At 45.0% G+C, this 133,272-nt stretch overlaps 3 protein-coding genes across 7 annotated transcripts; 1 reads left to right on the top strand and 2 right to left on the bottom strand.

Moving 5' to 3' along the window:
* Positions 1–2,706: 2,706 nt before the first annotated feature.
* Positions 2,707–20,639, bottom strand: LOC140722227 (uncharacterized). Of its 4 annotated transcripts, XM_073037016.1 has the most exons (3): positions 20,475–20,639; positions 13,477–13,559; positions 2,707–4,385 (listed from the first exon to the last, which is right to left on the bottom strand). In XM_073037016.1, the coding sequence occupies exon 3, from the start codon at positions 3,978–3,980 to the stop codon at positions 3,111–3,113; it is 870 nt and encodes a 289-aa protein (XP_072893117.1). In that variant the 5' UTR covers positions 3,981–4,385; positions 13,477–13,559; positions 20,475–20,639; the 3' UTR covers positions 2,707–3,110. The 4 variants fall into 4 exon arrangements, with proteins under 4 accessions (XP_072893117.1, XP_072893115.1, XP_072893116.1 ...); XM_073037014.1 differs by lacking the exon at positions 13,477–13,559; XM_073037015.1 differs by lacking the exons at positions 13,477–13,559; positions 20,475–20,639 and adding an exon at positions 4,934–5,309.
* A 7,009-nt stretch (positions 20,640–27,648) lies between these two features.
* On the top strand, positions 27,649–66,847 carry LOC140722253 (NACHT, LRR and PYD domains-containing protein 3-like). 2 transcript variants are annotated; one of them, XM_073037042.1, is made up of 12 exons: positions 27,649–27,787; positions 30,193–30,354; positions 43,876–44,023; positions 45,449–45,615; positions 47,451–47,622; positions 53,457–53,522; positions 58,818–60,555; positions 61,423–61,509; positions 61,603–61,773; positions 61,929–62,099; positions 65,575–65,742; positions 66,379–66,847. In XM_073037042.1, exons 4-12 carry the CDS (start codon positions 45,454–45,456, stop codon positions 66,464–66,466), a joined length of 2,823 nt encoding a protein of 940 aa, XP_072893143.1. In that variant the 5' UTR covers positions 27,649–27,787; positions 30,193–30,354; positions 43,876–44,023; positions 45,449–45,453; the 3' UTR covers positions 66,467–66,847. The 2 variants fall into 2 exon arrangements, with proteins under 2 accessions (XP_072893143.1, XP_072893144.1); XM_073037043.1 differs by having other exon boundaries at positions 30,197–30,354.
* A 6,615-nt stretch (positions 66,848–73,462) lies between these two features.
* LOC140722241 (NACHT, LRR and PYD domains-containing protein 3-like) lies at positions 73,463–99,177 on the bottom strand. Its single transcript, XM_073037027.1, has 12 exons — positions 98,996–99,177; positions 86,925–87,089; positions 86,378–86,544; positions 80,936–81,107; positions 80,771–80,836; positions 78,977–79,231; positions 77,464–78,292; positions 75,318–75,404; positions 74,992–75,162; positions 74,666–74,836; positions 74,344–74,511; positions 73,463–74,168 (listed from the first exon to the last, which is right to left on the bottom strand). Exons 2-12 carry the CDS (start codon positions 86,932–86,934, stop codon positions 74,066–74,068), a joined length of 2,199 nt encoding a protein of 732 aa, XP_072893128.1. The 5' UTR covers positions 86,935–87,089; positions 98,996–99,177; the 3' UTR covers positions 73,463–74,065.
* Positions 99,178–133,272: the final 34,095 nt, after the last annotated feature.

Genomic DNA, 133,272 nt, shown 5'->3' on the forward strand with positions numbered 1-133,272 from the left:
TAGGGCTCGGAAAAGTTTTCAGAGATGGTGTGGGGTGTTTGAGTGTTTCTCTACCACCGTGAAAATGTACTTTACTTGTAGTTCCGACATGGCACTTTTGTCTGTATCAAATTGAAACCCATATTGTATCGGAGTATTTTGCTAATAATGTTCGTGCAACATTATGCTGAGGTAACCGGAGAACCTGACTGCAGACCCGCAGTCCCTACACTGCATTTCAGCTGCCACTTTTATTTCTTTTCCCAAAGTGCATGACTATGCAGTTCTCTACACTGTGTTCCATCTAACAATTCTTTGCCCATTCCTCTAATCTGTCAAAGTCCTTTTTTAGGCTCTCTACTTCCCCAAAATTACCTGTCCCTCGACCTACCTCGGTATCTTCAGCAAACGTTGCAAAAGAGCTATCGATTCTGCCATCTAACTCATTACTATAAAACACAAAAAGAATCGGTCCTAACACAGATCCCTGTGGAACACCACAAGTCACTGGCAGCCAACCAGAAAAGGTCCCCCTTGTTACTATTCTTTGCCTCGTGCCAATCAGCCGCTGCATGATCCACACAAGAATCGTTCCTGTAATATCACGCCATAGCCTGTTAAGCAGACCCATGGGAGGCACCTTGTCAAGGACCTTCTGAAAATCCACCTCTGAAAGCACATCATCAACCCATTCTCCTTTGCCTATCTTACTTGTTACTTCAATGAATTGAAAGAATTTCAACATACTTGTCAGACAAGATTTTCCCTCGAAGACAACATTCTGAGAGTTGCCGATTTTATCACGTGCCTCGAAATACCCTGAAAACAGATCATCAACAACCAACTACAATATCTTCCCAATTAGTGTGGTCAGACAAACTGGCCTAAAATTTGTTCTTCCACCTCTTGCCCTTCTTGAAGAGTGGAGTGATATTTCCAAATTTCCAGACTTCCAGAACCACAACAGAATCCATTGATTCTTCAAACATCATTACTGACCCCCTCCACAATCTCTTCAGCCATCCTTTCAGAACTCTAGGGTGTACACCATCTGGTCCAGGTGCCGTATTTACCTTCAGACCTTTCTGTTTCACAGGAACCTTCCCCGAGTAATATACCTTTACACACTTCTGACCACTGACATCTGGACTTCCGCTGCTAATGTCTTCTACAGTGAAGTCTGATGCAGAATACTTATTCAGTTCATCCGCGAGCTCCTTGTCCCCTATTACTACCCCTCCGGCCTCATTTTCCAGTGGTCCGATATCCACTCTCACTTCTCCTTCACACTTTATGTATCGGAAGAAACATTTGGTATCCTCTTTATTACTGGCTCGCTTAACTTCGCATTCCATATTTCCCTTCTCAATTACTTTCTTAGTACCCTTTTGTTGCTTTCTAAAAGCTTCCTAATCCCCTAACTTCCCACCATTGTTTGATCTGTTATATGCCCTCTCTTTGTCTTTTATGTTGGCTTTGCCTTCTCATTAGCTACACTTGTATCATCTTGTTTTTGGAATACTTCTTCCTCTTTGGTACATATGGCTTATCCTGTGCTTTCCGAATTGCTTCCAGAAATTTCAGCCATTCTGTCGTCATCCCTGCCATTGTTCTTTTCTAAACAATTTTGGACAACCCTTCTCTCTGTAATTCACTTTTTCTTCTATGGAAGTCAATGTTCGTGCCATCAGGTTGGAGACTACCCAGCCGGTATATAAGGTGTTGTTCCTCCAACCTGAGTGTGGCTTCATCTAGACAGTAGAGGAGGCCATGGACAGACATATCAAAATGGGAATGGGACGGGGAATTAAAATGTGTGGCCACTGGGAAATCCTTCTTTCTCTGGCGGACAGAGCGTAGGTGTTCAGCGAAACGGTATCGCAGTCTGCGTTGGGTCTCACCAATATATAAAGGTCTTAACTGGGAGCACCGGACGCAGTATACCACACCAGCTGACTCACAGGTGAAGTGTCGCCTTACCTGGAAGGACTTCTCTAACTTCCGTTAATTCCCTTTCTTACCCCATCCCTGATATATTTAGTTTTCTCCCCCTCCCCCTTTTTTGTCTCTGTCTGCCCATCACTCTGCCTGTTCTCCATCTCCCTCTGGTGCTCCCCTCCCCCTTTCTTTCTCCCTAGGCCTCCCGTCCCATGATCCTTTCCCTTTTCCAGCTCTGTATCCCTTTTGCCAATCACACTTCCAGCTCTTAGCTTCATCCCACCCCCTCCAGTCTTCTCCTATCATTTCACATTTTCCCCTCCCCCTCATGCTTTCAAATCTCTTACTATCTTTCCTTTCAGTTAGTCCCGCCAGAGGGTTTCAGCCCGAAACGTCGACAGTACTTTTTCTGATAGATACTGCCTAGCCTGCTGCATTCCACGAGTATTTTGTGTGTGTTTATTGAATTACCAGCATCTGCAGATTTCCCCGTGTTTGTTTTTTTAGGTTAACTCCCATTGTCATTCTTCCTCAGCCCAGAGATTTGAGGGGCAAGGAACATCTCAGACAGAACTGCAGTCAGCTCGACTTCTTCAGTCTGCAAAATATTCTTCACCCACAGAGTGGTGACTGTTTGGAACCCATCACCACAGGGAGAGGGAGACATGAACAACAGGGGAGGATTTAAAAGGACTGTCATGGAAAAGAATCACTGGCAGGATACAGCTGGCCTGAGTTGACTCTCTACTGTACACTAGCTGTGTTAGAAATTCACTTAAGTACCAGAGACAGAGTTCAAAACAGAACTGATTTATTTGTCTAGAGATCCAGAATATTAAACTCCAGTCCCATTAAAGGTGAATGTGCAGCAGAAGAAACTCCTCCCATGCCCAGTGACCAGGGTGCAGAACTGGGTGTGGTGAGCAGCAGCAATAATTGCAGAGTTCAGCACCGACAGTCACTCTAAAAATCTCATTCAGCAACGGTGATGGACAAATATCCAGCATGAAGCTTATTGAAGCTTTCTGCCCAGTGTGAACCCGGTAGTGTGTCACAAGGTTAGATTACTGAGTGAATCGCTTCCCACATTCACAGCAGGTGAACGGCCTCTCCCCAGTGTGAACTCAATGATGCACATTTGATGGAGATGGCTGAGTGAATCTCTTCCCAATGTCTGAGCAGGTGAACGGCATCTACCCAGTGTGAACTCGTTGGTGACTATGTAGGTGGGATGACTGAGTGAATCCCTTCCCACAGTCTGAGCAGGTGAACGGCTTCTCCCCAGTGTGAACTCGCTGATGTTTCAGTAGGCTAGCTGCCTGAATGAATCCCTTCCCACAGTCTGGGCAGGTGAAAGGCTTCTCCCCAGTGTGAAGTCGCTGGTGAATCTGTAGGTTGGATGATTGAGTGAATCCCTTCCCACATTCTGGGCAGGTGAATGGCCTCTCCCCAGTGTGAACTCGCTGATGTACCTTCAGTTGAGATGAGCAAGTGAATCCCTTCCCACAGTCTGAGCAGGTGAACGGCCTCTCCCCAGTGTGAACTCGCTGGTGAGCCAGCAGATCAGATGACTGAGTGAATTCTTTCCCACATTTTGAGCAGGTGAATGGCTTCTCCCCAGTGTGAACTTGTTGGTGACTCTGTAGATTGGATAACTGAGAGAATCCCTTTCCACAGTCTGAACAGGTGAATGGCTTCTCCCCTGTGTGAACACGTTGGTGACTCTGTAGGTGGGATGACTGAGTGAATCCCTTCCCACAGTCTGAGCAGGTGAACGGCCTCTCCCCAGTGTGAACTCGCTGGTGTTTCAGTAGGCTGGCTGCCTGAATGAATCCCTTCCCACAGTCTAGGCAGTTGAACGGCTTCTCCCCAGTGTGAACTCGCTGGTGAATCTGTAGATTGGATGATTGAGTGAATCCCTTCCCACAGTCCGAGCAGGTGAATGGCCTCTCTCCAGTGTGAACTCGCTGATGTACCTTCAGTTGAGATGAGCAAGTGAATCCCTTCCCACAGTCCGAGCAGGTGAATGGCCTCTCCCCAGTTTGAACTCGCTGGTGAGCCATTAGGTCAGCTGACAGAGTGAATCCTTCCCCACAAATTCAGCAGATGACCAGCCTCTGCCCAATGTGAACTGACTGGTGTTCCACAGGTGGGAAGATCGACTCAATCCCTTCTCTCACACAGAACAGGTGAATGGCCTTGTCCAGTATGAACTTGCTGATGTATCTTCAGTTGAGATGACCAACTGAATCCATTCCCATTGTCTGAGCAGGTGAACGGCCTTTCCCTGTGTAAAATTACGGGCGTGCTAGTCGGTCAGATGACAGAGTGAATACCTCCCCACAGTCTGAGCAGGAAGGATGATTGATTGAATCCCTTGCTCCAATTCTTAAATATCTGGACAGAGACAGCAAAACTGGTGTGTTGTGGTTGAGATTCACGTAGTCAAATTCCTTGTCATTTTTAACCTGTAAAAAGATTTACAAAATCCATCAATGGGTGAAAGACAACATGTCAGATGAGATCACTTTAGTTGCCAAGGTGTGATCTGGCATCACACAGTTACAGTGAAGTTCAACCCAAGTTGGAGAGAAAAATCATCTTCTAACTGGGCACTGTGCTGGTATCTGGATTGACCATCAAATTCTCTGATGCTCTTCCTGTCTCTATGAGAATGGGGCATTTCTGCCGTCTCCCATCTGTGACTTGGCTCAGTCCCCATTGCTATTATTCCCTGCTCCAGCTGAGCTGCATGGGTGCCTGGCCCCACAGTAACTGAAACACTCTCATGCAAATACCCTTTGTTGACATGCAGCTGGGGATTTTCTTTTATGTACTGTTAATTTAAAGCGCCACAGTTTCAATGCAATGTAAATATCTCCTGACATGGATGGTGGCATAGTGGCGTCAGTGCCTGACTTCGGGACGAAAGGTCCTGAGTTCGAACCCAGCCGGCTCTCCTGCACGCTTTCCATCCATGCTGGGTTACGAGCTGGTGATCTCTTTGGAAACTCACCCGGCAGAAGGCAATGCCTCGTACACAGTTCCCCACGACGAGAGAGGCGTGGAAATCGTATCACCAGAGAAACTTTCCTTAAATGTCTCCTACTCAGATGTATGTTTGGTCTGCACAGCCATTAAACGGAAATCGAGTGAATGTTAGTATTATTCCTGTCACAGTCATGGAAAAGTACAACACTGAAACAGGCCCTTTGGACCATCTAGTTTGTGTTGAACTATTTAAACTGTCCACTCCCGTACACCTACCATCCAGGTACCTATACAAACCTCTTACATGTTGAAATTGAGCTCGCATGCACCACTTGGGCTGTCTGCTCATTCCACACCCGGATGACCGTCTGTGTGAACAGACAGACATACTTTATTGATCCCGAGGGAAATTGGGTTTCATTACAGTCGCACCAACCAAGAATAGGTAGAAATATAGCATATAAAAATTTATATTTTGCATAAATAATTAAATAATAAGTAAATTCTGCCAAGTGGAAATTAGTCCAGGACCAGCCTATTGGCTCAGTGTTTCTGACACTCCGAGGGAGGAGTTGTAAAGTTTGATGGCCACAGGCAGGAATGACTTCCTGTGACGCTCAGTGTTGCATCTCGGTGGAATGAGTCTCTGGCTGAATGTACTCCTGTGCCTAACCAGTACATTATGGAGTGGATGGGAGACATTGTCCAAGATGGCATGTAACTTGGCCAGCATCCTCTTTTGAGATACCACCATCAGAGAGTCCAGTTCCACACCCCACAGCATCACTGGCCTTACAAATGAGTTTGTTGATTCTGTTGGTGTCTGCTACCCTCAGCCTGCTGCCCCAGCACACAGTTTCCCCTCATGTTCCCCTTGGCGTTTCACCTTTCACCCTTAACCCATGGCCTCTGGTTGCAGACCCACCCCATCTCAGTGATAAAAGCCAGCTTGCATTTACTCCATCTCACCCTCATAATTTTGGAACACCTCCATCAAATCTCCCCTCAATCTTCTATATTGGGAGGAATAAAGCCCAGACCTGTTCAGTCTCTCCTTGTACCCCAAGTCCTGCACACCTGACAACATCCTTGTGAATTTCCTCTGAACTCTTTCAACCTCATTTACAACGTTCATGTAGGTTGGTGACCAAAACTGCACACAATACTCCAAATTAGGCCTCACTAATGCTTTGTACAACGTCAACATAACACCCATCACCTGTACTCAGTACTTTGGTTTATGAAGGCGAATATGCCAAAAACTTTCATTCCATCCCTATCGAACTGTGACACCACTTTGAGTGAAATACAGACCTGTATTCCCAGATCCCTTTCTTCTACAACACTCCTCCATGACCTACCATTCACTGTGTAAGACCTACACTGGTAGGTCCTACCAAAGTGTAACACCTCACACTTGTCTGCATTAACTTCCATTTTCCATTTCTCAACGCATTTTTCCAGCTGGTCCAAATCAGCAAGCCATGATAGTCTTCCTCGCAGTCCGCTGAATCCCCAATCTTGATTCCATCCACAAATTTGTTGATCCAGCTGACCATGTTAACATCCAGATTACTGATATAGATGACAAACAACAACAGATCCAGTACTGATCCCTGTGGCACACGACTAGTCACAGGCTTCCAGTCAGAGAGAGAACCATCTGCTACTACACTCTGGCTTCTCCCAAAGACAGTGTCTCATCCAATTTACTATCTCATCTTGAATGCTGAGTGATGGAACCTTCTTGACCCACTTCCAATATGAGACTTTGTCAAGTGTCTTGCTGAAGTCCATGTAGACAAAAATCCACGGCCTTGCCTTCATTCACTTTCCTGATAACTTTTTCGAGAGACTCCATAAGATTGGTTAGACATGACCTACCATGCACAAAGCCATGTTGTCTATCCTTAATCTGTCCACATCTATCCAAATACTTACATATCGTAAAATTTCTTAGTTTATTTTTAGAGGCTTTCTTGAACAGCGGAACAACATTGGCTGTCATCCAATCCTCCAGTTCCTCACCAGTCATTAAGGATGATTTAAATATCTGTGCTTGGGCCCCGACAACTTCTGCACTTGTCTTCCACACGGTCCCAGGGAACAACCTGTCAGGCCCTGGGGATTGATCAATGGCAATTTGCCTTAAGACAGCAAACACCTCCACCTCTGTAATCTGTACAGGTTCCATGAAGGTGATGTTGCTTTGCCTCACTTCTACAGATGCTATGTCCATCTCCTGTGTAAATACGGATGCAAAAAAAACCTCCCACACCTGTTTTGTTACCTCATATGGATTACCATTCTGATCTTCCAGAGGATTAATTTTGTTCCTTGCAATCTTTTTGCTTTTAACATATCTGCAGAATCCCTGAGGATTCTCCTTCACCTTGTCTGCTGGAACAACCTCATGCCTTCTTTCATTTCTTTCATAAGTATTCACTTGAATTTCTTTTACTTCATAAGTACCCCATTTGTTCCTATCTGCCTGTACCTGGTATGCACCTACTTTTCATTGATCTGAGAGATGAAAGCCAAATGGATAATAGAGCTGCATCGTGGGAGGTGAGGGTCGGGGTGGTTAAACTAAAGTTGCAGGGGGAATGGGACAGAATGACAGAACAGATAGTGGAGGGGTTGTAGAGACAGATGTTGTTCTGTTCTCAGACAAAGTCAGGAAGTAAAAAGTTGAGCATGGTGCAGTGAATATGCTGAGCCCTGTCCGTATATGTCAATACAAGGAGCATCACAGGAAAGGCGGATGTGTTCAGGGCATCAATCAACACCTGGAATTATGACACTAGGATGTGGCAACTGTGGATTGGGACAGGCTGCTTTATGGCAAAGGTTTGCTTGGTGAGTGGGAGGCCTTCAAAGCGAAATTCTGGAAGTACAAATAGGGTATGTGCTTGTCAGACTAAAAGGCAAAGATAGAAACTGTAGGGAACCTTGGATTTCAAGAGATATTGAGACCCTGGTGAAGCACAAAATGGAGTTTCATAACAGGGATAGGCAGGCAGGTTCTTATGGAGTATAAGAAATGCAAGAGAACACATAAGAAATAAATCAGGATGGCTAAAAGAAGGCATGAGGTTGCCCTCGCAGAAAAGATCCTCAGGGATTCTAGAGACAGATTAACAGCAAAAGGATTGCAAGGCACAAAGTTGGTCCTCTGGAAGACCGGGCTGGGAAACAAAACAGATGGGGAAGATCCTAAATGCTTTTTCCATATCTATGTACTCAGGAGTTGGACACAGAGTCGATGAAAGTGTGAGAAAAGTGGCATTAACATCGTGCACCCTTCTCAGATTAAGGAAGGGGAGATGTTTGCTCTCCCAAGGCAGATGTGAGTGGATAAATCTTCAGCGCATGATAAGGTGCTCCCTCGGACGCCAGGGGAAGCAAGTGCAGAAATTGTCTCGGCCCTAGCAGAGATAACTAAATCATCATTAGTGACAGGGGGAGGTACCGGAGGATTGGAGTACAGCAAATGTTGTTTCGCTGCTTAACATAGAACATTGAAGTCTACAACATATTCCAGGCCCTTCAGCCTACAAAGTTGTGCTGACCATGTAACCTACTCTAGAAACTGCCGAGAATTTCCCTAACGCACAGCCCTCTATTTTTCTGAGCTCCATGTACCTATGCAAGAGCCTCTTAAAAGACCCTATTGATTCCGTCTATACCACCGCCACTGGTAGCGCATTGCATGCATCCACTGCTCTCGGTGTGAAAAATTTACCCCTGACATCCCCTTGGTACACATTTCCATTGCACCCTCGTGTTAGCCATTTCAACCCTGGGAAAGACACCACTGGCTATCCACACGATCAATACCCTCATCATCTTATACACCTCAAAAAGCTCTAAACATAAACAAGGAAATTATACATTGCTTTGAGAATTTGCTCCAAATATACACAATTATGAGGGTATAGATGGGGTAAATGCAAGCAGCTTTTTCCACTGTTGGGTGGGATGACAATCAGAGGTCATGGGTAAGTGGGGAAGATGAAAATTCAAGGGGAACATGTGAAAAGGCTCTTTACTGAAATGGTCGTGAGAGTGTGGAATGGGATGCCGGCAAAAGTGGTTCATGCCAGATCACTTTCACCATTTGAGAAGTTTGGATGGGTACCTGGATGGTAGGGGTACGGAGGGCCATGATCCCAGTGCAGATCGTTGCATCAGAGAGTTTAATATTTTCAGCAGTCTAGATGGGCGGAATGACCTGTTTCACGGAACTTCATCAAATCCCTATGACAGAGAAGCTGGCCAAACTTCATTGGAAGGGGAAACTGGTAGGAATGACGATGGAGCAGCAATGACTGGAGATTCTGGGAGCAATTTGGGAGGTGCATAGTAGATACATCCCAATGTAGCACTGGAAAGGCAGGAGGACACAACCATGGCTGGAATGAGAAGCCAAAGAGAGGGCAAATAATAGAACAAAAACTACAGGAAAGTTTTTAGAAACCAACAGAAGACAACTAAATAAAAAAATCAGATATGCTCAGGACATTGAATTATGATTTGTAGTTACTGATGAGTCTTGATCGAACCTAACAGTCTGAGGTATTTAGAAGAACAAAATATCCGGGGCCTCAATATCTCTTGAGAACCAAGGTTCCCTGCACCAGTTACCTTTCAACTTTTATTTTGACAGGCACATACAAACTCCACAACCTCAAAATTTCACTTCTGAAGGCCTCCCGCTTACCAAGTACTCCTTGGCCAGAAAACAGCCTGTCGCAAACCACACTTGTCAGATCCTTTCTGATACCATCAAAATTGACCTTTCTCCAATTTAGAATATCAATCCATGGTCCAGACCTCTCTTTTTCTATATTTACTTGGAATCTCATGGCATTATGATCGCTAGTTACAAAGTGTTCCCATACAATAATTTCTGTCACTAACCCTGGATCATTTCCTAACAGCTTATTGCACACTTCTACATCGGGAATCCTACGTTCTGATTAAGGACACATTTGTGAAACTCTACACCAGCTAGTCCTTTTACAGTATGGGAGACCCAGTCAATATTTGGAAAGTTAAAATCATTTACTATATCAACATTTGTTTCTTGGCATAGTCTGCAATCTCTCTACAAATTTGTTCCTCTGAATCCCTCAGACTGTTGGGTGCAACCAATAGACAATAGGTGCAGGAGTAGGCCGTTTGGCCCTTTGAGCAAGCACAGCCATTCACTGTCATCATGGCTGATCATCCACAATGATACCCCGTTCCTGCCTTCTCCCCATATCCCTTGAATCCGCTATCTTTAAGAGCTCGATCTAACTCCTTCTTGAAAGCATCCAGAGAATTGGTCTACACTGCCTTCTCAGGCAGAGCATTCCATAGATCCACAACTTTCTGTGTGAAAAAGTTTTCCTCAACTCGGTTCTAAATGGCCTACCCCTTATTCTTAAACTGTGGCCTCTGGTTCTGGACTCCCCCAACATCGCAAATATGTTTCCTGCCTCCAGCGTATCCAATCCCTTAATAATCTTAAATGTTTCAATCAGATCCCCTCTCATCCTTCTAAATTCTCGTGTATACAAGCCCAGTCGCTCCAATCTTTCAGCATATGACAGTCCCGCCATCCCGGGAATCAACCTCGTGAACCTACGCTGCACTCCCTTGATAGCATGAATGTCCTTCCTCAAATTTGGAGACCAAAACTGAAGGCAATACTCCAGATGTGGTCTCACCAGGACCCTGTACAACTGCAGAAGGACCTCTTTGCTCCTATACTCAATTCCCCTTGTTATAAAGGCCAGCATGCCATTAGCTTTCTTCACTGCCTGCTGTACCTGCATGCTTACTTACAGTAACTGATGAACAAGAACACCCAGATCTTGTTGTATTTCACCTTTTCCCAACTTGACATCATTCAGATAGTAATCTGCCTTCCTGTTCTTGCCACCAATGTGGATAACCTCACATTTATCCACATTAAACTGCATCTGCCCACTTACCCAACCTATCCAAGTCAACGTGCATTCTCATAACATCCTCCTCACACTGCCACCCAGCTTTGTGTCATCTGCAAATTAGGTAATGTTACTTTTAATTCCTTCATCTAAATCATTAATGTATATTGTAAATAGCTGTGGCCCCAGCACCGAGCCTTGCGGTATCCCACTGGTCACTGCCTGCCATTCTGAAAAGGACCCGTTAATCCCTACTCTTCGTTTCCTGTCTGCCAACCAATTTTCTATGCATGTTAGTACCCTACTTCCAATATCATGTGCTCTAATTTTGCCCACTAATCTCCTATGTGGGACTTCATCAAAGGCTTTCTGAAAGTCCAGGTACACTACATCCACTGGCTCTCCCTTGTCCATTTTCATAGTTAAATCCTCAAAAAATCCCAGATTAGTCAAGCATGATTTCCACTTTGTAAATCCATGCTGACTCGGACCGATCCTGTTACTGCTATCCAAATGGGCCGCTATTTCATCTTTTATAATTGACTCTTCTTCCCCACCACTAATGTCAGGCTAATTGGTCTATAATTCTCTGTTTTCTCTCTCCCTTCTTTCTTAAAAAGTGGGATAACATTAGCGACCCTCCAATTCTCAGGAACTGATCCTGAATCTATCGAACATTGGAAAATGATCACTAATAACAGAGCCACCTCCTTAAGTACCCTGGGATGCAGACCATCAGCCCTGGAGATTTATCAGCCTTCAGTGCCATCAGTCTACCCAACTCCATTTCCTGCCCAATATAAATTTCCTTCAGTTCCTCCGTTACCCTAGGACCTCTGGCCACTATTATATCAGGAGATCGTCCGTGTCTTCCCTAGTGAAGACACATATAAAGTACCTGTTCAACTCGTCTGCCATTTCCTTGTTCCCTGCAATAAATTCACCCATTTCTGTCTTCAAGCGCCCAACTTTGGTCTGAACTTTTTCCTCTTCACATACCTAAAGAAGCTTTTACTATCGTCCTTTATATTACCTTCATGCCTCATCTTTTCTCCCCGTATTGCCTTTTTAGTTATCTTCTGTTGCTCTTTAGAAGTTTCCCAATCCTCTGGCTTCTTGCTCATCTTTGCTATGTTATACTTTTTCTCCTTTATTTTTATACCATCTTTGATTTCCCTTGACAGCCACGGTCGCCCCTTACTCCAGTTAGAATCTTTCCTCCTCTTTGAACTGATCCTGCACCTTCTGTATTATTCCCAGAAATACCTGCCATTGTTGTTCCACTGTCATCCCTGCTAGGGTAGACAAGCAAAGATATTTCCTACCATGAGTACCACCCCTCAGGAAGAGGCCAATGTAATATTGCAAGTTGCTGGAATTCCTGTTCCGTTTATGATTGATTGCAACCACAACCACTGTCGATCAGGAAATAGTATCAGAAGATGGAAAACAGCTATCAGACAATCATTCTGTTTGGGTTCAAAGGCAGGGCACATACGTATTCACGTACCCAGCCACTGCAGGTGGAATTCCAGGGGACCCAGTGTGAGGTTTAATTTACAGTCACCACCAGTCGGGGGTGTAATCTAGCAGAGAGTGACTTGCTCTGTCCGTTGGAAGTCGAGATTCTCTGCGCGGACAAGGGTATCACCCTGGAACTAGCGAACAACCGACATCTTCCCCAGTTACCGACCCCCCCTTCCCCCCCCCACGGTGCTGGGCACTTAATCTGGACTCCACTGCGTTTGAACCCCTTCTGCCAGTGGCCGACACTCATGTGACTCTGTGCTATGACCCTCCGGGGTGCTCAACTGAGGAAAGCCAGTATTTGCACCCCTCGAGGGACAGGAGTTCCCAGTTACAGTGATTGGGGAGGTTAAAGGAAAAGAGGGCAGCACATTACTGCCTGAAGTTCCGGATTTCCTTTGGCAACAGACAGGACTGGTGCTTCCCCATATCATTGTTTCAGTTTGCCCTGGGTTAAAGCCAAGAGTAGTGGTTGTGGTTTGCCCAGAGTTCTATTCAGAAGGTTCAAAGGAACATCTGAACAAGTCTGATGCATTTTGGAAACAAGTCCTGTGGACCAATGAAGTTAAAATAGAGCCTTTTGACTGCAATGAGCAAAGGATTGTTTGGGGGAAAAAGGGTGCAGAATTTCATGAGAAGAACCCCTCTCCAACTGTTAAGCACGGGGATGGATCGATCATGCTTCTGGCTTGTGTTGCAACCAGTGGCACGGGGACACTTACTGGTAGAGGGAAGAACGAATTCAATTAAATACCAACAAATTCTGGAAGCAAACATCACACTGTCTGTAAAAAAAACAGCCGAAGATGAAAAGAGGATGGCTTCTACAACAAGATAATGATCCTAAACATAACTAAAAATCCACAATGCACCACCTCATGAGGTGCAAGCTGAAGGTTTTGCCAAGGCCCTCACAGTCCCCCGACCTAAACATCATCGAGAATCTGTGGATAGACCTCAGAAGAGCAGGGCATGCAAGACGGCTCAAGAATCTCACAGAACTAGAAGCCTTTCGCAAGGAAGAATGGGCGAAAATCCCCCAAACAAGAACTGAAAGTCTCTTAGCTGGCTACAAAATGCATTTACAAGCTGTGATACTTGCCAAAGGGGGTGTTACTAAGTACTGATCATGCAGGGTGCCCAATCGTTTGCTTCAGGCCCTTTGCCTTTTTTGTTATTTTGAAACTGTAAAAGATGGAAATAAAAAAGTTTTCTTGTTTAAAATATTTTAAAAGTGGGTCATCTTAACTTATGCCTTTTGGAAATCAGTTCAACTTTTACTCATTTAACTATTCACAGTAACAGAAACTTTAACCGGGGTGCCCAAACTTTTGCATGCCATTGTAATTGAGCAGGCCTCTTTTGAATCGGCTGTCTCCGCCCAGAAGGCTGAGCTGTTTGCTCTGACTCCTGCCTGTATCCTAGCAACAGACTAATGTGCGGACTTTTACACGGACTCCCGTTATGAACTGACTACGGGGCTTTGGGGATTCCTGACTTCCTCTGGCCACCCCATTAGTAATGCTACCTTTGTGAACAACTTATTCACCGCTCTACAGCTACCTCGAGTTTTGACTATTATTAAATGTGCTGCTCATACTGGGGAGTGTGATGAGATGTTCCAGGGTAATGTTAGGGCTGATGCAGCTGCCAAACAAACAGCCTTGAATACCACATGTTTAGTTCCCCTCGGGAACCCAGCAAGCTCCTATTAGACAAAATCTAAGGACGGGTATGCCGGACTTGTGGGAAATACGTAACTAACAGGGGGACGCCCCTGAAGGAAAGCGCAAACTATTGTCCCGAATGGGTTGCCACCTCGAACCTCAGACCAATTTATGGGTGACCCCTGCGTGAAAGGTCTGTGTTCCCTCCGTGTTCTTACCTATTTTGATAGATTATGTACATAATTGTACACACTTGGGCAAGGAGGGGATGGTTAATACATTATTACAAACTTGATTTCCAGAAAGTAGCTGAAAAGCGAGCCAAAGCATGCTTAAACTGTAAAAAAAAACAAATGCTGGAAAGGGGATGCCTTGTGGTTCCGGAACTACCCCCTTGCCTGGTGGACCTTTTTCTTGTTTGCAACTTGATTTTATAGAATTACCTGGAGTCCACTGTTATAGGTATTGCTCAGTGATAGTAGATGGATTTAGCAGATGGATTGAAGCTGTTCCTACAACTATAATTGTTGTGATCATATTGCTAAAAGAAATAACTCCTTGCTATAGACTTCCAGAAATGATCAGCTAGGACAATGGGCCAAAATAAATGAGGAAATCTGTAAACTCCTTGCTATAAAACAGCAGTTCCACTGCACCTGTCATCTGAATGCAGCGACATAGTGGAAGGAGCCAGTTGAAAGGTAAGTTGGCAAAACTTACACAAGAAACTGAAATGATCTGGTTGAAGGTTTTACCCTTAGTCCTATTCCATATGAGAATCATGCCATCAAGTAAGAAATCACCGGCAGAAATTATCTACGGGAAGCCCATGAGAACCCATGGGGACCCCGACCTTATTTGCCGCTCCTCCCTGAGAGCTTACCTGCAACATTGGATATGCATACCTTGGGGGAGGAGATGGGAAAATACTTATGCAAATTAACTAAATCTCTCCAAAGCTTGCATTCACAGGTACGGCAGGCCTATCGAGAGGACGAAATCCAAACTAAAGGTGACCACTCCACCATCAAGACTGGAGATTTTGTCCTGCTCAAGAACTGGGATGGTCAGAAGTTGGAAACAAGGTGGAGAGGACTGTACGAAGTGCTACTGACAACACCTCCTGCAGTGATGGTGGAAGGGCAGCTCCGGCGGATACATCGAACGGACTGTAAACACGTTACTGGCAGAACTGATAAGGACTGGAAAATGTACTGGTTAATGCTGATTTTAATTACCCTAAGGGAACCTGCCCCTGTCTCAGGAGGCCTCCAGTTAAACACTTTCCTGTCCCTCTACCACACCTATGCCAAGCACGTGGAGCGGGGAGCATGTTGGGTAAGTGACGAAATTCCCCAACAGGGTCAGACTACGATCCCCATGTCACTGGTGCCCCTGAGTACTAGCGAAGTAAATTCAGTTTTGGTGTTTTCTGATGGCCGTAATGGTAACATTGTCAATTGCACCATATCCAGGTCTGGAAGGCGAGACTGGGGATGGTGTTGCTTTGAGGGTTGGAGACGTAGATCTCCTCCACAAGACCCCTCCAAGCTATGGCCGGGGATAAGAGTTACATCTCCAGCAGTGGCTAGTGCTACTTGTTGGTGTGACAATAATGAGAGTGCACCCTATCAAGTAGTAACTGTACCAAGAGTCAAACTTATGATACCCCTGGACCACTAAATGGAGCTTATTGGGTTTGTAGAAACGGGGCCTATCCCTGGCTGCTGGGAGAAAGAACAGGGCAGCGGCATGGAACCACACCCTACCAGACGGGTTCTCGAGGGGGGACGAGGGTCGGAGTGGTTGTTGCTACTTGGCCGACCTTGTGCCACACTTGAGGATCCTGGCTCAGCCTCAGGATCAACCCCATTGGAACAAGCAACGAAGGGGTATAACCGAATCTGAGAGATTTTGGATGATTACCTCTCCCTCCTATGGGGTAGCCAGAAATTCCAGGGAAATAATTAATTTAGCAGCCGCTCTAGAAGAACTGGCCAATAATACAGCTGAAGCACTGACTGACACTCAAGCACAGGTAACTGAGATGATTGCAATTCGCCAAACAGTGCGACAGAATCGGATGGCCCAAGTCTTTATATTAGCAGAAAAAGGAGGGACCTGTGCTATCATAGGTAAGGAATGCTGTACTTATATCCCTGACGAATCGTCCAATATTACTGACTTGTCTAAACACAGAACCCAAGAGATTCGGAAAATTCAAGATGTTGGCAGTAAGCTGCACAATTTTGGGACCAGTAAGGCAGGGGGTGGCCCTGGCCCTTCAATATATTCGGGGAATTCTGGGGGTTGTTTTAGCATTTTGGAAGTCTGATTGTACTAATTTTGATTATTTTGATTATTGTCTGCGTCTGGCCATGTTTTCTGTCATGTTGTAGAAGCGACAATCTGTTCTGAAAGGTTATCGTGCAATAATAAAAAGGAGGAATGATTAAGTTTTAAGGGTATTGGGGGATGTAAGAAATGATTCTTGGACTCTAGTAAATAACGGGTTAAAATTAAGTGCGAACTTATTTTGCTCTGTTCTGGATAATGTGCAAATTTGCCCTTCACTAAGGTACCTGCTTACAGCTTGTTTAGATTAACGACTCACAGATGTCTCTTGGGAACGTTATGTGGAGTTCAGTTCTCATGAGACACAAATTGAACTGAGTTCCCTCCTTTGTCTAACGCAGGAGAATAACTGTTAAGGATTGGACAGAACATTCATTTGTAATTAAAACCCTGATTTACTGGACTCTCTTATCTAAGTGTACAATGTACTGTGTATGTTAATCAAAATGGCTTCTTCGGTTTGCTAGAGTAGGAATGCTTTTATGTCTGATAAGTGTTTTCTCTCGCAGTTGTTTAGCTTTGGACTTGCTGATATGGGGATTGTATTCAGTTGTTAACCAATGGGGAATGTTATTTTGTCTTGTGGGGCTGGGAGCTTGGGGGGTTTTGCGGTCTTTTCAGGGGAGGCGGGAAGGAGACGCTGAGGAAGGTGGACGTGCGCTGCGCTGCTCGGACGTCCACCCGGGTGGTCCCAGGTGCGAGGATGTGGAGGTCGGAGGAAAGTGACGAGTGGTCGAATGGTACGATGGTTCAGCTCCAGCGATGTGCACTAAACTGACTGAACTTTGATAAGTAAGGCGCCTTTTACTTTATTTTCTTTTCCTTCATATATACTGTATTGCAGAGTACTCTTTTAGTTTTAGTAAACTCTTTAAAGCAGGGGTGTCAAACTCATTTTAGGTCACGGGCCGGATTGAGCAAAATGCAGCTTCATGCGGGCCGGATCAGTCGGACGCGTGCGAACGCAGCTTTCGTTGCCTCCGTTTTTTCAGCCTGCTCTCATGTGTCTCAGTCTCTGCTATAACTACAAAGTGTTTCACTTCACAAATTCCGTTTCTTATGAAGAAAACTGCTGAGCAAGCATTTTTTTTATGATTGGTATTAACTTACAATCATAGGCTTCATATCGCCGGGCCATTAATAATTAAAATAATAGATCTATCTAAAATGATCTCGCGGGCCGGATATAACTGTATGCCGGGCTGGATATGGCCCGCGGGCCTTGAGTTTGACACCTATGCTTTAAAGTGTATTCCGTAACGGTATCTGGTGTGAGCTTGATATTGTGTGTGTACACGCAGCATAAACTTGATTCTCACAGCACCTGCGTGTACGGGAGGTGGGTTGGTGTGTGGCTGGATCTCCTTTTCCTCTAGACATATACCAGCCTGTTGGGTAAGTGTTACATAAGAAATTAAGTTTTGCTCCGACAAACTTGTTGGGAATACCAGTTGAACTAAAGTGCTCTTTGTTTCCTAGTTCTATAAATTGTCATGAGCCGCCAGAGGGAGAGGAATTCTGTCTCTCTGATGCTTGGCTCTGAGCTTCTCACAGGCTGAGTTTGAACAAATAAACTGGTCATAAGGATAAAGTAAAGAATTGCTTGTGGTGTGGTTATTGGTCCGGCGAATTTAAGTCTACACCATAAAAAGTATCTCATCCGGATACATCACACCTTTGTGTGGCTACTCTCTTCTGTTGACTTCAAGAAATAGCAGAGAACTGTGGACTTCGCTGAGCACGTCATGGAAACAAGCCTCCCCTCCATGGACTCGCTCTATACTTCCTGCTGCCTCAGTAAATCAGGCAACATAATTAAAGATTCCCAGAACTCCAGACCAGACATTCTCAATTCTCAACCACCCATCGGGTCTCTGATAAATGAAAACACAAAAACAAAAAACGTACCACCAGGCCTAGGGACATTTTCCATTCTGCTGTTATAAGCAAACTGAATATTCCTCAGCATTATAAGATGGACTCTTGACTTCACAATGTAACTCGATGTGACCTTGCACCATATGTCCACCTGCAGTGGATTTTCTCTGTGACCATAATGCTTTGTTACACTCTGTTAATGTTTTACCATCATCTACTGTTGTAATGTGTTGATCTGAGAGAATGGTATGCAAGAAAAGATTTTCATTGAACCTCGGTACATAACAATAATAAACGATTCCCCACTTTAACTGTGTGGAAATATTAGACAGACTGAGCTTCTCCTCTGGAACTTCTGGAGGGAGATTTCACTGAAGTGTACAAATGTTTGAGAAGCCCGGAAAAACAGAAAAGGCTTCCCTCTTGCATTAATCGGGTTATACACCTCGAAACATTGACTGCACTTCAGCAATATGTAACAGTGGAACGGAGTCAATTAAAAAATATGCCCACGCACAATGAGAGAACGTGACAGATCTGGATCTCACTCCCTTGTCTGAACCGAAGAAAGATTAAACTGCACAACCACGGGAAACTATAGGCCAGTTAGTCTGACAGTGGTTTGAAAGATGTTGGAGTCAATTGTTAAGGATGTGAGTTCGGGACACTTGGAGGCGCAAAATAGGCTGGAGTCAGCAAGGGAAACTCAAGGGAAAATCTTGCCTAATAAATTTGTTGGAATGCTTTCAGAAATAATAAGCAGGGTAGACAAAGGAGAATTGGTTGATCTTGTGTACTTGGATTTTCAGACCTTTGACAAGATGCCACAAATGAGGCTCCTTAACAAGCTCTGAGCCTATGTTATTTCAGGAAAAAGGAGGATTGGCAGGAGGAAACGAGTGGGAATACAAACAGCCTTTTCTGGCTGGCTACCGGTTTCTAGTGGAGTTCCACAGGGTTCTACGTTGGGAATGATTCCTTTCATGTTATATGCCAATGATCTGGTTGATGGAACTGATGGCAAGCTAAACACCCCGAGAGTGTAGGTACCCCTTCCTCTAACAGTGAGTGAAACATTCAGATAGCTGATCGCTGCGAGGAATTATACTTGTTGGTCGTTGAAGTTCGTTCAGATTTGGCTGGATGGAGTTAATGCAGAGTTCGGCGATGTCACAGTGAAAGAACAGAACAGCCAAATCCTTTACGTTGTCCCTCCGACCTCCAGCCACTGGTGGTGCTGTGGGGAATCCCTGCATATTACAGCTAAGTGCCGAACCCAGCTGTTGCCAGCAGCTCTCCTGGTTGGGCGGCGATGAGGAAGGAGCTGATCTCGGGTTTGTGTAAATCGAAGGGCGGTTGCAGTGGGAAAGGGCCGGGACCGAGCCAGGCAGCTGGACAGTCTGGGCCGGGAATGTAGGATCAGTTAGTTCTGGTTCCCCAAGCTGTGAGAGTGGATGTTGGTGATGTGGATCTGTTTATGTGTTCGGGTGTGGGGTAAATGGTGGGAAATTTGTGGGGTTACTGGCGGGGTGGAGGGAGGTTGGGGATGTGGGTTATCAGACACAGTGTGACCCGGGAGGATGGGTCCTAGGGCAGATTACGTTGTGAGCAAAGGAGGATATGGTCCATTGAATCAGACAGCTTTCAGGAAGCAACAAATCTCTCTTTATATTAATCATTGTCTAATCTTGCTGCTACCACTGTGTTTGTCACAGAGCCCAGAGTCTGGGAACAGCTCGATGGTAGGAAGCAGATGGTGATGATGGGAGGCTGTTTATTGGAGTCAAGGCCCGTGTCTCCTGGAGCTCCCCAGGGAGACACCCATTGCTACTTGTCATGAATGTCAATAATCTTGTGGAGAATGTACAGGGTATGGGTAGTGAGTTTGCAGCAAGTAATTGCAAACAATTACTTCTTTTTGCAAGATAGTAAATATAAACACCCCTCTTTCCCTCTTTACACTCAGAACCAACCAAAAGCTACTTCAGAAGATGCAAGCTCTTCAAATGAGCAAACACTGAGGGAATGTGAGAGACTTTAAAGAGCTGGGACACTGACAGTACATTACCAGACCTGGAGTGATTGCAACTGGGTCTGACAGACTTAACTGATACATTCATTCTCACCTCAACTATTTCCTACTTTATTTTGTACAATATGTAATGTCTGAAGGACCAGTGTTTGAGTAAATGAGACTCACCAAACTTGCTCCTGACTGAATCACTGGAATCTCTGAGTCAGAAGGTTTCTCTCCAGTCGGTGCTCTCAGTCCTCGGGCTGGTTCACTTGCTGCTGTTCCCTCGTCTTCAGTCGTGGTTTGCTTCCAGTTGTGGGTTTTTCTTCCAATAAATCTCTCACCGCAGGTCTAACTTTAACATGAGAGATAATGAAGCATATTAATACAAAGGAGAACAAAATATCTCTGCTCACTGAAATCTAAACAGTGAAGACAAATATAACGATCTCGGTGAACAAATCTGTAATTGTCCCTGACACGTCACAAAACCTGATATGGGATAGGAAGGAGTCATCGTTCAGTCATGGTAAGATATAAGATGCAGGGACAGAATTAGGTGATTCGATCCATCGAGTCTGCTCCAATCCAATTTCCTCAACCAATCACTGTGGCAAAAAATTCCAGACTCTCCATCTAATGGAAACATCCTCTCCACGTCCACTGTATCCAGGCTTTTCAGCATTCGGTAGGTTTACTTAACCACCCCCTCCCCTTTCACCCCCATCTGAACTCCATTGAGCACAACCCCATAACCATCAAATGCTCCTCATACATAAAGCCGATCATTCCTGAGATTATTCACGTGAACCTTGTTACTAATCCCTCCACCACCCCCACCGTCCCTCTGAACTCCATTGAGCACAACCCCAGAACCATCAAATGCTCCTCATACATAAAGCCGATCATTCCTGAGATTATTCACGTGAACCTTGTTACTAATCCCTCCACCACCCCCACCGTCCCTCTGAACTCCATTGAGCACAGCCCCATAACCATCAAATGCTCCTCATACATAAAGCCGATCATTCCTGAGATTATTCACGTGAACCTTGTTACTAATCCCTCCACCACCCCCACCGTCCCTCTGAACTCCATTGAGCACAGGTCCATAACCATCAAATGCTCCTCATACATAAAGCCGATCATTCCTGAGATTATTCACGTGAACCTTGTTACTAATCCCTCCACCACCCCCACCGTCCCTCTGAACTCCATTGAGCACAGCCCCAGAACCATCAAATGCTCCTCATACATAAAGCCGATCATTCCTGAGATTATTCATGTGAACCTTGTTAGCAACAACTGCACTGAACACATTTCCAAGTATAACAGACAATCAGGAAATTTAAACCATTCCAGAGTGAAAGGAATAAAAAGAAACCAGAATCACCAGAATCGCTCAAAAGGTAAGGAACTGCTGTGGGGAGAGAAACAAATTTAACGATTCAGGTTCACAATCTTTTGTCAGAATGGATTCAGAATTTTTCATTTTTAGTGCAGATCTCCAGCAAGTTGAGTTTGTTTGATTTCCACTGTCTGACAGACAGGTGACAGCGAGGAGGAATTTCCAAACACAGTTCAAACACTGAATCCCCCAGGTCTATTTCTACTGGTTCAAACACAGAACAGACCATTTACTCACAGCCTCTCCTTGAGAGGGATGGAATATAAACTCATTCTCTCCTCAGATTAGCAGTCATTGCTTCCAAAGGAACTCCAGAAACAAACATTTTATCTCAAACCAGAAATACTCGCTCAACACCTCGTAAGCCCGGGCAGCTTGATCCCTGGGTCCATGTTACTTGGATCTAAACAGGGGTGCAGTGCTGCCGGAGCTCACCGGAGCGCCACTCCAGCACCTCTGTAAAAAAATCAAAATAAACAAGCAGGAAATTTAACAGCGGCTGCATATTAAATAGAGGTAATTTAACAGAAGCGGGGATTAGGGTGAGGGGTTGGTAGCTGGTGGGGAAAGTACCACTAATAACATTAGGATATTCGATTGTTTTTGGTGAAATCCTGGAGCTGTGACTGTGGTGGTCCATGGATTACTCGCTAATACAAAACTAAATTTTTCTCACTAACAACCCAATGGCTTCTAAGCAAACATTACTTCACTTGACTGATAATTATATTTTATGATAATTATTGAATGCAACCATGCAATACTTTACATTATTAAATTATTATATGTTTTATTGCACCAGTTAAAAACTGAAATGTAGTGATAGGCTATAATTTTCTTAATGTCTGAACTATCACTATACTTTTGTGGAGCTCTGGAATTCATATATTTCTTTCATCTTGCTTTAGTGCTTAACATTATAAGAAGCTCTATTTATATAGAAATATGTCACACCCAATTTGTGTACCTGCTCATCACATGAATGGGGCGAGGAAGGTGCCCAGTACATGAAATGAGCAGGTGGACAATTAGGTGGGACATAAGAGGAGCGATTGATAAGTTCGTGGCCTAAGGTGGAAGGAGTCAATTTTACAAAACCTAGCAATTTTCAATTATCTGAAACAGAAATACTGCAAAAGTTATTAACTACAAACTTTCTGCATAATCAAAGAGTTGAACTGCACGTACATGTACCGAGAGATGTATACCTTTAGGCCTTCTAACCTAGGCCACGAACTTATCAATCACCGCTCGTACAGCTCCAGCACGTAAAAAAGTTTGCACTGCACCCCTGCTCCAGCCGTCCGGCAAAGCGCGGGCCTGGCCCTTTCCCAATACAACCGGCCCCTGATTTACACAAACCTACCCCGGGTTCAGCCCCCCACTCACCCCCGCCCGAACACCAGCAACCGATACACGCACACGGCACCGCGCATGCGTTTAGCAGAAGGTTTGTGGCAGCGCCACCCGCGGCCGGAGGTCTGCACATCGCCGCAGGTGGCTGGAGGTCCATACAGCGCCACTTGTGCCGGAGGTCCATACAGAGCCATCAGGTTGTTGGGAGGCTACCCCGATGGAATATAAGGAGTTGATCCTGAACCCCGAGGATGGCCTCATCTTGCCACAAGGAGGCGATGGGTTGACACATCGGAACGGGAATGGGAATCGGAATGAAAATGTTTGGACACCGGGAAGTCCCGCTGGCAGCGGACAGTTCAAAGGTCAGTTTATTATCAAAGCAGGTATCCATAAACAACTCTTGCGTTTTATTTTCTTCTCCAGAGAACCACAAAACAAAGAATGAGCATGAAAGTCGTTCAGAGAGAAAAATCAAACTCCCACCCCACCCCCGCATCAAAAAGAACGGCATCCCGATCATCAACCCCCAAAACAAACCCCTCCCGCACAAAAAGGAACGATAACATCGATCCGCGCCCCCCCAAAAAAAACAACCCTACCCCGCACAACTGCGGAGGAGCCGGTGTCACCAGTGTTGAAGCGGGCGCCTCGGGAGCAGCGGACACAGCAGGCGACCCCGGAAGATTCACAGGTGAAGTGTCACCTTACCTGGAAGGATGTTTGGACAACGGAGAGAGTTCGGCCGTCCGGCCCTTTCACTGTGACACCCCGAACTCCACATCAAATCCGTCCAAAAGAATCTGGGCGAACTTTAATGACCAATAAATATAATTCCTCTCAGCGATTAACTGTCTGAATGATTCCCTGGCTTTAAAGAGGAAGGGGTGTCTATGGTCCACATTGTCAGGGTGTTGAGTTTACCAGGAGACAAAGACTGCAGGGACAAGAGGTTTTCTGTTGACTGTGTGTGGACCCCACTGGCAATTCTGGTGTTGTGATCCGAATCGAGACAAACACCACGCTGCCCACTCCACCAACAACACGGCACAGCCGGACACATAACAGGGAACTTTACATCTCACAACACTGGATTCAGTGATGAAACCCGTGATTAATGTTGTTGTCCCACCGAAATCATCAGAAACGTCCACTTATGTGTTTTTTTTGTGTGTGTTAGTAAGCTTTATTTTATCCCATTTGAAGTCAGATATAACCTGAATGGAGGAGGGTACAGTCCACTGTAATGCCTTAAGTGGACACTAAAATACGTAATAATTCTCTTTGTAGTCTCAATATTCCTCCATACAAAATGCAATGTTAATTTACCATGGATGTAAAAATAGCCCATGGCTACGGGAAAGAGTGCCTCAATAATATACTTACTTAAACCAATGACAGCTTCCACAGTGACTGGTGACAGTTACACAAAGTAAACTGCAGAGCTGCTGCTATTTAGTGAAATTTATTCACAATTAGTAAAAGTGAAGGCAGCGTCTTTATCAGCACAACGGAGACTGATACAGGAAAAGGCACTGTGATGATCTTTGCAGAGTGGAGCACATTGAACTTTCTGGTGGCACAGGAGAAATCAGCTTCGCTGAAAAATATGGTGACACTGTATAAGACTACTGCTGATCTCCAACAGCGATAATTTCTTCTGTCACAAAAAAATTCAACAACCTCTTCCTCACAATCATCGACGTTACTGTCCAGATCGTCAGTGTCAACACCTCCACGGAGCTCTAAACGTTGGAGGAGTTGGAGGAGCCAGACGAAGATTTCAGTGATCCCGAAGGCTTCGTGGATGATCTCTCCGACGAGGAATTGCTGGGTGATATTTTAAATGATCAACCTCGAGAAGCTGATGGAACAGATTCTGTTATTGTTGTGGATAATGTACCACAAGTTGGACCAGATCGGCTGGAGAAACTTCAAAATGTTATCCAGAAGATCTTTTTCTAAGTTTCGGGAAATTACAAATGAATTTTACCCAGAAACAGATGGGAAGCATAAAGGGTATATTTTCTTGGAATACAGTTCACCAGCTCTTGGTGTGGATGCTGTAAAAATGCTGACGGTTACAAATTAGACAAACAACATACATTTGTTGTTCAAAACACAAAATGCTGACAGAACTGAGCAGGCCAGACAGCATCTATGGGAGGAGGTAGTGATGACGTTTCGGGTCGAAACCCTTCATCGGGAGAGAAGTAACATGGGATGGTCGAGGGGGGGATAAGAAGTGGGGGGTGGGATGAAGTAGAGAGCTGGGAAGTGATAGGCTGGAGGGAAATGGGCTAGGGGGAAGGTGGAGAATTATGGAAAATAAAAAAGAAAGAAAGGTAGGGCTGGTGGGCGATTATAGTGAGGGGGAAAAGAGAGAGAAAGAGAACCAGACTAAAATTATAGATAAGGATGGGGTAAGGGGGCAGGGGTATCGACGGAGGTCTGTGAGTTGAATGTTCATGTCGGCAGGTAGGAGGCTACCTAGGCGGGAGTAAAGGTATTGCTCCATCAACCTGCGTGTGGCCTCATCTTGACGGTAGAGGAGACCATGGAGAGACATGTCGGAGTGGGAGTGGTCTGTGGAATTGAAGTGTGTGGCCACAGGGAGATCACGCCACTGCTGGAGGACCGAGCGCCGGTGTTCGACGAAACGATCTCCCAGTCTGCGGCGGGTCTCCCCAGTGTATAAATGGCCACATTGGGAGCACCGGATACAGTATATCACCCCAGTTGACTCGCAGGTGAAGTGGTTCCTCACCTGAAAGGACTGTCTGAGGCCTGGAATGGTGGTGAGGGAAGAAGTGTGGGGACAGGTGTAGCACTTCTTCCGTTTGCAGGCATAAGTGCCTGGAGCGAGGTCGGTGGGGAGGGATGGGGGGGGGGGGGATGAATGGACAAGGGAGTCGCATAGGGAGCGATTCCTGCGGAAAGCCGAGAGTTGGGTGGTGGTGGAGGGCAAGATGTGTCTGGTGCTAGGATCATTTGGTACATTTGGTGCTAATCGCTTAACAGACTTTGGATAATAGAGATGATTGGGAAATTCCAGAGAAACAGCCTTTCAAAGATTTTGGGAATCTTCGATACTGGATAGAGGATCCAGACTGCAGAGACCAATGCAATATTATCTGTAAATCCGGAGACAGACCACAAGCTATCTTGTGGAATTATATAAAAGAACTAGTAATCATTGAAGAGCATGCGCGCTGGACAGTAGCCTATGTTTGTTGGTCTCCAAAGGCACATACTTAGCAACAGTCCATTTATGTGTTTTAAATGTGAGCGCTCCACCCACAGGTGACGTCATACTGGCGCACCCATGCGCCTGACTTCACATTTGGGCTCCCCACATCGGGATCAGCCCTCACGTCATCCACGCGCTGGTGAGCTCGAGCTTTATCGGTTTAACGGCTGAGCTACTAATCACGTGACCAGCCCGTTTCCCTCCCCCCCCCCCAACCGCTGACAGCCGACGCAGCAGGAGCACCGTTATTGCCATTGGCGCGCAGGAAGGTCAATCGCTGGTTACACCCAATAGAGGAGCGGACCAGCGGAGAGGGCGTTATCCCCGCTGAGTTCGTCTCCCGCTCCCTCAGAGCGGAACGAATCTCAAAGTAAATGTCCCGCTTTTTGAGTTATTTCCATATCCTTCCGACGGAAGTTGGAACGTTTGTGAAGCGTTTCCTGCGGCCGGACTCTGATGTATCGCTGAGAGGTAGGAGGAGACCGCTCGGCCCGTCGGTTTGATGCTGGTTCCCCGAGGTAGGGTGGGGTATTTTATTGAAAGCATAAAGATGGTGTGAGAGGGGGCGGACAGGACGTTTGTCCCTATCCCCACCGGGGATATGTCATCTGTGGAAATATCTGATCTCACTGTGGTATGAGCAGAGGGATTCACCACATTGGGGGGCAAACACATGCAGACTGTTGACCTGCAAGCGGGGCCAATGGTCCGGGAAAAGTGACAATTATTTGGGATTTGTTGAGACTGTACCTGGAATATGGTGTAAAATCCCGCTCCCCGTACTAACACGGGTTATACAGACCAAAGAATAAACTGCCCGAGGAACTCAGTGGGTTGGGCAGCATCTGTGGAGGGAAATGGACCGTCAACATTTCGGGCCGATACCCTCCCTCTGGACTGAGAGTGGACGGGAAATAGTCAGAGAAAAGAGGTGAGGGGTGGAGATGGGGCAAGAGCTGGGGAGTGAGAGTTGATCCAGCTGAGGGGAGAGGTGGGAAGTTGGAAATAGTGACGGGGTGGGATGTGAGTGGTTGGGGCAACACGGGGCTGCAGAAGATGGAAATTAGTTCCATGATCGAGGAAATGAGGATCGGGCAGAAACATGTGTCTGAGATGGGAGAGTTGTGAATGTGAAATAATGTGAGAAATGCGGCCGATGGTTCGGCCAGCGTGTGAGGGGCGAGGAACAATCACCGGGTCACGTGGGAGACCCTCGCCGTCACGTGATTCTCTTTTACCGCAGATCGGCTACATCTGCGGGTTTGACTCCGAAGCCCCGCCCCGGTCTGATGACGCAATAAGTATAGTGCGCATGCTCACAGCCCCGGATGGGCAGCGATTTTTTTTTCCCCGTTCTTGTTGAAGAGGGTCCGGAGCGGCGGATCGTCTACGGGATCCGGATCGGAAGTGAGTCCGCGCCCCCTCAGTCGGGGAGCCGGGGGTTCGGATCATTCTCTGCGGAGCGAGACCGACAAGATCCATGCGGTGAGTACTGTATCCCGAGCGATGTTGTACAGTCCGGTTAAATTTCCCGAACTCGCGGTCTCACCCCGTTTCCTGGACAGAACCTGCCGGAGTCGGTCCGGGTTGTGAGACCTTCACACCCAACCTGGGGATACTTTCCATGGTGTTTGATAAAAGATAGTTCGGAGAGAAGGGTAAATGCCAAAGTTCCTGTTGTTCTATCATTGTGATTTTAGTATGTACTGTTAATTCAGTATCTGTGTATTGCTGGAGGACGATCAGTGATCCCTTCTCCAACCTGGTTCTATTTGCTGCCACCCTGCCCAGCTTGTTCAATCTCTGTCCAGTCTCCCAACCCCACCACCTCGATGATAAATATCAATATTTATAATATTCTTCTACCGTTGTCTTCATTGTGAAGTACTTTGCTTTACTGAGTTATTTCTGAAATCAATGTTTGTTAACTGAACTACCAGAGGATTTATTTAATGCAGAATGAGGAAGGATAAAGACAGTCACCACAATTTTAGTTTCAACGTTACCAAATGGCCGCTGTGTTAATCTTTTCCAGACAGAGACTCTCAGCGTTCAAAGTTGAGTCTGATATTTCCTTTTTTGGTCATGGTTGGAGAGGCAATTTCCTTGTTGTCAGGAACAGCCACAGGTTCTGCAGGGAGTGGCGCACATTTTTATCGCGCTCTGGTTAGTGGCCTCGGGAGCAGATGGAAGAGTTTGATAGTGGGGTGGGGAGGATGTTGTGAGCATTGACTGTATTAACCCTGTGTTGGAATGAAGAAAAAACTAATGAATATGGGACTTACATTTATGAAACTTTGTTCAGGCTGTCACAAACATCGTGTAATCAGTCAATCATTGTGCATCATTTAAATTAAAAAGAGAAAATGCTGGAAACGTTCAGCAGATCGGGCAGCATCAGGTCTGATACTGGATCTTCCACAGTTTCTCATTCCACAGATCCAATCTGATGTACCGAGTTTCCAGCATTTAATTTCAATTTGAAATGAAAAGCCTGTTATTCCTGTTAGACTACAGGAAATGCTATGGCCAATTGTGCTGGGCAAGATCTCCTTTAACAATATGATAAAATGTGTTCAGTTTAGCTGCTGGAGACAATGTGAAACGTATCTATGCCTGCTGGTGACCCACACCCAGGTTTTCCAGCCCAATATCTGGCCCAGTCAAAGGATGCTCAGGTTCCCATTCTACCATAGGGTGATGCGGGAGTGTTAACTTTTGAACTCTGAACGGCTGACACACTGTGGCATGTTACCACAGTGCTGACAATGTTACCAGCATGCTGACACACATGTGGCAATGAGGAGTCCTGGGAAAATTGGTGCTTGGCCTATTTATCCTGGGATGTAGACTCTGGGAATATGAATGTCAGTATTTGGGATTTGCCCAGGTCAGCACTTCTGTAGATGGGACTGAATGTTCCTCCTTCCACAGTGAATCAGGTCCTGGGCTGCTGGACATTGGTTGTGGGGAAATCCCTGATGTGGGGATGATGTAAAAGGATTCTCGGGTCGTTAAGTGGCACATTCAGCTGTGTGACCCTGTAATAGATTTTGACCCTGCTGAAATGGATCTGGGGATCGAGCTGCTCAGGCTTATGAGGTGTTGAGTGAGTATTTCTGGTCTGGGATCAGATGTTTGTTTCTGGAGTTCCTTTGGAGGCAATGACTGCTAATCTGAGGAGAGAATGAGTTCCTATACCATCGCTTACATGAAGAGGAGGCCATTAAATGTTTGCAGCAGTAGAATTGGACACGGGTTCAGTGTTCAAAGTGTGATTGGAAATTTCCCCTCACTGTCACCTGCATGTTAGTCAATAGTCCTGGACCTGTGCTCAATGCAGTTCAGAAGGACAGTTTAAGGAAACCTACCGAATGCTGAAAAGACTGGAGCATGGAGCAGACCTCTCCAGTAGATGGAGGGTCTGGGATCTGAGAGCACTGTCTCAGAATAAAGCAGCATCCCTTTAAAACTGAAATGAGGAGAATATCTTAAGTAAAGGGTGGCTGATCTGTGGAATTTGGGTATATTTATGGCAGAGATTAATATATATATGTGTGATTGTTCCAGGTAGCTTCAGGGTTACATGAGGAAGGCAGGAATATGGTATTGGAATAATAATCAGCCATGGTTGAGTGCTGGAGCAGGCTCGATGGATAAAATCACCTAGTTCTGTTCCTGTGTCTTATATCTTACCATGACTGAGTGATGACTCCTTCCTATCCCATATCAGGTTTTGTGACGTGTCAGGGACAAGTTTTGTTCATTCAGATCATTATATTTGTCTTAATGTTTAAATTTCAGTGAGTTTTATTTTTTAGGAACATTGAGCAGTAATGTTTGGTTCTCCTTTTTATCGTTAATATGCTTCATTATCTTTCATTTTAAAGTTAGACCTGTGGTGAGAGGAATAAAAACCCACAACTGGAAGCGAATCACAACTGAAGATGAGGGAACAGCAACAAGTGAACCTGCCCGAGGACTGAGAGCACCGACTGGAGAGAAACCCTTCTGTCTCAGGGTTTCCAGTGATTCAGTCAGGAGCAAGTTTGGTGAGTCTCATTTACTCAGACACTGGTCCTTTAGATATTACATACCTACACAAAGGAAGGTAGGAAGTAACTGGAGTTAAGTCTGTCAGACCCAATTACGATCACTCCAGGTCTGGTGATGTGCTATCAGTATCCCAGCTCTTTAAAGTCACTCACATTCCCTCAGTGTTTGCTCATTTCAAGGTCTTGCATCTTCTGAAGTGGCTCTTCTGAGTGGGGAGATGGAAACAAAAGGGCGAGCTTATACTTAATATCTTTTAAAAAAAATGTAATTATTTGAACTTACTTACTGCAAACTTGCTTGACCTTTTCCACTTGGAGTGATGGAGAAGTAGGGGTGAGCGATAGAGGTGTATAAAATGATGAGAGGCATTGATCATGTGGATAGCCAGAGGCTTTTTCCCAGGGCTGAAATGACTGACACGAGTGGGCATAGTTTTAATGTGCTTGGAAGTAGACAGAGGAGGGATGTCAGGGGAGTTTTTCCACACAGAGTGGTGGGTGTGGAATGCATTGCTGGCGTCGGTGTTGGAGGTGGACACAATAGGGTACTTTAAGAGACTTTTAGATAGGTACATGGAGCTCAGAAAAACAGTGTTATGCAGTTGGGTAATTCTAGACAGCTTCTAGAGTAGGTTACAAGGTCAGCCGAAGATTGTGAGCTGAAGGGCCTGTAATGTGCCGTGGATTTCTATGTTCCATGTTCAGATTTACTACCTATACCCTACATGATTGATGACAAGTAACAATCGGTGTAACCATGGGGATCATCATTAGGCAGTGGCCTCAAGTCCAGTAAACAGCCTCTCACCATCACCCTCTGTTTCCTGCCATGCAGCAGTTTCCAGACACTGGGGCTCTGTCACAAACACGATGTTCAGGAAGATCATTCAATAATTAACGTGAAAAAAGAATTGTTGCTTCCTGAAAGGTCACGTGTCCTGTCTGATTCATTGGACCAACTCTTCCCTTGCTTACAACTTAATTTATCCTGGGACCCATCCTTCTGGGTCACGCTGCGTCGCTGCACCCACACCCCCAACCTCCCTCCACCCCGCCAATGTGCCCACAGCCTTTCCACCATTTACCCCACAGCTGCACACGTAGACTGATCCTCATCAGCCACATCCTCCCTCCCAACTTGGGGAACCACAACTAACTGGTTGGGAGCTACCAGTCTCGGCTCGAGCACAAAACTAAACCCAGAGCCGCAAGACCAGCCAGACTGGACTCTCCAGCTGTCCAGCTCGGTCCCAGCCCACTTCCACTGCAGGCGACGCTCAATTTATGCAAACCCAGGATCAGCCCCTTCCTGACCACTGCGTGAACAGGAAAACTGCCGACATCAGTTGGAGTCGGCACTCTGCTGCGATTTGCAGGGGCTCCCTGTGGCATCTTCGGAGGTCGGAAGGACAACACAGAGAATTTGACTGACACGTCCTTTCAATGTGACACCCCTGAACTCCACATCAACTCCATCCAACTATATCTGCGTGAACTTCACTGACCAACAAATATAGCTCCTCTCAGCGATCAGCTGTTTGAATGATACACTGCAGCCAAATCCGGTTTACATCAGTAAAACCAATCTTTATGAAATTAGTAAACAACAGGATACTGCACTGACTGACCCACCCCAAGCAAGGTCACCCTGGAAAGTCTTCCCCAGAAACATTTGGGGTTTTGTGACCCAACACGAGAAAAAGGCCACGCTGCCCACTCCACCAACAACAATGGCAAATCCGGGCACATAGCAGGGGAGTTTACATGACACAACACTGGATTCAGTGATGACATCTGTTATGTTTCTTTCGCTGTCCCCGTGAAATCATTAAAAACACCCAGTAAACAGCTTTTGAAATTAAGTACTCACCCAGACGTGACGTCACTCTGCGCCCCCACATGCCTGACGTTACATGTGGGTTCCCCACACCAGGAACTGACGCCACTCTGCACCCCCACACGCCTGATGATACCTGTGGGGTCCCCACACTGAGATCTGATGTCACACTGCATTGCCACATGCCTGATATCACGTGTTGGTTCCCCACACCAGGATCTGATGTCACTCTATGCCCCCACATGACTGATGTCACGTGTGAGTTCCCCACACCGGTGTCTGACGTCACTCTGCGCCGCCACATGCCTGATACCACGTGTGGGTTCCATACACCTGTGTCTGACGTCACGTGTGCAGTTCCACACACCACACTGGCGCTGAGATGGTTGAATTTTACTGGCTGAGGTAACAATTACCTGAACCACCCAGCACACCCTACTGTCAACAGAGGAGTTACTCTCTTCCCATTGGTGAGAATCGACGTCAATCACTGGTTACACCCACTAACAGAGATGGGCCAGCTGAGAGGGCATTACCTCCACTGAGGCCGTCCCCTGCTCCCGAGCTGAACTCCCCGTCAAAGTGGAACAAACCTCAAAGTAGATGTCCAGCTTTTGAAATTATTTCCATTTCCTTCCACGGGAAGTTGGTTGCATTTGTGAAGTGACTTCTGCGGCCAGAGTATAAGGGATTGGTAGGAGGAGATGGCTCAGCCTATTGGCTTGATGCAGGCTTCTTGCAGAGTGAGTGATCCGGCAGAAAGACGTGGGTGAGGGATTTTACTGAGCAGACCAAATTCAACATTTCCAAGTCTGCTCTTGAAAAAAAAATTATATTTGTAGATTGTTATTGACACAAAATGTATATCTATGATTATTGACACAACATATATATTTGTATATTGTTAGTGACATAAAACTTGAATTTCTATGTTGATAATGTCACAGAATTGTAAAAGTTATGTACAATGTGTTTTCTGAATGTACTTGCCGGTGATGCTTTTGCAAGTCAGTGTTTCTCTGTATTGTATCTTCCTGTGCATGCGCACTTGTTAATAAATTCAAGAGGACCTGAGACAACTCTGAGATTTGATTAGTGATAATCATCTTGGCATCTTGGTAGGTCAATTATAAAGTTAAATACAAGACCCCTAACAGTGTCGATGAGTAGAGGGATCTTGGAATCCCAAGTTCATCGCTCCCGCAAAGTGGCTACACAGATTGACAGTGTGGTTAAGAAGACAAATGACATGCTTGCCTCTATTAGTCATATATTGCATTCAAAATTCAAGAAGTTATGTTACAGCTTCATAAAATTTGAGTGAGGTCACATCTGGAGGATTTCATACAGTTCTAGTTGCCTCATTCCAGGAGGGATGTCAATGGCCCTGGAGAGGGCGCAGAAAAGCTTTACCAGGATATTGCCTGGATTCCAAGGCACGAGCGGTAACGAGAAGTTGGACAAACTTGGGTTGTTTTCTCTGGACTCACACAGGCTGGGGTGAGACGATGGAGATTCAGAAGGTTACAAGATGCATAGATAGAGAGGACAGAAAATAACTTTTTACCTGGGGTAGAAATGTCTAAATCAAGGTACATACATTTAAATTGAGAGGGGGTAGTTTGAAAGGACATGTGAAGGGCAAGTGTTTTTTTTACAGAGTGATGGGTTGCTGGAATCTGCTGCCTGGGGTGATGGTAGTGGCAGATACATTGGGGACTTTTCAGAGATGTTTAGTCAAGTCAAGACACTTTTATTGTCATTTCGACCATAACTGCTGGTACAGTGGATAGTAGAAATGAGACAACGTTTTTCAGGACCATGGTGTTACATGACACAGTACTGTACAAAAACTAGACTGAACTACGTGAATAAGAAACAACACGGAGAAAGCAAAACTAGACTACCGACCTACACAGGACTGCATAAAGTGCATAAAAACAGTGCAGGCATTACAGTAAATAATAAACAGGACAATAGGGCAAGGTGTCAGTCCAGGCTCTGGGTATAGAGGAATCTGATAGCTTTGGGGAAGAAACTGTTACATAGTCTGGTTGTGAGAGCCCAAATGCTTCGGAGCCTTTTCCCAGATGGCAGGAGAGAGAAGAGATTGTATGATGGGTGTGTGAGGCCCTTCATAATGCTGTTTCCTTTTTGGATGCAGCGCGTAGTGTAAAAGTCCGTGATGGCGGGAAGATGATCTCAGCTGACCTCACTATCCTCTGCAGGGTCTTGCGATCCCTGATGTGACAATTTCCGAACATGAATGTGAGGGAAAATTGGGTAGGCAGAAGGGATTAGTTTAGTTGGCAATTTGATTAATTGAATAGTTTGAGCACAACATTGTGGGCTGAAGGGCCTGTTCCTGTGCTGTGCTGTTCTATGTTCTGTGTCTCTTGTCGAAAGGTTTAGGGGATATGGAGGCAAAATAAGTGAATGGGAACAACAGGTCAGCCGGAGCCCAATCTGGGAAATGTGAGATGAGCCACTTCTGTAGGACAAACCGAAATCCTGAGTGTGATTAAAGGGAGATGGACTGAGGTGCAGTGAGTAGGGAGGGAGCTCAAAGGTACATTGTATTTATTGTAAGAGTTACTGGGTATAAGAATGAAAATCACTTTTAACAATTATTTGGGATTTGTTGAGATTGTACCGGAATATGGTATAAAATCCCGCTCCCCATACTAACACGGGTTATACAGACCAAAGAACAAACTGCCGGAGGGTCTGAATCATCTGTTGGACAGTAATGGGAATCGAATCCCTATCTCTGTGACCTTGGGGGTACAGGATGGGACGTGGAAGATACAGAGAGAAAAATTGAAAATGTAGCTGGTTTAAATTTGAAATGTGGAAAACATGGCAGGTGTATCAGGCAGCGTTTGAGGAGCGAGGAGAAGAGTCACTGATTTAAATGAAAGACCCTGTAACCTGTTTCCTGCTCCCATTTGAACGCAGATCGGCAGCATCTGCAGGTTTGTTTCTGAAGCCCTGCCCCCGCTCTATGAAGCATGATCACATTGTGCGTGCTCAGTTCCGGGACGGACAATGATTTCTTATGGATGGATGCGGCGGATCATTTGTGGGGCTGGGGTCAGGAGAGTGACCTCACAGCCTGGGGTGGGCAGTCGGGGGAAAGATCATTCTCTGTGGGGCGAGACCAATGAGATCCCGAAGGTGAGAATTGAGGCTAGTCCCTAGCGATGTTGGGAAGCGATTCCCGTTGTTTTCCCTGAACAGCCAGCCTCCCACCGATTCCTGTACAGAACCTGCTGGATGGTCCGGGATGTGGGCCTTCACATCGAAGCGCCTGAAATGAGCCGTTGCTCAACCCCTGGTGCTGTGGTCCTAGGAGCGGATGAAGTGGTGAGGCCGGGACTGAACCCATCCGTTGAGATGTATCCTGGGAACTTTATCTCCATCACCTGACCCAGTATTGGATCCAAACTTCACTTGTTTTGATACCTGGGTTGAAGTGCGGGAAGTGGAGAAGATACGGGTGAGGGCATCTTTGATGAAGCCAGAAGGGAAACCACGATCCTGAAAGAAAGAGGACATTTGAGAAGTCCTGGAATGGTAAACCTGATCCTGGGAGCAGATGCGGCAGAGACGGAGGAACTGGGAATAGGGTATGGCATTTTTGCATTGGGTGGGAAGAGGTACGGTCAAGATAGTTATGGGAGTCAGTGGGTTTGTAGAAGATGTCAGTGGAGTCTGTCTCTGGAGATGGAGACCGAGTGATCAAGAAAGGGGAGCGAAGTGTCCAAGATGGTCCAAGTGAATTTGAGTGCTGGGTGAAAGTTAGAAGCAAAGTTAATGAAATTGACGAGCTCAGCATGGGTGCAGGAAGCAGCACCAATGTAGTCATCGATGTAGCGGAGGAAAAGTTAGGGAGTGGTGCCAGTATAGATTTGGAGCATAGACTGTTCCACATAACCCACAAAGAGGGTTCAACCTCTGTCCAGTCTGTATCCGACCACCTCAATGATATATATCAACCATCTTGTCCAACCTCTGTCCAGTCTGTATCCCACCACCTCAACGATATATATCAACCATCTTGTTCAATCTATGTCCAGCCCGTATCCCACAACCTCAATGACGTATATCAACCTCTGTCCAGCCTGTATCCCACCACCTCAATTATATATATCAACCATCTTGTACAACCTCTGTCCAGTCTGTATCCCACCACCTCAACGGGTCAGGCAGCATCTATATAAAGGAATAAACAGTTGACATGAGATGTTTAGATAGATACATGGATGGCAGAGGTATGAAACGCTATGGTCTGTATGCAGGTGGATGGGACCATGGCACGAACTGGATGGGCTAACCGTACTGTGTCTGTGCACAACAATATTTCCTGTCCACTCTATCTATGCCTTTCATAATCTTATAAACCTCTATCAGATCCTCCCTCAGTGCCCGCTGCTCCAAGGAGAACAACCCAAGATTTCCACTAAAAACTGGATAACGTTTGAATCCATTCTGACAAAAGGTTGGGAAACCAAATTGTTAACCGTGTTCTTCTCCCCACAGCAGTTCCTTACCTGCTGAGCGTTTCTATAATTCCACTTTTTCTTCATTACATTCACCCCGGAACACTTTAAGTCTGCTGGAAATGGATCAGGGCACCAGCGCTCGCTTTGTGAAAGATAGGAGAACAGTAAAGAAACCAGAGCTTTTCCCCAGTACATTACCCTGGTACCAATTGTCCTGTTATTCCTGGAAATGTGTTCAGTACAACTTTTGCTAACAAGGTTCACAAGAAAAAGCTGAGGGATTATAACTTTTATGCATGAGGAGCATCTGATGGCCCTGGGCCTTTGCTCAGTGGATTTCAGAGGGATGGTGGTGGGTTGGGGGGGGGGGGGTGATTATTTACACCAACTGGATACCGACAAGCCTGTACGTAATTGGAATGGAGACGATGTCTCGATTAGGCGGACAATCTGATCTGAGAGTGCAGAGTCAGGATAAAGAAGTTTCAGTTTAAACTGAGACGAGAGCAATTACTTCAGCCAAGTGTAGGTTGATCTGTGGAATTTGATGCCACAGAGGGTTTTGGAGGCTCTCGTTGGATATATTCACGTTCTGGATTGCTAAATGGGTCGTGTATTAGTGAAGGGAAGCAAGAGTACGGTGTTGGAAAAATAATCCTCCATGATTGATTATGGAGCAGACTAAATGACCGAATGACCTAATTACCACATCAATAACTTCTCTATTTCCAGTTATATTTCTTATCTTTTCTATCCACTTTGTGAAGCATTCCCAATGATTCTTGACATATGCATGATCATTAAACCTTTCAACTGGTTGAATCCACTTCCCTGCTGCAAGGAGGATTGATGGTCTGACAGGGAATAGAGAAGACAACAGATACAAAATGCAGACTTTTTGGAAAGGGAATAGACCAGCCATGATTGAGTCACCTCCTCACCACGACCATTTCCCAATTTCCCTTGATCCAAGTTTTGTTCATTGAGCGGTTATATATTGGTAAAAAAGCCCCCTCACTGTTCTAGAAATACTTCGAACCCAGCTTTATTGTTTCTGTTCTCAACGCGTCAGGCCGAATTGCTTTTCCTGTATCCTTGTCAAACTTCAGAAGTCCAATGTCATGCTGTTCAATCACTTCTGGTATGACAGTTAGAAGCTCTTTGACTCCATCCAATTTACTAGGTTCAGGTTCATCAGGTTTAATCTCGTCAAGTAAACTCTCATCAATACACTCAATATCACAACCACCACCATCGACATCCCCTCTTGTCATGTCCATGTCCTCTGTGGCAGCCTCACTCTTAATCTCGTCATACTCGGATTTATCTGACTTGACTTCCTACTCGACTTGTGACGCATTTGTACTTGATCCACCTTCGGATTCTAACAAACAGTCACAGATTGAGAAGAAAAAGCAGAAGTGGCGTGATATCTTGACGAGAATCCGTCACCGCATAAAATTCCTTGTGACTCAGAACCTGGCTTTGTGAGGACACAGGGAGTCACTTCATCTAGACGATGACTCCAATGCGGAAAATCTCCTTTGCTTACTGAAACTATTTGCCATCTTAAACGCTGTCATAACTGAACAGCTCACTCATTTGGAAAGTCACCCTGGATCCACATCTTATCTCTCACGGGGTGTCCAGAACAAATTCATCCTCATGATGGCATTCACTGTTCCCAGAGTTTACTGAGAAGCATTCGTAAATCCAAGTACTATGGTCTTATGTTCGACTCGATTCCTGATCAGGCGTACCGTGAGCAGATGTCGGATGTAGTGAGGTATGTGGAAGTTGATATTGAGAGCAAAACAATCTGTGTTAGAGAGTCCTTCCTTGGTTTTAACCAGATAAGCCAGAAGGATGCTGAGAGCTTAGTTGAAGACATCTTGAAACAGCTAGAGAAGGGCAAAATTATCAGTCACAGTGCTATGACAACGTTGCTGTGATGGCTGGACACAGAAGTGGTGTTCATCAAAGAATAAGTGAGAAAAACAACCTGGCAGTGTTTGTAAATTGCGACAATCACTAACTCAACTTTGTGGGTGTTCATGCAGCCAAGCATGGAATCTGTGTGGAATGAGCTTCCAGTAGAAGTGGTAAAAGCAGGTTCGGTATTGTCATTTAAAGTAAAATTGGATAGGCATGTGGACAGGAAAGGAATGGAGAGTTATGGGCAGAGTGCGGGCCACTGGGACTAGGTGTGTGTAAGCGTCGGCACGGACTAGAAGGGCCACGATGGCCTGTTTCCGTGCTGTAATTGCTATATGGTTAAGCAGGATACAATGATTGTCACGATTTTTGGAAAAATCGAAGCTCTCTACGTGTTTTCCTCCCGTTAACACAGCGCCGGGAAAAACTCAAAAAGGCAGTGTCTGTGGTTGTTGAGTCGGTGTCCGAAATCAGGTGGAGCGCAAGGACAGAAGCAGTGAAGCCGGTCAACAAGTATCTAGAGGAGATACTTCAAATTCTCCAGGACACGATAGAGAATGAAAACGAGACCAGTGGAACAAGAAGGGACACAAGGCAGCTGCACGACTGCATGTTGAGTTACGATTTTCTGATTTTGTAAGGAATTTGGAACAAAGTACTCATTCGCATTGAACATATTCAGGCTGCAGGATCCTAACTTGAACTTCCATGATGCTGCCCTGGATTTGGAAGCCCACCGAGATCATTTTTATGATGAAAGAGAAGTGTTGGTCAATCAGTCACTCGGAAAAGGAGTCGGTCTCTGTCAAGAAAGGAATATTAAGTTCAAAGACGTCAATTACGAAAGAAATGAATGGCTGATGAGAACACGAGCGATGCTGGGTTAACAGCTAAGGATGAAATGGAAAGGGTCATGAAGGGAACACTGGAGGGTCTTCACAGAGAAATAAACGAAAGGGTCACTCGTCTGCACGACACTGACGCCAATTTTGGGTTCCTTCTCGATGTCCAGGGACTGTGTTACGTCGCAGACAGTAATGACCTAAAGAAGAAGTGTGAAAATTTGGGCAAATTGTACAGCTCTGATGTTGATGGAGAGCAGCTATAAGAAGAAATTTTGGATTGCAGTATGTTGCTATCAAGGCGGGTCAACGTGAAAATATCAATACCTGAAGAGCTTCTCGAGTTTATGGTTCAGTCTGGAGATGAGAGCGCTTCCCAAACCTTCGCATTGCTATTCAGATAATGCTAACCATCACAGTTTTCATTTCCAGCTGTGAGAGATCATTTGGCAAGTTAAAATTAATACTTTCATATTTGATAGCCTCCATGGGTCAAGGCAGACTCTGTGCTCTACATTTCGGCTGAATGTAGAAAGAACAAGAAACTGAAAAATCTGACTTTGATCTCATCATAGACCAATTGCCATCAGTGAAAGCAAGGAAGGTGCAGTTACAATTTTAATGTAGTGCGATTGTTTTTTTTTATTAATGATTAACTCACTTTTTGAGGAAGGGGTATCTGTGGTCCACATTGTCATTGTGTTAAGTTTCCCAAGTGCCGAAGACCGCATGGTCAGGAGGCCGGGAGCCAGAGACTGCATGGTTCAGTTTACATCCATAAAACTACTGTTTATAAAAATTTTAAACAACGAGCCTGTGTTGACTGCAGCCATTCCATCCCAAAGCAGATCACCTGGACAGTCCACACCTCTGATGACGCATTGATCACATTGTTCATGATCACATTCCCGGATGGGCAGTGGTTTCCTTTGCATTCTTTGTTGAAGCAGTTCGGCGGCCAATCAGAAGGCCCTCTGCCCCGGGGCTGCATCACTCACTGCGGGACGAAGAGAAAAAGTTCCTATTAGTGAGTATTGAGACCAGTCCCCAGTAAGGTGGTCTGATGCTGGGCAGTGATTCCGTTAACTCACCCGAACTGCTGGGCTCGCCCCGCTTCCTGGACGGAACCTCCTGATATAAGCTGCCGCCTAGCCGCTATTGTTCCGCTCCTTGGGAGGCGCGAAGATGAGCTGGTGATGCCGGGACCACATCCATCTTTCATCTTTCGCCTACTTGGACAAGGCAGTGAGATCCACATCTGTCACGTCCTCTCATTGTGGGCGGGCAATATACTTTTCTTATGTCTATTTCACTGTTCCGACCTGCCAATGTTTCTGGGTGTATGACCCATTTATGTGAAAATTAAGCCTTATCTGTTTATCCGAACTTCACAAAAATCTGTCCCCCTCAGTTAAGTGCCCTCCAGAATTTCTGAAGCAGCAACCCAGTCAGTCTAATATTCCTACACAAATAAAATGGGGAATCAGTTTATCAAATGTATTTAAATATTGCACTGCTTATTTAAATTAACATGTATATTTATTGAAGTCACTTTTTTTCATTTACTATTATGTATTACATTGTATTGCTGCCATAAAGACAACACAATTCGTGACATTTGCCGGTAATATTAAACCTGATTCTGAAATTGTCAGGGGAGAGCCACCCTTCCGTCACGCGATCACAGTTGACCGCAGGACTGCGGCATCTTTGGGATTGTTTCCGATGCTCCACCCACCGCTCTGCCTTACTGAGGCAGTGGAAAGTATAGTCTGAGTCCATGGTGTGGAGGTTTGTTTCTATGATGTCCTCAGCTGTGTCCACAGTTCTCTGCAGTTCATTGCAGTCACGTGCAGGGCAGTAGCCACACAAAGTCTTTAGAGATCTGGATGGGATACCTTCTACGATAAAATTTGGTGAGGGTCAAATGGTGTATGCCAAGGTTGGTGCTATTTGTTCTATCTTTGTCATTTTATGATCTTTTATACAGTAGTATGTACTATTATTTCACTATCTGTGTATTGCTGGAGGATCATCAGAAATTGTCCTTAATCCCTTCTCCCTCCTGGTTCAACAATCTTTCTCCTACTGCTGTATTCATTATGAAGTATTTTGCCTCACTGAGTTATTTCTGAAATTGGTATTGGTTTCTTGGAGATACAGGAGGATATATTGAATACAGCATGAGGTAGGGTGAAGAAAGCTATTACAGCTTTAGTTTTGACGTTACTAAATGGCCGCAGTGTTAATCTTGTCAGGCGGATACTCTCAGCATTTAAAGTTGAGTCTGTTACTTCCTGTTTTGGATATGTTTGGAGAGCCAATTTCTCCTTTGCCAGGAATAGCCCACAGGGTCTGCAGGGAGCGGAGCACATTTTTCTCTCTCATGTCACTTCCCCTCCATGAGAGCAAATGGCCTCAGGAGTAGATGTAACAGATTGATAGTGGAGTGGGGAGGATGTTGTGAGCATTGACTGTATCGACTGTTTTAACCCTGTATTTGAATGAAGAGGAAACTAATGATGTGGGTATTACAACTTTGTTCAGGCCATCACACATGATGGCATGCACATGACCTGTGGTCACGGCATGAGCAACTTTGTTCAGGCTGTCACAAACATCTTGTAATCAGTAAATAGGTTTGCATCATTTAAACTAAGAAGAGAAAATGCTGGAAACCTTCAGCAGATCGGGCAGCATCTGGGACAGTCCCAGGAAATGCGGTGATAACAAACTGTGCTGGGCAAGACGTCATTTAACAATGAGATAATGATAAAATGTAAACACAAAGAAATCTGCAGATAATAAAACATGTTCAGTTTAGCTGCTGGAGACTGTGAAACGTATCCCTGGTATCCAGTGACTCACAGCCAGGTTTTCCAGCCTGATCTCTGGCCCAGTCAGAGATCATCAGGTTCCCGTTCTGCCATAGGCTGATGTTGGAGTGTTAGTTTTTGAACTTTGAATGGCCAGGACACTGCAGCATGTTACAAGCAACAAGGGAGTCCTGGGAGAGTTGGTGCTTGGGCTATTAACCTGGGATGTAGACTCCGGGCGTATGGTACTTTTGTCATTTGGGATTTGACCAGGTCGGTACTTCACCAGATGGGGATCGATGTTCCTCCTTACACAATGATTCAGAAGTCTGGGGCTGCTGGATATAGGCCGTGGGGAAATCGCTGATTACACCACTTACTGTGCGACTTGGAGACGATGTGCGTGGTTTCCAGGGTCAGTAAGTGACAGGTTCAGCTGTGTGATCCTGAGAGGCTGGGGTCTGGGAAATCACAGATTTTGCCCGGGTGAAGTGGACCCGGGAATTAATCTGCCTGGGTGTATGAGGTGGTGAGCGAGTATTTCTGAGTCTGGGATCAATATTTTTTTTTTTCTCTCTGGAGTTCCTTTATAAGCAATAAATGCTAATCAGAGAAGAGAATAAATTCCTATTCCATCACTCACAGGGTCATTAAATGTTTGAAGCAGTAGAATTGGACCCAATGGCTCCGTGTTCAAACTCTGTGTGAAAATTCCCCCTCCCTATTGCCTGTCTGTCGCTGGAAATCAAACAGAAACTCAAGATGCTGGGGATCGGCAGTAAAAACCTGAAAATATTTGAAATCAATCTGACGAACGATTGTGACCCCGAATCGTTAAATTTGTTCCTCTCCCCACAGCTGTTCCTTATCTGCTGAGTGATGCTGGCGATTCCAGTGTCTTTTTTACTGCGTACATTCTGGAATGGTTTAAAACTCCTGAAAGTAGACCTGTGCTCACGCAGTCGTTAAGTGACAGTTCGTAGGACAGTAACAAAACCTCAACTTTTCCAAATAAAGTATCCTGGTACCAATCTGCCTGTTATTCATGGAAAAGTCTTCAGTACAGTTGTTGCTACCAAGGTTCACATAACTCATCTCAGGAATGATCGGATTAATGTATGAGGAGCATTTGATGGTTCTGGTCCTGTGCTGAATGGAGTTCAGAGGGACGGTGAAGGAGAGGTGGTTAGGTAAACCTACCGAATGCTGAAAAGCCTGGATACAGTAGATATGGAGAGGATGTTTCCATTAGACGGAGAGTCTGTGATCTGACAGCACAGTCTCAGAATAAAGGCACTACCCTTTAAAACTGAGATGAGAAAAAATGGTGGAGCAGACTCGATGGACAGAATCAACTAATTCTGTTCTTCTGTCTTCCTTCTTACCACGACTGAACAATGACTCCTTCAATTCCCATATAAGGCTCTATACCGTGTCAGGGACAATTACAGGTTTGTTCACTGAGATCATTATATTTGTCTTCAACATTTAAATTTCGGTGAATTTTGTTTTTAGGAACATTGAGCAGTAAGACTCTTTTTGGTATTTTTAACGTGCTTCGTACTCTCTTTGGTTAAATTTAGACCTGCGGGGAGAGATTTATTGGACGAAGAGCCCACAACTGTAAACAAACCACCACTGAAAACGAGGGAAGAGCAACAAGTGAAACAGCCAGAGAACTGAGAGAAGCAATTGGAGTGAACCATCCTGATTCAGTCAGGAGAAAGTTTGGTGAGTCTTATTTTCCCAAACACTGGTTCTTTAGCAAATTTGCAGGATAATTTACAGTGTACAATTGACCTCCCAACAAGCGCATCTTTGGGCAGTGGCAGGATACCTCTGTGGTCACAGGGGAAATGTACAAAATCCTTACAGGCAGCAGTGAGAACTGAATCCAGGTAGTAATGCTGTAATGCTTGAACTGCACTAAGAGTTTTCTTCTCTGAGAGGAATGCATGGGTAACATCTTGTTTGTCCCAAAATGGAAAGATTCATCAGCGTTATTCACAGACGTAATTGAAACTCATGCATTGAGTATACTCGTAAAGCAGGTACACCTGTTGGTTTTGCTGGGACGATAGCAGAGGTGCTTAATATTTGTGAGCTAGAAGTAATAGAAGGAAAACACATTCAAGTTAAAGAAGCAAACTTAAATCCTCAATAAAGCAACCCAAACAGAAAACAGGGAAGAACAGAAAAAAAAAACAGACAATAAAATTATCAGGAGGGAAATGTTCTTGATCTGTTTAAGGCAAAATTGGACCCGTCAGTTTAACGATTGCACAGTGTGGTGCCAACTCAGTAATCAATCCCATGGGGACAATGAATACTGGATCAAAAATTGAACATTTTCTCTGTTACATTTATTATATTTTCTCATTCTTTCCTAACTTTCTTAGTGTCTCAGCAATAAAGGACGACATGTTTCCTATTCCGTCACAAGCCCACCTCTCACTTATTCTATTCGTGCTATTTTACCATCACTGCTTTCCTTATTTATCTCCTCTTGACTGCTGTCCCATTCGCACCACACAATGCTGCATTACTTCCAATCTCTCTTGTGTGGATCTATTGCTCCATCTCTAGCTGTCTCTCCTCTCCAATGCAAACTTTCTAATTCCTTTCTGCACTACTTCCACCCTTGCAGCAGCCTGCCCCTTTCTCTTCAATCCTTATTTGACTCCGAAATAATCTTTCTCCCATTTTCCTTCCAAATTCTCACTTCTCCCAATCTTTTCAGCATGGTGTGTCCAAGCACTCTATTCTCACTTCAGCCTCTGGTTCCTTTCCTGCCTGTTCATATACACTTCTTGTCATTCATTCTCACCCAAGTCGCTCCAAACTCTGAAAGAAGTAGTACTACTGTGATGCATTCTTCATGATTGCATCAAAGGTTTGGGCCAAAGACGTGTTCTTGGAGATGTTGCCATTGAACATTAGCTGAGTTTCCCCAATTCGAATGTCTGAATATGGACAAGCAGGCAGAAAGATTGGACAGGTATTTGTCAGATGTGGACAGATATATTTGACATGTTTTGAATTATAATAAATGTTGAAACAGGGAAAGAAAGTTAACATGTAAAATTTAAGGGATAAAGTGCATGCCGAGATCAAATGTTCAGAATTCGTTTGATTTTCTTTACCATTTATTCACAGCCTCTATGTCTGCAATCACCGAGCTTTTGAAAAATTGGGATGATTATCAACTGTTCCAGTTGTTAGAATTTTACCGAGAGAGATTGGAACAGGCAATTGAAGAAGAGGTGGAAGGAGTCAGTTTCATGCTAACTTACAAGGGCCATATCAATGGGCAAGAACATCAGGTGAGTGGAGAAAATGGCGGACATAATGAATATAAGCCTGGTAGCATGACAGGACAGAACAGCAACTAAACCACTTAATATGGAAAGAGAAAATGAAAAATGGAGAAGAAATGAATAAACAGAAGATGCACTGAATCTGAAACTGCATTAGATGAATGCAAAAGATAATCCCAGTGATCTACTGATCAAGGAGCCCAAGAGTGTTTAATATGTAATTTATGGTGGTTTGAAATAAAATGTAGTAAAAGATGCAGGGCCGGTAGGAAGAGATATGACACTTCCAGAGCATTAAGTGAGAAATGCACGATCAATCACCCATCAGCTCGAGGATCACCATGAGACCTAATGCATCATTTCAGAAACAAACGTCAATGATTTCACTACATTGCACAGATGCTGCTCTGTCAGCTCCTGCAGATGACTTGGCATTCCCAATACACCATGCTCTGTCTCCAGAATGGAAAGAAAAATGTGATTTGACTTCCATGCATACACTGGGGAGAAAAGTTCAGTTGGGTCTTCCACAGCAACAGCATGTCTATACTGAGTGTTACTTATGCTCAACACTACCAACCTCCATGGGAAACCCATCGCTTTTTTTGCTTTTGAATAAAGTGACTACTTCTGTTTTCAGGCATGCCAAGTCTTTGATTCAACCACCCTTTGAAAGAGAACTGCATGTATTTCTGTGAGCAAACAAAAGTGCCTTAAAGTTCATAGCTTTTACTTTATGTAGGGAACTCAATTTGTTAAATGCATCAGCCAAAACATTCTCATTGCACTCACCATTCATAAACAATCAAATACGAGAGGTGATTGATAAATTTGTGGCCTAAGGTAGAAGAAATCAATTTTAGAAACCTAGCACATTTATGTTTCAACAGAATCCCCACCTATATTTACACACTTAGTCCAGCGGTCGTGGAGCACACGGATCCCTTCTTTGTAGAAGACGGCGTCTTTGACCTCCTGATAAGCTTGTGGCCTAAGGTAGAAGGAGTTGAGGTATACCGCACTTGTTACATGTCTGTGAAGCTCAAAACTTTGAGTGATTATGCAAAAATGTTGAAGTTAATAACTCATCCCCTTCTACCTTAGACCACGAACCTATCAATTAACCCTGCTGTGGACCACTCTGGAGGTCCAAGACGCCGACTTCTGCAAAGAAGGGATCCGTATGCTCCACGACCGCTGGACTAAGTGTGTAAATGTAGGAGGGGACTATGTTGAAAAGTAACCGTGCTAGGTTTTCTAAAATTGACTCCTTCTGCCTTAGGTTACGAACTTATCAATCACCCCTGATAAAGTTGCTATGTCACTAAAACTGAACATGCAAAAATATAATGTGCAATTTGATGTTGGAAGCAGTATTTTGAAAATATGCCTCATGAACAATTATACATTCAATGAAGAAAATACAGTAATTTCAGTGTTGAGTTCAAAATGTTTAAAATTAAAGCTGATGAATTTTCTGCCAATGAAAAGTATTTCCCTATGCATTGCTATTGATGTTCACTCTATTCCAGCAAACAGTCTAGTTGTGCCATAATACGTACTGAATGGCAGGACAAACTGATCACGTTAAAATTCACCACTTCTCGACGTGCAATATTTCCGATTACTGACGGTCTTCCATGTATTTTTTTGTGTGTTCTCATGGTTGACGATTTTCTTAGAGCTAGAAAATATTATCAATATTTGATAATCGATAAGTACTTGTCCAGTGTGTTTTTTTCAGTGCAGGCAATATCTTCGAACCGCCATCTCTGGTCCATTAACTGATGGCATGACTCTTTCACTCTGCTCCTCATTGTGCGTATTGCTGTTCGTTACAGGAAGTCGTTAAGATCAGGGAGAAAGGAAATCGGGTGGACAGTTCAAAACTCCTCCTGAGCATTCTGATAGCGAAGAACCCTCGTACCCATAGGCTGATATGGAAATCTTTCTTGAAAATGCATTGCATTTTACCAAAATTGGAGGCACTACAGAAGGAAATGCAAGAACTCGGTACGGTAATTTTCATATTTTTCATTGTTTGCCATCATCAGTGGGGCAATTGCTCAAAGGAATTATTTTATCAAGAACACATAGTATTTCGATTGATAGTATCAGGATTCAGCATGGCTTTGTGGTGGAAATTCCTGCTGGCCGAATCATATGACGTGTTTCCATGCAGTAACCAGGAAGATAGATGACAGTAAGGCAGTGGATTTTGTCTGCATGGACTTCAAGACGTTTGACAAGTTCCTGCATGGTAGTTTAGTCCTGGAGCTAAACTGCTATAGACTGAAGGATAAGCTATTTGCTTGGATTCAGTGTTAGCTTGGAGGTAAGAAGCAGATGTTGGTGAATCAAGGTTGTCTTTTGTAATCGAAGGCAACCACTAATCTTGTGCCATGGCGATTGTGCAAGGCTTGATCAGAACATTTGCGAATGACAGAAAATTGAGAGAGGTTCTTTTTTATAGTAAATAAGGTATTCCCTGATTAGAGAGAGATGTTGGTCAATTAGAGAACTAAGCTTATGAGTGGTAAATATATGTCAATATAAATATAAGGAAAAATATTTTGGAGAGTCCAAGTAGTGTGGGGCTTGTAATATCAATGGGAAATTTCTCTGCAGCGAACCAGAAATATGGAATTGGAGCAGTGAATCATTGCACAGTTATACAGTGGCATGCCAAAGTTTGGGCACCCATGGTCAAAATTTCTGTTACAGTGAATAGCTAACCGAGTAAAAGATTACCTGATTTCCAAAAGGCATAAAGTTAACGATGACAGATTTCTTTAATATTTAAGCAAGAAAAGTTTTTGTTTATCTCCATCATTTACAAGTTCTAAATAACAAACAATGGAAAAGGGCCCGAACCAAAAGTTTGAGTACCCTGCATGGTCAGTACTTAGTAACACCCCCTTTGGCAAGTATCACAGCTTGTAAACACTTTCTGTAGCCAGCTAAGAGTTTTTTTTTAATTCTTGTTTGGAGGATACTCACCCATTCTTCCTTGTAAAAGGCTTCTACTTCTGTGAGATTCTTGGGCCGTCTTGCATGCACTGCTCTTTTGATGTCTGTCCATAGATTTTCGATGATATTTAGGGCAGGACACTGTCAGGGCCATGGCAAAACCTTAAGCTTGCGCCTCTTTATGTAGGCTATTGTGGATTTTGAGGTGTATTTAGAAGCCATCTTCTTTTCATTTTCAGCTTTTTTACAGAGGGCGTGATGTTTGCTTCCAGAATTTGCTGGTATTTAATTAAAATAATTCTTCCCTCTACCAGAGAAATGCTCCCCGTGCCGCTGGCTGCAACTCAAGCCCAAAGTATGATCGATCCACCCCCATTCCTAACAATTGGAAAGGTGTTTTTTTTCATGAAATTCTGCCCCATTTTTTTCCAAAATACCTTTGTTCATTGTGGCCAAAAAGTTCCAGTTTAATTTCATCAGTCCATAGGACTTATTTCCAAAATGCATCAGGCTTGTTTAGATGTTCCTTTGCAAAGTTCTGATGCTATATTTTAGAAACATAGAAACATAAAAAGCCTACAGCACAATAAAGATCTCTTTGGCCTACAAAGTCGAACTGAACATGTCCCTACCTTAGAAATTACTAGGCATACACATAGTCCTCTATTTTTAAGCTCCATGTACCTATCCAAAAGTCTTTTAAAAGACCCAATCGTATCCGCCTCCACCACCGTTGCTGGCAGCCCATTCCACACACTCACCACTGAGTAAATATTTACCCCTCACATCTCCTCTGTACCTACTCCACAGCACCTACTCCACAGCACCTTAAACCTGTGTCCTATTGTGACAACCATTTAAGTCCTGGGAAAAAAGCCTCTGACTATCCACATGATCAATGCCTCTCATTATCTTATACACCTCTGAGAGGTCACCTGAAATCCTCCTTCGCTTCAAGGAGAAAAGGCCGAGTTCACTCAACCTATTCTTATAAGGCATGCTCTCCAATCCAGGAAACATCCTTGTAAATCTCCTCTGCACTATTTCTGTGGCATCAACATCCTTCCTGTAGTGAGGTGACCAGAACTGAGCACAGTACTCCAGGTGGGGTCTGACCAGGGTCCCATATAGCTGCAACATTACCTCTCGGCTCCTAAATTCTATTCCACATTTGATGAAGGCCAATACACCGTATGCCTTCTTAACCACAGAGCCAACCTGCGCGGCTGCTTTGAGCGTCCTGTGGACTCGGACCCCAAGATCCTTCTGATCCTCCACACTGCTAAGAGTATTACCATGCATACTATATTGTACCATCTTATTTGACCTACCAAAATGAACCACCGCACACGTATCCGGGTTGAACTCCCATCTGCCACTTCTCAGCCCAGTTTTGCATCCTATCAATATCCCTCTGTAACATCTAAAAGCCCTCCACACTATCCACAACACCTCCAACTTTTGTATCATCATCAAACTTACTAACCCATCCCTCCACTTACCCATCCAGGTCATTTATAAATATCACGAAGAGTAAGGGTCCCAGAACAAATCCCTGAGGCACACCACTGGAGACCTACCTCCGCAGAATATGACCCGTCTACAACCACTCTTTGCCTTCTGTGGCAAGCCAGTTCTGGATCCACAAAGCAATGTCCCCTTGAATCCCATGCCTCCTGACTTTCTCAATAAGTCTTGCATGGGGTACCTTATCAAATGCCTTGCTGAAATCCATATACACTACATCTACTGCTCTTCCTTCACCAATTTTGTAGTGGGGACTTAGGAAAGATTTTCTTCTGATGGCTCTTCCATGAAGGTCATACTTGTGCATGTTTCACTGCACAGCAGATCAGTGCACCACCACTCCAGAGTCGGCTAAATCTTCCTGAAGGTCTTTTGCAGTGAAACAGGGGTTTTGATTTGCCTGTCTAGCAATCCTACAAGCAGTTCTCTTGGAAAGTTTTGTTGGACTTCCAGAATTCAACTTGACCTCCATCGTTCCTGTTAACTGCCATTTCTTAATTAATTTACGAACTGAGAAAACGGCTACCCAAAAACGATTTGTTATCTTGTTACAGCCTTCTCCTGCTTTGTCGGCATCGATTATTTTAATTTTCAGATTGCTAGGCTGCCACTTGGATGAGCCCATGGCTGCTGATTGTTGGGCCAAGGTTTGAGGAGTCAGGGTATTTATAAAGCTTTGAAATTTGCATCGCATGGCCTTTCAATGATGCCTGTAAACAAACCATTGTCCTAACAAGCGAATTATATCTGAGAACTTGGTAAAAATTATCTGAGAGCTCAAATCTCTTGGGGTGCCCAAACCTTTGCATTATGCTCCTTTCCTTTTTCTTCAGTCTAAAATTTTACAAAACAAAAATAATACACAAATCTTGATTAAAATGTTGAAAAAAATGTTTCATCTTTAACTTTATGCTTCTTGGAGATCAGTTCATCCTCTACTTACTTAACTCTTGATAGTAACAGAAATTTTGACCAGGGGTGCCTAAAGTTTTGCCTGCCACTCTAACTATATAAGCAATTAAATTAGGGGCTAAGCACACAAACTTGTGGTGCAACTGTGCTGATGGTGATTGCCAAGCAGGTGTTTCCAATCTGATGTAACGGATCTGCAAGACAGGAAATAGATCGATGATTCGTTTGCATAGGAATATTGAAACCTAGGTGTTTGAGATTATTGATTTCCATAAGTCATTGTGTACTACTCCTGACAGAGTAACTTGTCGGTTGTGTCTCAAGTTAAGTCCAGCCAACTGCCATATTTGATATCATTTTGATCGTACTGCAATATGAAAGGAAGGCTGAATGCAAAGTCTTTGTAAGGTATTGGTCAGACAGCATTTTGATTTCTCGATTTGATTTTAAGCTATCCTCAAAGTCTAAGTATATCCTGTTATAACAGAGATAAGGAGGGATTTCCATTGCTACAGTGTGCTAAGTGTGTGGAATGCATTTCTGCTGAATGCTGTGGAGGCCACAGCATTGAAGATATTTCAATATATTAGATAGATAGATACTTTATTCATCCCCATGGGGAAATTCAACTTTTTTTCCAATGTCCCATACACTTGTTGTAGCAAAACTAATTACATACAATACTTAACTCAGTAAAAAGTATGATATGCATCTAAATCACTATCTTAAAAAGCATTAATAATAGCTTTTAAAAAGTTCTTAAGTCCTGGCGGTAGAATTGTAAAGCCTAATGGCATTGGGGAGTATTGACCTCTTCATCCTGTCTGAGGAGCATTGTATCGATAGTAACCTGTCGCTGAAACTGCTTCTCTGTCTCTGGATGGTGCTATGTAGAGGATGTTCAGAGTTATCCATAATTGACCGTAGCCTACTCAGCGCCCTTCGCTCAGCTACCAATGTTAAACTCTCCAGTACTTTGCCCACGACAGAGCCCGCCTTCCTTACCAGCTTATTAAGACGTGAGGCGTCCCTCTTCTTAATGCTTCCTCCCCAACACGCCACCACAAAGAAGAGGGCGCTCTCCACAACTGACCTATAGAACATCTTCAGCATCTCACTACAGACATTGAATGACGCCAACCTTCTTAGGAAGTACAGTCGACTCTGTGCCTTCCTGCACAAGGCATCTGTGTTGGCAGTCCAGTCTAGCTTCTCGTCTAACTGTACTCCCAGATACTTGTAGGTCTTAACCTGCTCCACACATTCTCCATTAATGATCACTGGCTCCATATGAGGCCTAGATCTCCTAAAGTCCTCCACCATCTCCTTGGTCTTGGTGATATTGAGACGCAGGTAGTTTGAGTTGCACCATATCACAAAGTCCTGTATCAGTTTCCTATACTCCTCCTCCTGTCCATTCCTGACACACCCAACTATGGCCGTGTCATCAGCGAACTTCTGCACATGGCAGGACTCCGAGTTATATTGGAAGTCTGATGTGTACAGGGTGAACAGGACCGGAGAGAGTACGGTTCCCTGCGGCGCTCCTGTGCTGCTGACCACCGTGTCAGACCTCAAATTAGTATATTTGAGAATATTTAAATATATGTAGGTTTAGGTCGATAGGTTTGTAAATTAGTAAAGACGTCAGTGGTTCCAGCGAGAATGAGTTTGAATGGGAAAATTTATCGGCCTTGATAGAATGGTACAGCAGACTCTATGGTATTAATGGCCTAATTATGCTCCAATATTTCAGGTACTTATGGTCTTTTGGGACCTCGGATTTCAATCCATCGTGTGTTGAAAGGAACGTCAGTGTTAGACAAGGAGGTGTAATAGACCTGTAATAGGAGTAATAGGTCTTCAGAGAGGGAATTGAATAGAGTATCATTTGCATTATGTGGCATAATGTAAGGCACACTTGGAGTTTTGTGCAGAGTTTTACACGTTGTGTTGTAGGAAAGACGTTTTATACTTGTTTAAACAGATACAAATCCTAAGGAGAATGAGGGTTCAGTATTTTGATGGGATTTATAAGATGGACACTAAATGTATTTTCCTGCAGTATCATGAGATCCTACAGCCAAAGTGGGGGGGGGGGGGTGTTGGAGGTGGCATAGACTTAGCGAAAGAAGGGAAAATTGTTAAAGGGACTAAATGGCAACGGTTCCATGCAGAGGGCGGTGGTCTGTTGGGGGATCTGCCAGAGGCTGTTTTTGAGGCACATACAATAGTGTCTTCTATAAGTACTCTTTTAGATTACATTTATGAATGGGGTTTCAAGTCTAGGGAGAGAACGCAGGAATTGGATAATAACTGGGTGAGCAAGTAGTTGGCATAGCAAGAGGGCCTGTATCGATGCTGGAATGCTCAGCAACTCTTGGACTCTATTTGCTGAGGATGTCACATTGACTGATTGCTTCTATTAATTTTAACAGCTTCTGATCCCACTGAATTTTTGAAAATTATGGAACTTCTGTGTGAACTCCCTGCAGAACTGAAAGGTAAGTCAAAATAACACTCAGTATTTTTCTTCTGAAGCTGTGGCGTTTACTTTAAGGAGTTGTGTAGACAATCAAAAGCGAAGGGAAGATAAAGTCACCTTAGTAACTGAGCAATGGGAACTGGGTGGGAGTATGAACGCTGGCTGGCTGTGTTTAATGTGCTGAGTGTTATATGCACTTAAATGCATGTTATCTTTGGATCCTCGATGACACTCAAAGTCATTCTGAAACTTTAACAGCTCCACAATTGAATTTAACTTGAGTTTGAATCCTCAAGAAATACATTCACCTCAATAATGAAGTCTTTTATAATAGTCTTTGCATAAAGATTGTCCTAGTCTTCCACTATTTCTAACACAGTCAGGCTTACTGCGTAACACGCTAAAACACTGTACAACAAATAATTTGCTTCCTGAATAATTTTGGGCTGCTGATAATGAAAATTTCCATAACATTTCCCTAGCTAAAGTAACTAAAATAATTATGCTCAGAACACATGCACTCTTATGACTCAATCATTTTTTTTCTCTTACTTGTACACAAAGAGATCAGCACTCACTGTTCTGAAGACTGAACATTTTATACTTTATTTTCTTGTCATTCATCGATACTGATCGTTATAAATGGTATATCTTTGAATTCCTTGCTCAGAAGATTAATAGCCATTGGCAATTGAGGTATTAAAGTTAATCAAAACTTCAAGCGGATAGCTGATGATATTTTGAATTTAGTGAGGACGACAGAGATTTAGTTATTAGTTATGTTCAATTCTCAATTGTCTCTGGCATCCCTTATTGTGTAGTGGGAAGCTAAGTTTTAAGAAGACCTTCCTGGAAAATGTCTCAGTCCAGAGGCCTTACTGGTTTACCTTAAATACACATTGTCAGAGTTACTTCAGCCTAACTCTTCTGTAGTAAGCAGAGGTGTCTCCGGTGGTCTGTCTTCAATTGAATTAATTGACTATAACTGCACCAGGCTATTCATGCCTCACTCCCTCTTCTTTGTTCTTTAAACGACAACATAAACATTACGAATTTTGATAAAGCGGTCCATGAAACTCCATGACAGTTTCATCAGGGACGTTTGCCTCTCTGTATCAGGGATGTACGTGCAACATTCCTGGCTAGTAGTGGCACAGGTACACTTCGCTTTGATAACAGAATGCCAAGTGCTAGTAGATTTTGGGGTCCACAGTGCAGATGAACTAGCAATTTTTACGATCTTTGGAAGGGCTCCGCAGGCTTTATTCACAAGCATACAGGTACAGCATGATCAAGTGGAGGAAGGTGCGCATCGCCACAGCTGGAAGAGAAGGAGGACAGTGGACTCAAAGCAATGCTGAAGCACAGTGGAACAACATTTTACAAACGTACAGCCACTGGAGAATAAGATTGATGATGTAAGGGCAAGATTGCTTTATTGGTATAAATGAGGAATTGATGTGTTCTGTATTTCGTGGAGACATGGCTCACTTCAGTCACGCTGGATGTGTAACAAAATATCTGAAGGCTTCTTGATACACCAGATGGTCTGGAATGCTGATTTAAACAAGGTAAAATCTGGGATCTATGTTTAATGATAAATTCTTTGTGCTGCTCAGACTCAGCACTCTTTTCTCAGTCTTTATTCCACACCTGGAACATCTGATCTTTATGTTGTAGTTGGCAAAAGAGTACTCCCGCGTGAAACTATACTGAAAATAACATCACAGTTTGCATACTGACGAAAACAGATATTTAAAAATCAATTGATGTATTGAATGCCTCAATTAGCAAACATGAAACAGCTTACCCTATCGCCTTTCTACTAATTGTCAGGGACTTCAGTCAGGCTTATTTAAAGAAAACCCTGCGCACATAATTCAGTATATCAGCTGCAGCGTTACGGTTCTCAACACACTCGGCCACTGTTATCTACCGTTCCATGCCTGGACTGCAGTTCAGAATATCTGAGGAGTTAGCTGTCCTCATCTTACCTGCATACAGTAAAAGACTAATGAGCATGGCTCCAGATACAAGGATAACACAGAAATGGCAAATTTGGGCGGGAGCCCAACCTGGACCGTGGAAAGCATTGCTTGTTTTTTAAAAGCTGCATCTTTCCTATGTTGGTGACTAATGTAGTTTACCTTGACAACATCCACATGGGGGGAGATTTCCATTTCAGCAACAGGCACAGTAAATTGTTCAAATGAGAGAAGCCTCGGATTCAGGAGTGATCGACATCTTGGACTGAATTTCTTTCTCTTGTACAATAAAGCATAGGGTTAGCCATCTTGGTGGAACCCCAAGTACTGTCATCACTGATAATAAAAATAAAGCAAAGTAATAACATATCTGAAATAGAAGGGCCTAGAGCACACACAATCTTATGACTCAAAGGCCTCACTCGTTCGGCTTGAGGATGCACTGCTGTAGACACGACAACCTTTCTCGTCTGTTGTAGGCAGAGTTGTCTCCATTCCACTCGACTAAATCTGCCCCACCTTATCCTTCCTTTACCACAACTTCCACACAGGTTCTAGAAATTCTGCAGATGTTGAAAATCTTGAGTAAAACACTCAAAATTTGCTATTGTATTTCTACAGGTCAGGCAGCTTCTAGGGAGGGAAATAGCATTCAACATATTGGGTCAAGACATATCATCAGGACACCCATCCTGAGGTGCTGACAATTCACTCCTCTGCATATTTGCTGCTGGACTTGCTGAGTTCCTTCTGCATTGTGTGTGAGTTCGACCTTCCATAGCCATTGGTCAAAGGAAATCCGAGTCACCAGCAAAGAGCTTACCACCTTTCCAATTCTGAATTCTATATGTCCTACATTTTATTTGCAAAATAAACCATGCTAAGTTCCGAGTCAGCCAAGTTATTTTGTAATTATTTCCCTCATACCTAAGGCCTGCTGGGCTGCAATTACTCTTTTTTTTTTTATTTTCTCTTCCTCTATTGTGGATTCATTTGTGTTGCTGGAGGGAAGCAAGAACTGTCAGCTGTACAATTGGTATCGACTCATTCAGGCACTCCTTGTCCCAATATATAATCATTGTGTAAATAAAGACATAACCACCTAACCACTCTTTGCGCCTACACAACTATCTTCTATGCTTTCTTACAGGCAAATCATGTTCCTTTTAGCAGAGCTATCTCATAGCACTCTCTGATGCACAATGCCTCGCTTTGCATCTATGTGTGACAAAGCAGGTGATCTTGCTTCTGTAATATATTCTTTTTACTGAATTTCACCTGCTCCCCTTGATAGAGTTCTTAGTTCAAACACATAGTTCATTAGCATTTAGTATCATGAATTGTACAGCTCAGCACCGATCCCTGTTGTGTGCCAAACGTCATAGCCAACAAGCTGAGAAAGACCGATCTACCACCCATGCATGTGTATAAACAAGGCTACGCAATGACTTTAAAATCATCCGAGAGGAAAGCTTCCTTTATCTTTTTAATGAGACCTTACTTCTGTAATTGATGAATGTTAAGTAAAATACATCTGAATTTTATTACAATATTATAGTGTCCCTCAATATACACTAACATTATCAATTATTCTTGCAATCAGTGTTAACCAAGGTAATACATACATGTAAAATTCCGTAATTCTGCTGTGCAGAGCAGTTGCTTAATAGCGATAGGCGATAAACATAAACATCACAGGAAAACGATACTGGAGAAACAGAAATGGATGACAAGGAAGCACCGGACAAATTAAATATGAATTTTATCTAAGTCTTCACTGTGGAAGTTCCAGGCGTCAGGGGTCATAAAGTATGTGATAAGCATTTCTGGAGAGATGTCACCGGCGCATATTAACTGACTCTGCAAGCAGCCATGTGATTCAGCCGGGAGAAGGCCACGTTTATAGCAATATACCTCATGGGCTGATAACATTTTGGGTTCAACCAAAATGGATGTCAAGATGTTCTGATTAAAGGAACCTCGTTTTAAGCAAATGCTGTGTAAATACTGTTCATACGCAATTATCGGTCGCTAATATGACAGATCGTACATCAGCATAAAACCAAAAAGCTATATTTATTAGTTTTCAACTTTATCAACCAGTCAGTAGAAAAAAAAGGAAGAATGATCATCTGTTACAGTTAAATCAGTCTCAATGTCCTTCGTTCGAGAAGAGGTTCTTGCAATAGGAACTTCCCTTCAGATTGGATCCTCCAGGCATCTTTCCTGATTCTATCCTCTTCGCATCCCCAACCAAAAGACCCTAAACCAGACTAATGTCCATCAGGAATCACTCTTCAGCCAGCTCCTGGAACCTTGTTTCCATCACACATCCTTATTGGCTGACACAGCATTCCCAAATTGGAAAACCTGGCTCCTTATCTTTAGCTGAAGCAAAAAAACTATCACCATCAGAACGCATGGCTATTACCAAAAAGAGCTGAAATAAATTGCCACACCATGTCACAATAGAAATTTTAACCGGGGCTTTACTGGTGAGGAAGTCCATGAGTAGAGCACACAGCCTCAGAATAGCGGGTTGGGGGCATGTTTTTACAAAGGAGATGAGGAGGAACCTCGGGAAAGAAAGTAGTGAATCGGTGAAATTTATTGACACAGACTTAAGTCATTGGGTATATTTAAGGCAGAAGTTGATGGATTCTCGATTACTCAGGGACACAGAGAGAAGACAGGATACAGAGAATGGCCTAATTCTGTTCCAGTACCTTTTGGTCTTATCGTCCTAAATTTCACCTTAATGAAAGTCATGTTATGCAAAACCTGCCTGTCCCGATGTGCATCTAACTGTGTTTGTAACTTCATTGAAAATTACTCTTTATGTAAATATCTTCAGTATATTGTCCAGGGCCTCTCTGAACCAAGAGGCCTACATGAAGTATAAGATCCATAGTACATTTAAGAGTGCTTCTCAGAAAGTGCGCAGGTAGTACCAATAGAGATGGAAAAATGTTGAGCTCTGTGTTGGGAACTGAACCGATGTTGGTTACTGGCCATGCAATGGGAGACACTAAACTTTATCTGTACCAGCACGTCAGTTCATTCATATCCTCCTTCTGCTAAACATAATATTGGTTTCAGTTTCACTGAAACACAAACCATGCATGCCACAGATAAGGCAGTATGAATGGTGGATAATTTTCAACTTTTGCACTTAAGCCTATATCAAAATAGATGATTTATTTTATTTCTAGCCATTGATTGCTGTTGGAATTTGTCTTGCAATATTAAACCTGTCAGTGAGTTAGTTGTTTTAATTTTCAGTTCAAACAGCTAACACTGAGGTCATTTTCTTTCTCTTTCAATGGAAGATGTTCAACAGAAACACAAGGAAGTGCTGCGGATACAAACGGAAACACTGAGAGTGAACACGATCTTAAAGGGGGAGAAGGTGAAGATTTTCCAGCTGCTTGATCACTACGCTGAGCTAACAGTCATTTCCACAGTTCGAGATCGAAGACTGGTGGAACATGAGCTGCTGGCAAGAGGCCGAAAACACGAGGAGTTCAGACAGCAACATCTCAAGGAAGATTTGAAAAAAATCAGGACTGATCAATTGTTCGAGAGCAGATTATTCCTGACCAAATCCAAATCTGGGAGTTCAGCAACAGTCGCTGGAGTCCCGGGGATTGGGAAAACCACAATGGTACAAAAGATTGTTTATGACTGGGCCACGGGGAAAATATACCAACAATTCCAGTTTGTCTTCAGTTTCAGATTCCGGGATTTAAACTCCATTAACACTAGAGTAAACCTGAGGGAACTGATTCTGGATCAGTATCCTTACTTTAAGAATTTCTTGACAGAGGTCTGGAAGAAATCAGGGAGAGTACTGTTTATATTCGATGGTTTGGATGAATTCAAGCACACAATTGATTTTTCTGACAGTCGGAGAGATACAGAACGCAAGCACCAGTGTCTAGATCCTGAGTGCTGGTGTGAAGTGTCTGATATTGTGTACAGTTTAATCCAGGGCAAGCTGCTCCCAGGGTGTTCAGTGCTGGTGACCACACGCCCCACTGCGTTACATTTATTGGAAAAGGCAGAGATCAGTGTCTGGGCTGAAATCCTGGGATTTGTTGGTGAGGAACGGAAGGAATATTTCACCAGATATTTTAAAGATCAGACAGTGGCGGAAGCTGTTTTCGAACACATGGAGGAGAACGAGATCCTGTACACCATGAGCTACAACCCCTCCTATTGCTGGATCCTCGCTCTGGTACTTGGCCACTTCTTCACACAAAGAGTCAGGGACCCGCAGCGAGTTCCCAACACCATCACACAGCTGTATTCCTACTATATTTACAACATCTTGGAAAACCATGGCCGTGAGATTGAAAACCCCCGTGATGTGTTACTCAGGGTTGGTCAGATGGCCTTCAGAGGAGTGGCTGAGAAGAAGATTGTGTTTACAGATGGAAATTTGATCAAATACAATCTGCAGCCTTCCCAGTTCCTGTCCGGGTTCCTGATGGAGCTTTTGGAGAGAGAGGATTCTGGTCGGAGCGTGGTGTACACATTCCCACACCTCACCATCCAAGAGTTTGTAGCCGCTCTCGCACAATTCCTGGATCCACAAACCAGAAATATCCTGAAATTCCTCACTGAAGTCCGCAGTACAACTGACGGGCGATTTGAGGTATTTCTCCGTTTTGTTGCCGGTCTCTCCTCCCCAATGACAACTTGGCGGCTGGCAGAGATTCTGGGTCCATTTCCTCAAGAAATTGTCTGTGGAGTTATTGACTGGGTGAAGCATGAGGTGAAACGCCAGACTGGGAACGCATCAAGTAGAATTGCTAAAAGGACACTACTGAACACATTGCACTACCTGTTTGAGTCTCAAAATCGTGTAGTGGCTCAGGAGACACTCGGGAATGTGGAAAAACTTTCATTCAGTGGACTGCGACTGACGCCAATTGACTGCGCTGCCCTGTCTCATGTCATTGGGCTTTGCAATACAATAAAACATCTCAATCTGGAGCAATGCTACATTCAGTGTGAGGGACTCCAGCGGCTGGAACCAGCGCTACACAAATGCATGGATTTGAGGTAACTGTCATTTGTCACTGATTGTGAATTTGTCCCATTTTGTTGGTGTGATATGAAGGAAAAGAAACAGTGAATGAAACTCTGGGAAAGCAGACTCCCAGTGTCATTGACAAATGCCAGTGGATCCGGCAAGAGACTACAATCTCTACAATGCCTCTTTATGAAGCGGTTTTCTGATTGTTATCTGATCAGAGAATACTAGACAATGATTACATTGGAATTTAATTAAATGATTACTATCCTTCCCTCTGCCAGAGACACTCACATTGATGATTATCGTATGGTGCCCCCTCTTCCTCAATTGTTGGTATCGGAGACTATAATAGCGAATGGATTTCAGTCTGTACACCATGTATTCTCCCTTATTTTACCCTGTACGATCTGATAGGAGGCATCCATTGTACATCCTGTCTGTTTTAGACTCCACTCTTGCCCATTTCTCTTTACATCTCCATGCTCCAACCTCTCACCCCGCATATCGGCAGTTCTGCCATGTCTCAGCATCACGTCGTTCTGACATTGCTATCTCCACTGTTGCTCATAAGCGATGCGACCTCGGCTCTGTCACCACAACGTACGCACAGTGAACCAGCACCTGCTCTTACAACCATAGCTGCCGCTGTATCTTCCTCTCTCTATTTCATTAAGCAGGAAGATTTTTCAGTCGTCCTGGATTGAAACACAATTGGGAGAGTTCACAGATCTGTCAACTAAAGCACTTCATTGCATAAATTATTCACATTTCTTGAAAAAAAAGGAGGTAATTTAACTGTTAATTCCTGAAGGTTTTAATGATTCTTGAAATACCCATGTGACAGAAGTGACATCGATTTGTATGAGCTGATTTCTCACTCTGTTTGTGTTTAGACTGGGTTCTAATGAACTGGGAGATTCAGGCGTGAAATTAGTGTCTGCGGCTCTGAGGAACCCGAAATGTAAAATACAGAGACTGTGGTAAGTACCAGACAATAATTGACTGTGCGACTGCCAGATGTCTGTATGGACAGTTTCTCTGTGTCTTACAGTCTCTCCCTCTCCGATCTACAGGATAGACAGAAACGGTCTCACAGATTCTTGCGCAGGGAATCTTGCTTCCGCTCTCAGTACAAACCGATCACTAACGGAATTATACTTGCGTAGAAATAACCTGGGAGATTCAGGAGTGAAATTGATGTCTGCGCCTCTGAGGGAGCCAGAGTGTAAAATACAGAGACTGTGGTAAGTACCAGACTGTGGCAGATTGTGTTTGAAGTCAGTGGGTGTCTGACACTGAACATTAATGTGATCAGTAATGGTGTTACTGATAAACTCTGGGGAATCTCACCGACCCCTGTCTCTCTGTATCACTGACTGTTGCTCTCTCTGATCCCCAGGTTGGGAGAAAATAGTCTCACAGAATCTTGTGCCACAGATCTCGGGGATGCTCTTAGTAAAAATGACTCACTGATGATGTTGGAACTTGGTCGCAATGAACTTCAAGATTTGGGAGTAAAACTGGTGTCTGCATCCCTGAGCAGCCCAGACTGCAAATTAAAGCAACTGTGGTAAGTGCATTTATACATACATGTCCCCATATGCACGACGTACAAATGTATAAGTCACCATGTACGCCATACAAATTTAACCATGTCAGTGTATACATAATATAAATGTGCATATGTCAGCATGTACACCATATACATTTGCTTATGTCACCCTGAACACCATATGCAAATGTCACTGTATACATATTTTCCTACAGGCAATTGCAGTAAAACAATAAAATACAATAGAATCAGTGAAAAAGTCTGTACACAAGGACTGACATGCTATCAGTGTGTAAAGGCAAATTGGACAAATAAAAGGGACAAATAAAAATAATAATATTGAGGATGTAACACTTGCTTCGCTAATCAACTTAATATAGGGAGCGATAACCTCCTGCCCGGCTAAACTTAAGGAATCTCCTTTGGGTGGATGCTGCGTGATATATCCCGTGTTACAAATCAGTACCCCGAAATAACAAACAGTACACAATATGCAATTAAACGATTAAGCTTTATAACTCTTACTTTGACTATATGGTCAGTAGAGAAACAATATAAAAGGAAGAGGGCCCAAATCGTATTAACAGTCTGTGCACACGAAGTTGGAGCTCACGCTGTTCAGTAGTCCTTCTTCCACTATCATTCTCCTCTTAGTGTCGCTGACCTTCGGACCGCTGCTCCGTGTCCATCCCGTCCGGCGGTCTACCAAATCAGTGCATTCGCGTCTGCTCACTTCATTTCTCTCTCTCTCCCTCTGGCAAAAGCCCGCAAAATCAACTGCTTCCGGAATCACAAAACAGGGCAACGAACTCCTGATTGGCTAATCCCTGCATGCCAAAGCCCCGTTATCTCTAGCCATAACGCAAACATTGCTGATACAGAGAAACCATTACCTAATCAGTGAAACATTACAAAGAAGCCATTCCAAGTAGATCAGTTGAAACATCCTTGAAAGTCAGCCCATAGATTGCATTGAGTGATTAGTTTAGTGTTGAGGTGAAGGAGTCAATCTGTGCTGGCTAAAGTGCCTGATGGCTCAAAGATAATACCTGTTCCTGAACCAGGAGGCATGGGAATGAAGGCACCTGTATCTCCTCCCTGATGGTGGGAGTCCTGGATAATGGTCGCTGCTTTCTCGTGGCGGCACTCCTTCCAGATGTGTTCAATAATGGGGATGGCTTTTTTCTCTGAGAAACTCTGTTTTATCCACCAATGTTTATGAACATTTTTTTTCCTGGGGCTGGTGTTTCCATACCAGCCTATGGTACAATCAGACAGAATACTCTGCACTGTGCATTGATAGAAGTTGTTCAAAAGTTTTAGATGCCACGTTGAATCTCTGACAAATTCTAACAATGTGGAGACTCTGCCCAACACAGAGGAATTTAAAGTTACTCTCGGCTGCTAAACCCCTAATGAGCCCTGGGATATTACCCCTGATTTCCTCCTCCTGCAATCTATAATTAGCTCTCTGCTTTTGCTGATGTTGAGTAAGCACTGTTATAGTGGCACCATTCAACCAGATTTTAATCCCCCTCTATATACAGATTCATCACTACCTTTGATTCAGCCAACAGCAATGGTGTCAACAGCAAACTTAAATGTGTCATTGAAACTGTTCTTAGCCTCACAGTCAGTAGCATAAATGAAGTCGAACAGAAGGATAAGCAGATAGCCTTGTGGTGTACTTGTGTTGATAGTGATTATGCAGGTAATTTTCACAAACATCAGGGATTTGCAACATTTTTAACTATCTGTTAAAAATGAAAATATGAAAGGAAATATATTATCAAAGTACATATGCAACCCTAAGATTTGTGGGAATACACAGTAAAATCCGGAAACACAATAAGTCAATGTAAAGGCCACATGTAAAAGGACAAACATCAAAAATACAAAAGACAGCAAACTGTGCAAATACAGAATAATTATAATAAATAATTAAGAAATGTTTATCGAGTACTTGAGAGGGTCCATAGTTTGAAGAAACTTTTCAATGATGGAGCAAGTGAAGTTGAGTGATGTTATCCCCTTCGGTTGAAGAGCCTGATGTTTGAGGGTACTAACTGTTCCTGAACCTGGGTTGAGTCCTGATGCTGCTCTCCCTTTTTCCTGATGGTAGCAGCAAGAAGTGAGCATGGCCTGGATGGTAAGGGTCGCTGACGATGGACACTACTTTCCTGCATAAACGTTTTGTGTAGATGTCTTCAATGGCCTTACCCATAATGAACTGGGCCATATCCACTATATTACATATGCATTTCCGTTCAAGGGCATTGGTCTATCCATACCAGCATCTAACGCAGCCAGTCTATATACTCTCCTCTACACATCTGCAGAAGCTTTTAAAAAATTTCAGATGTCATGGCCGATTTTCGCTAGCTCCAAAGGAAGTAGAGGCACAGCCTTGCTTTCTCTGGAATTGCACGCACTTGCTAGGCCCAGAACAGGTTCTCCAAAATGTTAAGACTGAGGAGTTTAAAGTCCATGACTGTTTTCACCTCTGTTCCTCCAAAGTAACTGGCTTATGAACCTGTGGATTCCTCCTCTTGAAGTCCATAATCAGCTTTTTAGCCTTCCTAAAACGGAGTACGAGCTTGTTATTATGGCATCACAAGCCGATTTTCAATCTACTTCCTGTATGCTGATTCGTCACCACCTCTGATTAGACCAATGAAAGAGATGTCATCTGCAAATCCAAATATGGCATTGCAACTGTGCATAATCACTTAGGGATAGTTGCAAAGTGATTACCTGAGGAAGATTAACACACATCCTTGTGGTGCACCTGTGCTGATGGAGATTATGGATATGTGGTTGGCAACTGATTGGCCTCTGCAAGAGGGGATACAGCGGATCAAATTGCATAAGGAGGTTTTGAGGCTGGGGTCTTGAAGCTTATTGATTAGTTTTGCGGGGATGTTAGTATTGAATGCCGAGCTGTACTCAATCAAGAGCATCCTGATGTATGCAGCTGCGCAGTACAGATGTCCCTGGGTTAAGTGCAGAGCCAATAAACTGGCATCTGCTGTGGACCTGTTGTTCCGGTAGGCAAAAATGAGTGGATTCAAGTTGCTTTTCAGGTAGGAGTTGAAATGTTTCATTTCCGACCTTTCAGAACATCTGATCACTGTGGATGTAAGTGCTACTAAATAGTGATTGAGATAGGTTACCAGATTTCCCTAAGGCACTAATATAAGTAAAGTTGGCTTGAAGCAGTTGAGTACCTCAGACTGCTGAAGTGGGAGGTTAAAGTCCTCCGTTATCACCCCAGTCAACTGATTAGTATAGCTCTTCTGTACTTGTGTACAGTTACACAATCTAGTCTAGCAGGTTTTTTGTTCATGGGCCCACCCTCCTGAAGGCTGCTTGCATTAGAGGCTCAAAGACTGAAATTTCACTATTATCGGGGCACATACAGATTTTCTGAAATAATAGCATTGAGGAATTTAAAGCTGCTGTCTTTCACCTTCATTCTTTCTCTCATCTCCAGGCTGAGGGATGTCGGTCTTACAGATTCTTGCATCGAGGATCTTGTCTCTGCTCTCATGACCAACCTCTCATTGAACGATCTGGACCTGGGTTCGAATTCCCTCACAGACAGATCTGTCCCCGACCTTCAGAGATTGATACTTGAGCACCCAAGTTTGCAGCAGTTCGGGTGAGGGTTTATGCTAAAGTTTAACGTAATAAAATACCACTTGATCCATGGGCTTTATTTATTATGGTTTTGTACAAGTGCTTCTTTGTGGTGGCGTGTTGGGGAGGAAGCATTAAGAAGAGGGACGCCTCACGTCTTAATAAGCTGGTAAGGAAGGCGGGCTCTGTTGTGGGCAAAGTACTGGAGAGTTTAACATTGGTAGCTGAGCGAAGGGCGCTGAGTAGGCTACAGTCAATTATGGATAACTCTGAACATCCTCTACATAGCACCATCCAGAGACAGAGAAGCAGTTTCAGCGACAGGTTACTATCGATACAATGCTCCTCAGACAGGATGAAGAGGTCAATACTCCCCAATGCCATTAGGCTTTACAATTCTACCGCCAGGACTTAAGAACTTTTTAAAAGCTATTATTAATGCTTTTTGAGATAGTGATTTAGATGCATATCATATTTTTTACTGAGTTAAGTATTGTATGTAATTAGTTTTGACATTGGAAAAAAAGTTGAATTTCCCCATGGGGATGAATAAAGTATCTATCTATCTATCTATCTATTAGTACTTTAACCCCAGATGTCTGTGAAAGACATTTTTATGCAGTCAGTTATTTACTCTTTATTCCTCTATGTTTTTCAGGCTAAGGAACAATCCATTCAGTTCAGATAGAGAAAATCAGTTGAAATCGCTGCAGGAGAAGAGACCCGGAATGCGTGTGGACCTATAAACACATCAGTATATCAAACTATGGGAATGTTTTGCCCAATTTCCCACCTTCCACTTTAAACAGATGATGCAGAAAGATTTGGACAGGACATCCGCTGTTTGCAAGATGTGTTAATATTTTGGATGAAAAATGCTGTTTTTCTGATTATTATATTTGCAGATAGCACAGAATTGGTCAAGTTTTGGAAAATGTGGGAGATTCTCAAAGGCCAAAGCAGATATATATATTATTTGGAAATTTGAGAGGGCATAACTGCACAGATAACAACATTAGTGGCACTCGGGGGCAGACCCCAGCGTATACTCAGACTGTCACAGTATGTTTTGATGTACACGTGACCTGTACAGCTAATGTATAACAATAAAATGTGTGGTTTTGCAATTTGTCCCTACCTCACTTTAATCCACTTTCTTTCACAGTATCCATTCCTCGCTCACCTGCCTCTCAGTTTCTCAGCTTGTTCACTCTCAACATGTTAGTTATTTCTATGCTGTGACATGGCAATATGCAACACACAAATGTTTTTGTCTGAGTGTGTGAAAGAGAGAGTGTGTCTGGTACTCACGCCACACTCACATAGATACACACAATATCCGGACATATACAGATGCTACAGCTCTCACTTCACATGACAGGCATTTGTGTGCTCACATCCAAACTTGCCTACTCACCCGTCAGCACCGACTGAAACGCTTGCCTGGAATGCTAGAACACAGCAGCATAGTCTTTTGCTGACACCCAGTTGCTGCTGCTTCTGCATGTCTCCCCTTTCTCACCGTCACAGCAACAATGACCAAACCGGATGAGGCAATTCCGTCCTTTACCAGTTCTCTCTTCTGATCCCAGGCAAGATAACAATGCAGTGGTGTATAGTTGCACTCCTATTTGACAGCATATGCAACTTCAGACCTGTTTGCCAAGGACTAGAACTATATCCTATCCTTCTGCTGTGTGATGTCCCAAACTCATGTTTCACATCCTTATATTTGATGCTCACATTTGGACAATTTGCAGTCCAGTTGTTCCACCCGTCTCCTAAGTCACACCAAACATTCTCTGATGACAATGGTGTCGGCTATGTTATCCCTGTTTCATCCTCGTGAATGGACTATGGTATGACAATCCATTGTGTGCCTGCATCAAAGTTGATACTTATACACATGTGTCATCCAGTGTTCCCGAGAAATGGGTTATGAACGGTTTAAATAATGCACAGACTCTAGGTCAATCGCAAATCCTCCCGTATCCACCTGACCCAGAAGGCGACAGATTTTGTTATGTCATCAAAGAGGAAGATGAGTCAATACATAGGCAACACAGAAATGCAATGGATCCTCAGTCCTGATACAAAGTTTCGATTTGAAACACCAATTCATTTCCCCTCTACAGATGCTGCTCGACTGATTCCTCCGTGAGACTGTGTGGTGCTATGGAAATCTTGACTGTGGCCCCGAGTCCTTTAGGAAGTACAAGGAAGGTAACCTTTGTGGATACTTGAGAAACAGAGTACCCTTACATCAGAGACAGTTCGGGATAGATTATACAAACAACACGAGAAGCTGTTGAAAGCAGTTAACGAGGCGAAATACTGGTGGTGGGTTGGTGGTCGGCTAAGTACAGATTGATGGTGATAGGAACGAAACTATGATTTTTGAAGGCGCTGCCTGATACTATGATGGCGAAGGGTTCACCCAGAGGCTTTAAAGGCAACTGCACACACAGATAATGGTCGATTTACAGTGGCGTGCAAATTTTGGGTACCCTCAGTCAAACGTCCTGTTACTGTGAAAAGTTAAGTGAGTAGAAGATGTACTGATCTCCAAAAGTCATAAAATTAAAGATGAAACAGTCTTTACAACATTTTAAGCAAGATTAGTATATTATTTTTGTTTTGTACAATTTTAAAGGAACACAGCTGCCTACAGAAAGCATTTACAAGCTGTGATACTTGCCAAGGCGGGTGTTACTAAGTACTGACCATGCAGGGTACCCAAACTTTTGCTTCGGGCACTTTTTCTTGTTTGTTACTTTGAAACTGTAAAAGATGGAAATAAAAAAAAATCTTGCTTAAAATGTTAAAGAAATGGATTATCTTTAACTTTGTGCCTTTTGAAAATCAGGTCATCTTTTACTCGCTTAGCTATTCACAGTAACAAAAATTTTGACCGGGGTGCCCAAACTTTTGAATGCCACTATATGTGTAGATATCAAAACGAAACTTGCAGCCCAATTAAGGAGAACGCTCGTCCAATTGTCAGCACAATGAAGACTGGATGAGGGACCTCCTTCTGCACCTTTCACTGCGTTAGTTCAATGGCTTTCAGGGATATTGAACTCCCAAAATACTGACTCTCACACTTACTCGCATTTTTCCCCGTTCTGAATCAGAAGCCTTTATCACCTTGGTCAGTGGAAGCCTTTATCACCTTGATAATACCGGCCTCTGCTCCTCCAAGTATCTTCGATTTTTACTGCCGAAGGGAAACTTGCAGAAGAAACAGCAACAGCTCAAAAAGACCAAGACACATACACCCAAAAAGATTCACAGACATCTGATCCGGAAGGTGCAATGTGCGGTCAATTAGATGAGTGAACGTTGCTGGCGGGATTCTGTGGATTTTGAGCAGTGGGTGTCCATTGAGTGCGAGGAGTAGGGCAGTGGCGGGGGAACGCATGATGTAGATTCGTGGGCCAATGGAACTGGGTCTTGTTTCGCTGGCAAGGCCAGTGTGGGGGCGGAGATACAGGTGTGCTCGTGGTGGGGAAGCATGCGATCCGTTTCAGGGTCTGGTGGATGAGGTGTGGATTGAATGGGTGTTCGATAGTGGTGTGTGATCAGTATCAGACGACTCGACGTGTGGGGTATGCTGGGGCGGTTTGGTCGCTGTGTGGGCTGATGGGGATGAGTGGAGTCAGCGAGGATTTAGAAGGCGTTTGGCCATTGGAGTCGTGAGGAAGTGGCGGTCAGTGGAAATTAATGGAGTGGGGGGAGTGTGACTATTGCGGCAGTGTAGGCGGTTTACGGTCAGTGGGAACGGCTGGACAGTTCTGTGGTCATTGGGGACGTGGAAATGTTTGACGTCAGTGGGAACTGAGAGATCTGTTGTGCTATTAGTTGTACCGTGGAGGAAGTCAATGGGACCTAGCGGAAGTGCCGAGATCTTCTGGGCGCGGACAGTAGGAACTGCTGTGGATGTGTGGAGACACTGGGGACGCAGACTGTGTGGAGACACTGGGGGCTTATAGAGGAGCTGTGGTGCTAACTGGAACATGGCGGAAGTGCAACGGCAGTGGGTAATGTTGGGTCTTTTGGGTTGCTCGGCAAGTGGAGCGATGAGAGGTCATTAGGAACTGCTGGGGAGATGTGGGTTTATTGCGACTTGGATTCTTGTTCGGCCAGGGCAGTGGGGGAAAGTGGAAGCGATGTGGCGTTCTTTGGAACGTGGATGAACGATGTTGTCAGAGATAAGCTACGGGGTGGTGTATGAGCAGTCGAGGTGCGTGGAGGGGTGTGGGGTCATTGTGAGCTGTCGATATGAGTGTGTTTAGTGACTCATCTGGTGCAGCGGTATGGATTCACTAGGGCTGTTGCAAGTGTGTTGTGTCAGAGAACCTGGTGGGGACCTGGAGGCAGGTGGGAAGGTGGGGCCAGTGGGAACCGGTTAACGCGGGTTAGGATTAGTGGGAAATGTATCGGGATAACACCTACAAAATGCTGGAGGAACGCAGCAAATCAGGGAGAATCCATAGAAAAAACACAGCCGATGTTTCGGACCGAAACCCTTCGCCAGGACTGAAGAGGAATAAAGCTGAGAAGTAGATGTGAAAGGTGAGGGGATGGGAGAGAGATACACCAGGCGATAGGTGAAACTTGGAGGGGGAAGGATTAAACAAAAAGCTAGGAAATTGATAGGTGAAAGAGAAAGAAGACCATGGAATGAAGACAAAAATGGGAGATGGGCGGCCAAGGAGATAAGATGACAGAGAGAAAAGCGGATGGCAAGTGGTGAAAGGTGGGGGAGTGGCATTACTGGAAGTTTGAGAAATCGATGTTCATAAATCAGATTGGAGGCTGCTCAAACAGACCCAACCTAAGTGTCGCCTTATCACGACAGTGGAGGAGGCCATGTATAGACATATCGGAATGGGAATGGGAAGTGGAATCAAACTGGGTAGCCGCTGGGAGATCCCGCCTGTTCTGGCGGACGGAGTGTAGATACTCCTCGAAGCGGTTTCCCTGTCTACGTTGGGTCTCACCGATATACAGGAGGCGCTACATGAGCACCGAACACAGTATATGACCCCAGCAGGCTCACAGATGATGTGCGCCTCATCTAGAATGGGTGTTTAGGCCGCTGACTGGTAGTGAGAGAGGAGGTTAAGAGGCAGGTGTAGCACTTGTTTTGCTTGGAAGGATAAGTGCCAGGAGGAAGATCAGTGGGGAGGGACGAATGGACAAGGGAGGTACGTAGGGAATGCTCTCTGCCAAAAGAAGAAAGAGGGGTAGGTGGGGGTGGGGGGGGGGCGAGATGTGTTTGGTGGTAGGGTCCAGTTAGAGGTGGTGGAAATTTCAGAAAATTATGTGCTGGATGCGGAGGCTGGTGGGGTGTTAGGTGAGGGCAAGAGGAACACTATCCCCGGTGGGAAGCCGGGAGGATGGTGCAAGAGCAGATGTGCGTGAAATGGAAGAGATGCGGTTGAGGACAGCACTGTTTGTGGAGGAAGGGAAGCCACTTTCTTTGCAAACTTAGAACATCTCCTTCGCTCAGTAATGAAAAGCATCATCCTGAGAGCAGGTGACGGAGACGGAGGATTTGAGAGAAGGGGGAATTGCGTTTTTCCAAGTAGAAGGGTGGGACGAGGTATAGTCCAGGTAGCTGTGAGAGTCCATTGGTTTATACTACACATTGGTGGATAAGCTGTCTCCGGAGATAGAGGCAAGGAAAGGAAGTGATGGAAAAGGACCAGCGGAATTTGAGGGCAGAGTGGAAGTTGCAGGCAAAGAGGATGAAATCGACCAATTCAGCACGCGTGCAGGAAGCAGCACCAATGTAGTCGTCAGTGCTGTGCAGGAAAAGTGCAGGACGGTAATCGGGATGTGGGTCAGCGGTTAGTGATTGTGTCGCTGACAGAATTGGTCAATGTAGGGGCTTTGAGGGTTTGCAGAATCAGAGATTAATAGGGCTGCGTGGCTACAGCGGTACATCCTGCTGGGATCTGATGAGACCACTGGGAAAAGTTCATTAACCTTCCTCCACATCACGATTATGCTCCTCCAAACTATTCTCGCTCTTCATTAATATTTAAGAAGTGTTCCTGCTAAGTCTCCCACCAGTTCAGAAAAAAATTGTAACGTATCAGAGTTCTGCATTGTTTCTGTAGAATAGCAGTTTTTGTTATTCCACTATATTATACCGTGTTGGCAACCCAGAGCTTTTAAAAGTCAGTAACCGCCCCATTTCATTTGCTTGCTTATTTTCTGCTTCGTTAAAGGATCCTATCGAATTAGTAAGAATCAATTTGGATTTAACAAACCGGCCCGGTCAGTTGCAGACCAACAACGACGTGACCGACTGAAAGTTATATCTGCATTTGCACATCTGTGTCCAGTCCATCGTTCCTGATGTATACAGTATATAGTTACTGTTCTATAGATCTGCTAATCATATCCGCTCAAAAAAGAATCCCAGTGTTATGTGTGGTGACAAGTAGACATTCTGATAATAGATGTTACTTTGAAATTTGAACTGGAATGCCGAGGCTTTGAAGTGGGTGCAGAAGACTTTTACCCTGGCATGGGCTATAACAAGAAGTTGGATAAACTTGTTTTTTTTTTCCTCTGGAGGGCAGGAGACTGCGGATAGAAATTTAAAAGTTTATGAGAAGCTTGAATAAAGTTGACAGACAGGATATTTCTACCAGAGTGAAATGTCAAACAATAGAGGGCATACATTTAAAGTGAGACGTAGCAATTCCAATGGAGATGTTAGGGTGGGGCAGCTTTTTTTTTAACACAGACTGTGGATGGCGCCTGGAATGAGTTGCATGGGATGGTGGTAGAAGCAGATATATTAGGGAATTTAAAGAGATATTAATATAGGCCCAACATTTTCCATTAAATGGGAGAAGAGTTAGGGGAAGTTTTTATTTCCACAGACAGGCGGGAAGACAGGAACGTCCTGTCGAGGGTAGTTATAGAGGCTGATGCATGAGGACGACAGAAATATGCAGGGTTATAGGCTGTGAGTGGGTAGATGTTCGAGGTAGTTGGGGCGCAGGGGAGCAATTTGGAGGTCTGGCGTAGGGAGAGTGCGGACGTCAACGAGGAGAGTTCGGGAAGGGAGCCGAGTGAGGAAAGTGCAACTGGGGGGCTGAAATGTGTGGTTCGAGCATGCAGAGTGCCGGGTGCTGGTGGGAAGCGAGGAGAGCGCAGAATCGGCGGAGTTGGAGGACGAGATCCTGGACATTACTCCTGAAGTAGATATACCCCAGATTTTTAACAGACTTTCATAAGCACGGTAATGATACGACAATGCAGTGCATTCGGCTGTGTGGTACGGATGGGTTCACGGTTCAGCAGCGAGAGAGCGAGAATGTGGCCGACGCAAGATGAGCGCGGGATGCGAAAACAAGGACGGTAGGCCGGTGGTCGTTGCAAAGAGTGCCCCCAGGCGGATAGGCATGCAAGTTGCGCACGCTGATGGGAGCGGGATGGTTTGGGGAGGGTAGCGATGAGAGCGCGGTGGGAAGATTGTGCGGGTTAGGGAGCGAGGGGAGAATGGGAGATTCATCGAGCGAGGAGAGCGCGGGAGGTCACCAGACTCTGTGAGACTGACTTTCATCAGGCTTCAAATGAGATTCGGTCTTTCTGTGAAGAGATATAAACCACTGTTACAGTGCGCTGGGTGCGCGGGGCAGCAGTAATCTGAGGTCTGTGTTTTTTTTTACCCATAGTAAGACGCATCTGATACCAGGACAGGAATTTACGGTGTTTTATTGATTTCATCATGACAAATGTAAATTAAACTACCTATGAGTTGCTAACATACGGAAATAAATAAGCTGCTCCCGATTCATACACAGTCACACACAATTAACTGACCGACGACAACGAGAGACAGGTTGAAAAATCTGTCCCGTTTCTCACCGTTACTCTGAATCGGGGAATCGATGATTATAAAATCACACCTCAGGGCAGTGTCCGAGATCGCTGCCGAGGTATTTGTTAATTTAACATCACTATAGTGGCAAGACTGACGAATTACCGTCCTCAGCCCAAAGTGAGAAAAACGATCCCCTTCCCGGCTAATCCAACCCGGGACACGGGTGTCCCCGAGTAACAATGGCCCGCTTTGTAATTCCTGTCTGTGTAAGTCCCCGGTTCCCCTTGGCGAAACCTGCACCAGGACATCCGGCGGAAGCAGAGCCGCTGCACTGCAGATGGAAACACTCAGCTATGGGACTGGTTCTGACGTCAGAGCACGTTCGGCTGGAGCCGGGTCTATTGGAATTAATTCTGGGTCGCGGCCATTAAAGGCGACCGTTCAAGGTAAAACCGGGAATTCTGCCTAAATGTCCTCATCCCTCGGGGGAAAATGTTCACATATTCCGATGGTCAAATACCACGCTCAGTCCTGGTCTGGGTTCTTGGAGAGCCCTCAGTTCCTTCTCCCCGGTTTGACTGAACCGATTCTTCACCAGCCTGAAACAGATGGAAGAAAAAAGATTAAGTATACAGATTACAGATTACCCACCAGTGTCAGTAACAGGGGACTGGGGGACTGGAGTTAAGGTTTCAACAACACTCACAGACAAATATCACCAGAAAACCTACCGATCCGCTGTTTTTTTTAATCATATTGAATCTTAACACTTACACGATCCGCTCCAGACTCGGGACTGCCAGTATAAGGCGACGAAGAGCGGGGACAGATCGGTCTGTGAGCCAGTTTGATCCCAGGTTCAGCCGCGTTAGTAATCCGTTTGTAATGATAGCTGAGACGAGATCCTCGACACCAGAATCTGTGAGACGGACACCACTCAGCCTGGAGATAGAGAGAGTGAGGGTGAAGGACACAGAGAGACGGGAGACGGTACAAACCCCCAGTGTTCATCAGTGACGCAATTACTGACCACATTAATGTTCAGTGTCAGACACCCAGTGACTGTAAACACAATCTCCCACAATCTGGTACTTACCACAGTTTCTGTATTTTACACTCTGGGTTCTTCAGTGCCTCAGACACCAGTTTCACTCCTGAATCTCCCAGTTTATTAACACTCAAGTCCAGATCCGTGAGTGATCGCGTTGTAATGAGAGCGGAGACGAGATCCTCGGCACCAGAATCTGTGAGACCGACACTGAATAGCCTGGACATGAGAGAGAGTGAGGGTGAAGAACACAGAGAGACAGGAGACGGTACAAAGCCCCAGTGTTTATCAGTAAAACAATTACTGATCACTTTAATGTTCAGTGTCAGACACACAGTGACTGTAAACACTATCTCCCATAGTCTGGTACTTACCGCACTGTCTGTATTTTACATTCTGTGTTCCTTAGAACCGCAGACACCAGTTTCACTCCTGAATTTCCCAGTTCATTTTCACTCAGGTTCAGCTCCGTCAGTGATGGGATTGTACTGAGAGCAGAGGCGAGATCCTCGGCACCAGAATCTGTGAGACCGACATTGTTCAGCCTGGAGATGAGAGAGAGTGAGGGTGAAGGACACAGAGAGTCAGGAGACGGTACAAATCCCCAGTGTTTATCAGTGACAGAATTACTGATCACATTAATATTCAGTGTCAGACACCCAGTGACTGTAAACACATTCTCCCACAGTCTGGTACTTACCACAGTTTCTGTATTTTACACTCTGGGTTCCTCAGAACCGCAGACACCAGTTTCACTCCTGCATCTCCCAGTTCATTGCGCCCAACTCTAAACACAAACGGAAAATTGATGAACAAAGTGATTCAAAACGTGGGTCTGAGGGAATTTATCTCACTCTGATATTTCAGGAAACATTAAACCCTTCAGTAAACCACGGAACAGAGTTCCCATCATTGTCAATGTCCCTCGCTGACTAGCTCCAGGGTATTTACCGAATTGAGGTAATTTAGTCTGTCGGTGTGACCCTGCAAACTCTACTTATTCTGTCTCAATCCCGGTGGTCAGAAAGATATTCCTGTTTCGTGGGCGTCGGAAGGAGCAGGATGGAAGTTTAGATACATTCCCATGGTGAAGATCATGTTGGATGGGAAGATGTTCAAAGGCGATTATGGAAGAGTCCCCCACAACAGAAGAAAATAAATAGGCGGAGAGACTTCAGCGGCAAAAAGGGGCATGGGGAAGGGAAATCCGACAGGAAGAAGGGAGATGGCAAGGAGAATCCCTCAGGAGGAAGGGAATAGGGAAGAGTAATGCCACACGGGGTTGGGATGGGGAAGAGAGATTGGTGAGTTGGAAGGAGACCGCGCAAGACAGATCCCCAGCAGAAGTGAGTTCCAACTGTGAGAAGGGGAATGTAGGAGATATTTCCTCAGGATGAAGGGGAATGGGAACAGAGATCCGACAGGAGGAAGAGAGATCCCACAGGGGAAATGGGACGTGGAAATGTTATCGGACAGGTGCAAGGGAATGCGCAAAAAGAGATTCTCAGAGTAAGAGTTTGTGGAAGAGGTATCCGACCGTCGGAAGGGGAATACGAAGGGTGGGCCCACAGGAAGAAGTCATGAAGGGGACGAAAGATACCACAGGAGGAAGTGGGATGCGAATGAACATTCCGCAGTAGTAAGGAGGATGTGGAAGAGCTTATCCAAAAGGAGAAAGTGGGCTTGGAAAGAGATCCCACAGAAAGATAAGGATGCGGCAGAGAGACTCTACTGCTGAACGGGGCTGGGGAACAGACATCCGCCTGGAGAAAGTGGACGAGGGAAGTTGATCCGGCAGGATGGAGGGGGGTGGCGAAGAAAGTTCCGTCGGAAAAAAAGGAATTACTACAGAGAGATCTCGGAGGATGAAGAGAATAGGGAAGAGAGTTCCCACAGGAATAAGGCAGGTGTGGAAAAGAGAACAGGCACGTGGAAGGAGGATATGGAAGGGACATAAAACAGGATGAAGGGGAATGGAGAGGAGAGACGCCACGAGGATGGGGAACGGGAGAAGAGAGACCCCACAGGATGATGGAGGATGGGGAAGAGTTGACGGCAGTAGGATGTGGAGTGGTGAAGAGAGATCCCACAGGATGAAAGGAGTGTGAAAGAGAGATCCAACGGGAGGGAAGACTGGGAGAGAGTTCAGACAGGAGGAAGGGGATTGGTGCACAGAGATCCACAGGACGAAGGGGATGGGAAAGAGGGATCCAACAGGAGGACGGTGGTGGGGCGGGGATGAAGCAGACATATCCCACAGAAGGCTAGCGATAAGAAACGATGATCCCGCAAGAGGAAGTGATAGGGATTAGGCCCACAATCTGGAGAGGAGGTGCTCACACTGGACTGCGTATCTGATAGTGAGCAAATACGCACAAGTGGAGCGATGATGATAATCACACACAGGGAAGGACAAGGACAGGACAATCTCACAGAGTTCTGCCTCACCCTCTCACTAGGAGAGTCTACTGGCCCTCACTAGTCCCTCACCAGGAAGATGGTGTGAATCTCTGACCCACACGGTGCAGTCAGTGTCGGTCTGGGTGTCATTGACAGTGAGAAGAAACATCGTCAATGGACGTGTCACAGGCAGCGAGAAACACGGCTATTCCTGTGATTTACTACCATTAAACCAATGGCCGTTGTCACTAATCTGATGGTCTCCAATGTCTCTTCACAAGGAACAACAGAACCCTCCCGTCCTTGGAGATTTACTGACCGATCCCCTGGGCATTCGTCACAATTCTTCACAATCTGATTTACAGCAATTCCAGCCAAATTCTTTTATATTGAAACAACACAATGGAAAAGTTTCACAGTTCAGAGTGAGAGATAAATCAAGTTACCTCAACTCCTGGCACTTGTGCAGCCCGGGTACCAGCCGCTGGATTTCTTCACACTGAATGTTGCATTTCTCCAGGTCCAGGTGTTTTATTGTATCACAGAGTCCGATGACATGAGACAGGACAGCGCAGTCAATCGGGGTCAGTGTCATTCCACTGAATGAAAGTGTTTCCACAGATCCCAGGGTGGCCTGAGCCAGTCCACTATTCTGAGACTCAAACAGGTAGTGCAATGTGTTCAGGAGGCTCCTTTTACCAGCTTCACTCTCTGTGATTCCACTTTGGCGTTGAAACTCCTCCTTCACCCAGTCAATCACCCGGCAGGTTGTTTCATGAGGAAATGGACCCAGAAAGTCCTCCAGGCCCCGAGCTGTCATTGGGGAGGAGAGACCAGCAACAAAACGGAGAAATACCTCGAATCGCCCATCTGTCGTGTTGTGGGCTTCACTGAGGGATTTCAGGATATCCCCGGGATGTGGATTCAGGAATTGTGCGACTGCAGCTACAAACTCTTGGATGGTGAGGTGTGGGAATGTGTACACCACGCTCCGGGCAGAATCTTCTCTCTCCAAAAGCTCCATTAGGAACCCGGACAGGAATTGGGAAGGCTGCAGGTCGTAGTTGATCAAATCTCCACCTGTAAACACAATTTTCTTTTCGGACACTCCTCTAAAGGCCATCAGACCAACTCTGAGTAACACATCACGAGGGTTCTCAATCTCACGGCCGTGGTTTTTCAGGATGCTGTATATATAGTAGGAATATAGTTGGGTGATGGTGTTGGGAATTCGCTGCGTGCCCGTGACATTTTGTGTGAAGAAGGGTCCCAGTACTAGAGCGAGGATCCAGCAGCAGGAGGGGTTGTAGCTCATGGTGTACAGGATCTCGTTCTCTTTCACGTGTTTGAAAACAGCTGCTGACACCGTCTGATCTTCAAAATGCCTGATGAAATATTCCTTCCGTTCCTCACCAAAAAATCCCAGGATTTCAGCCCGGACACTGATCTCTGCCTTTTCCAATAAATGTAACGCAGTGGGGCGGGTGGTCACCAGCACTGAACACCCTGGGAGCAGCTTGCCCTGGATTAAACTGTACACAATATCCGAGACTTCACACCACGACTCGGGATCTGGGCACTGTTGCTTGGTTTCTGTGTCTCTCCGACTGTCAGCAAAATCGATTCTGTGTTTGAATTCATCCAAACCATCAAATATAAACAGCAATCCCTCTGGGTTCTTCCAGACCTTTCTCAGGATATTCCTAAAGTAAGGATAGTGATCCAGAATCAGTTCTCTCAGGTTTATTCTGCAATTAATGGAGTTTAAATCCCGGAATTTGAAACTAAAGACAAATTGGAATTGTTCGTATATTTTTCCCGTAGCCCAGTCATAAACAATCTTTTGTACCATTGTTGTTTTTCCGATCCCTGGGACTCCGGCCACAGCTGCAGAACACCCGGACCTCGGTGGTGTAAATAATTTCTTCATTTTGTCTCGAAAACGATGTGAGTCATTGCTCTGAAACAAATGAGCAATGCGGATTTTCTCCAGCTCTCTGCGGAGATGTTTCTCCCTCCATTCCTCGTGGACTCTGCCTCTTGCCAGCAGTTCATGTTCCACTAGTCTCCGATCTCGAACAGTGGAAATGACCGTGAGCTCAGCGTATCGATCAACCAGCTGGAAAACATTCTCCTTCTCGCTCATCAGGATCGTGTTCACTCTCAGTTCTTCCGTCTGTGCGCGCAGAGTCTCTTTGTGTTTCCTCTGAACGCCTGAGGACATTATGAACAAAAAATGTTATGGTCACGAGTCCCCCAACACATTTTCTCATTTGGAATGACTTGACAGATAAAGTGGGTGATCTGGGCATATTATCAATGTTTAAGACACATTGGCAGGAGAACTTTAAAGGGTTATGGGCCAAATGGGTGAAGATGGGATGATTTGCGCGGATGTGTTTGACCAAAAGGCCCGATTCCATGTTGTAATAGTCTATGACACTGTGCATCCATCACAACATCAGGGAAAAGTGTTTGTGCGCGCAGAGTCTCTTTGTGATTCCTCTGAACGCCTGAGGACATTATGAAAACAATATGTAATTGTCACGAGTCCCCCAACGCATTTTCGCTGCGAAAGGTTTTGCAGAAGTTCAGACAATGTTTGTCTGCCGGTGGGGATCCGGCCAACATACAGTGCTGAAAATGAATACGATAGCAAAATCATTTAAACTTCCTAGTTCCCGCGTCCAATGGGATCATGTCTTCCCTGATGGTGGCGTTTGCCACTTTGTTAATAATTGCAGTTTCACAAAGCTCTGATGAACACGAGGTCAACGCACAGTCCTGGATATCTCAATGTTCCACTTTTACAGAAATACATACTCCCTTTACAGTTTAAATTCTGCTGAACTGGGCTTTTGTACCGACTTTTTAACAAACACTACGATCACTCAAATCCTCCACTCCTTAGCAGTCCATAATGTTCAATATTGCTTTCATCCATGTACCTATTTCAGAGTCGCTTGAATGACCCTAATTTATCAGCTTTAGCCATTAAACCCGGAACCGCATTCCGGACACCACTCTCTGGATAAAGGATAAAGAAAACTACCTCTGATATCTCTTTTAATGCCTGTAGTATAAAACAAATTGTAGAGCCCTGCGGTTCTGATATTGAACAGAGGGATGTGGACGTGCCAGTGCAGATTTCACTGAAAGCAGAATCTCAGGTAGATTAGATGGTGAAGAAGGCTTTCGGCAGACTGAACCATGTCAGTCAGCGTTTTGAGTACACGTTGCAGTTGTAAGATGTTACTGACTCACGAGGAGTAATAGTACAGATTTGGTCACCTTGTCATGATAAAATGTTAGTAAATTAGAGAAAGTGTAAAAACGGTTCACCAAGATGTTGTCAGAACTCGACGACCACAGTTACAAGGAAAGATTGCATGGAACTGGATATTATTCGCTGGAATCTAGGAGGTTGAGGGGTGGGCGGATAAAGGTACCTTGTCATGACGGACACAGACAGGGTGCTCAACGTCTTTACCCTGGAGATGTGGTGCGAACAACAAGAGAGTATAGCGTTCAGATCAGATGGAAAAGAATCGAAAGAGCTTCAGGGCAGCTTCTTGGCCGAATACTGGACTCGTATTGGAGGTTTCTGCTCAAAAGCTCGAAACTTGGCAGGCTGTCTGAGGACTATGGCAAATCTAAATGGCTTTCAGTCCTCCAGGCGCCCAGATTCCAACACGAGCTAAACAGGGGTAAATATTCTCAGAGCAAAATAAAAAGTTTGGTATTTCAACTTACCTTTTAGGTGTGTGGGTACTTCAGATAAACCCCGCTCGGTGTCCATGTAGGCGAACTGCGCATCACCTGTTTAAAACAGAATAACTTGCATGACGTCTGCTCTCTGCAATACTATAAATTCGGCAGCATTTACAGCTGTAACACACAGTGTATTGTTCAACATACCACGTTCCTGTATTTCCTTCAATATTCTGTTTAGCTTCGGTAAATGGTGGTGTAGTTTCACAAAGGATTCCCACATCACCCTCCGGGTCCCGGAGCCCTTCTCCATCACCAGATCCAGGAGGAGTTCGGAAGCGCCCGCTCGGTTTCCCTTCTCTGCGAGCTCAGTCACGCTCTGTAATGAGCAATGGGGAGTATATTGAGAGAAGGAGAGAGGCGGGCTGCAGTCAGGAGGAAAGGATCTGCAGGAACAGGGAGTGCGGACACTGGATGGGTACGGGTCCATCCTGAACACAGACAGAGAAAACACCAGATCCAGCAATGACAGTGTCACTGTCGGGTTTCCCCGGGGTAAACTGCTGGTTAAAAGCAAGCAGGCTCAGGTGATGGACGGTGGCAGACTCACGCTTAACTGCCTGGTAACATGAGTGCTCCGGTTTCAGCCTACAGCTGGGAACTTGCACCGACGAGCAGCCAGCAACTTTAAGAGTTCTGTGCATGTCAGGAATATCAATGCAACTGGTAGTAATGGCGAAAAGGAGTTTGGCCTGGGATTATCAGACATCAAATGGGGAATGTTATGGTTAGATATCATGTGTGGCCCTTCGATACCATTCAGTCTGGGTGGCAATAATTGAATGTGCCCCGGTACGTAATGGTAATTAGAAGGCGGTCTCTAGATAATATTTTGTTCACGTACGCATACTTAGCATACCGTGGTTTTATTGATAGTCATTCAGCAATATATGTGTCAACATTTCTTTATCCAGAGGGTGGCGAATCTGTGGAATTGATTGCCACAGTAAACCGTGGAAGCCAAGTCATGAGGTATTTTTATAACATAGAAACCTACAGCGTATTTATGGCCATTCGGCCCACAATGTTGTGTCGACCATATAACCTACTCTAGAAACTGCCTAGAATTTCCCTACCACATAGCCATCTATGTTTCTAAACTCCAAGTACCTATCTCTTAAAAAACATTGTCCGCCAAGATCACTCTACCGGTTCTCATAAGAAACGCTCTCTCATCCAGCAAATCTCCTCTGCGCTCTCTCTATAGTATCCACTTCTTTTCTGTTGTGAAGTGACCAGAACTGAACACAGTACCTTAAGGGGGTCTAACTACGGGCCAATATAGCTGTAACATTACCGCACGGCTCCTGAACTCTATCTCACGGTTGATAATTACCAACACACCACACACCTTCTTAAAAACACTGTCAACCTGCGCAGCAGCTTTGAGCGTCCTTTGAACACCGACGTCAAGATCTCCGTAATCCTCCACACTGCCAAGCGTCTTACTGTTAATGTGGTATATTGTCTTCAAATTTGAACTATCAAAATGAACCACTTCACACTTGTCTGGGTTGAACTCCATCTGACACTTTCCTGCCCAGTTCTGCATCCTCTCGATGACCCGCTGTAACCTCTGACAACCCTGCAGACTATACACCACACCGCAAAACTTACTAACCCACCCTTCTAATTCTTCATTCAGGTCATATATAAAAATCACAAACAGGAGGAGTCACCGACCTCTTTTCAGAATACCAACCAGCTACAACCACCCTTGGCCTTTTGTGGTCAAGCCGAGGTTGGATCCCAGCAAGTTCTCCTTCGATACCATGCTTCCTTACTTACTGAAAGAGCCTTGTAAGAGAAAGTTGTCAAATGCCTTACTGAAATCCATATACAATGCATCCATCTATTTAAACAGGAGTCTGATAGGTTCCTGATTATTAAGGTATTCAAAGCTATTTGCTAGCATGGTTCGGGAGGGTTTAAACTGATCTTTAAGGGGGATGAGACCCGGAACGATAGAGCAGTGAAAGAAGAGCATGGAGTAAATCCAGATCTAACATATAGAGAGACTTTGAAGAACGCGAAGCAGAATAAAGGGTGTAAAGTTAGTAAGGTGGAAGGGCTAAAGTGCGTGTACTTCAATGCAAGAAGCATCAGGGACAAAGGTGATGAACTGAGAGCTTGGATACATACATGGAATTATGATGTAGCGGCCATTACAGAGACTTGGCTGGCACCAAGGCAGGAATGGATTCTCAATATTCCTGGATTCAGTGCTTTAAAAGGGATTGGGGGGGGGGGGAGTGGAGGAGGGGTGGCATTACTGGTCAGGGATTCTATTACAGCTACAGAAAGGGTGGGGAATGTAGCGGGATCCTCTTTTGAGTCAGTATAGGTGGAGGTCAGGAACAGGAATGGAGCAGTTACTCTACTAGGGATATTCTATAGGCCCCCTGGTAGCAGCAGAGATACCGAGGAGCAGATTGAGAGGCCGATTTTGGAAAGGTGCAAAAATAACGAGGTTGTTATCATGGGTGACTTTAACTTCCCTGATATTGATTGGCACTTGATTAGTTCCAAGGGTTTCGATGGGGCAGAGTTTGTTAACTGTGTCCAGGATGGATTCCTGTCACAATATGTTGACAGGCCGACTAAGGGGAATGCTTACGAACCGGGTAAGCTCACAGATCTGTCAGTGGCTGAGCATCTGGGGGACAATGATTACCGCTCCTTGTCCTTTAGCATTATTATGCAAAAGGATAGAATCAGGAAGAACAGAAAATTTTTAATTGGGGAAGGACAAATGATAAGGCTCTAAGGCTAGAACTTGCGGGTGTGAAATGGGATGATATTTCTGCAGGGAAATATACTATGGACATGTTTTCGATGTTTAAGGATCTCTTGCTGGATGTTAGGGATAAATTTGTCCCGGTGAAGAAGATAAAGAATGGATAGTGTGAAGGAACCATGTGTGACAAGTGAGGTGGAAAATCTCGTCAGGTGGAAGAAGACAGCATGCGTGAGGTTTAGGAAGCAAGGATTAGCTGTGTCTATTGAGGAATATAGGGTAGCAAGAAAGGAGCTTAAGAAGAGGCTGAGAAGAGCAAGAAGGGGGCATGAGAAGGCGTTGGCGAGTAGGGTAAAGGAAAAGCCCAAGACATTCTTCAATTATGTGAAGAACAAAAGGATGACAGGAGTGATGGTAGGACCGATTAGAGATAAAAGTGGGAAGATGTGCCTGGAGACTGTGGAAGTGAGCGAGTTCCTCAATGAAAACTTCTCTTAGGTATTCACCAATGAGAGGGAACTTGATGACGGTGAGGACAATATAAGTGAGGTTGATGTTCTGGAGTATGTTGATATTAAGGGAGAGGAGGTGTTGGATTTGTTAAAGTACATTAGGACGGATAAGTCCTCGGGGCCTGACAGAATATTCCCCAGGCTGATCCACGAGACGAGGGAAGAGCCTCTGACTTGGATCTTTATGTCCTCATTGTCCACGGGAATGGTACCGGAGGATTGCAGGCAGGCGAATATTGTCCCATTGTTCAAAAAAGGTAGTAGGGATAGTCCGGGTAATTATAGACCAGTGAGCCTTACGTCTGTGGTGGGAAAGCTGTTGGAAAAGATTCTTAGAGATAGGATCTATGGGCATTTAGAGAATCATGGTCTGATCAGGGTCTGTCAGCATGGCTTTCTGAAGGGTAGATCGTGTCTAACAAGCCTGATAGAGTTCTTTGAGGAGGTGACCAGGTATATAGATGAGGGTAGTGCAATGGATATGATCTACATGGATTTTAGTAAGGCATTTGACAAGATTCCAAACAGTAAGCTTATTCAGAAAGTCAGAAGGCATGGGATCCAGGGAAGTTTGGCCAGGTGGATTCAGAATTGACTTTCCTGCAGAAGGCAGAGTGTCGTAGTGGAGGGAGTACATTCAGATTGGAGGGTTGTGACTGGTGGTGTCCCACAAGGATCTGTTCTGGCACCTCTACTTTTCGTGATTTTTATTAACGACCTGGATGTGGGGGTAGAAGGGTGGGTTGGCAAGTTTGCAGAATACACAAAGGTTGGTGGTGTTGTAGATAGTGTAGAGGATTGTCGAAGATTACAGAGAGACATTGATATGATGCAGAAGTGGGCTGAGAAGTGGCAGCTGGAGTTCAACCCGGAGAAGGATGAGGTGGTACTCTGTGCAAGGACAACCTCCAAGGCAGATTACAAAGTAAATGGCAGGATATTTGGAAGTGTGGAGGAGCAGAGGGATCTAGGGGTACATGTCCATAGGTCCCTGAAAGTTACCTCACTGTTAGATAGGTTAGTTAAGAAAGCTTATGGGGTGTTAGCTTTCATAAGTCGAGGGATATAGTTTAAGAGACGGGATGTAATGATGCAGCTCTATAAAACTCTGGTTAGGCCACTCTTGGAGTACTGTGTATTTTCTGGTCGCCTCACTATAGGGAGGATGTGGAAGCATTGGAAAGGGTACAGAGGAGATTTACCAGGATGCTGCCTGGTTTAGAGATTATGGATTACGATCAGAGATTAAGGGGGCTAGGGCTTTACTCTTTGGAGAAAAGGAGGATGAGAGGAGACATGGTGGAGGTCTACAAGATATTAAAAGGAATATACAGAGTGGACAGCCATCGCCTCTACCCCAGGGCACCACTGCTCAATACAAGAGGACATGGCTTTAAGATAAGGGGAGGGAAGTTCAAGGGGGATATTAGAGGAAGGTTTTTCACTCAGAGAGTGGTTGGTGCGTGGCATGCACTGCCTGAGTCAGTGGTGGAGGCAGATACACTAAGGAAGTTTAAGAGACTACTATGACAGGTATATAGACATAGACTACATAGACAGGTATATGGATGAATTTAAGGTGGGGGTTATATGGCAGGCAGGCTTTGAGTGCCGAATGGCCTGTAATGTGCTGTACTATTCTATGTTCTATGTTCGTTCTAAAGGATATGGGGAAAGGCAGGAAATTGGGGTTGAGAGCAATGATGGCATGGCGATCAAATTCGACGGGCCGAATGCCCTAATTCTGATCATATGTCTTGTAATCTTAACAGTATATACAGTAGGAATTTTTTTTTTAAACCTGTAAATATAACAGACACAAGCAACAGAAGTTCACTGAACCACGAGGTATAATGGGATAATTGCTCAAATACAAGAGTTTCAGCCGTTCACAAGAGAGACGATATTCAGTAGTGTCTGGTCAATAGATGCTGGGGGTGAGGGTAGACTCGACAAATGATCTGCAAAACCAGTCACTATACATGGGTTATGAAGCGAACGCAAACTGGTGTGTGGCAATAACGATTGAGCTTTGCGAATGTAATGGGAAATGAGACAGATTGGTGTGAAGTGGTTTTCTGTACACTTGCAAGTTCCATCAGGTTGGCACAGTACTAAAGTCTCATGTCAGTGATTGGCTATACCTTAACCAGTCTAAACCTGATAGAGGCTGCTATTGGTTTAATAAAGGCTCAGTGTAGCTGCATCTGGGGACACTTTTGTTATTATTGACCATAAGTATCTCGGTCTTTCAATGACCGACATTTCTTGTGCACCAATACTGTGGGTCTGTAATAGCTTTAGAAGAATCTGCACTCAGTCTGTGTCCTTTCGACTTACGTGATGCTCCCGTCCCGTGAAATGATCCTCGCCTGTTAACATGAGGCCGAGTTCCTCCACACCCTCCTCAATCGCCTGCTCCAGTCGGTCCCGATAGAATTTCGTCAACTGGAACAGTTGGTGATCGACACAGTGTGACAGGAAGGCGGAGATTTCAGAGCTCCGATCTGTGGACAATAGAAAATCACAGCATGACTGTGCCGACCACGGTGTGAATTTAAACCAATCTCATCTACAGGCATATGGTCAATATCCCTCCGTTTCCTGCTTACTCAAGAGCTCCGTTGAAAGCACATCCCAGACACCGATCACTTTCAGTGTAAGCCATGCATCCTCAATCCCCTTTAAACTTTCACCTTTAACCTATTTCCTCTATGCGCTCAGGAAATTCTAAGCAGATTCTAGAGTAGGTTGCATGATCGGAACAACATTGGGCCAGGGGCCTGCAATGTGCTGTAGATTTCTATGTCTATAGTCAAAGTTCAAAGTTCTATGTGCACCATACGGACGAAGGTTCAATGGACAAAAAAAGAAACACTGAGCATACCTGCGTCCATTCTGACTCTGACTGATGATGGTTGATTGCCGACTTCTTGAATTTGGTCTCTGTGGAAGAACGCCCCAACTGCTGGTAACAGAAATAAAACAGAGCGAATAAGTAGCAGGGATTTAAACACAAAATGCTGGAGGAACTCTGGTGGTCATGCAGCATCTATGGAAAGGAATAAACAGTCGACGTTTCAGATCGAGACGCTTCAGCAGGACCTGAAAGAAAACGAGGTCAGAATAAGTAGGGGGCGAAGTGAAAGGCTACGAATTTGATTGGTGAAAGGGTAAAGGGCTGGAGAAATGTGAATCTGATCGGAGACGGTCGAAGAATATTGAAGAATCGTATTTCCAGAACTTCGAGAAATCGATGTTCATGCCATCAGGTTGGAGGCTACCCAGATGGAATATAAGGTGTTGTTCCTCTAAGCTGAGTGTGAACTCATCGCGCCAGTCGAGGAGGCCATGGACTGACATGTCGGAATGTGAATGGGAAGTTGTATTAAAATCGGTGACTGCAGGGAGATCCCGCTTTTTCTGGAGAGGTGAAATGGTCTACAAATCTACGTCGAATCTCACCAATACACAGGACGCCCCACCTGGAACAGCAGATGCCGTAGATGACCCCGATGAACTCTCAGCTCAAGTGTCGCATCACCTGGAAGCACTGCTTGGCGTCCCGATTGGCAGAAAAGGTGGCGGTGCACGGGAAGGTGCAGTTGGCAGGAATGTGTACAAGCAGGGAGATCAGTGGGGAGGGACGAATGGATATGGGATTCGCGTAGGAATCGCTGCGAAGCCGAAAGTGGCGGGGATTGGAGGGGGAGGAGGTGAGATCCCATTGGAGATGGCGGAAGTCATGGAAATTTATATGCTGGATGCGAAGGCTAATGGGGTGGCAGGTGAGGACAAGAAGAAGCCTATCCCTGGTATTGCGGCGGGAGGATCGGGTGTGAGAGACATGGAATAGATGCATCAGAGCTTCAGACCCAAGTATGACCAATTACTAGTAAATTCTACGTATTGCTTGTCCAGTAGCATCTACCGCATATCGCTGATAGATTCAGAGATAAATGCACCATGTATAAAGACTCTTCGGCCCAACGAATCCATGCTGACTGGTGTACCAAGACAGCTTATCCCGATTTCCTGCGTAAGGCCGAAGTTGCTACATAGCCCTGCGTGAGACATTTGCTGTTCATGCCCTTTTTAAACCTTTACCTCTCACAGTTAAGCTCTTTTGGAAGAGGACAGCGAGGCTGAGAAGAAGTGCGGCGGCGGCCATTTTCAAATTGCTTCTCAGATCGGAGTTCTGAGAGGCGGGACTGCGCAGGCGCGTGAAGGAGGCCTGGGAAGGAGGGAAGATATAAAAAGGAGAGAAGGAGTGAGGCAGTTCTCTTTTGGAAGAGGACAGCGAGGCTGAGAAGAAGTGCGGCGGCGGCCATTTTCAAATTGCTTCTCAGATCGGAGTTCTGAGAGGCGGGACTGCGCAGGCGCGTGAAGGAGGCCTGGGAAGGAGGGAAGATATAAAAAGGAGAGAAGGAGTGAGGCAGTTCTCTTTTGGAAGAGGACAGCGAGGCTGAGAAGAAGTGCGGCGGCGGCCATTTTCAAATTGCTTCTCAGATCGGAGTTCTGAGAGGCGGGACTGCGCAGGCGCGTGAAGGAGGCCTGGGAAGGAGGGAAGATATAAAAAGGAGAGAAGGAGTGAGGCAGTTCTCTTTTGGAAGAGGACAGCGAGGCTGAGAAGAAGTGCGGCGGCGGCCATTTTCAAATTGCTTCTCAGATCGGAGTTCTGAGAGGCGGGACTGCGCAGGCGCGTGAAGGAGGCCTGGGAAGGAGGGAAGATATAAAAAGGAGAGAAGGAGTGAGGCAGTTCTCTTTTGGAAGAGGACAGCGAGGCTGAGAAGAAGTGCGGCGGCGGCCATTTTCAAATTGCTTCTCAGATCGGAGTTCTGAGAGGCGGGACTGCGCAGGCGCGTGAAGGAGGCCTGGGAAGGAGGGAAGATATAAAAAGGAGAGAAGGAGTGAGGCAGTTCTCTTTTGGAAGAGGACAGCGAGGCTGAGAAGAAGTGCGGCGGCGGCCATTTTCAAATTGCTTCTCAGATCGGAGTTCTGAGAGGCGGGACTGCGCAGGCGCGTGAAGGAGGCCTGGGAAGGAGGGAAGATATAAAAAGGAGAGAAGGAGTGAGGCAGTTCTCTTTTGGAAGAGGACAGCGAGGCTGAGAAGAAGTGCGGCGGCGGCCATTTTCAAATTGCTTCTCAGATCGGAGTTCTGAGAGGCGGGACTGCGCAGGCGCGTGAAGGAGGCCTGGGAAGGAGGGAAGATATAAAAAGGAGAGAAGGAGTGAGGCAGTTCTCTTTTGGAAGAGGACAGCGAGGCTGAGAAGAAGTGCGGCGGCGGCCATTTTCAAATTGCTTCTCAGATCGGAGTTCTGAGAGGCGGGACTGCGCAGGCGCGTGAAGGAGGCCTGGGAAGGAGGGAAGATATAAAAAGGAGAGAAGGAGTGAGGCAGTTCTCTTTTGGAAGAGGACAGCGAGGCTGAGAAGAAGTGCGGCGGCGGCCATTTTCAAATTGCTTCTCAGATCGGAGTTCTGAGAGGCGGGACTGCGCAGGCGCGTGAAGGAGGCCTGGGAAGGAGGGAAGATATAAAAAGGAGAGAAGGAGTGAGGCAGTTCTCTTTTGGAAGAGGACAGCGAGGCTGAGAAGAAGTGCGGCGGCGGCCATTTTCAAATTGCTTCTCAGATCGGAGTTCTGAGAGGCGGGACTGCGCAGGCGCGTGAAGGAGGCCTGGGAAGGAGGGAAGATATAAAAAGGAGAGAAGGAGTGAGGCAGTTCTCTTTTGGAAGAGGACAGCGAGGCTGAGAAGAAGTGCGGCGGCGGCCATTTTCAAATTGCTTCTCAGATCGGAGTTCTGAGAGGCGGGACTGCGCAGGCGCGTGAAGGAGGCCTGGGAAGGAGGGAAGATATAAAAAGGAGAGAAGGAGTGAGGCAGTTCTCTTTTGGAAGAGGACAGCGAGGCTGAGAAGAAGTGCGGCGGCGGCCATTTTCAAATTGCTTCTCAGATCGGAGTTCTGAGAGGCGGGACTGCGCAGGCGCGTGAAGGAGGCCTGGGAAGGAGGGAAGATATAAAAAGGAGAGAAGGAGTGAGGCAGTTCTCTTTTGGAAGAGGACAGCGAGGCTGAGAAGAAGTGCGGCGGCGGCCATTTTCAAATTGCTTCTCAGATCGGAGTTCTGAGAGGCGGGACTGCGCAGGCGCGTGAAGGAGGCCTGGGAAGGAGGGAAGATATAAAAAGGAGAGAAGGAGTGAGGCAGTTCTCTTTTGGAAGAGGACAGCGAGGCTGAGAAGAAGTGCGGCGGCGGCCATTTTCAAATTGCTTCTCAGATCGGAGTTCTGAGAGGCGGGACTGCGCAGGCGCGTGAAGGAGGCCTGGGAAGGAGGGAAGATATAAAAAGGAGAGAAGGAGTGAGGCAGTTCTCTTTTGGAAGAGGACAGCGAGGCTGAGAAGAAGTGCGGCGGCGGCCATTTTCAAATTGCTTCTCAGATCGGAGTTCTGAGAGGCGGGACTGCGCAGGCGCGTGAAGGAGGCCTGGGAAGGAGGGAAGATATAAAAAGGAGAGAAGGAGTGAGGCAGTTCTCTTTTGGAAGAGGACAGCGAGGCTGAGAAGAAGTGCGGCGGCGGCCATTTTCAAATTGCTTCTCAGATCGGAGTTCTGAGAGGCGGGACTGCGCAGGCGCGTGAAGGAGGCCTGGGAAGGAGGGAAGATATAAAAAGGAGAGAAGGAGTGAGGCAGTTCTCTTTTGGAAGAGGACAGCGAGGCTGAGAAGAAGTGCGGCGGCGGCCATTTTCAAATTGCTTCTCAGATCGGAGTTCTGAGAGGCGGGACTGCGCAGGCGCGTGAAGGAGGCCTGGGAAGGAGGGAAGATATAAAAAGGAGAGAAGGAGTGAGGCAGTTCTCTTTTGGAAGAGGACAGCGAGGCTGAGAAGAAGTGCGGCGGCGGCCATTTTCAAATTGCTTCTCAGATCGGAGTTCTGAGAGGCGGGACTGCGCAGGCGCGTGAAGGAGGCCTGGGAAGGAGGGAAGATATAAAAAGAACGCAGCCTTAAGCAGCGGGCAGCTTCGTTTGCGGGCAGCGGAGTGAGTCGGGAGCAGAGTGTAGGGCTTGGGCTCGGAGGGCTTAGGCGGAAGAGGGCACAGTAGGCTTATCTTTTAGTTCTTGTTATTTTCAGTTATTCGGGAGGTATGAGTGTGAGGGCAGCTTGTTGTTCTCGGTGTCGGATGTGGGAGATCCTGGAGTCTCCGAGCCTCCCGGACGTCCACATCTGCGCCAGGTGCGCCGAACTGCAGCTCCTGAGGGACCGAATTAGGGAACTGGAGCTGCAGCTCGATGACCTTCGCCTGGTCAGTGAGAGTGAGGAGGTGATAGAGAGGAGTTACAGGCAGGTGGTCACTCCGGGGCCACGGGAGGCAGATAGGTGGGTCACGATCAGGAAGGGGAAGGGGCAGGTACTAGAGAGTACCCCAGTGGCTGTACCCCTTGACAATAAGTACTCATGTTTGAGTACTGTTGGGGGGGACAGCCTACCTGGAGGAAGTGACAGTGGCCGGGCCTCCGGCACAGAGGACGGCCCTGTAGCTCAGAAGGGTAGGGATAGAAGAAAGAGGACCATAGTAATAGGGGACTCGATAGTCAGGGGTTCAGACAGGCGGTTCTGTGGAGGTGATCGGGAGTCCCGGATGGTAGTTTGCCTCCCTGGTGCCAGGGTCCGGGACGTTTCTGATCGCGTCCAAGATATCCTGAAGTGGGAGGGTGAGGAGCCAGAGGTCGTGGTACATGTAGGTACCAATGACATAGGTAGGAAAGGGGAAGAGGTCCTGAAACGAGAGTATAGGGAGTTAGGAAGGCAGTTAAGAAGAAGGACCGCAAAGGTAGTAATCTCGGGATTACTGCCTGTACCACGCGACAGTGAGAGTAGGAATGGAATTAGGTGGAGGATGAATGCGTGGTTGAGGGATTGGAGCAGGGGGCAGGGATTCAAGTTTCTGGATCATTGGGACCTCTTCTGGGGCAGGCGTGACCTGTTCAAGAAGGACGGGTTACACTTGAATCCTGGGGGGACCAATATCCTAGCGGGGAGGTTTGCTAGGGCTACGGGGCAGACTTTAAACTAGTAAGATGGGGGGGCGGAAATCAATTTGAGGAAACTATGGGAGAGGAGGTTAGTTCACCAGTAGAGCAAGTAAGTAGACCGTGTGTGAGGGAGGACAGGCAGGTGATGGAGGAGGGATGCGCTCAGCCCGAAGTTGTAGGGGAGAAGAAAGAAAAGGATAATAAATTTGAATGCATTGCTAGGGATGAAAAGAGAGGAGGAGGTGGAGAGTATCTTAAATGTATCTATTTTAATGCTAGGAGCATTGTAAGAAAGGTGGATGAGCTTAAAGTGTGGATTGATACATGGAATTATGATGTTGTAGCTATTAGTGAAACATGGTTGCAGGAAGGGTGTGATTGGCAACTAAATATTCCTGGATTTAGTTGCTTCAGGTGTGATAGAGTAGGAGGGGCCAGAGGAGGAGGTGTTGCATTGCTTGTCCGAGAAAATCTTATGGCGGTGCTTTGGAAGGATAGATTACAGAGCTCCTCTAGGGAGGCTATTTGGGTGGAATTGAGGAATGGGAAAGGTGTAGTAACACTGATAGGAGTGTATTATAGGCCACCTAATGGGGAGCGTGAGTTGGAAGAGCAAATGTGTAAGGAGATAGCAGATATTTGTAGTAAACACAAGGTGGTGATTGTGGGAGATTTTAATTTTCCACACATAGATTGGGAAGCTCATTCTGTAAAAGGGCTGGATGGTTTAGAGTTTGTGAAATGTGTGCAGGATAGCTTTTTGCAACAATACATAGAAGTACCGACTAGAGATGGGGCAGTGTTGGATCTCCTGTTAGGGAATGCGATAGGTCAGCTGACAGATGTATGTGTTGGGGAGCACTTCGGGTCCAGTGATCACAATAGCATTAGCTTCAATATAATTATGGAGAAGGACAGGACTGGACCTAGAGTTGAGATTTTTGATTGGAGAAAGGCTAACTTTGAGGAGATGCGCAGGGATTTAGAGAGAGTGGAATGGGTCAAGTTGTTTTATGGGAAGGATGTAATAGAGAAATGGAGGTCATTTAAGGGTGAAATTATGAGGGTACAGAATCTTTATGTTCCTGTTCGGTTGAAAGGAAAGATTAAAGGTTTGAAAGCGCCATGGTTTTCAAGGGATATTAGAAACTTGGTTCGAAAAAAGAGGGATGTCTACAATAGATATAGGCAGCATGGAGTAAAGGAATTGCTCGAGGAATATAAAGAATGTAAAAGGAAACTTAAGAAAGAGATTAGAAAAGCTAAAAGAAGTTACGAGTTTGGTTTGGCAAATAAGGTGGAAGTAAATCCGAAAGGCTTCTACAGTTATATTAAAAGCAAGAGGATAGTGAGGGATAAAATTGGTCCCTTAGAGAATCAGGGTGGTCAGCTATGTGTGGAGCCGAGGGAGATGGGAGAGATTTTGAACGATTTCTTCTCTTCGGTATTCACTAAGGAGAAGGATATCGAATGGTGTAAGGTGTGGGAAACAAGTAAGGAAGTTATGGAACCTATGACAATTAAAGAGGTGGAAGTACTGGCGCTTTTAAGAAATTTAAAAGTGGATAAATCTCCGGGTCCTGACCGGATATTCCCCAGGACCTTGAGGGAAGTTTGTGTAGAGATAGCAGGAGCTCTGACGGAGATCTTTCAGATGTCATTAGAAACAGGGATTGTGCCGGAGGATTGGCGTATTGCTCATGTGGTTCCATTGTTTAAAAAGGGTTCTAGAAGTAAGCCTGGCAATTATAGACCTGTCAGTTTGACATCAGTGGTGGGTAAATTAATGGAAAGTATTCTTAGAGATAGTATTTATAATTATCTGGATAGACAGGATCTGATTAGGAGTAGCCAGCATGGATTTGTGCGTGGAAGGTCATGTTTGACAAACCTTATTGAATTTTTTGAAGTAGTTACGAGGAATGTTGACGAGGGTAAGGCAGTGGATGTAGTCTATATGGACTTCAGCAAGGCCTTTGACAAAGTTCCACATGGAAGGTTAGTTAAGAAGGTTCAGTCGTTAGGTATTAGTGCTGGAGTAATAAAATGGATTCAACAGTGGCTAGATGGGAGATGCCAGAGAGTAGTGGTGGATAATTGTTTATCGGGATGGAGGCCGGTGACTAGCGGGGTGCCTCAGGGATCTGTTTTGGGCCCAATGTTGTTTGTAATATACATAAATGATCTGGATGATGGGGTGGTAAATTGGATTAGTAAGTATGCTGATGATACTAAGGTAGGAGGTGTTGTGGATAATGAGGTGGGTTTTCAAAGCTTGCAGGGAGATTTATGCCGGTTAGAAGAATGGGCTGAACGTTGGCAGATGGAGTTTAATGCTGAGAAGTGTGAGGTTCTACATTTTGGCAGGAATAATCCAAATAGAACATACAGGGTAAATGGTAGGGCATTGAGGAATGCAGTGGAACAGAGAGATCTAGGAATAACAGTGCATAGTTCCCTGAAGGTGGAGTCTCATGTAGATAGGGTGGTGAAGAAGGCTTTTGGAACGCTGGCCTTTATAAATCAGAGCATTGAGTACAGAAGTTGGGATGTAATGTTAAAATTGTACAAGGCATTGGTAAGGCCAAATTTGGAATATTGTGTACAGTTCTGGTCACCGAATTATAGGAAAGATATCAATAAATTAGAGAGAGTGCAGAGACGATTTACTAGGATGTTACCAGGGTTTCAGCACTTAAGTTACAGAGAAAGGTTGAACAAGTTAGGTCTCTATTCATTGGAGCGTAGAAGGTTGAGGGGGGATTTGATCGAGGTATTTAAAATGTTGAGAGGGATAGATAGAGTTGACGTGAATAGGCTGTTTCCATTGAGAGTAGGGGAGATTCAAACGAGAGGACATGATTTGAGAGTTAGGGGGCAAAAGTTTAAGGGAAACACGAGGGGGTATTTCTTTACTCAGAGAGTGATAGCTGTGTGGAATGAGCTTCCTGTAGAAGTAGTAGAGGCCAGATCAGTTGTGTCATTTAAGGTAAAATTGGATAGGTATATGGATAGGAAAGGAGTGGAGGGTTATGGGCTGAGTGCGGGTAAGTGGGACTAGGTGAGATTAAGAGTTCGGCACGGACTAGGAGGGCCGGAATGGCCTGTTTCCGTGCTGTGATTGTTATATGGTTATATGGTTATATGTCGTTTGGTTTCCCTTGACTTCGGACAATGGCTGTTAATGTCCACTAAATCTCTGCCATTCAAAATTTAAAACACTTCTGTAATGTCTTTGTTCATTCTCCTACATTCAAGGAATAAAAACAAAGCGTGATCATTGTCTCCTTCTAACTCAAGCATTTTGGTACTGAAAACATCATCAGAAATCTTCTTAGCATTATTTGCAGTTTATAGCAGCAATTTCCAGAATACAACGGCCATAACTATGCTTAGTACTGCAAACATAAACTCACCTACGACATATACAACTGCAATATAATATCCCAACTCCTGCACTCATAGTGTCTTGATGAAAGCCGGCGGGATAAACGCCGTCTTCACCACCCTGTGACCCTGCGAACAATTCATTACAGTCCTCTGTCCCTCTGCTCCATGACACTCGCTGGCGACCTAGAACAAATTCTGTGTAGGTTTGTTTTCCGAAATGCACCATTTCGCACTCAATTGTATTGAAGTATATTTGGCCTCCGTCCTCTTTCCTAACTGATCTAGATCCCCCATTATATAAGCTAATCTTCAGTTTCAACAGGTCTTGCTAATAATGTTTCACCAGCAGACGTATTGATCAAGACCTGTGCATTCGCATCCAAATCAGTTATATAAGTAACAGAAAAGAAACGTCCGAACACCGAGCACTAGACCACGCCAGCGTCCATCTGACTATCACACCAACTCACCTGGATACACTTGCTACTTTCCAACACTTTCCATCTCCCTCCCCTTGGGTGTTGTTGTTCTTTGTAAAGGTTTGTAATAATGTTCCTCCTGAACATTAAGAACTTTAAATATTGCTGGCTTACCGCATCGGTGAGTTTCCCGTTGGGGAAGAAGGCGAAGGAGCTGGACTTGGTGTGCATCGTGCTGCTACCTGCGTCAGAGAGGTATTGGAAGTGTCGCTGTGCCAGGTTGTGTGTAGACTAACAGCGAGGAATCGTCTTAAACCCGTTTATTGCGATAACAAGACCCTCTTGGACGCTGTCAATGAGGAGTGGTCTAACTCTGAATCAATGATCTAATAGCAAACGGCGGGGAAGCTGCGTGGCCTCGTCGTAGCAAGGACTCGGGCTCAAGCTGCGGCATCGCCTGTTTGCAGACACCCAGTGAGAGGGGTCAGATTCGTTACACTCCACCTGAGGCAACGTGGCGTTACGTCCACGCTGTTGCCGGTGAAGCCACCCGCACCCCGGTGGCCGCTCGGTAGAAGCCAACATCTATTGTATCCGACTGTCTGCTCCTGCAGCATTCTTGAGCTCATGGTGTCCGACTATACGTGTTTTCTGTGACTGTTTGTTAGTGACATCGCATATGTGTTTGCTCCCTTCAATGTGCGATATGTGCGTTGTGCTGTGTGTGACTACTGGTACTACGTCTTGCATCTTGACCCCGGAGTAACCATGTTTCTTTTGGCTGTTTTCTGTCCGGTAGAATGACAATTAAACTTCAAATTGAACAGAAATTAGACAATTTGTGTTTCCTAAACAAAATATAGTATAAATTCCAATGTTTTGTATCACCAAGTGACTTCTAAATGTTGTATTTGTTCATTCAGAGAAGTTGTTAATACAGATTGGGAAAAGAAAGGCTTCATCTATCTGTCCACCTCGAGGCACCTGTCCTTCCAATAACCAATGAGAAAGCCTGCTGGCTCAAGCAGCGTCTGTCACAACGGTGGGGATATGGCCCAAATGCGGAATGAGAGACACTCAAATGGATCGATATTTCACAGACTTTAATGCAAACGCCGTTAAAGGGTAAAATAAAACAATAAAAGCTAGGCCAAACAGAGTCAGTTGACTCGACAGTCTAATTTCTCAGGCATTTCTCCCGGTGCGGCCTCCTCTACATCGGCGAGACCCGAGACAGATTGGGGGACTGCTTCGTCGAGCACCTCCGCTCCGTCCGCCACAACAGACAGGATCTCCCGGTTGCCACCCACTTCAACTCTGCTTCACATTCCCATTAGGATAGGTCCATACATGGCCTCCTCTGCTGCCATGATGAGGCCATCATAAGGTTGGAGGAGCAACACGTCACATACCGTCTGGGTAGTCTCCAGCCCCTTGGTATGAACACTGCATTCTCCAACTTCTGGTAATTCCCTCCCTCTCCCTTCCTCTATCACACTTTCACTCTGCCTCCTGTTCTAGCTGCCTATCACCTCTCTCATGATTCTGCCTTCTTCTACTACCCATACTGTTTTTCCCTTACATTCCTTCTTCACCTTTCCTGCCTATCCCCTCCCTGATTCCCCTTCCCCAACCCTTGATCTTTCCTCTGATTGGTTTTTCGCCTGCACCTTCCCCTCCCCCAACCTTCTTTATAGGGCCCCTGCCACCTCTTCCTTCAGTCCTGACGAAGGGTCTCGGCCCGAAACGTTGACTGCTCCTTTCAATGGATGCTGCCCGACCTGCTGAGTTCATCCAGCTTGTTTGTCCGTATAGAACAAGGAGGTTGTGCTGAGACTTTATAAGACACTAGTTAGGCCGCACTTGCAGTATTGCCAACAGGTTTGGACTCCATCTCTCAGAATGGATGTGTTGTCATTGGAGAACGGGTTAACATATGAGGAGCGTTTGGCAGCTTTGAGCCTGTACTTAGTGGAATTCAGAAGCATGCGTGGGGATCTGACTGAAACCTACTGAATGCTGAACGGACTAGATAGCATGGATGTGGAGCAGATGTTTCCGATGGTGGCGGTATTCTGAACTAGAAGGCACAGCCTCAAAATTGAGGGGCAACCCTTCAGAACAGAGGTAAGGAAGATTTTATTTTCCAGAGAGTAGTGAATCTGTGGTATGCTCTGCCACAGACTGCAGAGAAGGCCAAGTCCGTGTGTATATTTAAGGGGGAAGTTGTCCGTTTCCTGATCGTTCTGGGCATTAAAGGATATGGCGAGAAGGCAGGTGTATGGGGTTGAGTGGGATCTGGGATCAGCCATGATGGAATAGCGGAGTGGACTCGATGGGCTGAATGGCCTAATGCTGCCCCTCTGTCTCATGGTCTGAGGTTCAGGGGCTTAGAAATGCTGGATGTGGTTATAAATTGGCTTCGCGGGAGCAGCCAGCCAATGCTAAAAGATAGTTTAACCCTCTGACTGGAGACCAGTGGGTAGTGGGATGCCCCAGGGATCGGTTCTGGATCCATTGTGGCTTATCATCTATGTTAACGGCCTGGATGATATAATTGCAGCAATGTTTGGCTTCGGTTCATCGACAGGTAATTTACACGTTTGATGGCCCGTTCGCACTAAATTGATTTACGGTAATTGTAGTCATATCGTTTCTTGTGAACATACCAGGCTGAAATTGACCATTCAGCCCATCGAGCTTTCTGCCCCACACAGTAAAATCATGGTTTTTGTTTTGAAATACCACCTGCCGCTTTTTGTAACTATTTCCCGACCCCAACTCCAGCTCGAAACACTGACAATCAACACAGTCACAAAGAGGAAAAACATGCATTGATCTGCAGTGACATATTTGGAAATGGAACCCGTGTTGGCGAAGCAGCTTATCGCAGGCTGGCCTTGAAATCGTAACCCTTAAGCTTTAGTTTGAGAACTGTTTTAAATCTGGACATAAATTGTGGAAAATCTCACACGTGCGGACAGAAAACTGCAGGATGACTAACAGCACCACCGCCAGAGGCGGGTTACAATAATAATGATGACTTCTTGAATACTGCTTCAAAACACAGATAACGTGATGATTGGTAAATAAAGTTTCGAAATAAATCTCAGAAGCTGAATTGTTCTCACCTCAGTTCACCAAGAATGTTCTGTTTCCGTGTCAATATGTTTTCAAGTCGTTTTCTGCGAACTTCATTGCAACCAGTCCAGCGACAGATATTTAGTAGCTGCGGGGAGGGGCCGGTGTTGCTGTCCTGGGTGACTCACAGCGCGATTTTCCGTGTACAAGCTGCTTCCTGTCCACAGGGCGGATTCTCTGCTGAAACCGAACAAACCAGTTCGATACTCCACTTTAACTCTGCACAAAGGTAGCTTAATGTTGTATTTAAGTATTTCTGTTACAGAAAAATAAAACAATGAACACCCGTCGATATAGAAAAGAAAGATCCCCAGTGTCTGCAATCAGAATGACTACTTGTTACAATTGCTACCAGACTTTGTGAGAGTTCTGTATTTAATGTTACCCCCACTCCCATCATTTGTAGTTTTAATGTCATTTTTTTGCGAATTAATTCAATAAATTGATCTTAGGCATTCTCTACGGCGACGTTCCGAACAGTAAAACAGTAGAATCTCACGGTCGCTCTGTTATTCTGAGTAGTTAGTGTTTATTTGTGTGTGTGTGTGTGTGTGTGTGTGTGTGTGTGTGTGTGTGTGTGTGTGTGTGTGTGTGTGTGTGTGTGTGTCTGACTGTGAGAGAGAGAGAGAGATCATAGTAGGGGCCCTGCCCTGCCCCGGGGGACATTTTAAATATCACTATCCGTGCGCAAGGTTCATCTGCACTGACTCAGTAGAACCTGCCGCAGAAAATGGGTATGACTGAAGGTAACGACGTCGTTGCTTTCACTGCATTTGGTCAATAATTACTTCGTTAAACGTGTCAGAGCTCCCTTCTCCCCTTGTATCCCCCCCCCCCCCACAGATCCCGTCAAAAGCCGAGCCCCGCTGTAAACGCACACTGATTTGCAAAATCGGAAACTACATTTACCTCTGATTTTGAAACCGGACGGTGTTCAGTGCTGTCTGGGATGATCAATGTGCCAACCATGCACCAAAAATTCGGTCTGCGCTGCTGCTCCCGAAGCTATTCGGTTATAGATAGTCAGTCGCTGATCACAGGTAGACAGGTCCGGATGATCCGGGGTTAATGAGACAGTCCGCAGTTCTGGTTCCACACCTCCTCACCGGTCTGGTACAGGTCTGTCAGCGGGAGGAGAGGGGACTAGGAAAAATATAGCCAACACAGATAGAATTACAGAGGCTGTGAGAGTCTTCCCCCGCCGTCGCAAGTAGTTTCTGTCTGGATTTCCGTGTAGATCTCTATTTTCCTCCTTATTCCTGTGACGCAACCAGCAAGGCGGAGAATCTCCATTTTATTCAGCCAGTGCCAGGCTGTCAAGTTGATCCAGCGGGATGAGGTTCCACCCTCTGTATGAACGGGGCTGTCCGGCGCAGGGCGCGTTTCAGCTCAAACACTCCACACCCGTCACAGTTATTTCAGGGTCAAATTACTTAAGGCGTGACAGCGGGGAGGATGAATTAAGGAGTGGCGTTACCAGTCAGAGAAAATGTTACGGCAGTGTTCAGTCAGGAGAAATCGTAGAACTCGACAAGTGAGGCGTTCTGTGTGGAAATGAGAATTAAGAACTGTATGGCCACGTTACTGGGACTATATTAAAGACAGCCCAACAGTCCTAGAGATTTAGAGGAACACATTTGAAAGATCTCAGACTGTTGCAAGAACCTTGTAGTTGCTATAGTAGGTGATTTTAATTTTTCACATAATGACTGGGAATCCCGTATTGTAAATGGACTAGGTGACATAGAGTTTTTCAAACGTTTTCTTCATCGGTAGGCAGAAATCCCAATTACAGAGCGTGAGATACTGAATCAGTAATTAAGCAATGGGGCAGGGCAGGGGACAGAAGTTTGTGTGGGGGGATACTTTTCATCCACTGACCACGATGCCATAATGTCCACGTAAAAATTCAAAATGTCAGGTCTGACCTTTGGGTTGAAATTCTGAATTGGAGAGAGCGCAATTTTGATGGTATCAGAATCGATCTGGCAAGTGTGGATTGAGAAAGGCTGCTTTCTGTCAAAAGTATACTTGGAAAGTGTAAGGCCTTCAAAAACGAAATTTTGAGACTATAAGCTTGCAAGTGCTTCGCAGAATGAAAGGTAAGAAAAGCAAGTGTAAGAAACTTGATAACCAAGGGATATTGAGGCTCCGGTTAAAAGAAGAAAGGAGGTGCATAGCAGATACTGGCAAGTAGGATCAGATGAGGCCCTTATGGAGTGTAACGCGTGCAAGAAAACGCTCAAGAAGGAAATCCGGGAGGCTAAAAGAGGCATGAAGTTCATCTAATAGACACGGTGAAGGGAATTTCTGAGGATTCCACAAACATGATCCGAGCAAAAGGATTGCACTGGATAAAGTTGGACCTCTGAAAGACCAAAACGATAATCTGTGCAAGTCTGATGTAGCTGTATTTCAGTGGAGTAAGGGAAATTACACCGTTTTAAGAGAGGAGTTGGCCAAAGTAAATTGGAAGAAGCTGCTGGCAGGGATGTCAGCAGAGGAGCAAAGGCGTGCTTTTCTGGAAAAAAAAAATGAGGAAGTTGCAGGGCATGTTTACAGTATTCTAAAAATGAAGAAATACGCATAAGGAAAAATAGTACAGCCGTGGCTGATAAGGGAAGTTAAAGCCATTGTAAAAGTAAAAGGAAGGGCATACAACAAAGCAAAAAATAGTGGGAAGATAGAGGATTGGGAAGTTTGAAAAAAGCCTACAGAGAGCAACTAAAAACATCATTCGGGAAAGAAATATGAAAGAAAGCTCGCAAATAATATCAAGGTAGATAGTAAAAGTTCTTTTTCAAGTATATTAAAAAATAAAAGAGAAATGATAGTGTAATTGGTGACACAGGACAAGATAATCTTGCCCGACGGACCTGTTGTAATTCTTTGAGGAGGTGACAAGTAGGATAGATAAAGGGGATGCTGTGGATGTTGTATATTTGGACTTTCAAAGGGCCTTTAACAAGGTGCCACATATGAGGCTGCTCACCAAGTTAAGAACCCATGGTATACAGAAAAGTTTCTAAGGTGGTTAGAGCCTTGGCCGAATGGTAGGGGACTGCGAGTGGGAATAAAAGTGTCCTTTTTATGGTCGCTGCCAGTGACTGGTGGTGTTCCGCAGGGGTCGGTGTTGGGAGCATTTCTTTTCCTGCCGTATATTAAAAATTTAGATGGTAGAATCGATGGTTTTTTTCGCCAAGGTTGCAGATGATACAGATGCATGGTTATGCATTTTGGTAGTAGAAATAAATGTTCGTACTATTTGCAGATGGGCATGGGACTCCTTGCAGAACACCCAGAAGTTTATCTTGCATGTTCAGTCGGCGGTGAGGAAGGCAAATACAATGTTAGCATTTATTTCAAGAGGTCTAGAATACAAGAACGAGGATGTGATGCTGAGGCTTAAAAAGGCCCGGGTGAGGCATCACCTTGAGTATTGTGAACAGTTTCGGTCCCCCAGCTTAGAAAGGATGTGCTGGTATTTAAAAGGGTCGAGAGGAGGGACGATTCCAGGAAAGAAAAGGATATCACACTAGGAAGGTGTGATGACTCTGGGTCAGCACTCGCTGGAATTCAGAAGTATAAGAGGGGGGGGGGGGGATCTCATAGAATCCTTTCGAATGTTGAAAGGCCTAGACAGAGTGGATGTGGAAAGAACGTGAGAGGGTCCAGGACAAGAAGACGCAGCTTCAGGATGGAGAACCACAGGGATCACAGGTGCTTTGTCGTTTGCTGTTTGTCATCTATAATGATTTATAGGATAATCCGGTCCACTGATGTGTACATTTGCGGATAGCACCAGGTTTGTGGCTGTAGTGGACAATGAGGACGGTATCGTGGCTTGCAGAAGGATCTGCACCAATTGTAAAGATGGGCTGGAAATGGCCCAATGGAATTTATTGCAGAAAAGAGCAAGGTTTCGCACTTCTGTCGGACCAACCACGGTCATACGGCGGTGAAGTCTGATCTGAATAATTATGTGCAGCTTTGGTCACCAATCTGCAGGAAAGGTTGGAGAAGGACAGAAAAAAGATACCAGGATGTTGCCGGGTCTGGGGGACCTCAGCTAAAAGGGAAGTTTGAGCAGGGTAAGAATGGAATCCTCAGAAAGTGGAAGACTGAGAGGGGATTTGATAGAGGTGCACACAATTACAAGGGCTATAGATGGAGTTGGTGCAAGCAGGCTTTTTTTCTACTTAGGTTGCATAAGGCTACAATCGGGGTGAAATGTGAGAAGTTTGTGGGGAAGGTGAGAGGAAGCACAGAAACTTATATAACCTACAACACAATACAGGCCTTTCGGCCCACAATGCTGTGCCGAACATGTACTTACTTTAGAAATTACCTAGGGTTGCATTTAAGTAATTCGTCTTCACTCAGAGGGTCGTGACAGCATCGTGAAACAAGTGGTGCGGGCGAGCTTGATTTCAACGTTCAGTCGAAGTTTGTATGGATACATGGATAGTAGGGATATGGAGGGTTATGAGCCCGGTGTAGGTAGGTGGGGGTAGGCAGTTTAACTGGCTTCGGTATTGCCTCGATGGGCTGAAGGGCCTGTTTCTGTGCTGTCGTTTTATATGACTGTCTGTTCCTGGACATGTAATTTCATCCTTTCTTCTGGAAACAAACCAAACCCGTTCGCCGATGTATGATTCAGGGATGTTTATGACTATTCATTTATTGACACCAGCATCAACCGATTATTGTATTTCCATCCTGGCAAATTCTTGCAAGAAACACCTTCGCCGTCGGTTAACACTGCGCCATAAAGATTTGAGAAATTTATATTTCTTAAAAGAAGCCAGTTCTAAAAGGGAGTATGTTCGGAAATGGGCGTTATTGTAGGAGTGACGCACGAACTTGCGATGGGCGTCCTCACTGTTATTGGAATGGCCGTCGGGGAGGGAGAGTCGGAGAAACTGACAACCTTCACCGCAGTTAACCCGGCTGTCAGGGGGGAATGACGTATTGATTGAAAATTATAACAAGTCCGGGAGTTATGTAGTATTCATAATGGTAGCCAGGAAAGGAATGATCCCCTATTTTTAAAATGTTCACGGCAGTGCAGACCAAAGCTCAGCACTTCGGCAAACTGCAGAAAGAGAACGGAGAGAGTGAGTGGAGAAGACAGAGACTGCAGTGAATAGAGAAGGTGGGGGAAGGAGAGATAAAGGGATCGGAGTTAAAGAGAGAGAGGGGAGAGATTTGGAAAGGAAGAGAGGAAACAGGAAAATAGGTAGTGAGATTGATGAGTGGAAGTGGGAGAGGGTGGAGGGAAGGAGGAAAAGACGGTGAGAGAGTGAGAGGGAAAGCGTTGAAGGGGATGAGGTCAGTGAAAGTGGGACAGAGTGGTTATAGGTGGAGGCCGAGAGGAAGAGATGTAGGAGGAGAGAGAGTGAGGCAGACGGAGATGGTGGGATGGAGAAGGGGAAAGATTGAGAGGGATAGAGTCAGAAAGGAATGACAAACAGAGAGAAAGTCTGAATATGATGGAGAGTGAGAAACACACGTATTAGCGATAGAAATATGTGACAGAAAGCGAGAGAGGGAGTAGATGAAATAGAAAGGGAGAGGGAAGGAGGGAGAGAACGCGGGAGAGAGAGAGAGTGCGAGAGATTGCGAAACAGTTAGCTTGAAGGAAAGAGTTCACAGCGTGGGATACGAAGACGTGTACTGGGCGTAGAAAACCCCCGTTGTAGCGTAGGGAACAGTGCAGAGGTACATAAAATTCTGAGGGGTATGGATAGGGTTAATGCAAGCAGGCTTTTTCCGGTTAGGTTGGGTGTGACTGGACTTAGAGATCATGGGTTAAGTGTGACGCGAAAGGTGAAATATTTAAGGTGAACATCAGGGGAAACTTCTTCGTGCAGAGGGCTGAGAGTGGGAACTAATGGAAGTTGGATTTGGGTTTGATTTCCAATAACGAGACATAGGTTCACAGAGTCATAGAAAAGTACAACACAGAAACAGTTCTTCGGCCCATCTATTCTGTGAAAAGGACTGCCTATTCGCATCGACCTGCCCCGGACCACAGCCGTCCATGCCCCTCCCATCCATGTGTCTATCCAACCTTCTCTGAAACGTTGAAAACGAGCTCACATGCACACATGCGGGAGTAGCTCGTTCCACATTCTCACCATGCAGTGAGTGAAAACGTTTCCCCTCATTTCTCTCAGAATGCAGATATAGATTCTATCGCTCTCCGCTGCTGCAGAAAGGGTTAAATACAATATTAAAGCGACTTTCCACACACCGGAATGAGAGTGATTTGCGGAACCGGCTCAATTTGATTTCAGCCCAAAGGCGGCTCCCTTTTCTCAAGAATGTGACCGGACAAGCAGCTTCTCACACACAGACCCTGGACTACGAGTTTCACAGAACAACAGCTCGTACCATCCCAATCAATCAATGATCTGGCCTCTTCTCCTTCCATTCCAGTCCTGCTGAAGGGTCTTGAATCGAAATGGCGACTCTTTCTTCCCATCCATAGATGCTGTCTGGCCTGCAGCGTTTCTCCAGCATTGTATGTGTTGCCCTGGTTACGAAAGGACGGCGAGAGGGCGCGGGCGGGGGCCATGGGCGGAGCTAGCTGAAAGAAACTACTTCAAAACGCCTATCCGCTTAGAATATTCCTAGGGAATTAAGATGAGAATAATTCATTTTCTGATATGTATTTTGTATCTGTATTTGCAAACAACCCGACGAGAATGTTCCGACGTTTCCTCATAGCTCAGTGATATTTGCATCTCAGCCCCAAACACCCGCCTTTTCCCCATATCCCTTCATGCCCTGACCAATCAAGAATCTATAAACCCCTACCTTAAAAATACATACAGACTTGGACTGCACAGTTACCACTCACTAGCTAAAGAAATTCCTCCGCATCTTCGTACTGAAAGGACGACCCTCTATTCTGAGGCTGTGTCATATGGTCTTAGACTCCCCCACTATAGGAAACATTCTCCCACATCCACTCTATCTGTGTCCTCTGGTCTTAGACTCTCCCACCATAGGAAACATGCTCCCCACATCCACTCTATTTCACCATTCGATAGGTTTCGATTAGGTCACCCCTTATTCTTCTGAATTCTGCTGAATACATGCCCAAGGCCACAAAACGCGCTTCATATAACAATCCTTTCAAACCTAGAATAATTTTCGTGAAACTCCTTTGAACCCTCTCCAGTTTCAGCGCATCCTTTCAACGATCAGGGACAAGAATTGCTGACAATGCTCCAAGTGAGAATTTCGTGAGAAGATGGCGGCGCGACGGCAGGGCCCAGCGGCCACTCCAGTATGAATATCTGTTATCTGTTAAGTAGGATGCCGTGCACAATCCTGATTTGATGGAGAAGGACGTGAGAAGCACGGAGGAACATCTGGTGAAACTTCTGACATGCCTGTTTCGCTGCCGCTGCTACTGTGCTGCTACTGTGCTACTAAAATTCTACGGATGGGAAGGCCCCGAATCCTCGGCTTTGCCTGTTACTTGGCGGCCGGGGCCGGTGTCAAAGCGCTCGGCAGAAATGGTGCTCGGTGTCGGAGGGCTGGTCGGAGGCTCGACGTTTTCGGACGGACTCAGAGTTGGGTTTTTCTTCCTTCTGCCGTCTGCGTGAAATGATGGGCTTTCGGGGATTTTGAGACTTTTTTTTACCGTGCCCATGGTCTGCTCTTATCAAATTACGGTATTGCTTTGCACTGTTGTAACTTTATGTTATAATTATGTGCTTTGTGTCAGTTAGATCCGAGACACCCCTGATCTTGGCACCAGGGAGGCAATATACCACGTGGATCTCACTATCGCTCCAACAGAACATTGTCTCTGTCCCTCCGACTAAGGAATCTCCTATCAACACCGCAATTAGCTTCATCTCTCTGCTCTTCTGAGCCGCAGCACCAGACTCAGTGCCAGAGAGCCGGTCACTATGGCTCCTCCCGGGTAGGTCGTCGCCCTCAATAGTATGAAAAGTTGTGTATCATTAATAAGAGGGACAGACACAGTGGCTGAGCAATTCCCCTCCTTCTCCTGAAAGCCACCCAGTTGCCAGTGTCCTGCAATCTAGGGGTCACTACATCCCTTTAGCTCCAGTCTATCACCCGCTCATTATCCCGTGTGAGTCGAAGGTCATCGAGCTATAGCTCCAGTTCTTTAATACCTTCTCTCAGGAGGCGCTACTCTGTGCACCTGCTACAGATGAGTTTATCTGGGGGACTGGAGTTCTCCCAGACTTCCCACATCCCACACACAGTACAGAACCCTTCCCATGAGCCATTCGCTCCAATCTGCACTACCATAACAAATGAGGAATGAACCACTGAGGGCACAGAGAGAGTAACTTATAAGACAATGTACCTCACCCAAACCTGATCTCGCCTAAATCTGATGAGCCAAAGCCATTCTAAACAGTGGCACACGCCAAAAGAACAGCCTCTCCGCGTGGCTTGTGACCAGGTACCTCCTTATTGGTGCCAGCAATGCAAAGTGTTCTGGATATTGAGGGTCCTTAATGATGGATGCCTCTTCCTCGGGCATTGCTTTTAGAATACATCGGGGAACCTGATGCCATTGCTTGAGTTGACTGACTTTACATCACGATGAGGCTTTTTCCGATCTTCTGCATTAGCGCCTCCACACCTGACGGGATGTAACAGCCCGCATACAGTCCAGGGTACATCATGCATTTTCTGAAATGTTTTCGTAATTGCATCAATTCTTCATCTGCAACTCATCATCTACAGAGCTGTGGACACACGGGAAATGGAATCTGCTCAGCCTTTCCACTGCTGACCCATCGATGAATTCGTAACTGTTTACAGTTCGGAATTCAAAATGGGTTTATTATCAAAGTATACCTTTTCAGCATTTAGATTCATCTCCTTACAAATGACCACAAAACAGAGAAAGCCAATAGAACCGGTTACGAAAGAAAACAGTCAAACACCCGATAAGCAGAAAGAAAGACAAAAAGACCAATGCTGCTAGCGATAACCCAAATAACATTCAGAACTGAAGCTCAGGAAAGTGAGTCCTCCACAGATAGGAAACCAGGCATTGCACAAACCGATTCACGAGTATGCCCCTGCCTCTGAGACACCGAGTAAACGTCGCGGAGCACCGATCCAAAGCGACCCGTCCATAGCCCGCACTGGGCCGTCGTTGAAAACGTCCAGACGTCTTTCCTCGTTTTCGGACCCGGGCCCTGATGCTTCGATGCTCTCTCGGGCCTCGATTCTGCTCGTTCCTAAATTTCCAATTCGGCCCCACTTCAAAATCGATCAAATCTTGGATCTGCTCTCCGCTGTCGAGCAAGGTACCTGGCTCTGCCTCGCCTCCGCTCGCCTCTGTTCTGCCACATCGAGTAGCCTCTCAGTCCGCGCCAGCATTGGCTATAGGTCGGCTCGTTCTCATTTCTCCGACCCGGACCCCGAAGGCTTGATTCGGATTTTAAGGCAGCAGCGTCCAGCGCTTTCGAGATTTCAGTTCACACCGCAGAAATGCCAGTTCATACAGGCGGTACAAAAGCTCAGCTCCGAATGGAAAGTTAGAGGCTTTTGTGCGCAGCGATCGTTCACAGGGAAACAAAGTTATTGATAACGCATTTAGTTGTTTTCTTTGTTTTATTTGCTGCCGATAACTGGTCACGAGCACCATCTTCCATTGGAAGCCTCTCCGCCTCTTCCCACTTCTACTTCCTGAAGTCCACAATCAATTCATTGGTTTCGATACTGTTGAGTGCAAGACTGTTGTTGTGACAGCACTCAACCTTCCGATCTACCTCACTCCTGTACCGCTCCTCGTCACCCTCTGAGATTCTGCACCAATTGTTGTATTATCAACAAAATTATAGATGATATCTGAGCTGTGCCTGTTACAATTACAGAAGGCTTATCGTGTATAGTGCAACCGAATAGTTCTGCGTCATTCGTAGACACCGGCTCACGATGAACACGATCACACGGACAGAATTAGTAGGCCAAACGCTAAACGATCAATCGACCAATCCCGTAATGTCACATGACACACCAATAGCCATTCGCCCTGTGGATTGGACATCTTTCCACCCTGTATGTTTTTAGGCGAAACCAGCTTGATAATATTCCTCCGGTTTACTGGTCCGTTCTGATGAGCGCAATCCAGAAACCCCAGGATCGAGTGCTTTCAACTGGGGATTCCCTTCGATAGGTTGTGTGGCTAACCCGGCTTGTTCACTAGCCCGTTGTGGAACGACGGATTCACTTGTTCGTCTCCGGAGGGAGTCCAGATGTCGGCGGCATACCCTCAAGTGCTCAAGTAACCATCCTCAAGCGTTGATGTAACTCGGCGGTCCTCTTTCACCACAACTGCTCCCTTCATCCACCTTCGGTTCTCAGGGTTCCGGAGAACATAAACCAACTCTCCCACCTGAAAATTCCGATCTTCCCTACTTCAGTCGGACCGCATTTTCATTGTCTTTTGTGTGTCTTACTCGTTCTTCCAGATCTGGCGCGATATATCTGTTCAGGAATGCAGCTTGCGGTCCGTAAGTACCTAAGTGGTGGTTTGTGAGGTTATCCGGCATCCAGAAAAAAAGGCCAGTAGATCCTGTGGTCCATGAAACTGTTGTGTTCCCTGCTTGACATTCTGAGCAGCTCATTCAGCCATACTGTTTGAAGTTGGGTGATAAAGGGACGAATGCTGCGATCGAACTCCATTGTCTTCCGCAAATAGTTAGAAATCCTTAGTTGTAAACGGGGGGCATCTATCACAGACTACAACATCAGGGATTCCATGCGTACAAAATGCGTGAAGTGTTTATCGTCGTCCGGCTGGTCACCGCTTTGGCCTCATACATTTAAAATGCGCATCGACGACTACCAATGATTCGCGTCCGCCCAATGGACTTGCGAGTCAACGTTAAACGTCTCCACGTTTTGGTCAGCCAATGCCGTTGGACGGGAGCGTTTTCAGTTCAAGGCTGCTGTCAGAGGTCACGTGCACGAACTATGTGCTCGATGTCTTCATCATGTCTCGGCCACCAAACGGAATTCCGCCATTTCATCGTGTCGGATCCATTGTTCTTCGGGCCCAATCTTCTGCCTTCTCTAGTTCAGCCCTGATCAATCAACAATTCATTGACATCTACCTTAAATATACATAAAACGGCCCCCGCAACAGCCAGCGCAAAGAATTCCACAGATTCACCACTCTCTGATTAATGAGATTCCGGCTCACCTTGGTTCTAACAGGGCGCCTTTCTATTCTCAAGTTGTGACGTCTGCTCTTAGACTCTTATACAAGAGGAAGCGTCCTCTTCACGTCCAATCTATCAAGGCTTTTCATCATTCGATATGTTTCATTAGGTCTTCTGAATTCCAGTGAATTATTGATCCAAAGTCGTCAAACGCTCTTAGTTTGACAAGCCGCTGAATCCTGGAATAATATTCCTGAACATCCAATTTAAGATAGGCAGCACAGAACTGTGCACAATACTCCAAGTTAGGCCTCACCAGTGCTTTATGAAGTCTCAACATTATATTTTTACTTTTATGTTCTAGTCCCCTTGAAATGGGTTAACATTGCATTTGCGTTCCTCATCACAGACCCAATCTGAAAATTAATTTTTAGGGAATCTTGTGCAAGTTCACCCATGCTCCATTGCGTCTCTGTATTTTCGCTCCATTTTTTTTTAACCAAAATTTACTATTTCTTTTACCAAACTGCAAGACCATGACTATCCCGGCACACTATTCCATCTGCCACGTCATTGCGCATTCTCTTAATCTGTTTAAGTCCTTCTGTATGTAAGCCTCAGGCTCGCTCAGCTTGTGTTCTTCTTAGGGAAGCGACCTTCAGCCCCGCCAAACTGCGTAATCAAGTTGGTGTGAATGCTTTGCAATGTACACTAGTACAGACCAACAATTAAAAAAATCAGAGAGTACACAATAATGAATTAAATAATTACACTTTATAAATCTTACTGTGACTACGTGGTTGGTAAAGAAATAAAATACAAAAGAAAACGGCTTTCTAAACAGTCTGTGCACAAATAAGTTTGTTGGAGTTCACGGAACCAAGTTTCCTTTCCACCAATTGATCTCCTCCGAACTCCGATGACCTTCGGCTGGGACCACCCCCGATGGTTTACCAGAGCGCTCCGAGCGAGTCCTTCCTCTTCTCCTATCCTCGACGAAAAGACGGCGAACGAGCTCGGTTCCCAGACATACAAGATAGAATAGCATGTCCCTCCATTGGTTAGATCCCCGTTACTGTAGTTCTAACACAAACATCGCAGCTACAGAAAAACCCATTACGTCAGCAGTTAGCATGACAGAGAAGCCATTTTATCAGCCTGAGCAGTTCGCATAGTTAGCATTACAGAGAACCCCCTTACACTCTCTTCCCACCAAACTTAGTCATGCTCTCATGACATTAAGATAATTTTCGCTAACCCGTCCTGCAAAACCCTGACGCTACATAGGCCAACCTATCCGGGGGGTTATAAATTCTCCGAGTTCTCCGGACCTCCTTTCATGACTTTTCCGGCTCAGACACTGCTGGAGACTCTTAGGGTGTACCTGCCGACACCACCCGCGATATATCACACAAACCTCTCGGAAATTCGGATACCCGTGTCTCGTATTCATGTTCCACCTCCTCTCCTTCAGAGTCCTGTTGTACTCCAGGCTGCCCACCAATAGTCCCTCCCCCCCCGCACCCCCTTGCCGCTCATGACTCAGAGGAGAAGGGCCAGGAGTCTATTCCACCTACACGGGGGAGTTAGCGAACGGCAGCATGTACCACACAAATGATTTATCATCCTCCGAATCTGTATGCCTCCTTTTAACCGCGTACCAAATAGTGCCAATGCCCGGGTCATCTCACTGAGCAGTTGCACTTCCTCCGAGCTCAATTCGGGCAACTGTTTGGTCTTCAGAACCGTCAGATTACAATAAACAGTGGGCAGAGCGTCATCAGATACACCCAATTGATCCACTGCTCGATCCGGCCTTACCTTGTCCTCGGCCTTCACGGCGATCGCGATTTGATATATGGCCTTCACGACAGGGGCAGGAACACTCTCTGACTCCTCGTCATTGTCCAATCCTTCATGCAAGTGTCGGAACAAAGCGTCCGCATCGATGTTCCGGCTCCTCGGCCGGTACTTCAGAATGACATCATATGCTGGCAATGATGCCAACCACTGTTAGCCTGTGGCTGACAGACGCCACCGGCCTCAACCCGGTGCCCTGATCCAGATACACTATACCCCTAGCACCTCTCGACTTGCATCAATGAGTAGCTGATACGACAATCGGGGGTCTGCAAAAACCAGCACCGTTGCCTGGGTCATCAATTCCGTCAGCAATTCGAAAGCCTTCACACATTTTGTTCCCCGCAACCTGCCCAGGTCCTCCGCGCCTTGCCCAGGCCATCGTGTCACTGCTTGCGAGGTGGCCCTGCCCAGGAGTTATGCAGCCCGCCCAGGGGGCTCTCCTCGCAGCCTCCCTTGTCCCAAAGACCCATCCGCTCGCCTAGCCAAGATCCTGTCTTGCCATGAAATCCAAGATCCTGCCTTGTCCTGAACTCCGGGATCCCGCCTTGCCCGAGGACTCCGAGATCACGCCTTGCCTGAGATCTCTTGGACTATCTCACGTAACCACAGATGCACCTAACGCCACGTCCCTCACATGCACCACAGTCTCCACTTCTTGTCTCTCGTTTAGTTGCTCCCATCCTGCCCCTAGTACTTCAGTGCCCAAGTCCTGCACTTGGGTTCAGCCTCCTGTCCCCGTGTGACAAATACAGGCATTGCTGCTGTGTTGTTCATTCCCTCCAGTGCTTCTTTCCAATCAATTCTGACCAACTCCTCTCTCTTGCCTCTGTGATTCCCTTTACCACGCAGTAATTATGATGGATCCCACTTTAGATCCCTTTTCTCAGGTTCCAACGTGAATTCGATCATATTCTATTCATTTTCACCAAAGCGTTCTTTTACCAAGCTCTCTGATCAATTACGGCTCATTACACTGATCCCGTAGTGTGCTCAACCACGAACTGCTGTATACCTCATCGACGTATTCCGAAAATTCTCTCTCTCGGAATCCAGCACCAACATGATTTTCCCTGTCATGTTCCATATTTAAATCCCTCGTGTCGATTGTTACTTTGCCCTTTTGGCATGCATTTTCAATCTTCCTTTTGAAATTGCAAACAACATCCTTACATCTGGATATACACTACCTCATATCATGGAATTTTACCCTTACAGTTCATTAGCTCCTCCAAAACGATACAACGCCTTACAACCCTATATCGTCTCTGTCTAATGATTTGGTTTCAGTTTAACCGATTGCGCATCCCCATTCTACCAACTTGCCTGACCTTTTGCTACAAGGTGTATCATCAACACTACGCTCCTATCTATAATCTTATTTGAAACAATGATTCAGTGATTCTTTACAACATCACATATGCATATGCTAATATTTAACTGTGTTAGACATTCTTCCACAATATCCAGTATACTACGCACATTCAAATATAACGCCTTCAGTCTAGGATTCAGCCATTTCGATTTTGCATGCCTTTTACGTTGTAACTGCAAGTCTTGACTGCAATTTTGCCCTATCAGCCTTTCCGTGCTTGGAGTCTCATGACACATTGCCTGTATTTGTAAACCAACTGTCGCATCTTCAGCACTATGACAGTTCCCTGACCTCTGACAACTAAATTTGAAACCACCTAAAAAAACTCCAGCCAACCTTCACGCAAGGTTGAAGTGCAATTGGTCCCTTTTGTACAAGTCGTACCCTCCCAAGAACCTCCTCCACAATCTTATTCTAATCGTTATTGACAATGAGAAAAATGACAAAAGGGTCTTCATTGGTTCGAAGGCTCCAGCGACAATCAGCACTCTTCAAATATTGCCAGTCTAGCGTCAGTGGTCGCATACCCAGGACCTGTGATGCACTCCAGCTGTTCGTAGGACCATCCTCTCATAGCAGTACGTGAACATGAACGGTGGGGTGGAGGGAGAGTAGTGGTCTAAGCAGTTGGTCTAATCATAGTCAAGTGTGACCTGCAGGCTAGCGGTAGAAAAGAGCTGTTTACCTCTATTTTATTTGCTCTATCTACACAAAAATTATTCCGGGCGTTGTTCAATCGATACGTGGAAAAAGAATGTACAGTATGAAAGAAGGTGCAGCTTGTGTTCAGTGATGCAGATAATGGATCACCCCGGGGAAGCTAAAAATATCCAGTCTACATAACTTTGTGTTGTACACAGAAGCTTTTTGCTGATGTCCGATGCTGTCAATAGTATAGTAAATATAATTGTTAATATGTAGAGTATGTCTGTAAACATACGTTTAACATATCTAAGAACTCAATAATATTTGGAAAAATGTTGTAAATAGATATTCAGATTTGTGTTGTTCCAACCAGGCTGTGTACAACAACAAAGTGATTTATTGCACATCACAAATCAGTTTAATTACAGTCAGAAATAGATGCAGTTAACCTTCTGTAGTTCAGCACATGTAGAAATGAAGAAACGCTGGATGTTGGTATAAAATTAAAATAAAACATATTATTGATAAATATATTCAATAATTTGTAATGTTTGCTCCAATAGGAGTGTAGATTCAAAGGAAGAGTTCTCCGTAAGTAGAGACGGTTGTGAAACACAGCCTTTATGAATCAGCCCGAAGTCTTCACTAAGTGATGCCCAATCACACTCAGCCTCATCTGTCCGATCTCTGGGATAGCCACTCTGAACTGCAGAACAGCGGACAATAAGCAGACACGTTGAGTGTAATGCTGGAACGTCAGAACGATTACGGGCTCCTGCATTCAGTGAGCAGAATGGCCTGCAGTTTCAAAACACGTCACTGATCACGTTGATATTGTCATTGCTTCTCTGGACCTCAGCTCACTGAGCTGCGGCGATGCGGCGGTGGCCACGCCGCTGACGTCATCAGTATTCACACGCCCATCGTTGACCATGTTGATAATGTGGTAGTCTCTGGTGCTTTAAGACCATTTACAGTGATGAGGTCACAGCGCTTCCTGGTCATCAGCTAAAATACATTCCAAAATGCATATTTTAATTTCCTTCCCTTTGCATAGAGTTCGGTTGGAGATTTATCGAACTTCTTGTGTGATTACTGCAGTCAGCTTATCTTCGATTATCTAAATCAAAGGGACACACTAAGTGCAGTCCATCAAGTCAAGTCAAGTATCCTTTTGTTGTCATTTCGACCATAACTGCTGGTACGGTACACAGTAAAAACGAGACAACGTTTTTCAGGACAATGGTGCCACATGAAACAATACAGAAACTACACTGAACAACGTAAAAACAACACTGAAAATATTACACTAGACTACAGACCTACCCAGGAGTGAATACAGTGCACAAAACAGTGCAGGCATCACAATAAATAATAAACAGGACAGTAGGCACAATGAGTTGCAGTAAGTTGGTGTCAGACCAGATTCTGGGTATTGAGGAGTCTGATGGCTTTGGAGAAGAAACTGTTACATAGTCTGGTCGTGACAGCCCGAATGCTTCCAGATGGCAGGAGGGAGAAGCGTTTGTATGACGGCTGCTTGTTGTTCTTAATAATGTTGCTTTCTTTGCGGATGCTGCTTTTGGTGCAAATGTCTGTAATGGAGGGAAGAGAGACCCCGATGATCTTCTCAGCTGACCTCACTATATTCTGCAGGATCTTGCATTCCGAGATGGTGCAGTTTCCGAACCAGGCTGGGATGCAGCAGCTCAGGATGCTCTCAATACAACACCTGTAGAATGTGATGAGGAATGGGGGTGGGAAATGGACTTTCCTCAGCCTTCGCAGAAAGTAGAGACGCTTCTGGGCTTTCTTTGCTATGCAGCTGGTGTTGACAGACTAGGTGAGATTCTCTGCCAGGTGAACACCAAGAAATTTTTAGAACGACAGCGTTGCTGAAGGAGATGTTGAAGATGTCAGTGAGAACATCTGCTAGCTGGTGTGCACATCCTCTAAGCACTCTGCCAGGAATATTGTTTGGTCCATTCTCTGCATTATTGTCTTTTGTTGTTAACTGCGTGGACCAGATCGGCAATTCTGCTAGAAATAACCGCGTAATTAACAACCCAGGTGGACAATCATTCCAGGTACTACTGTCCTGCAGCTTCAACGCTGACCTCAAATGCAGGACCACTGTCTAAACCGTACACTGGCTTTTACCTTAAAGATGTAACTGATGTGTCGTTATTCTAATGGCAATAGATGGCAATTTGTCAAAATGCATCTCGTCTGTTTTCTGTTGAGCTACGCCACTACACAACAGATTGGAAATAATATCAAATGAAAACCAATGGATATATCTTGCTGTTACAGATCGGATGATGGAGCGAAGCGATTGAAGATCGCAGTAATGCAATTTAGTATCAGACTCGTTGCTCATTTCAGCTTTAGTTTGTGCGCAGACAATGTTTCAAACTACACGTTTGTACCATAAACATAAACACTGGATACATCATAATCAGCATTTTTAAATTATATCTGACGGTGGAAATAATCAATAGGGGACAGCTTTCTCAACCTGCGAGATGCAGGTTTAGACAAAATAGGAGAAGAGCCAATTATTGTGGAAATGAGAAAGGATCTAGGCGGATGATTGCATTTGTTACATTAATGGCTGGAAGATCTATCATATTGAATTGGAAAGAAATTAATCCTCCAAATATATTTCAGTGGTTTTCTCGATCTATTTCTTGTTTGAGTTTAGAAAAAAATAGAAGTGTTGTCTTTGACCCTTCAGTTAAATTTGAAGAAATTTTGAGACCATTTATTCAACATTTTCATATGAGCTAAACTGACTTTTCCTAAACATTACTTTTATTATCCTTAATTATTTGGATGGAGGTGCGGAGTTATTGACGCTACTGTGTATATTTGACATGATGCAATGGCCCATGTTAGTTAGGTTTTTTTTTCTTTTTTTTTGTTTTTTTTTCTTATTTACTCCATGTTTCGTAACTACTATGAGGTTGGGAGGCTATTATATATGGATGATCATCTATTTGTATTTATACTTTAAGCTATTAATTATTTACTCTCAAACTCTCTGTATTCATGTTTCATTTATGTTTGTTTAAAAATTAATAAAAAGATTTAAAAAGAAAGAGAAAGGATCTGGAACAAGTGGATTGGGATAAGTTATTTTCTGGCAAGAATGTGTTCAGTAAGTGAAAGGCCTTCAAAGGGGAAACTTTGAGAGTGAAGCATTTGTATGTTCCTGCCACGATTAAATGCAACCTCAACAGGCATATGGAACCTTGGTTTTCATGGAATATTGGCGATCTGGTTAAGAACAAGAGACAGGTGTATAGCAGGTACAGGCAACAGGGAACAGATTAGTTACTTGAAGTGTAAATAAAGTGTAAGGAAACACTGAAGGAAGAAATCAAGAAGCCAAACAGAAGACATGAGGTTGCTTTGGCAGATAAAGCGAAGGGAAACCCGAAGGGTTTCTACACGTATATTAAGAGTAAAAGGATATTAAGGGATAAAATTGGTCCCCTAGAAGATCACAGTGGTCGTTTATGTATGGAGCCTCACGAAATGGGAGAGATCTTAAACAGTTTTTTTTTTGTTTTTTTTTGTTTTGCATCAGTTTTTACTCAGCAAACTGACATTGCGCATAACAAGCAGTAGTGTCATGGAAAATATAGAAATTAAAGAGGAGGAGGTGCTTGCTGCCTTACAGCGAATAAAGGAAGATAAATCCCCCGGGCCTGACATAATATTTCCTCGGACCTTGAGAGAGACTAGTGTAGAAATTGCGGGAGCCCTGGCTGAAATGTTTAAAATGTCCTTAGCGACGGGTGCGTTGCCGGAGGATTGGAGGGTAGCTCATGTTGATCCGTTGTTTAAAAAAAGGTTCCAAAAGTAAGCCAGGTTATTACAGGCCTGTGAGCCTGACATCAGTAATAGGTAAAATATTGTACGGTGTTCTGAGAGATCCAATATACAAGTACTTGGACAGCCAAGGGCTAATTAAGGATAGTCAGCATGTCTTTCTGGGTGGTAGATGGTGTTTGACGAATCTTGTAGAGACTTTCGAGGAGGTTATCAAGAAAGTATATGAAGGAACGGCTGTGGATGTTGTCTACATGGTCTTTAGGAAGGCCCTTGACAAGGTCCCACATGGGAGGTCAGTTCAGAAGGTTTAGACACTAGGTATACATGGATAGGTTGTGAACGGGATTAGAAATTGGCACTGTGAGCGAAGACAGAGAGTGGTACTGGATGATTGTTCTCACACTTGAGGCCTGTGACTAATGGTGTGCTTAGGGATCTGTGCTCGGACCATTGTTGTTTGTTCTCTATATCAATGATCTTATGTGGGAAATAGGAGCAGCAGGTTTGCTGATGACACCAAGATTGGAGGAAGTTGTGGACAGCGAGGAAGGCCTTCAAAGCTTGCAGAGGGATCTGGACCAGCTGGAAAAATGGGCCAGAAAATGGCAGATAGAATTTAATGCAGACAAGTGTGAGGTGTTGCATTTTGGAAGGGGAAACAAGGTAGGACGTACATAGTAAATGGTAGGGCGCTGAGGAGTGCGGCGCATCTGGTAGTTCTGATACATAATTCTCTGAAAGTGGCGTCACAGGGTTGCAAAGAAGGCTTTTGGCATCCTTGATTATAGCAGTTAGGATATTATGATGAGGCTGTATAAGACATTGGTGAGGCCAACTTTGGAGTATTGTGTGCGGTTCTGGTCACCTAACTATAGGAAGGATATCGGTAAGATTGAAAAAGTGCAGAGAAGATTTACTAGGATGTTGCCGGGTCTTCAGGAGTTCAGATACAGGGAAACATTTAACAGGTTAGGATTTTATTTCATGCAGCGTAGAAGAATGAGGGAGGATTTGATAGAGGTTCACAAAATTATGAGGGGTATAGACAGAGTAAATGCGAGTAGGCTCTTTCCACTTAGATTAGGAGTGAGAAATACGAGAGGACCTGGCTTTAGGGTGAAAGGGGAAACGTTCAGGGAGAACATTAGGGGGCAATTTTAACTCAGAGAGTGGTGGGAGTGTGGAGCCATCTGACCTGGTAAATGTGGGTTCACTCTTAGGTTTTAAGAATAAATTGGATAGATACGCGGATGGGAGAGGTCTGGAGGGTTATGGACCGGGTGCAGGTCAATGGGACTGGCGGAATTACGTTTCGGCAAAGAGTAGAAGTGCCGAATGGCCTGTTTTCTGCGCTGTAGGGTTCTATGGTTCTATTGTTCTAATAGAGTCGTGTAAAGTGATTGGTAATTCAGAGGGAATTGACGAAAGACTTGATCAGCCATGTGTCAGAAGGAATTTGGAAGGTTATTGGTGGTAGGGGGCCCACTCAGAACAGTTGGAAATGTAACACTGACCAGTCGATTGAGAAGTTTACCAAGTATGAGGAAGGCAACTTGAATTTACTTCTAAAACATGACAGCTATCACAGAGGCCGCGAATTTAGAGGAGCGAATCACTAAATATAAAAAAAATTAGAACAACAATGTGTGGCATATGTCATGAAATATATCTTTATGCTGCAGCAGTGTATTGCAGTACACAACAATTGAACTGTAAATTACAGTAAGAAGTTAACATTAGTTTAAAAATTAAATTAATGCATAACGAGAACAAAATGCAGCAACGGATGGTTTCGGGGTTCTGAGCAAATGGCTGAGGGAAAGAAGCTATTCCTATATTATCATTTCAGATCCAGACACATCACTGATCAGAGTGATAACTTGACTGAATATCCAATCCCATCACTGTCCACACCGAGGACTAAATTGCATGGCCAGTCTTGTTATTTTCCGCACTAGTAATGTCGCTGATACCCCAACACCACCACTGACTAATTCAATATATCTCGAATGTTGTCACACTTGCCCTTCGGAACTGTCACGGGTTCCGAAGGGCAAGTGTGACACCATTCGAGATATATTGAATTGTTAATGGCCGCTAACAAGTCAGCAAATATAAACTACACAGTTAATAACTCAGTATTGGCATCGTTCATGTGATTTCTAGAACTCTAAGCTTGAAGATCATATGATGCTTTTTCGCAGCAAGATCAGTAAACGCTCGTTTTTGAGGAAAAAACGCTCGCTGTGTTTTATTGTTATTATTACATGGTTCAGTGGTTACACTCCAACCGAGCAGACCGGAGGAGCCAGTGTTCATCGCACAGGGTTTCACATCATTCATGCTTGAATGAATTTGTTTCACAAACACCGAAGACATTTGTGATTTATACGTTCAAATTTAAATCTGGGCTCTGTTCAGTGGATTCGCAGATGAAGAGCCTGAAGTAAAATAATCAGATGCCGCTTGTATTCAGTGACTGGACGTAATTTTGCCGACAGAATAATCGAAGAAGATATTTTCTTCGACACCTACTGTGCATAACTGTGCTTTGCTAATGTTTTGCGTGACGAAGAAAAGTGCTTCACAATAACCTATCTGCCTGTAATCAAACGCTTACCAGTTTTAAAAACCTTTCTGTCAAATTTATTGCCATGACCACTGTGAGTAAACGTGTCCATTTCGCTGTTTCCGCATTTCTAGGTTTAAAGAGAAGCTTATTGCCAACCACAATAGAGATTAATAAGAGTAAAGGAAAGATGTGATTCACCTGTTTCCGTTCGACCTTTGTGAGGTCACAGTTAAGCCATGCGATATTTTCATCATTTTCGCTACGGAAAAAGAATAGTTTCCAAAGATTTTGAAATAATATTTGAATGCACAGACTGCTCAAGTGAGAGGAAACATTCCAAGCAACTGAATAAAGTGGAAAAAAGAATAATGACATAAACCGGTTTAGAGCACTGGTGCTGGTTGTTTTCGTACAGTTACAGCATCCCCGATGTTTGCCAATAAATACAAAATCACTTAATAAAATATGCCGATGCCTCTGGATTAAAGCCTATCCTAGCACACCGACTCTTTACCCACAGAGGAACAGCATCAGCTACCATAGAGTGATAACTTCCGGATGACTGCGGCTGCATTCTTGTATGGGCTACGAGTACGGGTGTAGGCAGTGAGGAGATTTTTTTTCCCTTGTTCCTTTCTGATTCAACACCATCAGGAATTCGTAAGGAACTGAGGCGACGTACACATGTTGAAGATTATTAACGTATCTACTATATCAGCATGACATGAGAAATACTAATCAGCCACTGGTAGAACCACAGAACGATAGTTTACAAAGAATACCTATCGATCACTCTGTCATCTGCTCCGCATTGTGCTGGAGCGAACCCAGTTGTCGACATTTAATGCCATCATTATTGTCCCCCCCCCACTCTAACTCTCTCTCTCTTAAAGACACACACTATTCTCTCTCTCACACAAACACTCTATTCTTTCTCCCTCTTCCCTTCCTCCCCATGTCTGCCTTTCTTGTCTGTTTGCTACTCCTGTCTACCATGACAGCACGTTTGTATAGAAGACTGATAGCTATTTTCTCTGTCATAAAACTTTCACATCCAAAGCTAATGGTGCTCTGTTTCAGAACCATTGTTTTTTAGTTCCCCCATTTTAGGCAAACCGAAGAGGAATCATATCTGATTATTGACTAATTTAGCTTTTTCCTTCCGAGGGATTTTTAATGACAATCCATATAGTATTCTTTAATATTAAAGGACGATTTCGTTATATTTTACACTTCCTTAAATCCATCAACATGTTTTGAGAGTTGTTTTTATTTTTGTAATTCCAACGCATGTAATAACAACAGCGTTCGCGTACACACAGCTGCCTCAGCCACTGGTAAACCAAGGGTTAACTCTTCCCGTAGTTTCATGGAAAATAATTCGCGTCAATTCAAGGTAGACTGCTGACGTCACCAGAGGGTTTGTCTCCCTCTTATTAATAAGCGACCCTTTTACTCCGTTCCGCGGTTTCAGCAAGAGCAGCCTCTCCTGTCACGGACAGAGATCGGGAGCAGCACCGAGAGGAGAGTAAGGACGGACTGGCTCGTTCTGTCATGGATCAGAGTCCGGGAAGAACAGGAAATGGGAAAAATGTCTTCTGGATGATTCCATTTATTTTTGCAGATTATGATTGGATAACGGTAGCTGATCGAGTCACGTATGCTTTACAAACCATTCAAGTGATTTTCTTCCCCGTCCTCGCTATCATTGCTCTTCCCGGTGAGTGTCTTTCCAAAGGTAACTTAACTGTACATTTTCCTTCTCATGTGTGCCTCTGATAGTAATAATTAATGCTGTTCCCGCACATACCAGCAGATAATTACGCAAATTATTGCCCGATGCACTTTGGTAAATTACTGTCCTGAGGACCAATGTTTAAGAAAGTATCTGCTGGCATCCAGGGGAACTGGGGAAGCTTACCTGTAATTGAAACGTTCAGATCGAGCCGTCATGATGTGGATGATTCCAACAGTGGGAGATTCTAGGACCAGATAGCGCAGTCTCAGAATAGATTAATGCTCTCTTCAGAACAGAGCGGTGGCGGAATTTCTATTGCTAGCGGTAGTGTGTCTAACGACCTTTACGCCACAGGCTGTTGCTGAGGCCAAAAGATTGGATTTTAAGTATTTTAAGCGGAGGTTAATAGCTAAGTCATGAGTCGGGGCGTCATAATTTAATGGGGGAAGGCAAGAGAACGGTGTTAGTGGGGGAAATCCTTCAGCCATTGTCGAATGGCTTATGACGGTGTGCTGTGATCAGGGTGTCTCAGTTAATGCTCCGGAGGGCTGCTGCTGAGTTTCCGGCTGCACTTTAGCCCCGCGCTTCTCATCTCCGGCCTTCCAGATCGGAAGGGGGCGAGTCGAGAGGAGAATCTCCTGGTCGACTTGTTCCTGGGCTTGGCCAAGGTGGCCATTCACGGGTCTAGGTGGCGAAAGATGAAGGGCACTGCCAGGGCCGAAATGCTGCCCCTTTTCCGAGTTATTTCCTTGCACGGGTGTCCTTGGAGAGGGAGCACGGGGTCGTTGCGGGCACATTCCGTGAGCGATGGTCACGACGCCGGATTGAATGTCTTATAGACGGCAGCAGTAATACAGTAATTTTGGGTGTAGCTACAGTGTTGTAAATATTGATTGTCTTGTGTCCGTGTGTTGTAAATAAACTTTTACTGTTAATAAAAGTTCATGCTTCGGATGCAAAGGGGAAATTTCTGATGTGTAAACTTACATGCAATCGTTGCACACAGCAGCCTGTCACTGAGACTTTGAAATTTTACATTTTGACAGGATCCTCCCTTTCCATCCGCTCTAAACCCGCCTCAAGTATATCTGCTGTGAGAAAAGTTGCTTCCACACTTGAGGTTCCTTAGCAATTAAACTGGGTTCCAACCTCCCAGTCTTTCTGTGGCTAATCGGTGTGTATATCATCTCACGTCAGGCTGTTACTGAACATTAACCCTACCCCTCTCGGACCTTCGGACGTGCCTACCATATTATCAAAGAAGTCATTCGCAGTTCTTCTGAAAACAGAACAACCTCCCTGTTATATACTGTCGGTCTAGGGACATACTCTGAAAATTCTTCACGATTTTCCCTTGGCTGTCGTTCCGCAATAACATGCCGTGCATATTCTCTAATTGTGAACATTTATTTTAATGATTCCACTTCCGCCCAGAGTTGTGTTCGCCTGTTCTGTATCGACATACGTCAGCAGTTTACTTTATTTTTGATCGTTTCAATTACCACTCAGAGCCTATGGCAGGTTCAATGGTGATGAATTAGATAACGACAATTAGGAAGAGAGATGCATTAATAGGGCTTTGGGTCGTTGCTTTCTCTGTAAACCCGGCGACGTGGGTGACAATCAGGGACGGAAATGTGCGCTTCAGCTAACGTGGGGGCTGTCAAGGACACTTTTTTCATGACAGCTGAAATTATGCAGAGAGAATAGATGATGCATCATTCAGCTCCTTTTCCCTCAAAATGTACGAAATTTCCCAATCATCAGTCCTTGCTCTCTGTTGATCCAACATTGTTTACAGTAGTTTACAAACGGTATAGGTTTATTGAATGGCAACGCAACGATTATATTCCATCTTCTTATATAATCATTTCTAACATTGTTACAGACAGGAAAGTGGTCTACAGTATATGATCGCTTTTAGAGAACCCTTCCTGATGTGTTTACCCTGACTATTTCCTTTGTTCACAGTGAACATGGTGACCATATTCATCCTGTCTCGGGGAAAGTGCGGCCTCTCCAGAGTTGTCACTTGCTACCTGGTTGCCATGGCAGTGGCGGATATTCTGGTTCTCATCCTGGACCTGATATTGAGCAAGATTCCAGTTCTGTACATGCCACCCTACGCTTTCGTCCAATCAATGCCCAAGGGGTGTAATATCCACGCGGCTCTGATTTACACCGTCACCGACTGTTCGGTCTGGTTCACCGTCACGTTCACCTTTGATCGCTTTATCGCCATTTGTTGCCAGAAGCTGAAAACAAGATATTGCACGGGGAAAACTGCGGCCGTGGTTTTGGGGACAGTGACTGTGATCAGTTGCTTAAAGAATATTTACTGGTATTTTCGGCTCTCAGAGATATACGTGTTGTACGTCTATCCATTCATTTGTGCACCGATAATTCTTGATTCGAAATTCGAGGGTTCCCTTGACCTATTTTATTATTTCCTCACCCCTTTATTCCCATTTGTGCTGGTTTTGGTAATGAATGGCTTCACCGTCAGGCACGTCTTAGTCACCAGCAGAGCCCGTTGGAGACTCAGGGCTCCCGGCAACGGACAGAGAGACAGAGACCCTGAGATGGAGAACCGCAGGAAATCGCTCGTTTTATTGTTGATCGTTTCGGGCAATTTCATCCTGCTGTGGGCACCTTTCTCTGTGTTCACTGCGTGGAATCGGCTGAATACTTTTTTTACCACATTTGTGCGTCTGCCCAACTCCCTGATGCAGCTTGGCATCATTCTGCAGCTACTGAGCTGTTGTACAAACACGGCCCTTTACGCGTTTACACAGACCAAGTTCAGGGAGCAGCTAATAAATGTGGTAAAGTCTCCGCTGGCCCTCATTTTTGCGAGGAAGTCATGAGTCAGCGGCCTCACCCACCCGTACCTAAACAACGTTTCGTACATTGCCGGCACCTTCTGTCCTACTGGCCGGCGCAATCAATACTGAAATGCAACATCCACCATGATCAGCGATGACATCATCTTTAGCTGCTCTATTTCCGTCAGGTGTACCATCAGCCCATCCCACCGCAAATAGTAAAGGGGATTGGTTCCCCTTGTCCTCAGGTAACACACCACGAGCCTCCGCATGCAAGATATATACCGTAACCTCCGTCGCTTTCCCTTATCTCCGGCTTCGCAGATCGTGCTCTGAGCGACTCTATTGTTTGCTCGTCGCTCTCCACAGGTCTTCCGTATTCCTGCAACTGTACTCAATACTACATCTGCCCGTACGCTATCTCCCCGCTCGCACTAAGACACTAAGCCGTCCTTATACCATAATAGGACCCGACGTAGGTTGAAGGACAGCTTCAGGGGCACATTTGCTCAATCTGCTGCCGTACTAAGGGTTTCTATGTGTCCTTCTATTTCAGTCACACTTCACATTACAGTACCGACATGTTCGTCCATTGCTTTCAAATCTACATCGATAAGTCCAACTCAGTTGAAGGACTAACACCTCATAATGCCTCTGGTAATCTCCAACCACATGACATGCACTTCCATTTCTCTTAACTCAGGAAACAATCTCGTTAATTTTCTCAACGCCCCCCACCATTTGCTGTTCAACAATCAATTGCGCTTCTCGTGCATTCTCGGCCACCACGACCTCATGATCTATCACCAATCTCTAGTTTCCCTCTGTCCTTTATTCCATGGTCCACTGTCCTATCATATTCGTCTTCCTCAGCTCTTTAGTCTTCCTCTTATCAACACCCGGCTTGATTTATGATGCACTTTCATCCCGCCTTCCCAAATACCAGCCTTCCAATCAGCTGAACTCACGTTTCTCTCTCCAGCTTCTGCTCCTCCTCTTCACCGGACCCTTTGTTTTCCACTTGGCTTCTGTCCATATCCTTTCCAAACCTAATGGTGTGTCTCGGCCCGAAATATTGACATCCCATTCCTATGTATCCATGCTGCCTGACATGCTGAGTTCCTGCAGTAGTTAGTTCGTTTTGGTCATGAATCGCATCATTTGCAGAATTTTCTTTGTCTGTCCCACTAAACGGCCAATTAACTCAGTTCCCAGAATCAGCCTGGATATTATGGACCGTGCCGCCTATCGCTGACAAGATGTCAAATACTGCAGATGCTCTAAGTAGCCACAAATCATCGCCATCTTGAGTAATCGGTGTTCTTGTCATGGTAGTGGAGACGGCCCAAACGGAAAAAGAAGTGAAGTTATTCTAGTTTGTTCGTAGCTAATCAAACTGGCGGCAGAGGAGTCTTAAAATTTATATGCCAAAGGGAAAGGGAATTAAATTGTCCTGGGGTCTAGTGTTCCAGGCCACCACGAGGACAGATGTAAAGAGCTAGATGAAGTGGTCACTAAGCCAGCGTCCGTTCTCACCAATGCGAGGAAGTGTCACAGTTGGAGCACTGGTGAATTCAATTAACGCCTCTTCCTCAGCTCCACGTCTTCCAGCTATCAGCTCCCTGCTTTATCTATGATTCTGTCCTCAGTCGCCCAATTGCCCACTCCGCTTAACTTTCCTATCACTTTCTAGCTTATATACCTTCCCTTCACTATCCCTGTAGGTGGTTACAGTGTGTTGATACCTTTACGGTTCTATCTATTTCTGCAGCGAGATAGGGAGGATAAGACTGAAACGACCTCGCAGTGAATTTTGTTGTGGTATTGTGCCTCACTGCTCACACGTCGCATTTACACCTTCTTGTGCACCGTTGTTGTTTTACTTCAATGCACTGTATAATGATTTGTCTGCATGAATACTATGCATAACAAGCATTTCAAGGAACATCCATTTCACTGCTACACGGCACGTGTGACAATAGTAAAACAAATCTATTTCAAGTCCGTCCGCGGGGTGTCACGGAGCGCATGTGATACATCCTGACCGCTTCAGGAATCAGCATTCCATCAGGTGGCCAGGATCATCTTGCCCAGAGTGTTTTGAGCAGGACCGCTTGCTTCGCTATCACAGACTGGTGATGTCAGAATCACGGATAATCTGTGAACCATGTCCAGCTAAAGTATACACATATATTACATTCGTTCAGGAGCCCTATGCGTCTCCCCTTTCCAAGTGTTCATGTTGACAATTCCGAAATTCAGTGAAACTGTCTGTATTCGCCAATTGATCTGGAAACATGTTAGAGATCAGTAAATACTCCCTGGGTGAAGGAGGAGGAGCGTCATTTCCCCTCTGACCCGGTTTCTCTCGATAACAACCCATCCCTCTAAATTTGTATGCCAATGTTTTAGACTGATGGCATTATGTCCCTCATGTCCTCCTCAGTGTGTTCCACTGCAACAAGTATGAAGTTGCACCTCTACACTGAACTGGCATTCCAACAAACTATTCCTTATTCACTTCAGCACCATTGTGGTACGATAATTCTTCACAGTAGTGTGTCGACCGGAGCGGCATCGGGACGTCTGATGGTAGAAGAAACGAAGAGATATAAATTTGTAACAACACATCGCTGTTCTTTTGTTCCATGTCTGAAGTGAATAGAACATGGCTGTATGTTGAAATCTGACTGTGAGATTAGTGTTTATTAAATCAATTGCTCCAGGTATATGAAATATGGAATTCGTCGGCTGTCCTTGCTCTGGTCTGAGCAAATGAAAGAAACACGGAGGACATTATTGACTGTTCTTTCAATCTGTGCGGCTACCTTTAGGAATCTATAGACTCAGACGGCGGGAAGTGTTTGTTGCTCCAGATGACAGAACTGGCATTCATGGAGCTGTCACTTTACTTAGCCGTGTTTCCAAATCCCAGTAATGTAACGGATGCGCGTCAGAAAGAATGTCGCACATCCTAGCGCCAGTCTTGGCCGTGTAGCCATGGTCGTCCGACAGAGAGCACAGAGAATATTTAAAGATCAGAGGTGAATCAGAATCAAAGTTATATCAACGGCATGTGACAGGAATTTGTTAATTTAGCATCAGCAGTTCAATGCAATACATAATCTAGTAGAGAGTGAAAAAATAAATAAAATGAAAACAATAATAAATAAACAAGTAAGTCAATTATGTATATAGAAACATAGAAAATAGCTGCAGGAGTAGGTCATTCGGCCCTTCGAGCCTGCACAGCCATTCTGTATGATGATGGCTGATCATCCAACTCACAACACTGTACCTGCTTTCTCTCCGTACCCCTGATCCCTTTAGCCACAAGGGCCATATCTAACACGCTCTTAAATATAGCCAATGAACTGGCCTCAACTGTTTCCTGTGGCAGAGAATTCTACAGATTCACCACCCTCTGTGGGAGGAAGTTCTTCCTCATCTCGGTCCTAAAAGGTTTCCCCTTTATCCTTAAACTGTGACCGCTCGTTCTGGACTTCCCCAACATCGGAAACAATCTACCTGCATCTTGCCTGTCCAATCCCTTTAAAATTTTATAGGTTTCAATAAGATCCCCCCTTAATCTTCTAAATTCCAGCAAGTACAAGCCTAGTCGATCCAATTTTTAATCCTATGAAAGTCCTGCCATCCCAGGAATCAATCTGGTGAACCTTCTTTGTACTCCCTCTATGGCAAAAATGTCTTTCCTCAGATTAGCGGACCAAAAATGTACACAATAAATCCAGGTGTGGTCTCACCAAGGCCTTGTACAACTGCAGAAAAAACTCCCTGCTCCTGTGCTCGAATCCTCTTGCTATGAATGCCAACATACCATTTGACTTTTTCACCGCCTGCTGTACCTGCAAACCCATTTTCAAAGATTGGTGTACAATGACACCCAGGTCTCGATGCACCTCCCCTTTTCCTAATCGGCCACCATTCAGATAATAATCTGTTTTCCTGTTCTTGCAACCAAAGAGGATAACCTCACACTTTTCCACATTAAATTGCAGCTGCCATGAATTCGCCCACTCACCTAACCTATCCAAGTCACCCTGCATCCTCTCAGCATCCTCCTCACAACTAACAGCACCGCCCAGCTTCGTGTAATCCGCAGACTTGGAGATGCTGCATTTAATCCCCTCGTCTAAATCATTAATATATATTGTAAACAACTGGGTCCCAGCACTGAGCCTTGCGGTACCACATTAGTCACTGCCTGCCATTCTGAAAAGGTCCTGTTTATTCCCACTCTTTGCTTCCTGTTTGTCAACCAATTTTCTATCCACATCAACACCATACCCCCAATTTTGCACACTATTCTCCTTTGTGGGAACTTGTCAAATGTTTTTTCAAAATCCAAATATACCACATCCACTGGTTAACCCCTATCCACTCTACTAGTTGAATCTTCAAAAAATTCTATAAGATTGGTCAGACATGATTTTCCTTTCACAAATCCATGTTGACTTTGTCCGATGATTTCACCTCTTTCCAAATGTGCAGTTATCACATTTTTGATAATCGACTCTAGCATTTCCCCACCACCGATGATAGGCTAACCGATCTATAATTCCCCGGTTTCTCACTCCCTCCTTTTGTAAAAAAGTGGGGTTACATTAGCCACCCTCCAACCCTTAGGAACTGATCCAGAATCTAATGAGTTTTGAAAAATTATCATTACTACATCCACTATTTCTTGGGCTACTTCCTGAAGCACTCTGGGATGCAGACCATCTGGCCCTAGGGATTTATCTGCCTTTAATCCCTTCAATTTACCTAACACCACTTCCCTACTAACATGTATTTCCTTGAGTTCCTCCATCTCACTAGACCCTCGGTCCCCTACTATTTCTGGAAGTTTATTTATGTCCTCCTTAGTGAAGACAGAACCGAAGTTGTTATGCCATGTCCTTGTTCCCCATGAACAATAGATATGATTGAATAGATAAGCTAAGGTTTGTCTATCGTCATCGATGAAGACCTCGACACCATTAGTACTTTTACGAGGACGAGTTGCTAGCTCGACACTCAACCGGACACGGATGAAAAGCGTGCCTGGGAGCGGCTCGACTGGTTAAGAGCTCGGTAATCGTCGTTCCAGAGATTGACGCTGACGTCACTGCGCCAACAGCCGGCTGATGGTGTCGAGACTAGCGCTTGATTTGGATTTAAGTGAGTGAGAGTTGCGCAGCTCAGCCTCAGTCTCTCTGTCCAATTCCCATCTGGATCTAGTGGCAAGACAAGAGTCGAGACTGCTGGAGGTGGGACGAGGTGCAGTGGATGACCAGGACGTCTTCTGTGTCTTGTGCTCTCCACGTTCCACGACGCTTGCAGAGACCACCTTCCTGACCGTTCGGCATAGCCACTCAACACAGGTTTAGAGCTTTTGTCCCACAACAATAATGCAGAGCACGATCTTAATTGTGCACTATTACATGTTAATAGTCCATATCACAGGTACTGCCGGTTCATGTGCCGAAGTGTTTTTTACACTTTCTTACAATATCTGCTTGTCCCAGTTCTGTGGGTTCTGCTTAAGAAACTTTCTGATATGGCCTATAAAATACTCCCCCCTCGTAGGAACCGATGCCTTCCAAGGGTTATGATTTACAGGTGAGGGGAATATATCTCTAACTGATCTGTATTTCTCATTTATTTTTACACTTCGACCAGTTCTCCCTTCTGCCCCAATGCTGAAAAAGGAAAATAAAACAGCAATTCCTGTTAGCGTAATCATTTCTCCTATGATTTTATTCATTATCCAGGGCAATAACTCAGCGAATCACCTTTGAAACCAATAAAGACTCCACTTCTTCCAATGCAGACAAATAGAGCAGCAGACAGCACAGCTCGAGGTCATATCAATGTTCCTCGTAGCAAAATCATGTGTGTTTAAAGTTGATATCCACCGTCATACAGCACGTAAAGGAAAACAGCACGGCCCGGCCCTTCGGCTCACAGTATTGTACGGACGAATATTACGTATGCCGCGCTCGATGTATCTCTTGTATCTCACGGTGCTTTCCTGAGCAATGTCTAGATTTGGCACTAAATAGAGTTCTGCCTCCTTACCCGTGGTCAGCTAAGACCTAAACGTTCCAGGGCAAGACCAATTTGATACTCCGCTTGGTTCCCCCTCCCTCACTCTTGGTAAAGCTTTCAACAAACTTCGGGAATTTATTCTTTTTCAGGCCCTTTCGTAGATCGTTATCTCCAACGTATTAATGGAAAGTCACAGCAAAACACCCCCCAGTCCCCTTTTGAGAATCCGCCAAAGGCAAGTTCCGTTTGCAGTCGATGAAATGTCTTCATTTCGTCCTCATTTAACGGCTCTGTCTCTATAGCGCGATCGTCTCTACTGTTTCTTTATACGCCCTGCAGAGTGATTCCTTTGTTCTTAATATACGGACAAAAGTCACCCTTGGGCTTACTTTCCACAAGCTCTAGTTTAATTGGCATTGAACCAGATATAAATACCTGTGAATACTTACGAAGGGAAACAGTGCTAAACAGGGGAAAACATGTGAAAGCGGACAGACCATGGTGTGAGTGTAACAGTGTTGGAGTGGCTTTATCTCATCAGGTTTGGTCGAGATATGTATCTTGCAACTTTCTTCTCTACTTCCTCTCTTTTTTTCTTCTTCTTCTTCTTCTTCTTCTTCTTCTTCTTCTTCTTCTTCTTCTTCTTCTTCTTCTTCTCTTCTTCTTCTTCTTCTTCTTCTTCTTCTCCTTCTTCTCTTCTTCTTCTTCTTCTTCATCTTCTTCTTCTTCTTCTTCTTCTTCTTCTCTTCTTCTTTCTTCTCTTCTTTCTTCTTCTTCTTCTTCTTCTTCTTCTTCTTCTTCTTCTTCTTCTTCTTCTCCTTCTCTCTTCTTCTCTTCTCTTCTTCTTCTTCTTCTTCTTCTTCTTCTTCTTCTTCTTCTTCTTCTTCTCCTTCTTCTCCTTCTTCTCTTCTTCTTCTTCTTCTTCTTCTTCTTCTTCTTCTTCTTCTTCTTCTTCTATCCTCGACTATTACGGCGCAGTTAGTGCAGTGGGAAATGACTCCAGGGCAGTGTTTTGTTCTACGTGTATGATGTCGGAATTCTTGTCGAGGGCCAGCCTCACGGAGTGCACCGAGGTTGCAGTTCCTATGAAAACGTGTTAGGGAACTGGAGATGACTGTGGATAGCTCCCAGCTCAAGCGGAAGAACGTGTAATAAAAGGTACGAGCCACAGGAGTTATATATCCCTACGTTGCAGGAGTAAGGTAACTGTGTGACAGCCTGATAAAGGAATAGAAATGTACAGCCGGTGCAGCATTCCTGTTGGCCGTTCCGTAATAAATATGCCACTTTGGAAAACATAGAGAACCTACAGCAAAATACAAGTCCCACGGCCCACAAACGTGTGCCTAACATGTCACTACCTTAGTAAGTAATAGGCTTACTCATAGCCCTCCATTTTTCTAAGCTCCATATACCTATTCAAAGGTCTCTTAAAAGACCCTATCGTATCCGTCTTCACCACCATTACAGGCAGTCCATTCCACGCACTCACCACACTCTGCGTAAAAAACATCCGTGACATCTCCTCCTACTCCGCAGCACCTTAAACCTGCGGCAGCCTGAAAAAGCCTCTGACTATCCACACGATCAATATCTCTCATCATTATATATGCCTCTATCAGGTCACCTCTCATCCTCTGTCGCTCCAATGTAGGTAGGTCCTATTCTTTCACGTCTTATCCTATTTCTCTTATCATACTTCTAGAATGCATTGGGGTTTTTCTTAATCCTGCCCGCCAAGGTCTTCACATAGCCCCTTCTGACTCTCCGAATTTCATTCATAAGCTCCTTCCGGTTAGCCTTCTAATCTTCTAGGTCTCTAACATTACCTATCTCTCTGAACTATTGTAAGCTTTCCTTCTTGACTAGACTTATCACAGTCTTTGAACACCAGGGTTCCTGTACACTACCACAACTTCCCTGTCTCATTGTAATGTACCGATGCAGAACTCCACATAAATATCGCCTGAGCACTTGCCACATTCCTTCTGTACTTTTCCTTGACAACATCTTTTCTCAATTTAAGCTTCCAATTTCCTGACTTATAGGCTCATAATTCCCCTTACTCCAATAAAACACTTTTCTAAATTGGCGGTTCCTATCTCTCTCCAATGCTATTGTAAAGGAGGTACAATTATGATCACTATCTACAAAATGCTCTCCCACTGAGATGTGTCACCTGACCAG

This window comes from Hemitrygon akajei, unplaced genomic scaffold (assembly GCF_048418815.1).
Source record: "Hemitrygon akajei unplaced genomic scaffold, sHemAka1.3 Scf000073, whole genome shotgun sequence".
NCBI lineage: Eukaryota > Metazoa > Chordata > Chondrichthyes > Myliobatiformes > Dasyatidae > Hemitrygon > Hemitrygon akajei.

Bases quoted from the DNA above. Each gene is read 5' to 3' on its own strand.
- LOC140722241 (XM_073037027.1), bottom strand. The intron at 74,837-74,991 runs GTAAGTACCAGA...TCTCATGTCCAG, and splicing joins TGTAAAATACAGACAGTGCG to GCTATTCAGTGTCGGTCTCA. The intron at 74,169-74,343 runs GTAAGTGTTAAG...CATCTGTTTCAG, and splicing joins CCGAGTCTGGAGCGGATCGT to GCTGGTGAAGAATCGGTTCA.
- LOC140722253 (XM_073037042.1), top strand. From the start codon at position 45,454: ATGTCTGCAATCACCGAGCTTTTGAAAAATTGGGATGATTATCAACTG. The intron at 45,616-47,450 runs GTGAGTGGAGAA...TGTTCGTTACAG, and splicing joins TCAATGGGCAAGAACATCAG to GAAGTCGTTAAGATCAGGGA. The intron at 61,774-61,928 runs GTAAGTACCAGA...TCTGATCCCCAG, and splicing joins TGTAAAATACAGAGACTGTG to GTTGGGAGAAAATAGTCTCA.
- LOC140722227 (XM_073037014.1), bottom strand. From the start codon at position 3,980: ATGGCTCACCAGCGAGTTCAAACTGGGGAGAGGCCATTCACCTGCTCG.